At 36.6% G+C, this 112,864-nt stretch overlaps 4 protein-coding genes and 1 long non-coding RNA gene across 5 annotated transcripts; 2 read left to right on the top strand and 3 right to left on the bottom strand.

Moving 5' to 3' along the window:
- Window positions 1–5,174: 5,174 nt before the first annotated feature.
- On the bottom strand, window positions 5,175–18,090 carry LOC140893023 (lon protease homolog 1, mitochondrial). Its single transcript, XM_073302097.1, has 20 exons — window positions 17,618–18,090; window positions 15,853–15,918; window positions 15,328–15,504; window positions 15,172–15,237; window positions 14,889–14,930; window positions 14,666–14,788; window positions 13,825–13,923; window positions 13,097–13,162; window positions 12,940–13,026; window positions 12,684–12,723; window positions 11,937–12,108; window positions 11,141–11,265; window positions 10,311–10,441; window positions 10,119–10,223; window positions 9,886–9,999; window positions 8,239–8,406; window positions 7,239–7,340; window positions 6,876–7,067; window positions 6,074–6,592; window positions 5,175–5,660 (listed from the first exon to the last, which is right to left on the bottom strand). Exons 1-20 carry the CDS (start codon window positions 17,903–17,905, stop codon window positions 5,478–5,480), a joined length of 2,865 nt encoding a protein of 954 aa, XP_073158198.1. The 5' UTR covers window positions 17,906–18,090; the 3' UTR covers window positions 5,175–5,477.
- A 677-nt stretch (window positions 18,091–18,767) lies between these two features.
- LOC140887386 (protein SEMI-ROLLED LEAF 2) lies at window positions 18,768–29,206 on the bottom strand. The gene is made up of 20 exons (XM_073294606.1): window positions 28,951–29,206; window positions 28,499–28,637; window positions 26,717–26,791; window positions 26,511–26,626; window positions 26,316–26,430; window positions 26,031–26,159; window positions 25,801–25,848; window positions 25,234–25,433; window positions 24,943–25,139; window positions 23,865–24,148; window positions 23,630–23,779; window positions 23,112–23,495; window positions 22,663–22,812; window positions 22,285–22,363; window positions 22,084–22,208; window positions 21,503–21,694; window positions 21,260–21,400; window positions 21,009–21,152; window positions 20,096–20,302; window positions 18,768–19,148 (listed from the first exon to the last, which is right to left on the bottom strand). Exons 2-20 carry the CDS (start codon window positions 28,631–28,633, stop codon window positions 19,035–19,037), a joined length of 2,985 nt encoding a protein of 994 aa, XP_073150707.1. The 5' UTR covers window positions 28,634–28,637; window positions 28,951–29,206; the 3' UTR covers window positions 18,768–19,034.
- A 1,467-nt stretch (window positions 29,207–30,673) lies between these two features.
- Window positions 30,674–31,391, top strand: LOC140886678 (uncharacterized). Its single transcript, XR_012151627.1, has 3 exons — window positions 30,674–30,806; window positions 30,944–31,169; window positions 31,276–31,391. It is a non-coding gene; the product is annotated as an uncharacterized lncRNA (long non-coding RNA).
- Window positions 31,392–38,116: 6,725 nt separating this feature from the next.
- LOC140888605 (RNA polymerase II C-terminal domain phosphatase-like 4) lies at window positions 38,117–101,571 on the bottom strand. Its single transcript, XM_073296300.1, has 8 exons — window positions 101,556–101,571; window positions 99,863–99,978; window positions 98,589–98,769; window positions 97,641–97,701; window positions 39,978–40,206; window positions 38,901–39,089; window positions 38,779–38,817; window positions 38,117–38,529 (listed from the first exon to the last, which is right to left on the bottom strand). The coding sequence occupies exons 1-8, from the start codon at window positions 101,569–101,571 to the stop codon at window positions 38,218–38,220; spliced, it is 1,143 nt and encodes a 380-aa protein (XP_073152401.1). The 3' UTR covers window positions 38,117–38,217.
- A 4,188-nt stretch (window positions 101,572–105,759) lies between these two features.
- Window positions 105,760–106,448, top strand: LOC140886516 (glucan endo-1,3-beta-glucosidase-like). Its single transcript, XM_073293117.1, has 3 exons — window positions 105,760–105,886; window positions 106,030–106,258; window positions 106,369–106,448. Exons 1-3 carry the CDS (start codon window positions 105,794–105,796, stop codon window positions 106,392–106,394), a joined length of 348 nt encoding a protein of 115 aa, XP_073149218.1. The 5' UTR covers window positions 105,760–105,793; the 3' UTR covers window positions 106,395–106,448.
- Window positions 106,449–112,864: the final 6,416 nt, after the last annotated feature.

Genomic DNA, 112,864 nt, shown 5'->3' with positions numbered 1-112,864 from the left:
AAGGATGATTGCCATTACTGCAAGAAGCCCGGTCATTGGAAGCGCAACTGCAAGGAATATCTAGAGCAGTTGGGAACTGCAAAGGGTATGTTCTATATTGAAATAAACATTTCACTTAATACAACTTCTTGGGTATTGGATACCGGATGTGGATCTCACATTTGCAATGATTTGCAGGTGATGACAAGAAGTCGCAGGCTTAGAATGGGTGAGACCCAGCTGAGGCTCGGGAATGGTTCCAGAGTTGAAGCTACGGCCATTGGAGATGTTTGTTTAACTTTGCAGAATGGTTTTAAGTTATTTTTAAGAGATGTTTTATTTGTTCCGGATTTAATTAAAAACATTATTTCTGTTTCTATGCTAGATAGAGATGGTTATTCTTGCAATTTTGTGAATGGGATTTGCAATATTTACAAGAATGAATGTTTGATTGGAAATGGACAACTTGAAAACGATCTATACAACTTAAAACTAAAAGACGTTCCAATAAATTATATTGATAAACCGGAGACAACAAAGAAAAGGAAAATCGATAGTCAAAACCCAACAAACCTTTGACACGCTAGACTAGGTCATATTTCCTCAAGGAGGATGAACAAGCTAGTGGGAGAGGGCATGTTTGATATGTCTGATATTAACTCTCTACCTACTTGTGAATCCTGCCTAAAAGGAAAAATGACTAAATCTCCTTTTAAGGGGAAACCTGAGCGTAGTCAAAATCTGTTGGATTTGATCCATACAGATGTTTGTGGACCATTTAGAGTTGGGACTCAATATGGCCACACCTACTTCATTACCTTTACTGACGATTATTCAAGGTATGAGTATTTATATTTAATGAAATATAAGTCTGAAGCATTTGAAAAGTTCAAAGAATTCAAGGCTGAAGTAGAAAACAAGCTAGGTAAAAGTATTAAAGCACTTCGATCGGATCGAGATGGAGAATACTTAAGTACCGAGTTTTTGGACTATCTAAAAGAGAATGGGATTCTCTCTCAGTGGACTCCTCCTATGACACCACAGCTTAATGGTGTATCGGAGCGTCGTAATCGAACTTTGTTGGACATGGTTCGATCCATGATGAGCTTCACTGAGCTTCCACCTTCGTTTTGGGGCTATGCGCTTGAAACGGCGGTATTGTTGTTGAACAACGTCCACACTAAAGCAGTGGACAAAACACCATACGAGTTATGGAATGGCAAAGCTCCTAAGTATTCGTACTTGAGGATTTGGGGATGTCCTGCTTACGTGAAGCGGACAGTGGGAGATAAGTTGGATAGTCGATCCAGCTTATGTTATTTTGTGGGGTATCCGAAGAACTCAATCGGATATTATTTCTATTATCCTGTTGAAACAAAGGTGTTTGTTTCTAGGAATGCCACCTTCTTGGAGAAGGAGTTCTTATTGGATAAGAAAGGCGAGATGATGGAACTCGAAGAAGTTCGAGAAGAACCCGAAATACAAAATAACGATCCTACACCTCAGGAACCATTGCTGGACACGTCTGAATCTAGAAGATCCGAGAGGACTTCTAGACCTCCAGTTCGATATGGTCTTCTTCTTGAAGGGGGTCAAGATGAACCCGACATTGGATGTGATCCAAGAAACTTCAAGGAAGCAATTTCTGATGCGGATTCGAATTTATGGCTTGAAGCTATGCATTCAGAATTGGATTCGATGCATACAAACCAAGTTTGGTCTTTAGTAGATCCTCCCGATGGAATTGTTCCAATAGGGTGTAAATGGATCTACAAAAGAAAGCTTGGGCCTGATGGTAAGGTATTGACCTACAAGGCGCGATTGGTGGCGAAAGGTTATACTCAAAGGCAAGGAGTTGACTATGATGAAACCTTTTCACCGGTTGCAATGTTCAAGTCCATAAGAATCCTGATTGCCATAGCTGCATGGTATGACTATGAGATATGGCAAATGGATGTGAAGACTGCTTTTCTTAATGGAGACATTAAGGAAGAAATCTATATGAAGCAGCCTGAGGGGTACACATCCATGGGAAGCGAGCATAAGGTATGCAAGCTTCAGAGATCAATTTATGGTCTAAAACAAGCATCAAGAAGTTGGAACCAGAAATTTGATGAAACAATAAAAGATTTTGGTTTCATCAAGAACCCGGAGGAACCTTGCGTGTACAAGAAAGTAGTTAAGGATGCGGTGACATTCTTAGTACTTTATGTTGATGACATCCTACTCATTGGGAATGACGTAGGGATGTTGCAGTCAACAAAGATATGGTTATCAGGTAGATTTTCGATGAAGGATTTGGGTGAGGCATCCTACATTCTTGGGATACAGATCTATAGAGATAGATCTAAGAGAATGATAGGACTCACACAATCAACCTACATCGACACCATATTGAAACGGTTTTCAATGGATGGGTCCAAGAGAGGACATCTACCCATGTGTCATGGAGTTTCTCTATCCAAGTCTATGTGTCCCAAGACTGATGCAGAGATAGAGAATATGACACATGTACCATATGCGTCAGCTATAGGTAGTATCATGTATGGGATGATATCTACCAGACCGGATGTAGCATTTGCTCTGAGTGTCACGAGCAGATATCAGTCTAATCCTGGTCAAATGCATTGGAAAGCCGTGAAGGACATTCTTAAGTACTTACGAAGGACTAAGAATATGTTCATGGTATATGGAGGACGAGATCTGAAATTGGAAGGCTATACCGACTCTAGCTTCCAAAGTGACGTGGATGACTCGAAGTCAACCTCTGGATTTGTGTTCATGCTCAATGGCGGTGCTGTCTCTTGGAAGAGTTCCAAGCAGGACACCACAGCGGATTCCACCACTGAGGCTGAATACATTGCAGCATCAGCTGCTGCTAAAGAGGCCGTTTGGATGAGGAAGTTCGTCCAAGAGTTGGGCGTCATTCCTGAATTTGTTGGTCCAGTCCCGGTGTACTGTGACAACACGGGTGCCGTTGCTCAAGCAAAGGAACCAAGGTCTCATCAAAGATCCAAACACGTACTGAGGAAATACCACATCATCCGGGAGATTGTGGAAAGAGGAGACATCACTGTCGAACGAGTGGCCTCTGCAGACAATATCGCTGATCCGCTTACTAAGCCCTTGCCAGGACCATTGTTTGACAAACATCGCGAAGCAATGGGTCTACGTTGTATGACTAGTTGGCTATAGGGCAAGTGGGAGATTGAAAGAGTGGGTGCCCAGTGAGCCAACTTGTGGCTATGGGCTTTGATGACTCTTTGTACAAACAATCTTTTGTTTAATGTAAATTTACACTTTTATTAATGGCAATGACTTTATCTTTCTTCATATTGTTATATTGTGATATACTATTGTTGTTTTGATAAAGACCTTGAATATACTATAGTGTATGTAAGATGTGGTAGAACATGGGGATGTCTATCATGAAATACATCTTATAGTCACTGTATATTCTAAACTGTTCCTAGTCGATTGAGCCGTCCGAGAATAAGGATAAGGATCGCTCGAGTGTGAGACTAGCATTTGCGATGCGGAGTACCACGTTTCATTGGTAGGGAACATGGAGATGTTCGAAGCATGCAAATGGATATTCATAGGATGAATAATCGAACTACCCTATCCGGACTTTCCAAGTGGTTATCACTTATCGAGTGGATAAAGTCCGCGGTTTTGGTTGTACACCATTAGTCCTTACTACTTGAAACATCATGGAGACTCTATATGCTAGTACTGTGCTTTGACTCGTTTACCGACTCTATGGGGGTCATCAGGTGTCGGGATTGGGTACAGTTACAACACATATAGGAGTCGATGCATTGTTGTCAAGGATTCACCACATACTTGCGAGTGTGGATATCCTATGCGTTCTGAGGAGATATTAGTGTGACGAATCTCTGGCCAGAGTACTTGATGTGATTTAAGAAATGGTTTCTTAGTAGCACATGCGATGTCACTAATTTGATCTTCAAGATGTATTGCATAGTTATCGAATCATGAGCGACTCTCGATATACCAATGGTTGTTGATTCGATCGGGATATATGGATGAAGGGACCGTACTGTACGCTAACCAAAATCTACTGGTTCTTGTAGGCACTATCAGTGATACCTAGGGAATCATGGGGCGATGTTGCTAGGCGCTTTACCATGATTCGTTGGGCAAGTCGGAAAGTGTTGTTCCGAGTCACAAGGAGTTGTGAGCCCACGGCTAGCTGTATCCCTGAACCATTGAGGGTCACACAGTGTAATGGAGTTTTAATCCCCGTTGAGATAGTTAAATTTAAAGAGTTAAATTTAATGAATAAAGAAGTTGGACTTCTTAAATAAGAGTAAGGGAGTAGGATTTCCTAAAATGACATAGGGATGGGCATTTTTGGAAACCACTGAATTCGGATTCAGGAAAATTTATTTTGACTTTAAAATGTGCAGAAATGGTTTCTGTGCACATTGGTGAAATCGGTTCATCAATCGGAGTCACGATGAATTTTATATTAATTTCTGAACATGCGGGCTTTGCTTGTCGGGCCTCAACTTATGACTAATGGGCCCTAAGGTGTTAGTGGCCTGCATTATAAATAAGTTATTGCAGTACAGAAATTTGACACAACAGGTCATTATTGAGAGACAGGATTTTCGAAAATAAACCCTAGCCTCCTCTCAAGTTTTCGGCCGCCCCTCCTTGCTCTGTCAGAGAAAATTCCGGTCTGTGATTTTGAATTGCAGTCAGGAATAACGAATCAGATTCGTTTAATCTCTTCGCAGAAAAACTTCTGACAGATTTTCTAGTGCAATCTGTCAGAGGGATTTAAACCTCATTCGTGGACCTGATTGAAGGAGTTCATCAGTTCCTGGGAGATACAAAAAGCGCAGAGAAATCTGTGTGGTGTCCATTAATCTCGCTTCGAGATTGAAGGTAAAATTTAATTAATTGTTATTTGAATTTTACACACACAATAATTTAATCGTTGAATGGTTGATACCCATACCATGGAATTGTTCCATGATAAAATTTTTAAACTTCCGCTGCACCGGGTATCAATCGTGATTGATCTGACCGCGAGTTTTCCAACATAGTCTCCATCTCTTTTATTTTTTTTTATATAATAAACGAGTAGAAATCAGCGTAACCTTGCCATACCAGGCGGCTCTTAGAAAAAAAAGGATAATAATTTCATTGGGACGAAAGAAAACTCAGAACAAGACTCAGTTCTTCCCGGTACTTTTTGATCACTACTACACTTCAAGTTTGAGCAGCCAAAAAAATCATATGAATGATATATATCAGCATCACTACAAAAAAATCACTGGAATCCGAATTATACATCAGCATCACTACCAAAACTTTATTTCAGAATTAGTAGCTGCACGGCTATAAATATTAATAAGAAAGACAAATGAATGGGCAGTAACCCCTCGGGTCGTAACTATGATGTATACAGGCAACAACATTCGCAACATCGACATTTTGAACTGAATCCCTCCCACCATGACACATTATTGTGTCTTCTGGTTCTCCTCGAAAGCCAAATCATATATCTGACCGTAGTCATCAACAAAATGTACCTCGAGGCCCTCTTTCACATTAGGTGCTAGCTCATCGAAATCTCTCCTGTTGGCCGAAGGAAATATGATGGCTTTCACATCACTACGCCTTGCAGCGATCGTTTTTTCCTTCACCTGGTTTTACGACAAGAAACTAAATTTAGATGAAGGAACATGAAAAAGAGAAATGAAAAAGAAAATGGACACAGACAATCTAGTGCAGTACTGGTGGTGAGGCAGGTGATCTATATTAAGCCAGATTTTCGGTCCCAAATTTTTTTTAATCAAAACGTGGATATGGTTTAATCTGAATGACATCATCTAGTGAATCTGTCAGATCATGAACACGAAAATTTTCCATTCAACGACCCTATAAAGCGAATGAACAAATTCTTCTAGATCTATGTAAAATGCAACAGCATTTTACTTGGGAAAGGAAAACACGCCACAGATTTAGCACCATAAAATTAAGGAAATGAACATGAAATGATCATGGTAAAATATATTCAGAAGCCAAACTGTAACAAATTAAAGTTTGATTCACATACCCCGCCTATAGGAAGAATTTTTCTGGTCAATGTGACTTCTCCAGTCATCGCAAGGTCCTTTTTAACAAGTTTATTCATGGACAGAGACAGCAATGACGTAATCATGGTGCAACCAGCACTGGGACCATCCTTAGGAGTAGCTCCGGCAGGAACATGAAGATGAACCTTCGAATTTGCAAAGAAGTGATTCTCTGGATCCTTCTCAAGCAATATGGCCCTCGCAACAGTGTTCGCAATCTGAGCACTTTCTTTCATGACTTCTCCTAGTTGCCCAGTGAGATTGAGTGCCCCTTTACCTTCTCCTTGTTCAACCAGACTGGTCTCTACATATAGTGTCGAGCCACCCATTGAGGTCCATGCGAGACCCATAACAACTCCAACTGGAGTTTGATCATATATGCGCTCGGCATGGAAAACTGGCTTTCCAACATAGTCAACAAGATTAGATGTGTCAACTGAAACCTTTTCTACTGTTCTATTCGATTCGCTTTCTTGAACTTTTACAACTTCTAGAGTATCCTAGGAGGATAAGACAGAGTATAAACAGAAGTCAGCATCAGCAACTACCAAGTGGATACAACATTGAAAAACACGCAGGTCAGCACAAGGAAACCAAAGCTTTAGATTATAGATTAAAAGTGATTATAAGTGAATATTCACTGCAGTTTAAAAAACATTATCAGCATATCAAGTTTGTTCACGAGTTCACATCCTTGTGAAGTTAATCTACATCATCATTTTAAAGAAGTTAAAAAAAGGTAAACTTTCCATCAATGAGCACAGCAGAGAGCATTTATGATACCTCCGGAGTACCAGATTGATCAAAAGAAGTTGGATTTTGATCATCTGGGGAGTGGGAATCCGTGGTTACAATTTCAGCTTCTACAGTTTCATTTGACACAGTACCAGATTCTGCCTTTTCCTCGTCAGGTTGGACAACTTGAGCAACCGCAGGTTCAATGTTCTCTCCTTGTCGCACAAGTTTTAGAGCAATCTGTCAGCAAACAAAGAAAAGAATCATTAACATAATAAAAAAACAAAAAAAGAATTCTCATTCCATGGAAAATATTAAAATTAGTGCTGGTCATAAAAACATTAGGGCTCAACACAATTGAACCATATGAAACACTTCAAACTTGCAATAAAATCAAAGCTACAAGAAAACCTTTCTATATATCTTCTCAATTTGCTTTTGAAGATTTCGAACCCCTGCCTCTCTGCAGTAATTTTCAATCAAGGCAAGAAGTGCAGAATCTGTGACCTCAACCTGATTCACAAGGAAAAATTATTATTATTTGTGCAATTGAGAAGGACCATAAGTCGATGTTTATTCATCATAAATTGAAACGAGCTAACCTAGAGGTTAAGCAAAATATCAGTCAAAAACAAGATAGTGCTAGGAAATTATAATTTAAGCTAATGAACACCAATAAATGAAACATTAGATGAGACACAAATCATTCATGGAAGGGCCAATTAATATAGACGATGAGGTCATGAGGAGCCATGTACTTTGGATGGCAACACTTATATTTTTTAGAAAAGGCAACAATCATCAGGAACACGTCAACTAAAAAAATTAGTTTAATATTAGAACATAGAAACCATGACATTTATTAGTCTGACATAGATCACCAAAAATCACAGTCCAAATAGTAATTTATTCAAGTGGTTTGAGAGCAACAAATATGGAGATGTGCGAGTTTATTGCAGAAACATTGATTACAAGCAAACCTTGTTTACCCAAAAAGGAAGTGGAAATTTACTCCAAAAATTATTAGTTTTGTTTTTCAAAGCGAAAGGGCATTAGGGCATAGAACAAAATTATAAATGGCACCTATATCTTGAAGCTTATGGCTTCCATTTCGCACTATAACCATTTGGACTGTCAGAAGCACCAACAGCAGTCAATATTTACTTTTCTTTTTCACTAATTCTGCCAAAATTTAAATTGTCCTTCTAACAACAGTCTCCCAATACCCAAATAACTTATTTTTAATTGGAGTTCATGTAGAACCGGAATGTCCTTCTCGCCTTTGTGTGCTATATTAACACCAGAACTGATTTTCCAAAGGTGAACAGTAACAACATTAACATGTGGATGATGGTAAGTCTCTTCCCTGTTGACTATCTGCAAGAAGTGCATGCAAGAGACATGAAAATACCTGCTCAGGCTTGATGCCACAAGCTTCTCGAGTGGCTTTCTCCAAATAATCTCTTGCAATGTGCATTTTCTCATCCGTGATATAACCAGCAATGGAGATTACTTCCATTCTATCCAAAAGGGGATTGGGTATCATTTCCACAACATTTGCTGTGCAGACAAACAAAACCTGCACCAAGAGTAAAATTATACAACATACTAAGCAGGTTAGCAAAAGATCCACTTCAACAAAATCTCAAATTACATCACGAGATTTTTCACGACAGCATATAAACTCTTGAGAGCTTGCACAAGTAAAATAACCTGAGAAGCCTCAATGAGAAGTCCTCATTTTGATTTTAGCAATCACAAAGAGGCCATTTCCAATATTTAAGTGTGCAACTAGTGTACATATCAAGTTTCAGCAGCATATAATTATAAACCATATTAAGTTTGAGCTATTCCATAGTGAAAATACACTAACGATTTCCATTGACAGCTAAATACAGTTCCACAATTTTCAACTTTCCGATATGGAATTTATCATAACTTCCATAACATATGCATCACTGCGCATAAAATTTGATAAGCGAAAATCACATATTGATATGGCTACCCATAATTCAGAATCATAACCCGAAAATTTATGTAACTACCCTAAACTATCCTCAGTTTGACCTAAAAAGCCATTTAGGTGACGGAATGCTGTTCATATTTTTACTCGATCGAAAGATTCTAAACACAACAGTATCAGTTTCACGATTGAAAAGGGTATACTAGCATTTTGGATCTTGCAATAATTTAGTGAAATTTTTAGCAAATTAGGGCATTGGATTGACGTTGGCATGACTTTGGGGAGTCGAGCTAGATGGGCAAAGTTTATGCTACTCCAGGATAATTACACTCCATCTTAAAACTATTGGATTACATGAGTCTCACTTATTTTCATAGGGGACCCGCTCCAAATACTATAATCCAATAGTTGAATTTTCACTCCGTATAGCATAAGAAAAAAATCCAACTGGATATCCTCTGTAGCCGTAATATTTGGCAATATACAGTATTCTGTCTCCCCATTGAAAATTCAGAAAAGACACATGTTTACTATTTCTTCCAACTTGTATTGATTTGTGGAAAAAGGGATGAAGGAAAGATAAAAGAAACCCCAGAAAGAAAATGAAGCTGAGGTTTAGCTAATAAGGAGTCTAACTAGAACATGAATCAGACTAGAAGGTAGTTCTAATTCAGTCAAATATTTTGCTGGTGAAATAAAACCCAGAAGCAGACAGTATCGAAGGGATACTATTCCTAAAACTTTCTGAAATGCATACTAACACAAATTGAAAAACGAACAAAGTCAAGCTCACATACAACACAATCTAGGTTCCTGAGTTTGAGCGCCAAATGCATCATAGTCAATGCTTTTGGAAGACAAAAAAACAGCCGAGTGAGCAACAATAGTCAAGAATCAAAGAGGAACCTTGAAGTTCCCAATTTATTTATCCCATCACAAGTAATTTAATTGGTCCAAAAGTCCATATTTTTTTAATACTGAAAATATCTTTCGCTTGTGGCAATCATCACAAGTCAACTAACCACCATAAGGGAACCATAAACAATGTCACAATCACAAACATCACCCACTTCATCTTGTTCAATACCCGCTAACCTTCGATAAATCGATGGGAACATCAAGATAGTGGTCCAGAAAATTTGCGTTCTGCTCTGGATCAAGAAGTTCCAGCATTGCACTTGCTGGATCACCTGCATGTCCTCTACCCAACTGCCAACAGGCACATGTCATTCAAGGATGCAAATTCAATTGATAGAATGAATACCTCAAAGAAACCAAATTACAGATGATAAAATAGTGTTCTTCCAACAGAAGGGGTAGATAATTACCTTATCTATCTCATCAATCAAAACAAGAGGATTAGCTGTTCCCACACTCTTTAGACATTGCACCATCTTCCCTGGCATGGCACCAATATAGGTTCGGCGATGCCCCTAATTGTAAATTCCAGTGTCAAACACATGTCACATCAAAAACATATTTTTATAACCATCTCAAATGTTTCAAGGTTCATTACACACCTTGATTTCAGCAACATCAGATAAACCTCCAACAGAGAACCGGTAAAATTTACGGTTCAATGCCCGAGCAATTGAACGACCAATACTTGTTTTCCCCACTCCAGGGGGACCAGACAGACATATGATTTTCCCTGTAAAACAAATAAGATGATCATAAAGGAACCACAAGTTCACAATTCAAAAAGCAGTGATTGTGCCACAGAACATATGATTTAAAGAAGTTTTAAACGAGACAATGAGTCATACAAAAAATAAACAAAAGCACAGTAATATTATTCAAAAGAGGCTTAAAATGAGAAAATGAAGTTTGCTAAAAAACTGGCACTTCTTTCCAAATCTGAATAGATCAAGAAAATGAAACATATTTAATGTTCCCCGTTTGGTACAAACCCCAGGGAGAATACTCTAACCAACAACAAAAACCTCCAAAACTCGATGTATGGTTACTTTTATGCACACATATCTTACAAGAAAACATGAAGATGATATGTACAATCAAAAACCATAACACAATTATTTGCGGATCTCTTGTCCGCCTTGTGTAATCATATCTTTCACGTATATAATATATTATCGTCTCTCATAAAAAAAAAAACCATAACACAATTTTGTAGTCTGCTGAGCATTTTCCTCACATCAAGACATGTGCCATACATGTGCTTGCATGCACACACATCCACACATACAAATTTATTGGCAAAATAACTGTAAAAGGAAAAAGATTTTCACATCAGAGGAATCCATCAGCAGATAGAAATTACATTTTTCGGGAGTGTCAACTTAATTCAAAAAGTGAAGAAAGAGAACAAAGTGTTGAGGAACTGCCCAACCTTGCGAGGTTCCTCTCAATTTCCCCACTGCTATGAATTCCAATATTCTTTCTTTGACATCTGTCAATCCATAATGATCTTCATCCAGAATTTTTTGGGCTTCAGTTACAATAAAGTTCTCATCACTGTAAAATTTCAAAAAAATAAATAATAAATTGACCTTCATCCACAATTTGTGCTCGAGTTACAGGCTTACAGCAAAGTTGTCATCTAAAAGAGATTGATATAATTTAGACATCTAAGCACTCTGTCATAAATAAAGGCCATCATAGCCAAACTATGTAAATTAGGTATTGTACTGTGCTCTCTCTTCGCTATATGTCCATTACAAAAAGTTCAAAACATTTTATCCTCACTAGCATAACCGCACGCACGCGCTGCGTGTGTATAAAATCATATTATATATTTAGTATTATATGTTATATATAAAAATTATTATTTTTTCAATAATTTTAAAATTATTATTATTTTCATTTTTAAAATAATATAAAAATAAATTTAAAAGTTATTTATCATTTCAGACTATCTATAACGGTTAATTGAGAAAAATATGAAAATGTATATAAATCAAATCAAATGTGCTTATTGATATAGTGTAAACTGTAAAGGGCAATTTTGGAAAACAAGTTGATGTTCTCATTCTAATGTGCTCAACTATTATATATAGTATAGATAGATACTGACACACTAACTTTGTAAACAATGGCAAATATGCCATAGAAAGTGGTATACTTGGAATAATTAGGAAAAAAAACACCAAGTAATAACCCGTGCTAAAGGATAGTTTACTACACACCTGTATTCTCCCCAAGGCAATGCAGTCAACCAATCAAGATAATTGCGTGTCACATTAAATTCACTAGAACTAGCTTCCAAGAGTTGTAATTTAGTCAATTCTTCTTCTATGACTTGCAAAACATGAGATGGGATTTTCTCCTTCTTTGGCTCAAGCCTTTCCCTAAACTTTGCTGCAATAAATGCAGGATGTCAAAAATAAAATAGCTATGAAAATTGATGAGAACTGAGCAGTAGATTCCTGATGCAAGAGCAAATACGAACCAAAAGGCATCTCCTATATCAAACTTCAGGCACTCTTAATGCTAGAACAGTTTACATGGAACAAAACTCAGAGATCAACGCGTACTAAACCAGTAAAATCACATCTCAGGGCAACAGAGATGTCATATGAAGCGAAATCTACTGCAGCGAACTTTGATCAGATATGTATTCATAAAGCCAATGAATCATACAAAATAAAAATAAAAACGCTGACCTTTCATGATGCAATTATAAGTGATATTTGTGAAAATATCTTATCAAGATGAACATTAATCCAATAAACCCAATAAATAGGCTCACTAATTCAGAAACGCACACAAATCCAGGGATGAAAGCAAATAAAAGTATCTAATATTCTATATTTCTGTCTCACTTCATATATGCGTGCCATGAAGTTTGGCAAGATGAAGCATATGTATCAACCATTACAGATTTTTGACAGGAAAAACTCTAATAAAAAGTATCTAGATAAAAGAGAGCAAACCAGAAAGGGCGGTTTTGTCATCTGTCTCCAATCCCAATTCCTGAGCATTAAAATCACAATCAGCTTTCCTGACTCAGGCATCTCAAATAGCACAGCTCATTCAATGAGTACCAATGAGGTTTTTTTTTAGGGGTGGGGGGTAAACGACGAGTTGGTGGGGGGTTGGGGAACTCAAAAAATTGTGGTAGTGAAGCAAATTTTTGCATTCATGTGACAGCAAAATATACGAGTTTAAAGAAAAAACTAAGACACATGCCTTCTTTATGGCCTTGAGCTGTTCATTCAACAAGTACCGACGCTGCTCCCCACTTATCTTTTCTTCAATAGCCTTAGCTATGGATTCCTTTATACAACAAAAAGAGGTAAATTACCGAATGGACAAATGTAAGAAAGATATCTAATCGATTTCATACCTGGATTTTGCTAATCTCCATCTCTTTCTTCACCAATTCCAATGTTAGTTTTAATCGTTTGTGTACCTGCATAAGGAGGCATGATGAGCAACAAAAATATGAAATGAGGGAAATTTAACAAGTTATCAAGTCAATCATATAGTTTCGAAAACCAATAACCAAAATCTGAGCACAAGCCATGAGGCTGTGAACAGTAAACATTTATCAACATTTATCCCCATGTTTTTCCTTTTATATTTTATTTTATTTTATTTCCTGTCAAAGAACCTCACGCAAGGGTAGCTTAAAAGTAATATGCTCCCGGAGTAATACAAATGCTTTGAAGTTTGAAGTTCCTCCAAACATGTTTCCCGTTGTAGGACATCCATCATGAGAAAAAAAAAAGTGGCACACATGACTCGAATTTTCACCCACCACCATTTTCGTCCTACAGCAGCTTTGAAATCATATAGAAGTTCCCGACCCTCATGACATTGAAGGAGAATAATAAGACCGAAAACCTCTTTTTTCAAAATGATTAATACGAGTCAGGAAAATCGGCCATAATGGTGTCCGTGCAGCTGGTATAAAATACCTTATTAGGATTAAGAAATGAGAAACAATAAAATCAGACTAAGATGGTAAGTAGGCTGCTAAAAGCAGCAGATAATACATAGGAAGAAAGAAATTCAATGCTCATTCAGTAAAAAGAAGCATGTAGGCATAACATTGACTTGTAAATTACTTACATCGAGTTCTTCGAGCACCTCTTGGCACTGTAACTTATTTGCACCTGATATTGCTGCTCCAAAATCAGCCAATCTTGGATATGTAAACTCGCCAATGTGCTGCAAATGTTAAATATTAACAGCTACTATAGAGACAGATGCACGCAGACAATCAAGGGATCTCACCAACTTTTGAATAGGAATTAGAAATATCACAAACTCGAAAGTGTAACACTATATGAGATTTGAGGCAATTGATTCATCCATAATATCAAGTGTCAAGACTATCTCAATTAAGTTTTTTTTAAAATTAATATTCTTCCAGTAACTCAAAAGTAATTTTCTGCAAGTGAATATAGCTTCACCCAGAGTATGAAGCATACAACACACTTGCGATTAGGAAATGAAAATTTCATTTTTCATCAGAAATTTTTTTTTCTTTTTAAATAAAGTTGGCATATGCCACTTATTTTATTTGCATCAAATAAAATTCTACGATTGTGCCGATATTCACAATCCCTAGTACACAAGGTAACGGTTCTACCGAAGTGTAGAAATTATTTAAAATCCTATCGTTAAGATTCTTCTTGATCATGGCAACATTTTCAAATCCATAGATCGACTGGTCAACATATCAAATTTTTTAACCTCCTAAAGAAAAGAATGTGAACAAGTAGTTGCTAACTATTTAATACAGATTCAGGCGTGCAAGCTATGTAAGAAATTATGTCCCAGAACTTCCATTTGTCAAGAATTTGGGAAGAACTAGATTGAACTAGTTCCTAAATAGTGTTGGGGAGCTTGGATTATTAAAAATATTATAGCCACTTAGATATGGTACTATAAAGAAATATAATATAACCTGGGTGTAAGTTTGGACGTGATCACGCCAAAGAGAACTTGTCTTCAAAACATCTCTCAAAGTAGATATAACTTCAAATGAAGTGGCCTTCAGAATGTCATCATCCTTATCATATGGTTTTTCCTAATAAACGCATCGCACTTGTCAAACAAAGTTTCCCAATAAACTGGGTTTCAACTTATATAAGAGAAAGCAGGTTAAGGCATATGAAGAATTTGCAGACCTTGAGATGATCGATTTTGACCGTCAGTGGATCTTCACTGACCTGCAGAAGACAGTTACTTCAGTTGTCCCGACTCTGCTCAATAGATATGCAAATGTAGCAGTACATATAAACATGGATGATCTACTGTGTGCAGGTGTGCATGTCTGCATATAACAATAACTGAGAAAAGACCATCTTTAATAAACGAAACGAATGGATAGAGTTTCAGTAACCAAAATAGATTAATCAAGACAGAAATAGAGAATAAACAATCCACAAAGAATAAAGGATTCCAACTCACCATTTCTGTTATTCTAAGTCTCCTGTGACCAATAAGAACTATCTGATCCCCTTGAATGCTTGTTATCTAGTATGTAAGTCAGTTTGATCAAATCCAGAGAATTTATGAGTGGATAAAGGGTTTTTAATAATTAGCAAACTGGATGCTAGAAATAACCTGAGCTAATGTGCCAACTTCATGAAGGCGATCAAATAAATCTTTTCCTTTGAGGTCGTGTATATTCTTTTCTGAATCTGAACCCTCGGTTCCTGACTCATCCTTTAGGAGGAAAGCACCAGCATAAGGGGCTTGCCGTTTTCTACTCTCTACCAAAGCTGCCAACAATTTTGGATCCTGTAAAAGGAGAATAAGTGACAAAGTCTTTCCTAACCAAGATGAAGAGGAACATGATGATATCACCCTTGTGTAATTTCAGACTTCAGTCATTTGCTCATTTAACAATTAAAAAAGAAAAGAAAAAAGTTCAACTTTTTCCACATTTTTAACAAAAAATGAGATTCTGACACAGGCCAGCACTCATAACAACTCCATGACTGCATGTGCTAAAAGAATGTCTTATGCTTATACATTCAGCTTCAACCTAAATTATGCTCATATTATTGAACTCAAGAGAAGAGACTGACAAATAAAACTTTGATACAATTAGTTACATTACAAAGAACATGGTGCAAGCAGCCATACCTTGACATAAATTGGCATATAAAATCCTGGAAATAATGGTCTATGTGGCAGTGGTAATGCTATTACCTGCGCAAGAAACAAAGACCTGCATCATTGACCAACTCTAAAACTAACACAGAATATAAAAATTGAATTAACAGCATTGGTTTTTCCATAATACAATGACCTTTTTTCCAATTGCTAACTAATGTAACAGAAACCTTGATGGATAAATCTACCCAAAGCTAAAAAAACCAAAAAAGAAAGCACCATTTGAGTTTAGCAGCACCAAGGGATAATGCAAATGTTAAACTACTGACATAAAACAACACGGAAACAGTACTGTTGTAAGTTGTAACGCGTCTTCACACCAAGTAGCAATCACACTTTAGATTCTGTTAATTTCTTAGACTCATCGGCAGTGTTTACATAAAATTTCACCTGAAATAACTCCTCTAATGTCATGTGGTATCATGTATTTACAGATAAGTGCACTGCTAGAAATCACAACAAAATTACCTTGGCTACTAAATTTCCTCAGAATTCAGAAATTACCATCAACATGTCACTCGTGTTTGCAAAGAAATTCGCTTTCCTTCAAGCAGCCATGCAGGGAGACTTCTGCATGGCCACTACTTATTATTCAAACTGAATGAGTTTTTTCGGCATTTAGTTGGAGCGGTATAGAGTGTTTTTTGACAACTAGTCTATCTCCACATCGAAAATCATCTCGGGACAACTCATTCTAGACATCGACATCAAGTTGGAACTGCATGTTGCAACAGATCCCCCAACACTTACCAAATAAGTAGGAGATAGCCTTCCTTCACCAGAGGAGCAAAATGAGTCAAGCCTTCTCATAAGCCACTAGACTCAAGCTTGAATTTTGCTACGCTTAGCTTATTACAGTTGTTGTTGATCAAAAACTTGCAACTGGATCGCGCGGATTTTATTATTACTGTCACTTTTCTAATTAAACATACACCATATTAAATTATCAATTTAATTTACTCGTAAACATTATGTATTCCTCATGGAAAACTTGAACTAATTTTCCTCATACTACGAAGAATGATATTTATGTAAACTCAAATCACAAGTAGTTCCTTAATAGTGCTAGCTAGCACTCGAGATCGACAATAGAATCCTGAGACAGAGTTGAATAACTTTTAGAAGCTCAACTTTTTCCTTGAAAGATATTGAGATCTGAATCTTTGTGCGCACACAGACAGAGCTGTAAATCCCCCTCTTCTTCTTCTTTAAATTTGTGTTTCTAACGGAAGAAAATCCTCCCGGAGAAATAGTGATTTCAAAACAACATTTAAAGCTTAAAATGCTTGCATTAAGAAGGCAACATGGTCTTCTTTCAGAGTAGTGCAGTCAGAATCAGTTAGCAACATAAGACAACGAAATGGAAACTATTAACATCAATGAAGAGATTTTCAAATGTGTACTCAAACATGTCTGTCTTATTGGTTCCAACTTCCATGCAATGGAACAAAAACATAATATTAAAATTGCAGCACGCTTTGGATTTTACATATTTCACGCATTCAACAGTCAAACCACAAAGAAGAAAGGACTCGAAAGACTCAATTTGACCAGATAATTAATCACATACATCACCAATTAAATTTATGATATTGATTTTGTTTTACTACATCATGAGTGCCCGATCCATCAATAGCATAAAGCATTCATTCCTCAAAGGATTTAAAGTCATGGACAACCATCCATAGTTTTCAAACAAATGAACTAAATTTTTTAGCGATCATGAAAAACTAACAGTTAAACAATCTTCGGGTCTGAACACAGTAGGCACAATAACCGACGAAGAGTTCCCCTCCACCGCCTCTTCTCCAGCCGCCGATTCCACCCGTGCACTCTCTGCCCCGGCTGACTCCACCGGGTCCGATGCATCAGAGCAGAAAAACCTTGGGTAAAAATGCTTGCTCCTCCCATTTTGCCCTCTCTGAGAACTCAGCACCCGGAGCAATGGAGGCACAATATCTCCAGAAGGAACCTGACGCCGGAGATACGGCCCGAAACGGCAAGATGCGAGGACCTTCAGCATGGGTAATGGTTGAGAAAAGCAAGAGTCTTGGGAGAGAATTCCAGTATTCAAATTCGATGGAAAGCTAGGGTTACATGAGGGAGTGAAATTGAACCGCCATTGATGACCGATTGAAGAAAGCTTGGGGAAGAAGAAGCACGAAACTGGTGACTTTTCAGTCTGGGGTTTAACTCCAGCATGAAAACCTTGGTTTTTTGCTTGTTGACGAAACTGCCCTTCACAAAAGTCACACAAATTCTGAAATTTTAAAATGATTTATTTTAATATGGGAATTTTTTGTCAATTGTTTAATAAATCATAAAACAAATTCCTAAGTTAAAATTTAATCTACACAATACAATACATACAACAATTAAAATTAATAGGAGATGCTTTTTTTTTTTTAATTTTAATATCCTATTGAGTTAATTTAATTACCTACTACTCTACTTTTTATCAAAACATGATAATGATAAAAGCTTCAAAGAAAAAAATAACAATAAACTTCTTATATTTTCAAATTTGAGCACCTAACACCATTATCTATACGTGTTTTAAAAAATATTTATACTCAAAAATTTTCATTATAATTTTCAACAATCTAGTCTCAGAAATAAAGTTGTAATTATCACTATAACATTTTCATTTTAACTTTAGTTTTGGATTTGTTGGTGTTTCCCAATTGCAAAAAGAACCAACCCATCCCAACGATTCCAACTCCAAAAAAAATGGCAGATCCCCTAGCATAGCTATATCAACATTCACTTCAATGAACTCCACTTGCTGTTTATCATTGAATTGCAAGATTGAGCAGCAGGCGAGTTACGGTCTTACAGAGCAAGAAATTCCCCCAGAAAATGTTCAATCAATCAACAATCAGCAATCAGACAACTGGTTATATCTTTAGAGAATGTACCGATGAGTTTACTCCAAAGAATCAGACAAGAAGTATGATGAATGAACACAGAAAATCATACATCATTCTCAAACAGTAATATCAGGCAGAAGCAGTAACTGTTAGAAATACAGAAATAGGTCTTGTGCAGAAACTAAACTTGAGACAATTGACACCACCTAAAGTTTCCCTACTCGCTGGACTAACGATTTACATTCCCACTCGAGCCACGTGGTTGCGTGTTCCCACGTGTTCTTAGCCACGAGCAGCTTTGAGGAAATTGTCGAATGGGCTGGCAGGAGGTAACTTGAGAGCCAACCATGGGTTCATCGGTTGGGTAGCACCTTGATGGTGTTCATAGCTCGATATCTGCACGAAAATGTGGATCGGGGATCAAAATATAGCTGAGCAAAATTTTACTTTCAAGTAATGTGACGATGGGGAGAGAATTTTAGTCCTATGTATGTAGGTATCAAATCCAATCTTGATGGTGTTTCCCAAGTAATCCCAACCGCCGATATTTTGTTATGTCGTTTATAAACGAGTCAAACTCAAACATTCAAAAATTTTAATCGGCTCGACTTGGCTCAATAACATATCTAATTATAATATGAAAATTGGCATTCACAGACGTAAATGGCAGGAGCGGTGGCAGGGCGGTCAGTGACAGCCTACCGCCTCGGCCGCCTAGGCAGTTGAATTTTTTTAACAATTTTTTATAGATAAATATATATAATCATGCAATATAATTATAAATAGTCATAATTTTTATGTAATATATGTAATTAGATAATGTTTACGCATAAAGAAGTTTAATACAATATAATACAAAGTACAAATAAATATATAAATGCAAACTAACAAGATAATTAAGGTGGTGGCTGATGACGGTTCGAGGCGCCGGGCGGTTTGAGGTAGGTGGTGAACGATGGTGGAGAACACTTGAAACCAAAAGTAAATGAGATGTTTTTATTATATCTAGGGTTTTTTAAATTGATTGACTTTAACTGGTTTTAAAATTAATTGACTTTGATAGTTGACCTGGATTTTAAAATCATTCACCGCCTCGACCGCCTGCTTGCCCGCCGGATGGCCTCGGACCGCCTACAGAGACCTCCTTAGACAAAGGCGGGGCGGTCGAGGGCCGCCTACCACCTTGGCGGCCGCCTCTACTGAAAGTCGTACATAAAATTTCGACATTCTGAAAGCTGCCATGAACCACCAAAAAGCAACAAAGAGCCCGAATGGAGTCCAATGATAATCAATGCAAATGAGTGCAGCATTTAAAATATTAGGGGCGATAATTATAAGGTCACCTTGTCAACTGCTGACAATCCATTTGCCGGAAAAGATGGAAGCAATGTATCACTGGCTTTGGCGTACAGATTATCATGGATCAACCAATTAGAAAGCTTTTTCCGTGTGTCGGTACCAAAGGCTTCACATTGATTGGTCATAGCGCTGTATGGAAGTGGCGAGGTGGAGACAGATGCTCCGGCTACTTGACCAGCAACCTCGAGTGCCTGAAACCAAGCGCTCGTGAAATACAAGCATGCAATGAGCACAAATAAATTTTTCATTGAGACGAAATACAGTTGTTCTAACGAGGCATTGGTTGTCTAAAACAGGAGAATTTTAAGTAAAATATTCTTCTGTGAAAAATCACCACCAGACGAGTTAAAGCAGGTCAACCTGTATACACAAATCTGAACAAGAGAGGGGATCGAGCCTTACCTCTGAAATGGTACAGATCAAATCATACAAAGGAAAAAACTAATGAGATGGACTCTGATCCAAAAACAGAAGATGACCAAGGGGGGATAAAGGACATTGATTCAAGAGCTCTAAGACCCCTGAAACTATAAAAGCCCAATTCCCATGATTCAGTCTCCCAATTGAATCGAAATATTCGCTCAAGGATCCACCTACAACCTAGAGTGGTATTCTACTAATACATGATTTTTGCATAAATTTTAGCAATAATAGTTTGAATATCATCCGTATAACTTGTAAAATAGGTTGGAAAAACGGTCAACGTTCAATGAGATCAACTAAAAAACCAGGTCTTGAAGATAATCTAAAAAAAGATTTACATCTTGCCAGAGTTAGATCAACAGGGGAGCTTCGAGTTTGCGAGAAACAAGAAAACAAGTTATCATCATCTTGTCCATTTGTGGGGTTTTTTCGAGTAAGCATTCATCACATTATTACAGATTAATAGGTAATTACCGATTCAAGTAATTTTCCAATGCTGACAATATGAGACATCGACGGAGATGCAGATGGTGGTGCCTTGGGGACGAAGCGAGATATATCAGCAACTGATGATATGCTAACAGTGTCATCATCAACCAAGGAATTTGCAGAAAATTCCTGCCAGAGGAAAATATAAGCCAAAGCTCGTGCTTAGTCATAGGAACATAGACTTGAAAAGTCATGAACCAAACAGTTATCCAGCGGAAACTTGGAAGATAGTTTACCCCGTCAAAGGATGGTGATCCCTTGGAGTGTGCAGCTGTTTGGATGTAATCTATGTCGAGTATTGATTTGTGGCCAAACATAAAAGCTTCTTCAGGTACAAATTCTTCAGATAGTTGATTGGCTATATCCTCGGCCCCAAACTTGTCGAAATAAAACACTTGAGTCTTTGCATTTTAAACACTTCATACTGTTGCTGGGAATTTGCATAAGAAAGTTTATTCCACATAATTGAAAGAAACTACCTTTGTAATGCTCGATAAACTTTCGAATAACATGCCATAAACAAGTTTGTCGGATTCGTAGGCTTTGTCCCGCAGTTTAGTGAGAACAGTTGAAGCTTCGTCATTGTCTGAAGCAGAACCATAATCTTTCACTTCAACTTGCGGCTTTAGATAAACTTGATAGTCATCACTGATGCCAATAAACGGATCAACCTAAAATGTAGGACATTAGAATAAGTTTCCAAAAATAAACAAAACGGAGTAATAAAGGGGAAAAGATTAGGTGAATCAATAAATATCAGTTAAATAGCAAGTTGATGTAATGCAAAGCAATATCTGATTGTAAGTTATTCATACTTGGATCAACAGAGTGAAAGTATATAACTACATGTTTCCACTAATACCCTAGAAACTACTGAAAGAATTCTACATCACCACATCAATCCAAATAAACATACTCTTTACTGTGATATGGCCATGACATAGATGGTGACTTTGCAAATAAAATGGCTATCATGTATATTTCATTTAAATATAGAAAAGGCAAGATGATTAATTTGTGCATGGAGAACGAAGCAAAAGCATAAATCATTAATACTTACATCATTCTCAAGTAACATGTTAAATAAATCGTGTGAGTCAGCAACGTGATACAACTTTGCAGCAAACATCAACATTGCAGTTGACAATACAAGAAGCAATCGCTGGTATGCAGGAGATAAAGAACCTACGAAGAGAAAAAAAATCAATTATAAATTACTTCTTTTGAACTTAAAAACTCAATAATTAAGCAAGCTACGTACCATTATTGGAGTCCAAGGACAACTTTCGGAGAGACATGGGAAGCTGAAAGAATCGGAGTACTGACGTATTGTTGGGGTTCTGAAAATTAGAATCGCGAGAGGCCGTCACAGATTAAACACATCAAGTAAAATTATGAAATCTCCAAAGAGATAATCAAGATAATTGTATGATTCGAGGATACAAAATAGATGTGCATAGGCCCCAAGACAATGTAAATATATTAAGCAACTTTTTTTTATCTGACATTATTGTTACATATTTATTTTCTTTATTCATATGTTGCACTTTCATATGTTCCTTGTGTGTGTGTGTGTGTGTGTGTGTGTTGTCAAGTACTAAACACCAGAAAATGGAAATGTAGTTGGTTGAATTTTAACCTTGAGATATGAAGAAACGAGTATTAAATAAAAGGAATGAGCTATGGCTTCAACATTTGCCGGTAGATTATTCGGAAGATTAAGCTGTATCCATAAAGCAGATAGCAATTGTGCTATTTGATCCTCGTTGCAGTGCAAAAAAGATTGTTCCTGCATAATTCAAAAACCTGTCATGTAGCTGATGGTAAACACTCCCCAGAACTAAAATTTTTTGACACATACAGGACGGGAAAAGTTCATTACTTCATTTATTCGAGTAAACTATGATTATTTAAAGTTAGGTCAAAAGGTTGGATTAAAAGAGAGTGGTAAAAATACTTGGCCATCAAATATTTTACTCTCAATTTTAATGAACTTTGGTAAAAAATAAACTTCAAATTTCATGTCCGCAAGTGTAACATAATAATTTTCACTAATTATGAATTTGATCAGAGAAATAAAATTCTTACAGTCTCAGGCAAGCTCGCTGGTCTATTGGCCCGGTCAAAAAGGCTGCTGAAAATATGAATATTGGGAGAATTCTTGTGGGACCACCCATGCTTCCACTCCTCATCAACTTCATCCAAATGCTTAAAATCATCCTTTTCACTTCCTTGATTCACTTTAGTACCGTACTTTTCTCCACGGAGCCTCTTCAGAAGGGTAGTAATTGAGGCAAATGTTGATGCATTTTTGGACTGCCATCTCCTAGGATGATTAAAAATACCATTTCTTGCATGGGTAAAACTCGGAGTGAGAAGAATACAAAATATTTGATGCCCTCCGACACGTATTTCCACATCCGAATGCAACATGACTTTCAAAAGTTGAACAAGAAGTGCCTCTGGGAATGCCTGAAAATAGGACCGAGTAATGATAAGCTTTGGAGCATTACAAATAAAGTAGAACGGAGGTGTCATTTAATAAATATCTTGAAACTGTCAGATCTGTGAAACATATTCATGAGGTTGTTATGTGAAGTTTCTACCTTCTGTGAGTGAATAGGTATAGATGCTAAGGAAATCACATGAGCAAGGATTATCATTGATGAAAGAGCAGCATGTGCAACAGCTTTTACTGGTGGAAGCTTCTCCAGTGTGATTGTCATGACATCGAACAAAGGCCGCACATCAACGACCTAAAAAATCACCATCAATGATCAGGCAAATCAAAGAGAGCGAAGAGTAACAAAATAATTCTTATTTTCTGCTCAATGTAATTACCCCTCTCACGATTTCCCACAAGCAATTTTCTGTGGAAGTCTGAAGCGCAGTATTCAAGTTCAGCTCTTGCTCTCCAACTGATTCAGCTGTTGCTTGACAGCTTTTGCGCAGGTGTCGGCAGAGGTCACTAACAAACCCCATATCAGAAATAAAATATTCTGATCTTATTTGACGAGCCAAACAGGTGGCAGTCATGATAACGTGGCACTTGGTATGGGGATCATGTGCTATGTTCTTATGGTCTAAATGTCGAACCACACCAGCTAAAATAGATTGTTGATTCCCTATTAAAAAAAACATGAAACTAAACTTCGTGAATGATCTTAAATATATAATTCATCAGCTTTGCTTTAAGCGCCAACTATATAATAGTCATTCAAACACAGACATGCAGGTTGAATTAAGGTCAATTTAGATGCTATATGTTAATTATGCAAGGTAGTCCATACACTTTTTTTCCTTGTTGCCTTCCCAACATAACAAAAAATCATGACAGTATCGATCATATTATTTTCCTAAATTACATTAAAAGTAGTCAAGCCTCATATCTTTTCACGTCATCTCCCCCACCAGAACCGGAATTTCTTTTCTTTTCTTTTTTTTACAGAAAACAAAGATATTCATTAAGATATAAAAGGTAATAATTACAAGAAGTGGACTAGAGGTCCACGCATAAAGAGATAAAAACCGGAGTCGACTGGAAATGGATTACATTAATTTAGCAAGTTACAATAAAAGCCAGAGCCCAGAAGTATATTTTTTAAGTAAAAGCCAAACCAAGACAAATAAAGTTTCCATGAGTTTGGTGAAACCAAGTCTACTCAGAAATTTTGCATCAACAGTTACATCTTAAAATTTCTGAAAACCATCAGATAAATAATCATCGGAAGCTGTAAACTAAAGTTACTAAACTAAAACCAAAATTTTCAACAAGTTATAGTCAATGATAAATATAGAGCAGGAGTCGCAAGAACATCAACTATAAAACCATTCGACCAATCGAGAAAAGAAACAAAAAATCAGGACAAAAGAAAAGAACATGGAAATGGGAAGAGAAGAGGGAAAAGACAAAAATCACCTGGACTTTCCACGAAGTAAGACATATCGGAAAGAACATTGAGTGCCAAACCATTATTCGGTCCCCAGTGCCTCCCATTGTCAAAATAAATTAACATTGGATCCAATACTAGCCGCATTGTCGTACTCTCCTTGGCCAGTTCAACCAACCTCTGAATGCATATTTGTGCCCATATTTTTGGCATCTCAACCTCATCTCTAAAGTCAATGAAGATCCAAGAATAAAAGAACATGTGAGCGGAGAACTAATACCAACCAATTTTGTCATTTATAAAAAGAGAGAGCCCTAAACCTTGTTAGCAGAGAAGGATCTTTCTTCTCTGGTCGTGCTCTTATGATTGTGTGACTAGGACTCAAGTCGCCACCAACTCCAGGAGCAACTCTTCCCTCACATCTTGACACCTCATCCACCCAATAATGATGTGCATTCCTTCCCTCATCATCTTCCTCATTTTGTTCCATCTCAAAGTTATCAAGAATAACGTGCACAATCTACAGTAGATCATCGTAACACGTAAAAAGATATTAAGATCTGAAATACTTTCACGCAAGGGCATATTAACATGTTCTAAAATCAAACAGACGAATAGACATGTTTTTCCTAACTTATGCAGAATTGGACAAGCCAAGAGAAAAATAAACCATGATGAAAAAAAATGGACAAAGCATGAGAGCTGAGAAAGGAGGGTATAAGTCCTTGCATTTATACGAGAAAACTTACGACTTCATGGACAAAACAAAGGTCAGTTAGAAGATATGAGAATGATTAAAAAATCATGTATCCCCGTCTCCCGAACAAGTAACTACAACCAACTTTAAAGCAATAAATACGGTAAGATCAACAGATCAGAAAACTAACCTTGTCGAGATTAACAAATATCTGAGAGAACTCTGCCATGAACCAGACCTGCAGATAGAAGAAGCAAGGCAGACTATCATGGTATGAATTGTCGTAGTGAATCATGAAAACTTGTGAAACACGATATCAACCAAACTAATTATGATCTGCAAAGAGCCAACAAAAGCTCAAAAGATTGGAATCTCAATGATAGATGTAAGTAATATGGTGAAAACTTGCTTTCATATTACCATGGCAGAAAGGCACTGCAAGCTCGCTGCCCTCAACTTGTGCTTTTGATGCACATCATCACTCTTATGAGCCAGCAAGCATACTTTTTCCACCAAATTTTCAATATTACGAGAGTAAGTTCCATCTACCTGTTGGGGTAATATATAAATAAGGCATGGAAAGTAAATCTTCATAATGTAATTGCGTCACAATAACTCAATGCCTTGAATAAGATCTCTCATAGGCAAAAGTCATCTTTTAACAGAGGTAAAAATATATATATATAATTGAAGTTCATAAATCACCTGACGGTATATAAAAGTAGGCAATGTTTGGCATCCAATTATTAGGACATCGTCTTGTTTAGCATCATCCAGCAGTTCATTTATAACATTCAACAAATTAACAGCAAAATATGCTCTGAAACATAAAGAGGTGAATCCATGAATAAGAATAAACTAATTACCAATGAAAAGTAATAGAATGAGAGAAATACTTACACTTGCTCGGTACAAACTTGAAGTAATTTGTTGTATGTTTCCGCAACGACACTGACAAAAATAAGGTGACCATTTCGCAGTTCTTTATAACACCTTTCTTCGAGATATTTAGCAATCTAAAGAATAGAAACTGTCAAGAAAAATAGGATAGTTCCTCCCAAGAAAGATGGCATCATCAGCCAATAACACGAGAGCTCATAATTCACCTTTGGAATTCGGAATGGATTTTTGACAGCATATTCACATAACTTTGCAATTTTCCGGTCATTTGGATGGCCAGCCTACACAAACAAAAATGTAAACCAAAGTCGCATCTATTTATTTTCTTGGTATGAGTTTTTTTCATTTCAAAATGCATCATTTTTAAACTGGTTTGGCCTCACATATTTTTGTGATATCCAACATAAAAAATAAAAAAAAAAATCTTAGAAACAATAATTACTCAATAATTATTTTTTCTACGCTTTCCCAAATCAGCAGCACTTGGAATTTATAACATCAACCTTCAAATCACATCGTCCAACCAAAATCTATACCCAAATTCATATCAGAATTCTCGAATATTTTGCAGTAAAGAAAAACCTACGAAGGTCACCTTATTGCTGTCTATTGTCTTTAAGTTAAATTCCCGGGGATGGATTAGAGAGCCGTGGTGGAATGCAGAATGCAGAAGGCTTCAAACTTAAAAGGAATTTCACATTAAACCCAAATTCTTAGGCAAATATTTTTACATAGTCAGTTTTCTTAAGTCAATACCAATTAATAACAAGAAAGCCCAACGAGTCCATTAGACCATTACAGTGGCTTCAAGGTAAATTCAACCATGCAGTAGCAATCCCAAGACCACATTTTGATGAACATCCAACTATTTCGGTTTCTCAAGTTTATGATAGACTGATACAAGGGGAACTAAGGGAATGTAAGTGTCATAGTTTCACTGACAGCCCAAACACTTATCAATAACTGAATGGCACAGGACAACCAAGAAAACCTTAAAGAGTTTTCCCTCTTTCCCGGCGTAATTCTAGCCTAAACCAGAAAACTGAGATTCTTAAACAACATTTGGATTCTTCGTGAATGCAGAGAGATTTTCATAAGAGAATTAAGCATAGAGTAAGAAATATGGCAAGAAATGAAAATTGAAGTGCATAAGAAAATGAACTATCTCTGTAATATGAAGATATACAGTTCCTAAGTCACTAAACCCTTCACTGAAACATGCGACAGTACAATAAGTTTCTGCAACAGTTCTGCATTCTAATCTTCTATTGTAGCCAATATTAATTTGTTTTAGATCAGTGCCATACAAGCCCGTGTTCAACTGATGGCTTGCATACCCTTTAAATCTTGAATTTAAGGACTAGCACAATGTTATAATTTTCGGAATTGTTTCACTTCATTTTTATCCCAGAAAGACAGGTGTTCTAGTTTATATGTCTGAAATTTATTGAAATAACTAAAGATCTTTGGCACACTTTCTAATTTAAGGTCATTACATAGCATTTGAAAATTTGAGAACCCAGTCAATAAGCAGAAGTTCCTGATGAGGGTGCCTTAGGCATTTAAAAATAATTTAGTCACACAAAATTTCCAACCCAGTCTTAAACGAACTTAACCAGTTCTTCATCATCATCCAATGCCAACATCAAGAACCAACTTAGCACATACATAAGAGCTATATATAATGAGAAATTGAACAACCACGACTCTGTACTCAAGTGCTGTGAGCCATTGGATTTGCCATTGTCGACGGCACCAACATGGTCTAATGGTCATATTTTCATAGCATCACATGATCCAATAACGTTTCCACCATCAACTCCGACGTATGATGGTGAGACGAAATGTCCGACTAAAAAATACCAAGTAAACAGAACAAGAAAAACAACAAATATGCATTGCTACATCATTGATTGTTCACGTACAATAATATAAAATATCCCAAAAACACCAAATGCTGGAATCTGGATTTGTTAAACAATACTCACAGGTGATTTAGGAAATATCTCAGCAAGCAATTTCTTGTACCGCTTAACAGGCTGCCGAGACCTTGACCTTAGAGCAGGGCAGCACACACACATGCTCTCACAGGCCGGGAATAACTTGCGGGAAATAACACCCATTTTCCTACAATTTTGAAAATGTGCCGAGAATGAAGATTACAGATCTATATCACATGCTTTGAACACCAAATACCCATCATACACCTCCTACTTTCTCATACAATACAGATTGATCAAATTCAACGCCACAATGTGACTAACACAGAGACTAGGAACTTAAATATTGAACACTGAACAACACCTCTTGTTTAAAATGAAACAGGAGGACACCAGAAAACAAAAAAGGAGTAAAATTTGGACTAGCCCGGAAAGGGAAATCACCTAAAATACAACAACAGAGTTCAAAAAATCAAGAAAGATTCAGACAAATCACACACCTGCAACAGCAAAGAGATAGCCCCGCAAGAGAATTTATTTAAACTTTCACAGGAATTTCAAGAAAACACTGGGCTTCATAGGCACAAAACGAGCTTACTCAATGAGACTCGGAACTCGAAATTGAACCAAGAACGAGGGAGATGGGAGATGCAAAAGGGAAAATAAAGTAAAAGGAAAGATCACGTGATCTTCAGAGCTTTGCAGTGTGTGTAAATGGGGAGTCTTGCTTTTGTCAAACTGTCAGAAAAACTTGGAAATCTAACCATTGACCCAACGTTTCACCAATTCTTTTACTTTTCAAACAAACAAATTAATTAAAAACAAACAAATTAATTAATTATTATATAATAAGAACAAAAAATTTAGAAAATAAATAAATATTATAAATTCCTCTTTGTCTTCCTCGAACGTTTCATTACATGGCATTATGACGGCAAGGACACGCAGAGTGTTTGTAACTTTTGTAAATTTAAAAACAATTATTTTTCATTTTATTAATGTTTCAATCTTTAAAAAAAATATGATATTCGCTTAATTTTATATTATATATATATATCAAATTTTGAGCTACATATGTTATTTTTTTATTTAAAAAATTATCACAAATCTGTATATTTAGATTTTGTATAAAAAAATAATATTTTTATCATGAATTAAATCGAATAAACCAATTCCATGAAAGTCCAAAAGTTCTAAGGATGGATTTATATTCACATAATCACATGTGCCATGAAAAGCTAAATTTGTAGGTGGTGAGAGAATTAATATAATAAGATGTGATTAAAAGTCAAATTAAATATTTTTGCAATCTACTAGAGTATAAAATTTGGTGATTTACCTTGAAAATTGTTCGAATTACTTAAGCAAAGGCTATTTTAATTCATTATTAATTATTGCCATTTCAAAATTATACATTTATTTTCACATAAGCGCAAAATATTTTTAAAAAATTGAAAATAATATCACAATTTTTACTCATTGAACTTATCCAATGCACACTAAAAATTAACTGTTTATGATTATCACGTAATAAAAAATATAATAAAAGAAAAAATTGACTAGTTGAAAACATGTTCAGCCAATTACTTCAACTCTATAAATTATGATATTTTTCTATTTAAAAGGAAACATTTTTTATTTTAGAAAAATATCGTTTTGTAATTTGTTATCAAATAACACATTTAATCGTGTTTAAATAAATATATCAACGATATAAGCACTCGATATAGGGGGAAAAACACCAGTATTAATCAATAGTGACCATCTTAAAGTTCATACCATTTATTGATTTATTTGTATACCATTAATAAATTCCAAATTCTCGTCATGAAAGAATTAACCAATAAAATCATGGAATAAATATTTTTGCAATCTTGGCATGCTAATATTCCTCACATAATCCTGATAATTAACAAATTATTATTTTATATTCCATGTAATCCAACTTTTGAATCGACATCAATTTCGTGAGTCGAACATAAATTTCAAGATTGATCCTTGAAAATTGTTAGAATTAGTCAAAGCTACTTTAATATATATAGCCATCTCAAAATTAAAATGATTTTGAATCATATATATGTAGAAATCTTTTTCGAATCCATGATATTAATAAAATGTTGACATGATACGTCTAGCCGATTCTACATATTTAAACTCCACAAATTTCGATCTTTTTATATATCTAAAAAGAAGCAAAAATATTTTCAAAAAAAAAAAAAAAGGATTTTTGTTCTCGAAAATTAACCCTAAATTAGTAGCCATGGCCAAGAATATGCTACTTTTGTTTCTTGCAAGTTGTCTCGTCGGAGTTGCACTCTCTTCTCTTCCTCAAAACAACAAATTCAATACCAACCAAGTGAGTCCACTTCCTACATTTCTAAAGTTACGAAAAGATACATTTTCATCCAAAAATTTATATGAAATTTATACGCGCACGTGCTTATATTCAACTTAAACATCATATTAGTCACACCTAGCGAAATTTGAATGCAGGCCGGGAAGGATTGGTGCGATGCACAAGTAGGTACTCCAGACGATAAGTTACAAGGGTTCATAGACTATGCTTGCGAGGTTAACGATTGCAGTGCAATCCAACCAGGTGCACCGTGTTTCGAACCCAACAATCTGGTTATGCATGCGTCCTATGCTCTCAACCAAGACTATCGTCGCACCCGCTTTTGCAACAACGAGATTGGCACTTTAACTACCAACAATCCATGTAATCTCTTCTTCCCCAACTCTCAATAGTCGTCTGTTTGAATATATTTCATTGATCATCTAATTAATTCAACATCTTACTTTTATGTGTGTTTATATATGTCCAGCTCATGATGCTTGCCAATATCCATAAGTGCAACGGGATCCATCGAGTTGACACAAATGCTAATGTATTCTATTAAATAAGTTGCTTTGTGTTATTATAAACATAATTTATATTTCTAATTCAAATAGTCTCGTGTTTATTTTCACGTATGCATACAGAATGTTATATATAATTCAAGAGGAATTCGGGTTATGCCCTCTTAAATAGAAATTTATCGACTGTTAAAAGGGAAAATGATTGTGGAAGAAAGGGGAAATAAAAAGTGCGAAAAATATTATCAAAGAATGATCGAAAGAAGACCGATTTGTTGATTTTCTGATTTTAAATACGTTTTTTTAGAAATTTTTCTTGCATTAATTAATTTATTTTGTCAGGCAAAAATAAAAATAAAAACGAACAAATAATTAGGAGAAAAACGAAGATGAATATTATGGGGATTCAAATATTATATATTATAGGAGAAATTGCATATATCACCCTTGTGAAATCTCGGGTTTGCTGATAACCCCCTATGAAATTTTTTTAAGCTAATAACCCCCTATGATTTTAGATTTATAGCATGCACACCCCTTTTGATTAAAAAAGACGAAAATACCCTTAACTTTTATGAACTCTTTAATTTATCATTTATTTTATATAGGAGTATTTTCGTCATTTTTTAGCTGAAAATGGTGTGTATGCTACAAATCTAGAATCACATGGGGTTATTAGCTTAAAAAATTTTCATAGGGGGTTATCAGCAAACCCGAGATTTCACAAGGGTGATATATGCAATTTCCCCTATATTATATATATGATCCAAATATTATATAAGATATATACGAATAAATATCTTCAAATCAGAACTCAAATAAAGCAACAATTGAATATAGTCATTCAAAAATAAATCAAAACAAGTACAGCCTTTGAAGCCTTTCCTTCTCAGGCTGCATGAATTTATTGTACGTTCTTACCATTTGCCGAGAGCAGAGATGGAGCCAGAAAATTTCAGGCGAAATTTCATTATTGTTATTTTTCAAAACTCTATTAAAATAAATAAAAAATAATAGTGAAATAACTTTTATCGAAAATTATTTTTAAATATTAATATTTCTTAACGAAAAAAAAGTAACTAGTAAAAGCTCGGAGGAATTGAGATTTGAGGGGGACGGTTGCATCTACTGCCCCCTTTGGCTTCGTCTCTGGTTGGATTGAGAATTTTGATACCAGCGAGTTTATTTTTCTCAAAAAAAATAAGATTGATCAATGATCAGTAACGTTAAGCCAAGAAGATAGAAAGAATATTAATAAGCAAAATAATGAAGGAAATTCGAATATCATCACGACATCAAGCATCACCTTAAAAATTATTTAAGTTGCAACTTTTATCAATAATAATTTAGAAGGGTAATAAGATGGTAGCCACTAAAAAATTCTAATGGCAAATGTAAAATAATGACACGATAATCACAAATCGTTAAGCTCTTTGCGATGTGAATTGTGATGAACCTCGATGCCCTATCTCGACAAGGTCGAATCCAATTAATGTCAACAACTCAAACAGGCAAGAAACAAATTAACCCAAGTGAACCCGGGTTTTATCAACTATATACGCTCTTGAGTTGCTATTTGTACTTCACTTTGTGTTTATTCACACTTCACTTCAGTCTTCCTGTGTAAATTTTAGTTACAAATGAAGTGCAGAAAACCAAAACTAAAGCGTAAATATTAATTACCTTCGTTAATTCAAATGTAGTCATAAAATATGTAATTAATCTCGATCAATCGATAAGAACTTATCGAGTGTGTTATGTACATGCATCTTGTACTGGTAGTTGCCATTAATATAATCCATATTCCACAAGTCATATAAAATGATTGAAGCATGCACAACAGTTATCATAATTTATTATTGATTAGGAAGATATCAGAAAGAGTAGTATTCAATGTATTAATAGATTTTATTAAATTCAAAAGGGTTGACATCGAATGGGACCCTATTTCACATAAGTCAGAGGTCCATTGGCTCATGCGGAGGGTAAATCGAGGGATGTGCACGAGCGGCAGAGACCTGAAGGAGGGAGCACATGGCCCAATCCCCAGAGCATACCCCCACAATATTTTAGCAGAGAATATGCTCCACACGAGGATCGAACCCGCAACGCTGGAAAAATTTTTTTTACGTCATCCCAGGCTTTACCAAGTCGCCTATGCCCCTGTGGGCATAGATTTTATTAAATTAATAGCTTCATGTGATTGTAAACATGAGTATACTATCCTATATTTCCAATCAAAATGTCTACGATTTATCCTTGTTTTTTTTAAATGTATTTCAAAAGTAATGCAAATAAAGTAATAATAATAACGATGAAGGTTGAATTCAAAATTGGTAAGAAAAATTCAGTCAAAACTTCGAGAGAGATTTTCGGCCTGATTATCATAGTTTTATATATTAAAAAATTGTCTTTACTCCAAAATCCATTAAAAAAATTTATTGAACATAAAACGAGACATTTCAAAAATGCCTAATAGGATGAGCCAACCAAAAAATTAAAAAAAATGTCTTTCAAAAATTATTGTGTTATCTATATTTCATTTTGTGTGTAAAATTTGCTTACAGAATGAGTCTAACAAAAAAAAATAGTGTAAATATCAACTTCGATCACTTTCATTCATATGTCATCATACAATATGTAATTGGTATATCGATTGATCTCTAAAAACTGGTAGGTTAGATCCTACCCCCATGGGGTATGTGTCATTCATTGGTTGGTTCAAATTATGTGGGTCCCATTGAATTATATGAGGCCCACATGATTTGAACAAATAAAATACATACTCATGTCCCATGGGGTAATATCCATGGGGTAGGTTGAAATTTTCCCTAAAAACTCATCTTACGTGTCATGTAGTACAACTTGTGGTAGTTGCCATTAATATTATCCGATCCATATTCCACAAGTCATATGGTAGATTTCAACCTAGCATATGAGTAATACCTCAATGATAGATCTAATGTCCAATGATTTGTCACGTCAACAATATATAATAAATTCCGCCTATGTGTAAAAATATGAATAGTTGGATGCATGATTTGGGTATTACTCGTATGCTAGGATCTCATCTATATGAAATGCTTGAATCATGCGCAACAATTATCAGAATTCATTTTGGAGGAGAAAGATAGTATTCTAGATATTAATGGATTTTTATATTAAACTAATAGATTAATTAATAGCTTTATGTGATTGTAAACATGTGTATATCATATTTCCAATCAAATTGTCTACGATTTATCCTTGTTTTCTTTTTAAACGTATTTCAAAAGTAATGTAAAAAGAGTGATGATAATAACGATGGAAGGTTAAATTCAAAAATGGTAAGAATACTTTTGTCAAAGACTCAAAACCTCGATAAAGTTTTTCGGCCTGATTATTCATAATTTAAAAAGAGAACAAGGATAAATCGTTATTTCAAAAGTAATGCAAAAAGAGTGATAATAATAACGATGGTTAAATTCAAAATCGGTAAGAATAATTTAGTCAAAACTTTGAGAGAGATTTTCGGTCTGATTATTCATAGTTTTATATATATTAGTAAAAATCACGTCCGATGCACGTGAGAACATCTTTTGTTATCGATAACGTTGTTAAATAAATTAATTGAGATGAGAAGATATTAACACACAATTAATAAATTATTTTCATGGTAATAATATATACTTTTTGAAAAAAAAAGTATTACATTTCTAAATAATGTAATCAATATAATCTTAGACATTGCAACTAATAAAAATATTTGCAACATTCTCAACAATGTAACACTTGAATTTTCAATGTTTGTATTATTTACGGTCATGATTATTTTACATTCACGTTAACAGTTTAGAATAAGACATTATCGATAATTCATGTAAGCTTATAAATATAAGTGTTACGTTTATTGCAGTTTTACATAACACAATAATGATATTGAAACTTATGTAATTATTATTTATTAATCTTAAGAAATTATGACATGATTCGTACCATGAATTCGTTTTATTTTCTATCTCGTGTATGTATGATTTATTCTTTATTTGTTAATAAATAAGATATGTTAATCAAATTATATTAAATATAATTTTGTAATTTTCTATGTTATATTTTGATCACTATTGATTTATGAAAAAAAATTGATATAAATAATCCATTCTAAACCTTAATTTAAATTATTATTTTCTTATTTTATATTTGGGATTTTTTTTTCTTTTTTAACAATTTTTCAAATCATTCTTCATGAAAGAATTATTATTATCATCATCTTTAATAACAATTCTTGTGATATCATGTTCATCAATCATTTGCATTTGTATATCATTATTATTTAATCGACGATCACTTTTTTATGCGAAAAATAGTTACTTGCAAAAAATGTCAATAATTTCATCATTCTCATTTGCATTCTGGTATGTTTTCTTCTTCCATTATTTGTATGGCAGTATCGGTAACGATCAATGTATTTGTTGGACATCCTTTTTTCTTTTTGATATCTCATTTTCGAAGCCTACTGATCTCTTTTTGCTTACAATGCTCTCATTGCTGAAATTTTTAATTGAATTTTGAATGTCTTTAATTACAAATGTTAACATTCCGTATTTCATCTCAACCGTTTTGTTGCATATTTTTTTTTATTCATCTGATTGAAAATTTACATCAATGTAATTTTTACAGAATCTTTAATTTAATATGAGACGTGTCATCCATAATTTTTCTAGACTTTTTTTATTATTTATTAACTAAATCGTAGTTGAGTTATTAATATATATATATATTTACAAACTTCAATAATATTTAAATAATATCAATCTTATAGTTTTGATAAAAACTATTAAAAATATTCATCTTCGACTCTTGTAAAAATATTTCTTCGTTAATTGTAACACAATCATAAAATAATTGTTATAGTTTCTAGATTTTTTGAAAAAGAAAAATAATTAATTTTTAAAATTTTAACTTTTACATAAATGATATTTGTGTGTTGGTTTGTTTTTTATTTATTATTTTGGATTAAAACTATACTCCACATGAATTGATTTATTTCAAAACCGATGTATAATTTAATTTATATATATTTATCACATTTAAAAAATATGATATTTTGTTATATTTATGAACTCATGATATAATTATTTAGTTTAATAGGTCCTTACATAAATTAAAATACATAAAAAATTTTGTTGAAAACATATGTCATTTCATCTACAAACAAATAAAAACTTAAGTATTTTGGTATTTCGATCTTTTAAGAAACTGGATAAGAATTTAATTTAATTAATTTTTTTTGAAAAAAAGTAAATTCACTTTATCTACAAAAAAATAAAAACTAAAGTATTATGTTATTTCAATCTTTTTGGAAACCAGAACATTATCTAATATGCACAAATTATCAATTTTAGCATTATCATAATAATTGATTTTACAAAAGTATCATCTTAAAATTTATCAAGTGTGTATTAACCAAGGACAAAGTTAAAAATACACAATAAAAAACTTTGACCTTGATTCAAATTTTTATAATTGTACATATTACTTTTATGTCATCGCCAATATTTAACTATTACATTTATATCCTTATATGTATATTGTAACATCATCTGACAACATAATTGTTATAGTTTTTAGATTTTTTGAGGAGGATAAATAATTAATTTTTTAAATTTCAACTTTTACATGTATGATATTTATGTGTTAGTTTGGTATTTATTTATTATTTTGGATTAAAACTTGACTCCACATAAATTGATTTATTTCAACACCGATGTGTAATTTATATATATATATATTATAATAACGTTAAAAATATGATATTTGTTATATTTATGAACCCATGATATAATTATTTAGTTCAATAGGTCCTTGTGCAAATTAAAATACATAAGATTTATTGTTGAAAAAATGTCATTCCATCTACAAAAAATAAAAACTAAAGTATTTTGATGTTTCAATCTTTTAGGAAACTGAATAAGTATTTAATTTAATTAGTTCACTTTATCTACAAGAAAATAAAAACTAAAGTATTTTGTTATTTCAATTTTTTCGGAAACTGGAACCTTATCTTATATGCACAAATTTTCAATTTTGATATTATCATAATAATTGATTTACAAAAGTATCCTCATAAAATTTATCAAGTGTGTACTAACCAAGGACAAAGTTGAAAATACACAATAAAAAATTTTGACATTGGTTCAAACTTTTATAACTGGTATAGATAAGTAATATAATAAATTACTTTTAAGTCCTAGCCAATATTTAACTTTTACATTTATATCCTTATCTGTAATTATTTTTACATAAATTTGTGTAGAGTAAAAGGGCAAAGTTATAGATTCATAATTATAAAACCTTTTCCTTTTATTCACACTTTTATATAATAATAATAATAATAATAATAATAATAATAATAATAATAATAATAGATAATAGATAGATTATTTACACTTTTATATAATTATAATTATGATAATTGATTGATAGATAATAGATGCTTCTTGTAACGTTTAATGATGGTTGCATTTGTGAGATACTTGATCAAGATAAGAGTTGGATTATTTATTCTCAAGACAGACTGCTATAGTGCTTATGGTTCTTGATAATTTGGCTGTGAAGACAACGATCGAGATAGTAGTAGTATAAATCTTGAAATTACAAACTACGAAACATTTTGAGAAATATGCACATCACACTATGACTCAAACCGTGTGAAATCAAGTTACAAAATACTGGCCAAATGAGAGGTCGTCGGGTCGATGCTCCAAGAATCAATGTGATTGTAATCAAAACAACAAAAACAGATCCTCAAACCTACATTCGAGCAAGCTACGGTGCTAACTCATCAAGTATATACACGTTTTGAGTTCAAAAATCAGTAAAGTAATTTGTCATCAGCCGTTAAGCATAGGGTGTAACAAGTAACAACTGGATCATTTATCTTTTGATTGACTGACAGGGAAATTTTCTTCTGGTTGCTTTTTCCACAAGTAGTTAGAAGCTTCAATCCACCGTGGATGGACCAGAAATTTCTTCTCCTGGACCGCCCAATGAGATTTATCGGTTCCTGCATCCAGAGAGACTACATGTGTCACCGATGAGTCGAGTTCCATTGAACATGTAGCTCCTAGTTGCATAGCCATTTTCCATAGAAGATGCTGCTCAGCCCGAAAATTGGTAGGAAAAACACGGCTGAAGACAATTTTGCAACCCATCAAGACCTCCTCACGAACTCTCTTTAGAACCTGCGAGCGTATACCAGATCAAAGTAGAAATTTTAGTGTCTACCATATATCTGCAAATGACTAACAATATATCATTCAAACATTTAGGTAAACTAAACTAGCCAAATAATGCAAGTACTATCTCAGCTACAAGATGAATGTATGGCTCAAGTCCAAATAATTGTTCAAGCAAAACTCTGTTAAAGTTTTCACACATTCAAACTGATTGAGGTTGAACTCGACAAAAACGCAAATGCCAATAATATTTGCCTGTCTCGCGTCTCGGTCCACCAGATTATCATCACGCCCCTAAAAGGAGAAAACTTCTATCAATACAATGAACTAGAAAAGAAATAAGATAAATTTTTTTTGAAGGTAACGGGATCAAGTACCGGGTCAAAGAACAAACTGTGGATCCGCTGAAGAACTCTCAGAACAGTTGTCAGCGCACCATCACTCTCACTTTCATCACTTCTAAGTTCAGAAAGTGATTTACAATTGAAGCCAAATTGCTTGCTACTTGACGCAAAGTAGTGGTATCTCTCCATTAATATCAAATTCTCCTTGTGCTTCTTCCATACCTAAATAAAAAAAAAACATCCAAGAAATTTCCCAAGAAAAACTTTAGATGACAAGAAGCACAAATGCAAGCATACTACAAATACAAACAAAGAGCTTCTTCAGCAGAATGACTAGAATTAAAGAAGTAGGATTACAAAGATAATGCACAAGTTATATACATCAGAATTTCAGCTCAACTATGGTAACATAATATTTCTCAATATACTTTAAGGTCGAGGAAAAAAATGTTGAGATTGATAAGCGAAGCCTTTTTGCTCTGCTGTTGTAAGAAAAACCCAACTGGCTCAAAAAACAGTATAATCCACCAAAACCAAACTAGATCATCTTGTTACTCAATAGTGGCTAAAATTGAACACCTTCTAGTCCAGTCAAGGCGCATGGCCACGCTACAAAACATGTAACACTTGGTACATGCCACAATACCACCTTACTCCTTAATTCTACAAGACTTGAACAACAATATAATTTACTTTATCCAAGAAGTATAACACTACAGAGTACCTAGTTCGACAAGAGAAATGCACGTGAAAATAGTGCAAAGTCATCTTTTTGACAAGGTCATAATACTGACTATTCAAAAGTTGAGATTCAGCTCCTAAATTGCAATTTTTGCTGTTTTGTTTACAGAGTTAAATCGTTCGGTTAGATGTTAAATTTAAAACATTAGCAACGTTAGGGTCAACCTCAAGCATTAGATATTCAATGGTAAATAGGGGAAGTAATTTTTATAGAAAGTTTCTTGTTATAAAATAAAACGAAAGTTCTAAACAGGCTAATTGAAAAAAATGAACATATTAAAAGCATGGTTATTTTCCCAAATAAACACAAATCATAAGATAGAAACATGAAAAACACAACAAAAATATGATATGAAAGAACCACATTACCGCTTCAGTGTCGTCAAGAATGAGAACAGCACTTTCTTGCCCCAAAACAATATCTAAACCCTTTTGATGTCTTTGTGTGCAATCCCCTTGAGCAATTATTCGGGAATTGAAGTAAACATCCCCCGGGTCAAGCAACTTTGCCATTTCCAAGGCATAGGAACGTTCACCCATAGTGTATATGTACATCTCAAACATATCACTAGCACTTTTAAGGAAGGTATGTACAAATTGTTAGGTCAACGTTAAATGGTTTGTCGGGAAACATATTTAATGCTAGTTGGATGGTGGACTGCAGATGGCTGGTGAGGACGCGTGAATTAAATTCACGCGTACCGAGAGCTCTATAAATAGAGCTCCATTTTTTCAGTTTTAAATATCCCAAAATCAGAGAGCATAGGAAATAAGAAACAAATAAAGGAGTTTCTTGGGTTTTCTTTAGTGTTTTCTTGTGTGAGTTAGAGAAATTATTTCTCGGTAATACTCGGGTGTTGGGATCGTGTGAGAGATATAGTGTTTTGTATACACTTGTAATATTTCTCCAGTTATAAATATTTGCAGCAGCTCCGTGGACGTAGCCTATATTGGGTGAACCACGTAAATCTTTGGTGTTCTTGTTGATTATTTTTATTCCGCATTTATTATCGTCATGATCACTTCGGCATAATTCATAACAACTGGTATCAGAGCTGTTACGGTGTCCGTGAGCCTTGGTGAAAAATTTCTTAAAATTCTGAGTATGCTCTGTGGTTGCAGCTTTGTCTGATCTTCCACATCAGAAAAGATTTTTTGAAATTTTATTAAGGCAGTAGAAGCGATGACCGGAAATGACGGATCGGGACCGGGAATCAATAAGTTCGACGGTACAGATTTTACGTTCTGGCGGTTACAGATTAAAGATTATCTGTATAGCAAGAAGCTACATCAACCTCTATCCGGGGTGAAGCCAGAAAAGATGGAGGATGATGAATGGAAGCTTCTTGACCGACAAGTGTTAGGGGTAATACGATTGACCCTAACAAAGAACATGGCGCATAACGTGGCGGAGGCAAAAACCACGGAAGAGATGATGTCCATTTTGTCGGACATGTACGAGAAGCCATCAGCAAATAATAAAGTGTTCCTCATGAAAAAATTATTCAACTTGAAGATGGAGGAAGGTGCTTCGGTGGCGGCACACATCAATGAATTCAACACGATTGTTTCCTAGCTAACATCGGTTGAAATCAAATTTGATGATGAAATTCGTGTACTTATTCTTTTGGAGTCTTTACCAAATGCTTGGGAGCCGATGCGGGCAGCGGTTAGCAATTCTGCTGGAAAAGGAAAGTTACAATTCAATGATGTCAGAGATCGAATCCTTGGTGAAGAAGTTCGCATGAGGGATTCGAGAGAAGCAACATCATTGAGATCTGCCCTAAATCTCGAAAACAGAACTAGGGGCAGGAGTAGCAAAAAAAGTTCTAACCGATGGCGTGGCAGATCCAAATCAAGAACTGGAAAAGACAAAAATACCTTTGAAAAGAAATTGAAGTGCTGGAGCTGTGGTGAAACTGGTCACATGAAAAAGAACTGCAGATCACACAAGAATAATGCAAATGTTGTAACTGAGGAAGTACACGATGCTTTAGTGTTATCCATGGAAAGCCCTATTGACTCTTGGGTTATGGATTCTGGAGCCTCGTTTCATACCACGGGTAATCGCGATGTATTCGATAATTACATTGCTGGCGATTACGGAAAAGTTTTCTTGGCAGATGGAAAACCTTTGGAGATTGTTGGTATGGGTGATATCAGTTTGAAAATGTCAAACAGATCTATCTGGAAAATCAATAAAGTCAGACATGTACCAAGACTGACGCGGAATTTGATCTCAGTGGGACAGCTCGATGACGAAGGTCTTAAAGTGACCTTTGGTGATGGCTCTTGGAAAGTAAGCAAAGGAGCCATGATTATTGCTCGAGGAACGAAAACTGGAACCCTGTACATGACTTCCAGTTGCAGAGACATATTAGCAGCTGTGGATGCTGGAGCTAATTCAAGTCTATGGCTTAGTAGGCTTGGAGATACGAGTGAGAAGGGAATGAAAATGCTTGTTTCAAATGGAAAGCTACCGGTATTAAAGATCGTTGAACACAAGCCGTGTGAAGCTGTATTTTTTGAAAAGTAGAAAAATGTGAGCTTTTCAAAAGAGGTTAGAGAACCGAAATCGGCAGATTTGGAGCTGGTACATACTGACGTATGTGGACCATCTCCTGTGTAATTCCTTGGAGATCACTTAAGATATTATGGCACTACTGTTGACGATTCGAGCGGGAAATTTTGGGTTTATTTTTTGAAAAATAAATCAAATGTTTATGAGACCTTTAAACAGTGGGAGTTAGCCAAAGATGTGATGGATTCACTGTCATCCAATCACATGTGGGAGTTGTCAGAACTTCCTGAAGGTAAAAAGGTTTTACATAGCAAGTCGGAGTACCTGTTAGAACATGATGGTAGCAAGCGGTACAAAGAAATTCTTGTTGTAAAAGGTGAAAAAGAAGTGTTAGAACCTAATGGGGGGGGGGGGGGGATTTAGGTTCTATTGGCAACTTTAGCAATTTAAAGCGATTATGCAAGTACGCAAGCGGAAGACTTAAGCAATCAAATAATAAGTGCGGTAAATAAATGCGTAATGTAAATAAAGCAGTAAAAGGGATAAGAGATGTTTATGGAAGTTCGACGATAAATCGTCTACGTCTCCCCTTCTTGGTTAAGTCGATTAACCAAGGATCCACTAGCACTTCGAATGTCTTGGCCTTGATGGCTCCAAGGATAGCCTTACAACTTGACACGATCACCGCGCCGATACAACTCAACACTCTTGGCCTTAAGGGCTCCAAGGATAGCCTCAACACAACACTTGGCTTCACACTCAAGTGCTTACAACGATAGCACAACACACTTGGCTTCACACTCAAGTGTTTACAACAATAGCACAACCAACTCACAAACTATTTTTACAAACACTCTCAAATATATCACATAAACACTTTGATAGTGAGAAATTGCTTGCAAAGGAGAGAAGAGATGAGTTGGGATGTCTCCAAATGAACTTGGATGGCCTCTATTTATAGTTGGCAAAGTTTTAAATCTGATTTGAGTGCTTGGAGCGTGTGGTAAGAAGTCAAGGAGTGACAAAAAGTGTTCGGCGCCGCTGCCTACATTTTCCCAGCACTGAGCGGATTTTGTGGAAAAATCATATCTTCCAATCTAACTGTTGGATTGATCTGAAGTTTGAACTGAAGCTTTAAAACATCTGGATCTTCAATCTGAACGGTGGCGATTTGATTATAACGAGTCAAACATTTCCAGTAATTTTCGAAAGTCACTTCATCAAGTTTTCGAACTTGTTCTGTGCAACAAATTTTAGAAATTCATATCTCCATATCCATCCATTGGATTGATCTGAAATTTGGACAGAGGTTGTAAAACATCCTGAATTTGAATCTGATTGGTGGAGATGTGATTTGGATGTCTCAAACAATCCCAGTTAATTTCTGAAGTTGAATCTTCATAATTTGCTTCATGTTCTGCAGAAATAAGTACTGTGCAATCTTTGTAGAAAAATCATAACTTCATATCTAGCCGTTGGATTGATATGAAATTTTGATATAAGTTTGAAACATCCTGATATTGATTTTGATCGGTGGAGATTTGATTTGGATGTCTCAAGCACGTCCAGTAATTTTCAGAAGTTGATTCTTCATTCTTCACTACAAGTTCTGCAGAAATAGGTACTGCACAATTTTTGTGGAAAAATCATAACTCCATATCTAGCCGTTGGATTGCTCTCAAATTTGGACAACACATGTAAAACTTCTTCATCACGATTATGACCGGTGGAGATCGGATTTAAATGCCTAGAAAATTCCCAGTAATTTTCGGAAGTTGCTGCTCCATACTTTGGCTTCTTCTTGTCTTTTTCTAAATATCTCTTAACAATGTTCCATGACATCCACATAACATTGTGTCCATTATATGAGCAAATTGAGACTTCATAAATACATTGATAGCTTCAAAATAACTTCCAATAATTTATTTGTCAATAAATCTAATCTTCAAAATCTCACTTTAAATGGTTAGTAACAATTAACCGAGTTTTGTAATCATCAAAACATAATATTATGAGATTTGTTAATGCATTAAAAACATTAATCTCATAACACAAGATTTGTATGCGTTTAAGGCGTAACAATCTCCCCCTTTTTGATGATCACAAAACTTGGTTAAAGAGGAGAAATAAATGTACAATATTAAATAAATAATTTAAATTTGCACAATATAATTGCATGAATAAAACTCCCCCTAAATTAAACAATTAGTGAAGAAGAGTTTGTTTATCAAATAACCGATTTTATTCTTCATGCATTTAACCATACTAACTCTCCCCTTTAGTTAAAGTATTTAACCAAACTAATTCTCCCCCTTTTTGTGATAATCAAAAAGACTGGAAAAGTATGCAAAAACATGAGAATTGAAATATGATTTCTAAAATGCAACACATAAATTTCACATAAATAACAAAATATGAGCGTATAATATTGAATAAATACAATTAATTTGTATTATCCAAAATTAAGTTGCTCGAATTTTATATTAAGCTCCCCCTTAATATGTCATTATCTTTAGAATATGTAAACAAGTGATTACAACTCAATCATGCCAAGTTCACCACGCAAACGAATAAAAGTATTTTCATCTAGTGGTTTTGTAAAAATATCGGCAATTTGATTTGTCGTGTCAACATATTGAAGTTCAACTTCATTTCGTTCGATGTGGTCACGAATAAAATGATGACGAATGTCAATATGTTTGGTGCGCGAATGTTGAATCGGATTCTTTGTTAGACATATGGCGCTAGTGTTGTCACAGAAAATAGGGATTTTTGAAAAAGAGACGCCATAGTCGAGCAATTGATGCTTCATCCAAAGAATTTGCGCACAACAACTACCAACAGCCATATATTCGGCTTCGGTCGTTGACAACGCAACACAATTTTGTTTCTTTGAAAACCAAGAAACTAAACAGTTTCCTAAAAAGAAACAAGTTCCACTAGTGCTTTTACGGTCCACCTTATATCCACCAAAGTCGGCATCACAATATGCTTTTAAATCAAAGAAAGAATTTTTCGAATACCACAAGCCGAGATTTGGAGTATTTGAAAGATATTTGAAAATGCGTTTTAAGGCGAACAAATGTGATTCCTTTGGACATGATTGAAATCGTGCACACAAGCAAACACTAAACATAATGTCCGGTCTACTAGTAGTAGCATAAAGTAAGGAGCCAATCATACTACGAAAAGAAGATTGATCTACAGTTTTACCATTTTCATCCTTGTCGAGTCTGATTGCTGTGCTCATCGGTGTGGATGATGATTTTGTGTTCTCCATTCCAAACTTCTTTATAATCTCCTTGATGTATTTGCTTTGGTTCACAAAGAACCCATCCTTGCACTGTTTGATTTGTAATCCGAGGAAATAGTTAAGTTCCCCCATCATACTCATCTCGAAGTGTTCCTGCATCAACTTAGAGAAATCTTGACAAAGAGTTTCGTCAGTAGAACCAAAAATTATATCATCAACATAAATTTGCACAATCAAAAGATCATTTTTGACATTCTTGGTAAATAAGGTAATGTCGATCTTTCCTCTTGAAAAACCATTTGAAAGCAAGAAAGTAGATAGTTTATCATACCAAGCTCGAGGAGCTTGTTTCAAACCATACAAAGCTTTGTTTAGTCTAAACACATGATCAGGCAAAGAAAGATCAACAAAGCCATCAGGTTGCTCAATATAAACCTCTTCTTTCAATTCACCATTAAGAAATGCACTCTTGACATCCATTTGAAATAACTTGAAATTTCTAGAGCAAGCAAAAGCAAGTAGCATGCGAATAGATTCTAGTCTAGCAACAGGCGCATAAGTTTCATCATAATCTATGCCTTCTTCTTGACTATATCCTTTAGCAACAAGCCTAGATTTATTTCTAGTGATAGTGCCATGCTCGTCAAGTTTATTCCTAAACACCCATTTAGTACCAATGATAGATCTATCATGCGGCCTAGGAACAAGAAACCAAACATCATTGCGTTTAAACTCATTCAACTCATCTTGCATCGCAATTATCCATGCATCATCTAACAAAGCATCATCTATGCATTTAGGTTCAACATGCGAAACAAAGGCAAGATGATTACAAATATTATTAAGAGAAGAACGAGTGGCTACTCCCTTCGAAGGACTTCCGATGATAAGATCCATTGGGTGATCTTTGTGAAGCGTCCAATCCTTCGGAAGTGGTGTTTTCTCAACGGAAACATCTATATCATTTAGGCTTGAGGAAGCCAACTCTTCTTCGAGTAATTCTACATCATCAATGTTAGTGCGAACAATAGTAGACATAGATTCATCAAAAATAACATGCATAGATTCTTCAACAAGTAAAGTGCGTTTATTAAAAACTCTAAAGGCCTTACTTGAGGTAGAATATCCGAGAAAGATACCTTTGTCGGATTTGGCATCAAATTTGCCAAGGTTGTCCTTACCATTGTTATGTATGTAGCATTTGGAACCAAAAGCTCGAAAGTAAGAAATGTTAGGCTTTCTCCCTCTCCATAATTCATATGGAGTTTTCTTGAGAATTGACCTTATTGATACGCGATTGATAATGTAACAGGCAGTGTTCATTGCTTCAGCCCAAAAATATTTTGGTAGAGAAGGCTCACATATCATGGTCCTCGCAATCTCCACAAGTGTCCTATTTTTCCTCTCAACGACCCCGTTTTGTTGAGGAGTCCTAGGACAAGAAAAATTATGACCGATGTCTTTCTCTTCACAAAAGTTTGAAAAACTCTCATTTTGAAATTCAGTTCCGTGGTCACTACGGATCTGCTTTATTGAAAGATTTTTCTCATTCTCAACATGTTTCACAAAAGTTTTAAAATAATCAAAGGCATCATTTTTGTGGGCTAAAAACAATGTCCACGTGAATCGTGAGAAATCATCCACAATGACAAATGCATAAAGCTTCCCTCCTAGGCTAGCGTTCCTCGAGGGACCACATAGATCTAGGTGAAGAAGTTCGAGGGGCATAGAAGTTGATATAAAATTTTTGCTTTTAAAAGATTCCCTTGTATGTTTGCCAAGTTGACATGCATCACAAATAGAATCTAATTTTAAATTGAGTTTTGGCATACCAACAACTAAATCAAGTTTAAAAAGTTTTTCTATGGTACTAGGACCAACATGACCTAGTCGTCTATGCCAAAGAATGTTGTCATCAACATTCAAGGATACAAGGCTTTTAATATTTGATAAAGATAAATTGTTTAAAGAAACCTTGTAAACATTTTCACTTCTATATCCTTTGAAATTTATGGATTTATCAGTCATGAGTGATATAGTGCAGTGTTGGGGAGTGAATTTGACTTCATAACCTCTATCGCACAATTGACTTATGCTTAGTAGATTATGTTTAAGCCCTTTCACTAGGAGTACATCATCAATCAGGCAAGATTCAGATATACCTATTGAGCCGATGCCTTCAATGACTCCTTTGGTGTTGTCTCCAAAGGTGACTGTTCCCTTCTCCTTAGGTTTGACTATTTGGATTAGATCCTTGTTCCCCGTCATATGTCTAGAACATCCACTGTCTAGATACCATATGCTAGGGAGAACAGTTTTCCTAGTTCCCTGAAAAGAATTATTTTGGTACCCTTTAGTTCTTTTGGGTCCACAATGTTAGAAAAGAGATATACAAAATAGACTTCTAAGAGTTCAGTCTCTCATAGCAACATCATCGCCACTTTCTAAGAGTGCTCCCAGTAGTAGGTAGGGCATATGGCCACTTTAAAAACCTATTTCCTTGGACAGAGCAACGTTCAACAGGGAGACCAGCCGCAAGTCAAGGCATTTTTAAGCCGGTCTATATTGAACTCCCTTAGATTGTGATCTCATAATGCCGACTAATGAGTTGTTAAGTACTCTTAGGCCTCCATTTCATATAGCTCTTTTGAACATATTGATATTTCAATGATCTGCATTTATGTCTAACATGACCAGATTTGCAACAATAAGAACAAGTAGGGGGTGATCTCATCTTAGCCTTAGCTATTAGACTAGCAAAGTCTATAGACTTCTTACCATAGTCTATTCCTCCCTTATCAAAGCTACAATTCTGCATGCTAAGTAGGTTGTTCAATTTATTGCTACTCACATTGAATTTATCGAATGATTTTTCTAAGTGATCTAGGTCATCCTTAAGTCTAAGATTATCATGCTCCTTAGTTTCTAATTCCTTTTTAAGATTTCTATTCTCTTTTCTAAGAACCTTAGCCATATCAAACATATCTTTATAAGCATGTAAGAGTTCATTGTAAGTAGGTACCTCGTCATCGTCGTCAGAGACGATGTCATCACTCTTAGCCATGAAGCAGAGGTTTGCTTCCTCGTCGTCGTCGTCGCTATCACTCCAGGTAGCTAGTAGGGCTTTCTTCTTTCCTTTGTCCACTTTCTTCTTGAGTGGGCATTCATTAGCGTAGTGACCTTGTTGTTGACAGTTGTAGCAGGTCACTTCTCTCTCAGGTTTCTTGTCTTTCTTGAATTTGTTTCCTCGCATGAATTTCTTGAATTTTCTTGCGAGGAGAGCCATGTCATCATCGTCATCTTCTTCGACTTGTGTAGTCAAAGCTATCCCTTTGTGCTTGACATCTTATTTCTTTGATTCTTTTCTCGTGGACACTTCTAACTCATGGGTTTTTAGGGTCCCATGTAGTTGATCAAGATCATAGGCGGCAGTGTCCCCTTTGTTGGATTCGATGATGGCGGTTCTCTTTGCATCCCATTCTTTTGGTAGGGCACGAAGAGCTCTCCTCCAAACTTGCTTGGTAGGATATTTTTCTCCCAATTGTGCTAACTCATTGATGATTTGAGTAAGCCTTCGGAACATGGTGTCAACATCTTCATTGGATTCCATCTCAAATGTTTCGTATTTGAGTTGGAGTAAGTCGATCTTTGTCTCTTTCACTTGGTTGGTGCCTTCGTGACATATCTCTAGCTTGTCCCATATCTCTTTAGTGGATGAGCACATCGATATCCGGTTGTACTCGTTCATATCTAAGGAACAATGCAAGATATTCATAGCTTTAGCATTTTGCGAAATTAATTTCATGTCCTCTTTTGAAAAGTCATCCATTCCCTTAGGAATTTCAACCCCATCAACTATTTTCATAGGTGTATAGAAACCTTTCACCGTCACTTTCCATAGGTCATAGTCTACGGATTGGATATATAGGGACATACGATTTTTCCAATACCCGTAGTTTATGCCATTAAAAAGAGGAGGACGATTAGTAGATTTCCCTTGAGCATAATCACTCGCTAGGTTTGCCATAAAAAGGATTTGAAAGGTATTTTCAAATGGCTCTGATACCACTTGTTAGAACCTAATGGGGGGGGGGGGGATTTAGGTTCTATTGGCAACTTTAGCAATTTAAAGCGATTATGCAAGTACGCAAGCGGAAGACTTAAGCAATCAAATAATAAGTGCGGTAAATAAATGCGTAATGTAAATAAAGCAGTAAAAGGGATAAGAGATGTTTATGGAAGTTCGACGATAAATCGTCTACGTCTCCCCTTCTTGGTTAAGTCGATTAACCAAGGATCCACTAGCACTTCGAATGTCTTGGCCTTGATGGCTCCAAGGATAGCCTTACAACTTGACACGATCACCGCGCCGATACAACTCAACACTCTTGGCCTTAAGGGCTCCAAGGATAGCCTCAACACAACACTTGGCTTCACACTCAAGTGCTTACAACGATAGCACAACACACTTGGCTTCACACTCAAGTGTTTACAACAATAGCACAACCAACTCACAAACTATTTTTACAAACACTCTCAAATATATCACACAAACACTTTGATAGTGAGAAATTGCTTGCAAAGGAGAGAAGAGATGAGTTGGGATGTCTCCAAATAAACTTGGATGGCCTCTATTTATAGTTGGCAAAGTTTTAAATCTGATTTGAGTGCTTGGAGCGTGTGGTAAGAAGTCAAGGAGTGACAAAAAGTGTTCGGCGCCACTGCCTACATTTTCCCAGCACTGAGCGGATTTTGTGGAAAAATCATATCTTCCAATATAACCGTTGGATTGATCTGAAATTTGAACTGAAGCTTTAAAACATCTGGATCTTCAATCTGAATGGTAGCGATTTGATTCTAACGAGTCAAACATTTCCAGTAAATTTCGGAAGTCACTTCATCAAGTTTTCGAACTTGTTCTGTGCAACAAATTTTAGAAATTCATATCTCCATATCCATCCATTGGATTGATCAGAAATTTGGACAGAGGTTGTAAAACATCCTGAATTTGAATCTGATTGGTGGAGATGTGATTTGGATGTCTCAAACAATCCCAGTTAATTTCTGAAGTTGAATCTTCATAATTTGCTTCATGTTCTGCAGAAATAAGTACTGTGCAATCTTTGTAGAAAAATCATAACTTCATATCTAGCCGTTGGATTGATATGAAATTTTGATATAAGTTTGAAACATCCTGATATTGATTTTGATCGGTGGAGATTTGATTTGGATGTCTCAAGCACGTCCAGTAATTTTCAGAAGTTGATTCTTCATTCTTCACTACAAGTTCTGCAGAAATAGGTACTGCACAATTTTTGTGGAAAAATAATAACTCCATATCTAGCCGTTGGATTGCTCTCAAATTTGGACAACACATGTAAAACTTTTTCATCACGATTATGACCGGTGGAGATCGGATTTAAATGCCTAGAAAATTCCCAGTAATTTTCGGAAGTTGCTGCTCCATACTTTGGCTTCTTCTTGTCTTTTTCTAAATATCTCTTAACAATGTTCCATGACATCCACATAACATTGTGTCCATTATATAAGCAAATTGAGACTTCATAAATACATTGATAGCTTCAAAATAACTTCCAATAATTTATTTGTCAATAAATCTAATCTTCAAAATCTCACTTTAAATGGTTAGTAACAATTAACCGAGTTTTGTAATCATCAAAACATAATATTATGAGATTTGTTAATGCATTAAAAACATTAATCTCATAACACAAGATTTGTATGCGTTTAAGGCGTAACAAGAAGTCATTGATTACACTGATATTTTCTCTCTAGTGGTAAAGTTAACTACTATCAGGACTGTACTTGGATTGATGGTAAAAAAAGATTTGAATCTGGAGCAGTTAAATGTAAAGACTGTGTTTCTTCATGGTGAGCTAGATGAAGAAATGAATCAATCACAGGGATTTGAAGTACGAGGGAAAGAGAAAATGATGTGCAAACTTCAGAAAAGCTTGTACGGTCTCAAACAAGCTCCAAGACAGTGGTACAAAAAGTTTGATGGTGTAATGAATAATGATGGTTTTCCGAGGTATCATACTGATCACTGGTGTTATGTGAAGCTTGATGGTTCTTATATCATGCTACTGGTATATGTAGATGATATGTTGATAGCAGGAGTTTGTCTCAAGGAGATTGATAAACTAAAGATAGAATTTGCTATGAAGGATTTGGGTGCTGCAAAACAAATCCTTGGAATCGGGATTCTTAGAGATCGGGTGAATGGAGTCTTGAAGCTTGAGAACATTCCTGAAAGTAAAAATTCTGCTGATATTTTTACGAAGGTGGTGACCACTGACAAACTGAAGTTGTGCTCGACTTCAGTTGGACTACAAGCGTAAATAAAGAAGGCATGAGCTGCTGTATTGACTGTGTGAAGCCATGATTGAGATCAAGTCTTCAAGTGGGAGAAATGTGTTGTGGATTATACCGAAGCGAACATGACGATAATAGAAATTGCGGAATAAAATAATCTTCAAGAACACCAAAGATTTACGTGGTTCACCCAATATAGGCTACGTCCACGGAGCTGCTGCAAATCTTTATTACCGGAGAAATATTACAAGTGTATACAAAACCCTATATCTCTCCACACCCAAGCCTCGAGTATTACCGAGAAAATATTTCTCTAACTCACACAAGAGATCACCAAAAAAAAGAACAATTCTTTTTTTCTACTCTTTATTTTTGTGGGGACCCGGTTGCTAATCTTATCTTAGGGCAATTTATTATAATTAACAATTAATCAAGTACTTAAAAGAATTAAAGAACCAAGAGCTAAATTTTTTTTTTAAAAAAAGTTACAGTGTCTCACTCGATCGGCGAAAGTTGCCCGATCGAGCGAGCTCAAACTAGAAGCTCTCGGTCCAGGGAATTCTTGGCCTCGCTCGATCGGTGAATTTCTACCGATCGAGCGGGCAACAAAACTCGATTTCTCTGCCTTGCAAAATAAGGGCCTCGCTCGATCGGTGAATTTCTACCGATCGAGCGGGCTACATTTTCCAGAAAATACAGGAAAGATTTTTGCTGTCCAAACTTGAAACATACAAACACATACTCTGATACAAGCTTCAAAATAATAAACATGCAATCTAATAACATCTGATAAGCTTTCCTACACAAGTTACACATGTAGTTAACAACTTATACAACATTCTTGTATTCTTTTCTAACATGTTTATCTACTCAAAGTACATGTCTTGCTGCTACAACCCGTATCCTCACATGCTAAGACTCTATCTCGAGCTATCCCTGTCTTTTCTAACCAGCTCCTGCCCCACCTATTGCCATGCACACATACAAAACAAAGCAATAGCCGGATACCTCTGGTGAGAATAAAATCCCAGTATAAACAACATATAGCGCGAGATATTAAATGTGAATGCAATGCATATGGCAAAAGAGGCTATCAAGCTGATATCAATCGAATATAAGTTCTTTGGGATCCCGAGAAAATAAAATCTTTAACGAACACCAACTCACCAATCGAGGTGAAGTAAAATACTTTATTTTCTCTGACTTTGGTGCAACTATAGTGAGTCTTCTGGCTCTGGAAGTAAGTCTACAATCTGTGCCACTCAACTACAGCCCTCCAAACGTCATATGCACTCTAGGCCTTTCAACCCTCTGTGCTTTTCAGGCTGGAGTTCAAGATGAATGCAACATGTTCTGTATGCATTAAATGCTATAAAACATCTTGAACAACTAATCACATAAGCATGTAAAGCAATCAAAGCATCTAATCACATAAAATACATAATCAACCAAGTATGTGATTAACAAGGGAATACTCGAAACAATAGCTATTTCGAGTGTTCTATCCCATCTGGATTCGCTGTCATTTATACCTTTCGATGTCGAGTCTGATATTACTTCAAATCTGAAAATACAATCAACAACAACATGTCAAAATCTGCTCAGCTTCTCAACTTCATTTCAAATACAATGCTAGCAAACCTTGCTTCAACTCCTTCTCGGTTCGAATCGGGATTCTCGAGTTGTCAATCTTCAAATGAAAGCTGAGAAATAACATATCAAATAACTAACAAGATCAGATGCAACTCAAACCATGCTCCTTTTAATCAATAATATCAAAGTCTTGACATTTTGCGAATCGACGGCGTAACGGCTACAAACCGGCAATCCAAACAATATCACAATCGATCCAACAATCCATATAACTCATTATCTCTAACTTATCCTCACACATAACTCAAAAATCATCATAATCAGATATGATAGGGTTCGAATTTTGCTTGCTAAAATCATATAAAATCCGAACGATAGTCTTTTTCCGAACCGTCTGCGAATACGTAATCGGTACAGCTCATAAATGCTTATATCTTAAAATCATAAATTTCCATCTTCAACATACAAATAAAGTCTGAGAAAGATGAATGAAACTTGTACCAAAACGAAGGTCTCGGAGCGGTGATCGCAGATATATATTTATTCGGAATTTCTTACAACCGGAGCGCAAGTTATCAAAGCTTTTTCAGAGCAAAAATGGAGTGGGGTTTGGTTCAGCCGTGTTCTGACCTTTTCTTATTTTCTTTTCTGATAACACACATTGGAATCAGATATATTAAAGGTAAGTTGAGATATATATTAGCCAAATTGCAGTTTAGTCCCTGAACTTTTGGCTATTTGCAATTTAGTCCCCGGAAAAGCGATTTAATTCAATTTCAATCCTTTTCAATTTAAGAATATTATAATTTAATTCTAAACTCTAAATATTCCCAAATTCAATATTCTCGAATTAAAATTAAATAATCTCGGGCCTTACATTTCTCCCCCACTAAGGCATGAGTTCGTCCTCGAAATCATAAGCAAGCTGTATAGATAATCTGTATACACATAAGAGAAGGAAATAACATAAAGCAGAATAAGAACTCACATCAATGAAACAACTCTGGAAATCTCTGTCTCATATCTGACTCAGTCTCCCAAGTCGCTTCTTCTGTGCCATGTCGACTCCACTGAACTTTGACTAGCTGAATTGTGTTGTTTCTGAGCTGTTTGTCTTTGCGATCAAGAATCTGAATCGGCTGCTCAAAATAACTGAGAGTCTCATCAAGTTCAGCTTCATCAGGCTGAAGAATATGGGAAGGATCAAGCTGATACTTTCGCAGCATAGAGACATGGAATACGTCATGAATACCAGACAAAGATGGAGGAAGAGCGAGTCGATAAGCAAGATCGCCTATCTTCTCGATAATCTCATACGGACCGATAAAACGAGGAGATAATTTTCCTCTCTTGCCAAATCTGACTGTACCTCTAAACGGAGAAATCTTCAAGAAAACTCTGTCTCCCTGATCAAAAGATAGAGGTCGTCGTCTGATATTTGCATATTTTGCTTGTCTATCTTGAGCTGTTTTCATTCTTTTCTGTATAAGCTTCACTTTTTCTGTCATTTCTCGGATCATATCTGGCCCAACATCTGGTACGTCTGAGATATCATCCCAATACAATGGTGATCTGCATTTTTTTCCGTACAATGCTTCAAAAGGAGCCATCTCAATGCTCGTTTGATAGTTGTTATTATAAGAGAATTCTGCAAGTGGTAATGAATCTTGCCAATTAGTACCAAAGTCTAGTACTACAACTCTCAATATATCCTCAAGTGTTTGGATAGTCCGCTCTGACTGTCCGTCTGTTTGAGGATGATAAGCTGTACTCAGGTGCAATTGAGTACCAAGGGCTTGTTGCAAGCTATGCCAAAAGTGTGATGTAAATCTAGGGTCTCGATCTGAAACAATAGATTTAGGCACACTATGTAATCTTACCACTTTTCTGACGTAAATTTTTGCCATCTGATCATGCCTGTACGTCATTCTGTACGGAATAAAACATGCTGATTTCGTCAAACGATCGATAATCACCCAAATGGCATCGCACCCTCTGGATGAACGTGGTAACTGTGTAACGAAATCCATGGAAATGTGATCCCATTTCCATTCTGGAACTGATAAACTCTGCAATAGACCACCTGGTTTCTTTCTTTCTGCTTTTACCTGTTGGCAATTCAAACATTTAGACACAAAATCTGTGACATTTTCTTTCATCTGTTTCCACCCTGCCACCAGGATGAATACTGAATCGACTGCTGTGAGCCTCTTTCAATATCTGCTATTTCAAGTCTGAAACATCTGGAACAACAAGTCTGTTATTCACATATAACACATTATCAGCACTGACCTGATATTCAGATTGATGTCCAGATCTGACAATAGCAATAGAATTCTGAATATTCTGATCCTCTTTCTGTGCTTCTTTGATTCTCATTAACAGTTCTGGCTCAGCTCTTATAGCACAAACACGAATAGGTCGCATATCTGTTTCAAATATTAATCCAGAAATACAACAATCTTCCACCAATTGAGATACACCTATCGTAGACAAGGATAAAGAACATACCTTTCTACTTAAGGCGTCTGCAGCTACATTAGATTTTCCTGGATAATATTTAATCTCGCAATTGAAGTCTTTCAATAAATCAAGTCATCTACGCTGTCTCATATTCAATTCTGATTGCGAAAACAGATATTTCAAACTTTTATGATCAGAAAAGATGTCAAACTTCTCACCATAAAGATAATGTCGCCATATCTTCAATGCAAAGACAATAGCGGCAAGCTCCAGATCATGGATAGGATATCGAGTCTCGTGTGGCTTTAACTGTCTCGAAGCATAAGCGATAACATGAACTCTCTGCATAAGCACACAACCCAGACCCTTGTGAGAAGCATCACAATATACAACAAAATCACCCGTACCTGATGGAATCGTCTATACAGATGCGCTTGTAAGCCTTTTCTTCAACTCCAAGAAACTAGTTTCAAATGCTTCAGTCCAGACATACGACTTATTTTTCTGAGTCAATTGCGTAATAGGCTTTGCAATGCTGGAAAAATCTCTGATAAAACGTCTATAATAACCTGCCAAGCCCATAAAACTCCGTATTTCTGGCACTGATGTAGGTCTAGGCCAATTGAGTACAGCCTCGACCTTGCTTGGATCCACTGAAATCCCATCACCTGAAATAATATGCCCAAGAAACACAACTTTCTGCAACCAAAATTCACATTTCGATAACTTGGCATATAATTTCTCATTTCTCAACGTCTGTAAAATGATTCTGAGATGTTCAGCATGTTGGAAAACTGTGTTCAGATCAATTAGAATTGATACCCGGTGCAGCGGAAGTTTAAAAATTTATTTTATTAATATGGAACGATTCCATATCTGGGTATCAAAACTTAAAACGATTAAATTTGTGTAAGTAAAACAAATAATCACTATTAAATATTTTACCTTGTCAAGCAAAGGCTTGATTGTGGACTCCAACAGAATTTAATCTGCTCTTATTGTAAATCCCGGGAACCGATGACTATCACGATCTATCTCCGGAATTAGGTCCACGAACGAAAAACAAAAACCCTCTGATTGATTGCACTAGAAATCAATCAGAAGTTTTACGTAGAGAATAAACAGATATGATCTGTTAATACGGATTGTAATTTTTCACAAAAATCACAAGACCGAATTTTCTTCGAAAGGGACAGAGAATTCGAAAATCCTCTTGAATAATATAGACTGAAATTTCGAAAATTGCTAGACTGAAATCTCATGTAATTTTTGAACACAGTACATATATTTATAGATAATTTCTAGACTAGATTAAGTTATAATTGCATTAGGACTCTAACTCCTTAGGGCCCACAATCCATAACTTAAGCCCAATAAGCCAAGCCCGTTGTTCTAGAAATTAATATAAAATTCATCGTGACTCCGATTGATAAACTGATTTTACCAATGTTCACAGAAACCATTTCTGCATCTTTTAGAGTCAAGATAATTTTTCTGAATCCAAATTCAGTGATTTCTAAAAATGTCCATCCCTATGTCATTTTAGGAAATCACACTCCATTTAGTTAAGAAGTCCAACTTCTCTTTCATTAAATTTAACTATCTCTACGGGGTTTTAGTAATCCATTACTTGTGTAACCCTCAATGGTTCAGGAATACAGCTAGCCGTGGGCTCACAACTCCTTGTGACTCGAAACAACAATTTCCGACTTACCCATCGAATCATGGTAAGAGCGCCTAGCAACATCGCCCCATAATTCCCTAGGTATTACTGATAGTGCCTGCAAGAACCAGTAGATTTTGGTTAGCGTACAGTACGGTCCCTTCAACCAAATATCCCGATCGAATCAACAACCATTGGTGCATCGAGAGTCGTTCGAGATTCGATAACTATGCATAACATCTTGGAGATCTATTAGTGACATCGCATGTGTTACTAGGAACACCAAGTAACCTAAAACACATCATGTACTCTTGCCAGAGATTCGTCACACTAATATCTCCTCAGATCGCATAGGATATCCACACTCGCAAGTATGTGGTGAATCCTTGACAACAAAGCATTGACTCCTATATGTGTCGTAACTGTACCCAATCCCGACACCTGATGACCCCAATAGAGTCGGTAAACGAGTCAAAGTACAGTACTAGCATATAGAGTCTCAATGATGTTTCAAGTAATAAGGACTAATGGTGTACAACCAAAACCGCGGACTTTATCCACTCGATAAGTGATAACCACTTGAAAAGTCCGAATAGGGTAGTTCGATCATTCATCATATGAATATCTATTTGCATACTTTGAACATCTCTATGTTCCATACCAATGAAACGTGGTACTCGGCATCGCAAATGCTAGTCTCAATCTTGAGCGATCCTTATCCTTATTTGCGGACGGTTCAATTGACTAGGAACAATTTAGAATATACAGTGACTATAAGATGTGTTTCATGATAGCCATTCCCATGTGCTACCACATCTTACATACACTATAGTATATTCAAGGTCTTTATCAAAACAACAATAGTATATCATAATATAACAATATGAAGAAAGATAAAGTCAATGCCATTATAAAAGTGTAAATTATATTAAACAAAAGATTTTTTTACATAGAGTCATAAAAGCCCTTAGCCACAAGTTGGCTAACCGGACACCCACTCTTTCAATCTCCTACTTGCCCTAAAGCCAACTAGTCATACTACGTAATCCCATTGCTTCGCGATGTTTGTCAAACAATGGTCCTGGCAAGGGCTTAGTAAGCGGATCATCGATATTGTCTGTAGAGGCCACTCTCTCGACACTGATGTCTCCTCTTTCCACGATCTCCCGGATGATGTGGTATTTCCTCAGTACGTGTTTGGACTTCTGATGAGACCTTGGTTCCTTTGCCTGAGCAACGACACCCGTGTTGTCACAGTACACCGGGACTGGACCAACAGCTTCAGGAATTACACCCAACTCTTGGATGAATTTCCTTATCCAAACCGCCTCTTTAGCAGCAGCTGATGCTGCAATGTATTCTGCCTCAGTGGTGAAATCCGCTGTGGTGTCCTGCTTGGAACTCTTCCAAGAGACAGCACCGCCATTGAGCACGAATACAAATCCAGAGGTTGATTTCGAGTCATCCACGTCACATTGGAAGCTAGAGTCGGTATAGCCTTCCAACTTCAATTCTCTCCCTCCATAAACCATGAACAAATTCTTAGTCCTTCGCAAGTACTTAAGAATATCCTTCACGGCTTTCCAATGCATTTGACCGGGATTGACTTGGTATCTGCTCGTGACGCTCAGAGCATAGGCCACATCCGGTCTGGTAGATATCATCCCATACATGATACTACCTATGGCTGACGCATATGGCACGTGTGTCATCTTCTCTATCTCTTCGTCAGTCTTGGGACACATAGACTTGGATAGAGAAACTCCATGACACATAGGTAGATGTCCTCTCTTGGACTCATCCATAGAAAACCTTTTCAATATGGTGTCGATGTAGGTTGATTGAGTGAGTCCTATCATTCTTTTAGATCTATCTCTATAGATCTCAATTCCTAGAATATAGGATGCCTCACCTATATCCTTCATCGAGAATCTACCTGATAACCATATCTTTGTTGACTGCAACATCCCTACATCATTCCCCATGATTAGGATGTCATCAACATAAAGTACTAAGAATGTTACCGCATTCTTAACTACTTTCTTGTACACGCATGGTTCCTCCGGGTTCTTGATGAAACCAAAATCCTTTATTGTTTCATCAAATTTCTGGTTCCAACTTCTTGATGCTTGTTTGAGACCATATATTGATCTCTGAAGCTTGCATACCTTATGCTCGCTTCCCATGGATGTGTATCCCTCAGGCTGCGTCATATAGATCTCTTCCTTAATGTTTCCATTAAGAAATGCAGTCTTTACATCCATTTGCCATATCTCATAGTCATACCATGCTGCTATGTCAATAAGGATTCTTATGGACTTGAACATTGCGACTGGTGAAAAGGTTTCATCATAGTCAACTCCTTGTCTTTGAGTATAACCTTTTGCCACCAATCGTGCCTTGTAGGTCAATACCTTTCCATCAGGCCCAAGCTTTCTCTTGTAGATCCATTTGCACCCAATTGGAACAATTCCATCGGGAGGATCTACTAAAGACCAAACTTGGTTAGAATGCATCGAGTCTATTTTCGATTGCATAGCTTCAAGCCATAAATTCGAATCAGCATCAGAAATTGCTTCCTTGAAGTTTCTTGGATCAAATCCAATGACGGGTTCACTTTGATCCCCTTCAAGAAGAAGACCATATCTAATAGGAGGCCTAGAAGTCCTCTCGGATCTCCTAGTAATAGGCGTTTATTGTGATGATTCTTGAGGTGTAGGATCGCTATTTTGTATCTCGGGTTCTTCTCGAATTTTTTCGAGTTCCATCATCTTGCCTTTCTTATCCAATAAGAACTCCTTCTCCAAGAAGGTGGCATTCCTTGAAACAAACACTTTTGTTTCAGCAGGATGATAGAAATAATATCCGATTGAATTCTTCGGATACCCTACAAAATAACATAAAGTGGATCGACTATCCAATTTATCTCCCACTGTCTACTTCACGTAAGCAGGACATCCCCAAATCCTCAAGTATGAATACTTAGGAGCTTTGCCATTCCATAACTCGTATGGTGTTTTATTTACTGCTTTAGTGTGGACGTTGTTTAACAACAATACCGCCGTTCAAGTGCGTAGCCCCAAAACGAAGGTGGGAGCTCAGTGAAGCTCATCATGGATCAAACCATGTCCAAAAAAGTTCGATTGCGACGCTCCGAAACACCATTAAGCTGAGGTGTCATAGGAGGAGTCCACTGAGAGAGAATCCCATTCTCTTTTAGATAGTCCAAAAACTCGGTACTTAAGTATTCTCCACCTCGATCCGATCGAAGTGCCTTAATACTTTTACCTAGTTTGTTTTCTACTTCAGCCTTGAATTCTTTGAACCTTTCAAATGCTTCAGACTTATATTTCATTAAATATAAATAACCATACCTAGAATGATCATCAGTAAAGGTAATGAAGTAGGTGTTGCCACATTTAGTACCAATCCTAAATGGACCGCAAACATCTGTATGGATCAATTCCAACAGATTTTGACTACGCTCAGGTTTCCCTTTGAAAGGAGATTTAGTCATTTTTCCCTTTAGGCAGGACTCACAAGTAGGTAGAGAGTTAATATCAGACATATCAAGCATGCCCTCTCCCACTAGCTTGTTCATCCTCCTTGAGGAAATATGACCTAGCCTAGCATGCCAAAGGTTTGCCGGGTTTTGACTATCGTTTTTCTTTTATTTGTTGTTACCGGTTTATCAACATAATCAACTGGAATGTCTTTTAATTTTAAGTTATATAGATCGTTTTTAATTTGTCCATTTCAAATCAAACATTCATTCTTATAAATATTGCAAATCTCATTCGCAAATTTTCAAGAAATATCTTCTCTATCAAGAATAGAAAAAGAAATAATGTTTTAATGAAATCTTGGTACAAATAAAAACATCTCTCTCAAAATATAGCTTAAAATTGTTTTTGCAAAATTAAACAAATGTTTTCCATAACTTTTGGATTCAACTCTGGAACCATTCCCGAGCCTTAACTGGGTCTCACCCATCCTAAGCTTACGACTTCTTGTCATCATCTGCAACTCATTGCAAATGTGAGATCTACATCTGGTATCCAATACCCAAGAAATAGTATTAAATGAAACATTTATAAAATATATCCTTTGTAGTTCGTAACTACTCGATATACATTCTTTGCAGTTGCGCTTCTAGTAACCGGGTTTCTTGCAGTGATGGCAAACTTGTTTAGACTTGTCCAATTTTGCATGTAACATTTGGCCTTGAGATCATGGTCCAACCATTTCTCTAGTTCGGCCAACCTTTCGGCAGTTACATCAGTCGGGGCTGTTTTCGGAGAAGCCTTTTCTAACACTTAGAAAATCTTTTTCCGAACTCTGGACAATCTTAACTTATTGAACCATTCCGTATAGTTGCGCCATAAAGTTTGTTTTGTTCGAGAATTGAAACATGTGGATTACGAAGATTCATCATAATGATATACTGAGATGAAACAGACAATAATCGATGATTGTTTAATTAATTTACTAAGACATAAAATATGGCAAATTTTAATTTTATGAATTACACTCCCACTATTTTAACGATTTCACTACCCTCTAGTGAAAACGGGAAACTCCTTTCCTTAGTGGGAACATGGAGTCCAATTGACAAATCATAGTCCCGAATAATATCAGCCAACCATAATTTTCAAAAGGTAGAACCCAATTACTTCCAAAGTAACCCCCATATTTTTACCTCATGTCCAATAAGGGCCCAATAATATGACGCCGTTTATTGTGACATGTCAAGATGACCCATCAATATTAAGTTGTGATGGACGGTCGCCATGTGGATCCCCAATAATATGAGCCAATCCCATGTGAGTTCCACCCAACTTACAACATGTGTCGATCCAATATACAGCTTTCCGACGAACGGCCCCCCCCAATAATATGAGCCGGACCGTATCCGCGGGTAGCATCACATACATTGATCGTTGATGGAAGGTAGGAATATTTAAACAATATTTAAAATTCCTTTTTTTTTTTTTATCTTGATATCAGTTTTAAATCATATTTAAAATGAGGGATTTTATTTTTGAAAATTTGTCTCATCATGCAAATTTATGTATGATTGCGGGATTCATACAATTTAGTCTAAACATGCATACATCAATAATATCATATATTATTTAAGGATGATCGATCCCATTTACTAATCGACCCGTGGTTGCCAATCACGAGTCTAAGTCCAATCCTAGGTGATATGCAAGTATGCAATGCAATCCTATTACATTGAGCCTCCAATTTACATTTCTTCGGTCTTCATTGTCTGCTGGGCCCACCTTTTCTTCAAATCTGTGTCTCCCACTAAGTCTAATAAATTTACAATAAATTTCGATGACAAATATGAGATACATTTTAGGGGTGGGAACGGGCCATAAACCAGGCCCACTTTTATTACATATGACAATCATATTGGGCTATAAACCAAGCCCATTAATAAACACCAACAACAATAAGACAAATGTAAATCACCTAACATACACCTAAAACATTGGTCATGGCAATCGATCATCCTTTATCCATTAATTAATTCAATAATTAAATAATTGGATAAACATGCAAAGACATCATAATTTAAAAGATAAAATCATATTTTATCTTATCCATCCATAAGATCATATCTTATCATCAATTGTACCAAAATAATTAATTTTATAAAATTTAATTTAACGGATAAAATTTATAAATTTTCCAAAAATTCAAATTTATCCAAAAATCAATTTTAAAATTTTCGAACTCGAACAATTCGATCCGATGCCTCGTGAACCAATCAAAACCAATTTTCGATCGGATCAAAAACTAGAATTTCAAAAAATTAAAAAATAATTTTTCCGGGCTGCCCGGGACAATCCCGGGCAGCCCGTGCCCCAAAAAGGGCCCGGGCTGGGCAGCCCATCGCTGCCCAATCGCTGCCCCGGGCAGCGACGATCGCTGCCCGATTTGCCCATTAAAATTTAATTTTAAATTTTTGTTTTGTTTCAAAAAACCGAGGCTCAAAAATTTTGTACAATCGATTAATTTAATCGTTTGATCTGAGCAACCTGGCTCTGATACCACTGTTGGAAAACTGTGTTCAGATCAATTAGAATTGATACCCGGTGCAGCGGAAGTTTAAAAATTTATTTTATTAATATGGAACGATTCCATATCTGGGTATCAAAACTTTTACGATTAAATTTGTGTAAGTAAAACAAATAATCACTATTAAATATTTTACCTTGTCAAGCAAAGGCTTGATTGTGGACTCCAACAAAATTTAATCTGCTCTTCTTGTAAATCCCGGGAACCGATGACTATCACGATCTATCTCCGGAATTAGGTCCACGAATGAAAAACAGAAACCCTCTGATTGATTGCACTAGAAATCAATCAGAAGTTTTACGTAGAGAATAAACAGATATGATCTGTTAATCCGGATTGTAATTTTTCACAAAAATCACAAGACCGAATTTTCTCCGAAAGGGACAGAGAATTCGAAAATCCTCTTGAATAATATAGACTGAAATTTTGAAAATTGCTAGACTGAAATCTCATGTAATTTTCGAACACAGTACATATATTTATAGATAATTTTTAGACTAGATTAAGTTATAATTGCATTAGGACTCTAACTTCTTAGGGCCCACAATCCATAACTTAAGCCCAACAAGCCAAGCCCGTTGTTCTAGAAATTAATATAAAATTCATCGTGACTCCGATTGATAAACTGATTTTTACCAATGTGCACAGAAACCATTTCTGCATCTTTTAGAGTCAAGATAATTTTTCTGAATCCGAATTTAGTGATTTCTAAAAATGTCCATCCCTATGTCATTTTAGGAAATCACACTCCATTTAGTTAAGAAGTTCAACTTCTCTTTCATTAAATTTAACTCTTTAAATTTAACTATCTCTACGGGGTTTTAGTAATCCATTACTTGTGTAACCCTCAATGGTTCAGGAATACAGATAGCCGTGGGCTCACAACTCCTTGTGACTCGAAACAACAATTTCCGACTTACCCATCAAATCATGGTAAGAGCGCCTAGCAACATCGCCCCATAATTCCCTAGGTATTACTGATAGTGCCTGCAAGAACCAGTAGATTTTGGTTAGCGTACAGTACGGTCCCTTCAACCAAATATCCCGATCGAATCAACAACCATTGGTGCATCGAGAGTCGTTCGAGATTCGATAACTATGCATAACATCTTGGAGATCTATTAGTGACATCGCATGTGTTACTAGGAACACCAAGTAACCTAAAACACATCATGTACTCTTGCCAGAGATTCGTCACACTAATATCTCCTCAGATCGCATAGGATATCCACACTCGCAAGTATGTGGTGAATCCTTGACAACAAAGCATTGACTCCTATATGTGTCGTAACTGTACCCAATCCCGACACCTGATGACCCCAATAGAGTCGGTAAACGAGTCAAAGTACAGTACTAGCATATAGAGTCTCAATGATGTTTCAAGTAATAAGGACTAATGGTGTACAACCAAAACCGCGGACTTTATCCACTCGATAAGTGATAACCACTTGAAAAGTCCGAATAGGGTAGTTCGATCATTCATCATATGAATATCTATTTGCATACTTTGAACATCTCTATGTTCCATACCAATGAAACGTGGTACTCGGCATCGCAAATGCTAGTCTCAATCTTGAGCGATCCTTATCCTTATTTGCGGACGGTTCAATTGACTAGGAACAATTTAGAATATACAGTGACTATAAGATGTGTTTCATGATAGCCATTCCCATGTGCTACCACATCTTACATACACTATAGTATATTCAAGGTCTTTATCAAAACAACAATAGTATATCATAATATAACAATATGAAGAAAGATAAAGTCAATGCCATTATAAAAGTGTAAATTATATTAAACAAAAGATTGTTTTACATAGAGTCATAAAAGCCCTTAGCCACAAGTTGGCTAACCGGACACCCACTCTTTCAATCTCCTACTTGCCCTAAAGCCGACTAGTCATACTACGTAATCCCATTGCTTCGCGATGTTTGTCAAACAATGGTCCTGGCAAGGGCTTAGTAAGCGGATCAGCGATATTGTCTGTAGAGGCCACTCTCTCGACACTGATGTCTCCTCTTTCCACGATCTCCCGGATGATGTGGTATTTCCTCAGTACGTGTTTGGACTTCTGATGAGACCTTGGTTCCTTTGCCTGAGCAACGACACCCGTGTTGTCACAGTACACCGGGACTGGACCAACAGCTTCAGGAATTACACCCAACTCTTGGATGAATTTCCTTATCCAAACCGCCTCTTTAGCAGCAGCTGATGCTGCAATGTATTCTGCCTCAGTGGTGAAATCCGCTGTGGTGTCCTGCTTGGAACTCTTCCAAGAGACAGCACCGCCATTGAGCACGAATACAAATCCAGAGGTTGATTTCGAGTCATCCACGTCACATTGGAAGCTAGAGTCGGTATAGCCTTCCAACTTCAATTCTCTCCTCCATAAACCATGAACAAATTCTTAGTCCTTCGCAAGTACTTAAGAATATCCTTCACGGCTTTCCAATGCATTTGACCGGGATTGACTTGGTATCTGCTCGTGACGCTCAGAGCATAGGCCACATCCGGTCTGGTAGATATCATCCCATACATGATACTACCTATGGCTGACGCATATGGCACGTGTGTCATCTTCTCTATCTCTTCGTCAGTCTTGGGACACATAGACTTGGATAGAGAAACTCCATGACACATAGGTAGATGTCCTCTCTTGGACTCATCCATAGAAAACCTTTTCAATATGGTGTCGATGTAGGTTGATTGAGTGAGTCCTATCATTCTTTTAGATCTATCTCTATAGATCTCAATTCCTAGAATATAGGATGCCTCACCTATATCCTTCATCGAGAATCTACCTGATAACCATATCTTTGTTGACTGCAACATCCCTACATCATTCCCCATGATTAGGATGTCATCAACATAAAGTACTAAGAATGTTACCGCATTCTTAACTACTTTCTTGTACACGCATGGTTCCTCCGGGTTCTTGATGAAACCAAAATCCTTTATTGTTTCATCAAATTTCTGGTTCCAACTTCTTGATGCTTGTTTGAGACCATATATTGATCTCTGAAGCTTGCATACCTTATGCTCGCTTCCCATGGATGTGTATCCCTCAGGCTGCGTCATATAGATCTCTTCCTTAATGTTTCCATTAAGAAATGCAGTCTTTACATCCATTTGCCATATCTCATAGTCATACCATGCTGCTATGGCAATAAGGATTCTTATGGACTTGAACATTGCGACTGGTGAAAAGGTTTCATCATAGTCAACTCCTTGTCTTTGAGTATAACCTTTTGCCACCAATCGTGCCTTGTAGGTCAATACCTTTCCATCAGGCCCAAGCTTTCTCTTGTAGATCCATTTGCACCCAATTGGAACAATTCCATCGGGAGGATCTACTAAAGACCAAACTTGGTTAGAATGCATCGAGTCTATTTTCGATTGCATAGCTTCAAGCCATAAATTCGAATCAGCATCAGAAATTGCTTCCTTGAAGTTTCTTGGATCAAATCCAATGACGGGTTCACTTTGATCCCCTTCAAGAAGAAGACTGAAACGACCCTAACTCTATATTAAATAAATATGCGGAAATTTTTTTTTTTACTACTAGATAAAACATGTACATATATGCCCATACATATATGCACAGAATAAAATATTTAAAATAAATACAAGACTAAATAAATAAATAATTAAATACTTAAATAAAAGGCATTCTTTAAATTAAATAAATATCTGAGTCAACCCTATAGTTTAAAATATACTGCATAAATAAAATAATTAAAATGTGTGCATGCACTAAAAATATTTAATAAAATATCCAAAAACATCAACCCAAAAAATATAAAAAAATGTATCATGACAACATGCACGGTGACTCAGAAACTGTCACGGTCACGGGGCTACTGCAGCACGGCTCATACATCCTCACCACCAGTAGGAGTAACCTGTTCCTCTACGTACTCACCTGCACCATATCAGTGTAGTGAGCCTAGAGGCCCAACATGCATACTAACAAGGGTTTAAAATAATTTAAATCAATTTAATACTAATACATACATATACATGAATGAGCATGCTTAAAAATTAATAACATAAATTACATAAATAAACATACATAACATACATAATATCATACATACATAAGTTGTTGAGCATTTATTTTCTGAACATCGAATGGTCCTATCCGTAAGTGTGACCCATAGTGCGACTGATCAGTCTAAGAAACCATCGTACGAGGCTGGTGGCGAACCACCCATACATAAATGGCAGAAAACTGCCCATACATAAATGGCAGAAACTGCCCATACATAAATGGCCACACTACTTCAATTTCCACCTAAAATATTTTATTTGCTCAACCATAGAAATTAAATCATAGCATAAAAAAAATGGATTTCATGAATGCATGTACTTAAATAAATTGTGTGTCCTTCATATATATTTAATTTAATTTTCTTACTAACATATCAATATTAAAATAACTTAAATGCATAAAAATAATTAAATATATAATCAGGACACATGCAATTTTCTCATGGATGGTTCTGGACTGCTGGCCCTACACTCAAGCCCATTAACTTAACTTAGGACTTGGCCCATAAATCAACTAAAGCCCATTAAGACTAACTTAGGCCCAATAACACTGTCCCTGGCCCAATGGGCCCAAAAGCCCATTAACAGGCCCAATAACTTTCATGGGCTCCCAAGCCCATAAAAATTTCTGGCCAACTTAAAAATTTAAATACAAATTATTAAAAGCCCAAAAAAATAAATAAAATAACCCAAAATAATTTAATGGACTCCAAATAAATTAAATGGTACTAATTTAAATTTTTGGGAATTTAATTAGCCCATTTAATTCTTAATTAACTTAAAAACTTAAAAATAAAAATACCCGAGCCCAACTAAAATAACCCGGACCCGGACCCACTTAACTTAACCCATATTATTTTAGACCCGACCCGGACCACTTGACCCGACCCGGACCCACCATAACCCTAAAACCCGAAACCCTAACTATTCTACCCCTCTCGGCCGCCGAAGCTTGGGCAGCAGGCCTTCAACGCCTGCTGCCGCCCTGCTCCGGCCACGGCGGCCGGAGCGCCGCCGGCAGGACCTCCCCAGGGTCCTGCCGGTTCGAACCATACGATGGTTCCAACCCCATGCACCCTGAAAAGCCCAAGCCGCAGCCCTTTTCCCCAACCCTAAACCGTGCGCAGCTGCAGCCTTCTAGCCAACCCTGTTCGGCCGAGCCCTTCTCAGCCCCAAACCCTGCCATGGCTCGATCCTTAGGCACCCTAGGACCTTACCTGACCAAACCATCAGCCCCGAACCAAGCATGGAGAGGAAAAACGTGAGTTATGCACATGAAATCGAAGCACAAGACACAAACAACCATATAAAAATCGATTTTCTGAAAATACTTAAAGGATTTGGATGTCTACCATAATTTACATGATGTATATACTGATATGGCGTAAAAATAAGGAAAAGATCATGCCTTTCACCGTAGATATTGATTTAACACGCGTAGGAAGGACTCCGGGACGACGGGACGATGATGGCTTGCTTGGAACCTTGAAAACCGAGGCTATGGTGTTCTTGGAGGTTGGTTTGGTGAGGAAGAAGATGGAGGTGACGGCTGATGTTAGTGGGAGAAAACAATCGGCTAAGGTAGGGTTTTTGGTAGAATAAGTTTAATTTTAGGGTTAATTAAAATATAGGTTAACTAATTAAATAAAAAGGTTTTAAAATAAATAATATACAACTTAAACTCTTAAATAAACATTTAAAAATCTGATCACCTAAATAAAATCTCGAAATAATAATTTAGGGAAATTTTAAAAATACTAAAAAGTCAATATTTTGACAAATTTTGGATAAAAATGACCCCTAAAATTAAATAAAATTAAATACTTAAAATTTTGAGATAATAAAACTCAAAGTAATATTTTAAGGCTCCAAAAAGGCTCATAAAATAATTTGGGTGGAAAGTTGTCATCTCGTCCGTCCACGGTCCTGTCTACGCGATTAAATAATAAGAATACTAAAAATCATAAAAATAATTATGGGTTTAAATGCTTAAAAATAAATTAAATCATGCATAAATAATTCACCTAATTATTTAACCCATAAATCATAAATTTAAATAATTAAATATCCTAATTATGCAGGCGGATTTATGTAATTAAAAATACCGGGTGTTACAATTCTCCTCCCCTTAAATTGAATTTCGTCCTCGAAATTAAAGTACTTACCCGAACATCTCTGGGTAGCGAGTCCTCATATCCTCCTCGGTCTCCCAAGTAGCTTCCTCCTCCGAGTGATTCAGCCACTGGACTCTGACCATCGGTATGACCCGCGTCCTAAGCCTCCGCTCCTCTCTAGCCAAGATCCGCACTGGTCTCTCCTCGTAAACAAGATCTGGTGGCAACTGTAAGGGCTCAAAATCCAATACATGCGACGGGTTGGAGACATATCTCCGAAGCATGGATACATGGAACACGTTGTGCACTGCCGCTAGCCCTGGAGGTAGAGCTAAACGATAGGCCAACGTGCCAACTCGCTCCAAGATCTCGAATGGCCCTATGTATCTCGGATTCAGCTTGCCTCTCCGTCCAAAACGCGCTACTCCCTTCATAGGTGACACCTTCAGGAATACGTGATCACCTACCGCGAACTCCAAATCGCGTCGTCTGGCATCCGCATAACTCTTCTGCCGACTCTGCGCTGTCCTCATCCTGTCTCGAATTTGCGTCACTATGTCAGCTGTCTGCTGCACAATCTCTGGACCCAACAAAATTCGCTCACCTACCTCATCCCAATGCACCGGAGATCTGCATCTCCTCCCATAAAGTGCTGCATAAGGAGCCATACCTATAGACGACTGAAAGCTGTTGTTATAGGTAAACTCCAATAATGGCAGTCTAGTCTCCCAAGATCCTCGAAAATCGATAACACAAGCTCTCAAAAGATCCTCGAGAACCTGGATCACTCTCTCGGACTGACCATCTGTCTGGGGATGAAATGCTGTACTGAACAGAAGCCTAGTCCCCATAGCCGTGTGCAGACTCTTCCAAAACGCAGATGTGAATCTCGGATCTCTGTCTGACACAATAGACACTGGTATGCCATGCAGTCTAACAATCTCTCTAATGTAAAGCTCTGCATACTGTGTCAAAGTATAGTTAGTCCTCACCGGCAAGAAATGAGCTGACTTGGTGAGTCTATCCACAATCACCCAAATCGCTGTGCAACCTCTGGCGCTCCTCGGCAAGCCAACCACAAAGTCCATCGTAATATTCTCCCATTTCCATTCCGGAATGGGAAGAGGTCTAAGAAGTCCTGCTGGACGCTGATGCTCTGCTTTGACTTGCTGACAAGTCAAGCACTCTGACACCACTCTCCCGATGTCACTCTTCATCCCGGGCCACCAATACAATAACTGTAAGTCTCGGTACATCTTCGTACTTCCGGGGTGAATGGAGTACGGAGATGCGTGAGCCTCTGCTAGAATCTCGGCTCTCAACTGATCAACGTTCGGTACCCACATCCTCCCACGGTACTGAACGATGCCATCCTCCACTGTATACAAGAGACTACCTCTGACCTCATCTCTCTGTCTCCATCGCTGTAGCTCCTCATCAGTGGACTGTCCCTCTCTAATCCGATCTCTCAAAACTGACTGCACCGTCAACACTGACAAGCTCGGTGCATAGCCTCTCGGATAGCACTCCAAACCAAACCTCTGAATCTCGGTCTGTAGTGGTAACTGTACAGTCAAACATGATACCACTGACGACTTTCGACTCAAAGCATCTGCTACTACATTAGCCTTACCCGGATGGTAGCTAATGTCACAGTCATAGTCCTTAACAAGCTCAAGCCATCTGCGCTGCCTCATGTTCAACTCCTTCTGGGTGAAGAAGTACTTGAGGCTCTTGTGGTCGGTGAAAATCTTGCACTTCTCGCCGTAAAGATAGTGCCTCCAGATTTTCAACACAAATACCACTGCTGCAAGCTCCAAATCATGCGTCGGATAGTTCTGCTCATGAATCTTCAACTGTCGCGACGCATATGCGATAACTCTGCCACTCTGCATAAGTACTGCGCCCAACCCAAGCTTGGACGCGTCGGTGTACACCACTAACTCCTCATGTGGCACTGTCATAGCTAACACCGGTGCTGAAGTAAGTGCATCCTTCAGCTGATCAAAGCTCCTCTGACAATCTGGACTCCAACTATACTTCGCGTTCTTCTTGGTCAAGGAAGTCAAGGGTACTGCAATAGAGGAAAAACCCTTGATGAACTTCCTATAGTATCCTGCTAAACCCAAGAAGCTACGAATCTCCGAAGCATTCTTTGGAATCCCCCAATCCCTCACTGCCTGCACCTTGGACTGATCCACTGCAATCCCATCCCTAGAAATAATGTGGCCTAGAAACGCCACCTGCTCCAACCAAAACTCACACTTACTGAACTTTGCAAACAGTCGATGCTCTCTCAAAGTCTGTAAGGCTGTATGCAAATGCTGTGTATGCTCCTCAATGCTCCTCGAGTAGATCAATATGTCATCAATGAATACAATGACAAACTGATCTAGATACGGCTGGAAGACACGATGCATGAGATCCATAAAAACTGCTGGAGCATTGGTCAACCCAAAGGGCATCACCAAGAACTCATAGTGCCCATATCGTGTCCTAAAGGCAGTCTTAGACACGTCTGAATCTCTGACTCTCAACTGATGGTAACCAGATCGCAGATCGATCTTGGAGAATACCGAAGCTCCCTGCAACTGATCGAATAAATCCTCTATCCTCGGTAGCGGATACTTATTCTTCACTGTGACTCTGTTGAGCTCTCGGTAGTCAATGCACAATCTCATGCTGCCGTCCTTCTTCTTCACAAACAACACTGGAGCTCCCCATGGAGAAAAGCTAGGGCGAACAAAGCCCTTCTCCAACAGCTCCTGTATCTGCTCCTTCAACTCTCTCATCTCTGTAGGAGCAAGTCGATACGGTGCCTTAGAGATAGGCACAGTATCCGGCAACAACTCAATACTGAACTCCACCTCCCTCACTGGGGGAACTCCTGCAACATCGTCAGGAAAAACATCTGGATAGTCACGTACCACCTCTATATCTGATAAAGATCTGCTAGAAACATCTGAGGTAGTGACCACACTAGCCAGAAAACCCTGACATCCACTGCGCAACAGTTTCCTCGCACGAACAAGTGATATCATCTGAGGAATACTGCTAGACTGAGATGAAAAGAAAGTAAACATCTCCCCTCCTGCTGGCTTCACTGTCACTGTCCTACGCCGGAAATCGATCGATGCTCCATTAACTGATAGCCAGTCCATACCCAAAATCAAGTCAAACCTAGTCAATGGAAAAACCACTAGATCTGCTCGAATTGAGTGTCCCTGCAACTCCAATTCCAGATCCCTGATGACACTAGTGGTAGTGATAATCTGTCCGGATGGCATGGTAACATCGTAACCACTGTCTACAACCTCTGGTGTAATGCCTATCCGTCTGATAAAATCCCGGGAGATAAACGAATGCGTGGCTCCTGAATCTAGCAACGCAAACGTGGAGTTGCCTCCAACTAGAATTCTCCCTGCACGCAGAAGATTCCCAACAATTCATACCACTATGCTCCCAAGGTTAAAACACTAAAATCCTTAATTCTAATCACAAAGAAACAAAATTCTTATTCTAGCATGCTGATAATTAAACTCATGTAACAGGCATTCAGTTATAATCGCAATTAAACAAAAGCAAAGAATTGAAAAAGTTCTAGGGGTTAGGTATACCGGTGATCAAGGAGGTATCTGGGTCTGCCTCCTCAGCCTGCATCACATAAACTCGCCCACTGACATTCTGCCTCTTCGGGCAGTTGGCAATCTGATGCCCTGGCTCCTTGCAACGATAGCAGACTCCTGCTCCCAATAGACACTGCCCGGAATGCATCTTCTGGCACTTCGGAACACACTGGATATCTCCCTGGAGTAGGGGCCCCGCCCCTAGTCTGCTGCTGTGGCTTCCCCTGAGGCCTCTGCTGATTCGGGCCCTTAGATGGCCCTGTAGACTGTTTCTTCGCAGGTGGCTGCGAAGATGGTCGCTGATACCCTGTCTGCACAAACTGCCTCTTACCCTGCTGCTCTCTCTGTATCTCCCTCCGTCCCTCCTCGGAACGCAAGGCCCTACTGACTGCAGACTCATATGTAAAGACGTCTGCCATACGTACGTCATGCCTGATCTCAGCCTTCAGGCCCTCCACAAACTGCCGCAGCTTCTCCTGCGGACTATCAGCAATCATGGGCACAAAGTGACAGCCCCTCTCAAACTGGCTCACATACTCCACAACCGACCTGTCCCCCTGACGGAGACTCATGAACTCACGGATCATGCGACTGCGCACATCCTCAGTGAAGTACTTGGCGTAGAAGATACGCCTGAACTCGGCCCACGTCAGTGTAGGTAGATGGACCCCTCTAACTGCACCCTCCCACCAAAGGGCTGCATCGCCTCGCATCATGTACGTCGCACAGCTCACCCTGTCGGTGTCTGTGATCCCCATATAATCGAAGATGGACTCAAGAGAGCGAATCCATCCCTCAGCCACCAACGGATCGGTGGTCCCCACAAACTCCTTAGGCCCCTTCTTCTGGAACCTTTCTGCGACGTCCTCCTCGTGGGACAGCCTGGGACGGGCAGCCTGCTGCTCCAGCAAGGCAGTGATACCTGCCATCATCGTGGCACTGGCCTGCTCCAGTGCTGTCATGGGGTGCTGCTGAGGTGGCGGTGGAGGTGGAGGTGGAGGTCCCCCACGTCGGTTCACTGGTCTGGGAGGCATTCTGCACCACCACATATTTATTTACGTAAATCGCCTTGCATAACTAAGTGTTTAAAATTTAAGGCTAACTTAAATTATAGAAATTAAATCATACTATAAACATTAAAACTTACAGACCGGTAGCGTGGATTTCTGAGCTAGCATAGCAGTAGTGACCCCTCCAAGGACCGTGCTCTGATACCAACTGAAACGACCCTAACTCTATATTAAATAAATATGCGGAAATTTTTTTTTTTACTACTAGATAAAACATGTACATATATGCCCATACATATATGCACAGAATAAAATATTTAAAATAAATACAAGACTAAATAAATAAATAATTAAATACTTAAATAAAAGGCATTCTTTAAATTAAATAAATATCTGAGTCAACCCTATAGTTTAAAATATACTGCATAAATAAAATAATTAAAATGTGTGCATGCACTAAAAATATTTAATAAAATATCCAAAAACATCAACCCAAAAAATATAAAAAAATGTATCATGACAACATGCACGGTGACTCAGAAACTGTCACGGTCACGGGGCTACTGCAGCACGGCTCATACATCCTCACCACCAGTAGGAGTAACCTGTTCCTCTACGTACTCACCTGCACCATATCAGTGTAGTGAGCCTAGAGGCCCAACATGCATACTAACAAGGGTTTAAAATAATTTAAATCAATTTAATACTAATACATACATATACATGAATGAGCATGCTTAAAAATTAATAACATAAATTACATAAATAAACATACATAACATACATAATATCATACATACATAAGTTGTTGAGCATTTATTTTCTGAACATCGAATGGTCCTATCCGTAAGTGTGACCCATAGTGCGACTGATCAGTCTAAGAAACCATCGTACGAGGCTGGTGGCGAACCACCCATACATAAATGGCAGAAAACTGCCCATACATAAATGGCAGAAACTGCCCATACATAAATGGCCACACTACTTCAATTTCCACCTAAAATATTTTATTTGCTCAACCATAGAAATTAAATCATAGCATAAAAAAAATGGATTTCATGAATGCATGTACTTAAATAAATTGTGTGTCCTTCATATATATTTAATTTAATTTTCTTACTAACATATCAATATTAAAATAACTTAAATGCATAAAAATAATTAAATATATAATCAGGACACATGCAATTTTCTCATGGATGGTTCTGGACTGCTGGCCCTACACTCAAGCCCATTAACTTAACTTAGGACTTGGCCCATAAATCAACTAAAGCCCATTAAGACTAACTTAGGCCCAATAACACTGTCCCTGGCCCAATGGGCCCAAAAGCCCATTAACAGGCCCAATAACTTTCATGGGCTCCCAAGCCCATAAAAATTTCTGGCCAACTTAAAAATTTAAATACAAATTATTAAAAGCCCAAAAAAATAAATAAAATAACCCAAAATAATTTAATGGACTCCAAATAAATTAAATGGTACTAATTAAATTTTTGGGAATTTAATTAGCCCATTTAATTCTTAATTAACTTAAAAACTTAAAAATAAAAATACCCGAGCCCAACTAAAATAACCCGGACCCGGACCCACTTAACTTAACCCATATTATTTTAGACCCGACCCGGACCACTTGACCCGACCCGGACCCACCATAACCCTAAAACCCGAAACCCTAACTATTCTACCCCTCTCGGCCGCCGAAGCTTGGGCAGCAGGCCTTCAACGCCTGCTGCCGCCCTGCTCCGGCCACGGCCGGCCGGAGCGCCGCCGGCAGGACCTCCCCAGGGTCCTGCCGGTTCGAACCATACGATGGTTCCAACCCCATGCACCCTGAAAAGCCCAAGCCGCAGCCCTTTTCCCCCAACCCTAAACCGTGCGCAGCTGCAGCCTTCTAGCCAACCCTGTTCGGCCGAGCCCTTCTCAGCCCCAAACCCTTCCATGGCTCGATCCTTAGGCACCCTAGGACCTTACCTGACCGAACCATCAGCCCCGAACCAAGCATGGAGAGGAAAAACGTGAGTTATGCACATGAAATCGAAGCACAAGACACAAACAACCATATAAAAATCGATTTTCTGAAAATACTTAAAGGATTTGGATGTCTACCATAATTTACATGATGTATATACTGATATGGAGTAAAAATAAGGAAAAGATCATGCCTTTCACCGTAGATATTGATTTAACACGCGTAGGAAGGACTCCGGGACGACGGGACGATGATGGCTTGCTTGGAACCTTGAAAACCGAGGCTATGGTGTTCTTGGAGGTTGGTTTGGTGAGGAAGAAGATGGAGGTGACGGCTGATGTTAGTGGGAGAAGAAAACAATCGGCTAAGGTAGGGTTTTTGGTAGAATAAGTTTAATTTTAGGGTTAATTAAAATATAGGTTAACTAATTAAATAAAAAGGTTTTAAATAAATAATATACAACTTAAACTCTTAAATAAACATTTAAAAATCTGATCACCTAAATAAAATCTCGAAATAATAATTTAGGGAAATTTTAAAAATACTAAAAAGTCAATATTTTGACAAATTTTGGATAAAAATGACCCCTAAAATTAAATAAAATTAAATACTTAAAATTTTGAGATAATAAAACTCAAAGTAATATTTTAAGGCTCCAAAAAGGCTCATAAAATAATTTGGGTGGAAAGTTGTCATCTCGTCCGTCCACGGTCCCGTCTACGCGATTAAATAATAAGAATACTAAAAATCATAAAAATCACTAATTATGGGTTAAATGCTTAAAAATAAATTAAATCATGCATAAATAATTCACCTAATTATTTAACCCATAAATCATAAATTTAAATAATTAAATATCCTAATTATGCAGGCGGATTTATGTAATTAAAAATACCGGGTGTTACAACCATATCTAATAGGAGGCCTAGAAGTCCTCTCGGATCTCCTAGTAATAGGCGTTTATTGTGATGATTCTTGAGGTGTAGGATCGCTATTTTGTATCTCGGGTTCTTCTCGAATTTTTTCGAGTTCCATCATCTTGCCTTTCTTATCCAATAAGAACTCCTTCTCCAAGAAGGTGGCATTCCTTGAAACAAACACTTTTGTTTCAGCAGGATGATAGAAATAATATCCGATTGAATTCTTCGGATACCCTACAAAATAACATAAAGTGGATCGACTATCCAATTTATCTCCCACTGTCTACTTCACGTAAGCAGGACATCCCCAAATCCTCAAGTATGAATACTTAGGAGCTTTGCCATTCCATAACTCGTATGGTGTTTTATTTACTGCTTTAGTGTGGACGTTGTTTAACAACAATACCGCCGTTTCAAGTGCGTAGCCCCAAAACGAAGGTGGGAGCTCAGTGAAGCTCATCATGGATCAAACCATGTCCAACAAAGTTCGATTGCGACGCTCCGAAACACCATTAAGCTGAGGTGTCATAGGAGGAGTCCACTGAGAGAGAATCCCATTCTCTTTTAGATAGTCCAAAAACTCGGTACTTAAGTATTCTCCACCTCGATCCGATCGAAGTGCCTTAATACTTTTACCTAGTTTGTTTTCTACTTCAGCCTTGAATTCTTTGAACCTTTCAAATGCTTCAGACTTATATTTCATTAAATATAAATAACCATACCTAGAATGATCATCAGTAAAGGTAATGAAGTAGGTGTTGCCACATTTAGTACCAATCCTAAATGGACCGCAAACATCTGTATGGATCAATTCCAACAGATTTTGACTACGCTCAGGTTTCCCTTTGAAAGGAGATTTAGTCATTTTTCCCTTTAGGCAGGACTCACAAGTAGGTAGAGAGTTAATATCAGACATATCAAGCATGCCCTCTCCCACTAGCTTGTTCATCCTCCTTGAGGAAATATGACCTAGCCTAGCATGCCAAAGGTTTGCCGGGTTTTGACTATCGTTTTTCTTTTATTTGTTGTTACCGGTTTATCAACATAATCAACTGGAATGTCTTTTAATTTTAAGTTATATAGATCGTTTTAATTTGTCCATTTCAAATCAAACATTCATTCTTATAAATATTGCAAATCTCATTCGCAAATTTTCAAGAAATATCTTCTCTATCAAGAATAGAAAAAGAAATAATGTTTTAATGAAATCTTGGTACAAATAAAAACATCTCTCTCAAAATATAGCTTAAAATTGTTTTTGCAAAATTAAACAAATGTTTCCCATAACTTTTGGATTCAACTCTGGAACCATTCCCGAGCCTTAACTGGGTCTCACCCATCCTAAGCTTACGACTTCTTGTCATCATCTGCAACTCATTGCAAATGTGAGATCTACATCTGGTATCCAATACCCAAGAAATAGTATTAAATGAAACATTTATAAAATATATCCTTTGTAGTTCGTAACTACTCGATATACATTCTTTGCAGTTGCGCTTCTAGTAACCGGGTTTCTTGCAGTGATGGCAAACTTGTTTAGACTTGTCCAATTTTGCATGTAACATTTGGCCTTGAGATCATGGTCCAACCATTTCTCTAGTTCGGCCAACCTTTTGGCAGTTACATCAGTCGGGGCTGTTTTCGGAGAAGCCTTTTCTAACACTTAGAAAATCTTTTTCCGAACTCTGGACAATCTTAACTTATTGAACCATTCCGTATAGTTGCGCCATAAAGTTTGTTTTGTTCGAGAATTGAAACATGTGGATTACGAAGATTCATCATAATGATATACTGAGATGAAACAGACAATAATCGATGATTGTTTAATTAATTTACTAAGACATAAAATATGGCGAATTTTAATTTTATGAATTACACTCCCACTATTTTAACGATTTCACTACCCTGTAGTGAAAACGGGAAACTCCTTTCCTTAGTGGGAACATGGAGTCCAATTGACAAATCATAGTCCCGAATAATATCAGCCAACCATAATTTTCAAAAGGTAGAACCCAATTACTTCCAAAGTAACCCCCATGTTTTTACCTCATGTCCAATAAGGGCCCAATAATATGACGCCGTTTATTGTGACATGTCAAGATGACCCATCAATATTAAGTTGTGATGGACGGTCGCCATGTGGATCCCCAATAATATGAGCCAATCCCATGTGAGTTCCACCCAACTTACAACATGTGTCGATCCAATATACAGCTTTCCGACGAACGGCCCCCCCCAATAATATGAGCCGGACCGTATCCGCGGGTAGCATCACATACATTGATCGTTGATGGAAGGTAGGAATATTTAAACAATATTTAAAATTCCTTTTTTTTTTTATCTTGATATCAGTTTTAAATCATATTTAAAATGAGGGATTTTATTTTTGAAAATTTGTCTCATCATGCAAATTTATGTATGATTGCGGGATTCATACAATTTAGTCTAAACATGCATACATCAATAATATCATATATTATTTAAGGATGATCGATCCCATTTACTAATCGACCCATGGTTGCCAATCACGAGTCTAAGTCCAATCCTAGGTGATATGCAAGTATGCAATGCAATCCTATTACATTGAGCCTCCAATTTACATTTCTTCGGTCTTCATTGTCTGCTGGGCCCACCTTTTCTTCAAATCTGTGTCTCCCACTAAGTCTAATAAATTTACAATAAATTTCGATGACAAATATGAGATACATTTTAGGGGTGGGAACGGGCCATAAACCAGGCCCACTTTTATTACATATGACAATCATATTGGGCTATAAACCAAGCCCATTAATAAACACCAACAACAATAAGACAAATGTAAATCACCTAACATACACCTAAAACATTGGTCATGGCAATCGATCATCCTTTATCCATTAATTAATTCAATAATTAAATAATTGGATAAACATGCAAAGACATCATAATTTAAAAGATAAAATCATATTTTATCTTATCCATCCATAAGATCATATCTTATCATCAATTGTACCAAAATAATTAATTTTATAAAATTTAATTTAACGGATAAAATTTATAAATTTTCCAAAAATTCAAATTTATCCAAAAATCAATTTTAAAATTTTCGAACTCGAACAATTCGATCCGATGCCTCGTGAACCAATCAAAACCAATTTTCGATCGGATCAAAAACTAGAATTTCAAAAAATTAAAAAATAATTTTTCCGGGCTGCCCGGGACAATCCCGGGCAGCCCGTGCCCCAAAAAGGGCCGGGCTGGGCAGCCCATCGCTGCCCAATCGCTGCCCGGGCAGCGACGATCGCTGCCCGATTTGCCCATTAAAATTTAATTTTAAATTTTTGTTTTGTTTCAAAAAACCGAGGCTCAAAAATTTTGTACAATCGATTAATTTAATCGTTTGATCTGAGCAACCTGGCTCTGATACCACTGTTGGAAAACTGTGTTCAGATCAATTAGAATTGATACCCGGTGCAGCGGAAGTTTAAAAATTTATTTTATTAATATGGAACGATTCCATATCTGGGTATCAAAACTTTTACGATTAAATTTGTGTAAGTAAAACAAATAATCACTATTAAATATTTTACCTTGTCAAGCAAAGGCTTGATTGTGGACTCCAAGAAAATTTAATCTGCTCTTCTTGTAAATCCCGGGAACCGATGACTATCACGATCTATCTCCGGAATTAGGTCCACGAACGAAAAACAGAAACCCTCTGATTGATTGCACTAGAAATCAATCAGAAGTTTTACGTAGAGAATAAACAGATATGATCTGTTAATCCGGATTGTAATTTTTCACAAAAATCACAAGACCGAATTTTCTCCGAAAGGGACAGAGAATTCGAAAATCCTCTTGAATAATATAGACTGAAATTTTGAAAATTGCTAGACTGAAATCTCATGTAATTTTCGAACACAATACATATATTTATAGATAATTTTTAGACTAGATTAAGTTATAATTGCATTAGGACTCTAACTTCTTAGGGCCCACAATCCATAACTTAAGCCCAACAAGCCAAGCCCGTTGTTCTAGAAATTAATATAAAATTCATCGTGACTCCGATTGATAAACTGATTTTTACCAATGTGCACAGAAACCATTTCTGCATCTTTTAGAGTCAAGATAATTTTTCTGAATCCGAATTTAGTGATTTCTAAAAATGTCCATCCCTATGTCATTTTAGGAAATCACACTCCATTTAGTTAAGAAGTTCAACTTCTCTTTCATTAAATTTAACTCTTTAAATTTAACTATCTCTACGGGGTTTTAGTAATCCATTACTTGTGTAACCCTCAATGGTTCAGGAATACAGATAGCCGTGGGCTCACAACTCCTTGTGACTCGAAACAACAATTTCCGACTTACCCATCAAATCATGGTAAGAGCGCCTAGCAACATCGCCCCATAATTCCCTAGGTATTACTGATAGTGCCTGCAAGAACCAGTAGATTTTGGTTAGCGTACAGTACGTCCCTTCAACCAAATATCCCGATCGAATCAACAACCATTGGTGCATCGAGAGTCGTTCGAGATTCGATAACTATGCATAACATCTTGGAGATCTATTAGTGACATCGCATGTGTTACTAGGAACACCAAGTAACCTAAAACACATCATGTACTCTTGCCAGAGATTCGTCACACTAATATCTCCTCAGATCGCATAGGATATCCACACTCGCAAGTATGTGGTGAATCCTTGACAACAAAGCATTGACTCCTATATGTGTCGTAACTGTACCCAATCCCGACACCTGATGACCCCAATAGAGTCGGTAAACGAGTCAAAGTACAGTACTAGCATATAGAGTCTCAATGATGTTTCAAGTAATAAGGACTAATGGTGTACAACCAAAACCGCGGACTTTATCCACTCGATAAGTGATAACCACTTGAAAAGTCCGAATAGGGTAGTTCGATCATTCATCATATGAATATCTATTTGCATACTTTGAACATCTCTATGTTTCATACCAATGAAACGTGGTACTCGGCATCGCAAATGCTAGTCTCAATCTTGAGCGATCCTTATCCTTATTTGCGGACGGTTCAATTGACTAGGAACAATTTAGAATATACAGTGACTATAAGATGTGTTTCATGATAGCCATTCCCATGTGCTACCACATCTTACATACACTATAGTATATTCAAGGTCTTTATCAAAACAACAATAGTATATCATAATATAACAATATGAAGAAAGATAAAGTCAATGCCATTATAAAAGTGTAAATTATATTAAACAAAAGATTTTTTTACATAGAGTCATAAAAGCCCTTAGCCACAAGTTGGCTAACCGGACACCCACTCTTTCAATCTCCTACTTGCCCTAAAGCCAACTAGTCATACTACGTAATCCCATTGCTTCGCGATGTTTGTCAAACAATGGTCCTGGCAAGGGCTTAGTAAGCGGATCATCGATATTGTCTGTAGAGGCCACTCTCTCGACACTGATGTCTCCTCTTTCCACGATCTCCCGGATGATGTGGTATTTCCTCAGTACGTGTTTGGACTTCTGATGAGACCTTGGTTCCTTTGCCTGAGCAACGACACCCGTGTTGTCACAGTACACCGGGACTGGACCAACAGCTTCAGGAATTACACCCAACTCTTGGATGAATTTCCTTATCCAAACCGCCTCTTTAGCAGCAGCTGATGCTGCAATGTATTCTGCCTCAGTGGTGAAATCCGCTGTGGTGTCCTGCTTGGAACTCTTCCAAGAGACAGCACCGCCATTGAGCACGAATACAAATCCAGAGGTTGATTTCGAGTCATCCACGTCACATTGGAAGCTAGAGTCGGTATAGCCTTCCAACTTCAATTCTCTCCCTCCATAAACCATGAACAAATTCTTAGTCCTTCGCAAGTACTTAAGAATATCCTTCACGGCTTTCCAATGCATTTGACCGGGATTGACTTGGTATCTGCTCGTGACGCTCAGAGCATAGGCCACATCCGGTCTGGTAGATATCATCCCATACATGATACTACCTATGGCTGACGCATATGGCACGTGTGTCATCTTCTCTATCTCTTCGTCAGTCTTGGGACACATAGACTTGGATAGAGAAACTCCATGACACATAGGTAGATGTCCTCTCTTGGACTCATCCATAGAAAACCTTTTCAATATGGTGTCGATGTAGGTTGATTGAGTGAGTCCTATCATTCTTTTAGATCTATCTCTATAGATCTCAATTCCTAGAATATAGGATGCCTCACCTATATCCTTCATCGAGAATCTACCTGATAACCATATCTTTGTTGACTGCAACATCCCTACATCATTCCCCATGATTAGGATGTCATCAACATAAAGTACTAAGAATGTTACCGCATTCTTAACTACTTTCTTGTACACGCATGGTTCCTCCGGGTTCTTGATGAAACCAAAATCCTTTATTGTTTCATCAAATTTCTGGTTCCAACTTCTTGATGCTTGTTTGAGAACATATATTGATCTCTGAAGCTTGCATACCTTATGCTCGCTTCCCATGGATGTGTATCCCTCAGGCTGCGTCATATAGATCTCTTCCTTAATGTTTCCATTAAGAAATGCAGTCTTTACATCCATTTGCCATATCTCATAGTCATACCATGCTGCTATGGCAATAAGGATTCTTATGGACTTGAACATTGCGACTGGTGAAAAGGTTTCATCATAGTCAACTCCTTGTCTTTGAGTATAACCTTTTGCCACCAATCGTGCCTTGTAGGTCAATACCTTTCCATCAGGCCCAAGCTTTCTCTTGTAGATCCATTTGCACCCAATTGGAACAATTCCATCGGGAGGATCTACTAAAGACCAAACTTGGTTAGAATGCATCGAGTCTATTTTCGATTGCATAGCTTCAAGCCATAAATTCGAATCAGCATCAGAAATTGCTTCCTTGAAGTTTCTTGGATCAAATCCAATGACGGGTTCACTTTGATCCCCTTCAAGAAGAAGACCATATCTAATAGGAGGCCTAGAAGTCCTCTCGGATCTCCTAGTAATAGGCGTTTATTGTGATGATTCTTGAGGTGTAGGATCGCTATTTTGTATCTCGGGTTCTTCTCGAATTTTTTCGAGTTCCATCATCTTGCCTTTCTTATCCAATAAGAACTCCTTCTCCAAGAAGGTGGCATTCCTTGAAACAAACACTTTTGTTTCAGCAGGATGATAGAAATAATATCCGATTGAATTCTTCGGATACCCTACAAAATAACATAAAGTGGATCGACTATCCAATTTATCTCCCACTGTCTACTTCACGTAAGCAGGACATCCCCAAATCCTCAAGTATGAATACTTAGGAGCTTTGCCATTCCATAACTCGTATGGTGTTTTATTTACTGCTTTAGTGTGGACGTTGTTTAACAACAATACCGCCGTTTCAAGTGCGTAGCCCCAAAACGAAGGTGGGAGCTCAGTGAAGCTCATCATGGATCAAACCATGTCCAACAAAGTTCGATTGCGACGCTCCGAAACACCATTAAGCTGAGGTGTCATAGGAGGAGTCCACTGAGAGAGAATCCCATTCTCTTTTAGATAGTCCAAAAACTCGGTACTTAAGTATTCTCCACCTCGATCCGATCGAAGTGCCTTAATACTTTTACCTAGTTTGTTTTCTACTTCAGCCTTGAATTCTTTGAACCTTTCAAATGCTTCAGACTTATATTTCATTAAATATAAATAACCATACCTAGAATGATCATCAGTAAAGGTAATGAAGTAGGTGTTGCCACATTTAGTACCAATCCTAAATGGACCGCAAACATCTGTATGGATCAATTCCAACAGATTTTGACTACGCTCAGGTTTCCCTTTGAAAGGAGATTTAGTCATTTTTCCCTTTAGGCAGGACTCACAAGTAGGTAGAGAGTTAATATCAGACATATCAAGCATGCCCTCTCCCACTAGCTTGTTCATCCTCCTTGAGGAAATATGACCTAGCCTAGCATGCCAAAGGTTTGCCGGGTTTTGACTATCGTTTTTCTTTTATTTGTTGTTACCGGTTTATCAACATAATCAACTGGAATGTCTTTTAATTTTAAGTTATATAGATCGTTTTTAATTTGTCCATTTCAAATCAAACATTCATTCTTATAAATATTGCAAATCTCATTCGCAAATTTTCAAGAAATATCTTCTCTATCAAGAATAGAAAAAGAAATAATGTTTTAATGAAATCTTGGTACAAATAAAAACATCTCTCTCAAAATATAGCTTAAAATTGTTTTTGCAAAATTAAACAAATGTTTCCCATAACTTTTGGATTCAACTCTGGAACCATTCCCGAGCCTTAACTGGGTCTCACCCATCCTAAGCTTACGACTTCTTGTCATCATCTGCAACTCATTGCAAATGTGAGATCTACATCTGGTATCCAATACCCAAGAAATAGTATTAAATGAAACATTTATAAAATATATCCTTTGTAGTTCGTAACTACTCGATATACATTCTTTGCAGTTGCGCTTCTAGTAACCGGGTTTCTTGCAGTGATGGCAAACTTGTTTAGACTTGTCCAATTTTGCATGTAACATTTGGCCTTGAGATCATGGTCCAACCATTTCTCTAGTTCGGCCAACCTTTTGGCAGTTACATCAGTCGAGGCTGTTTTCGGAGAAGCCTTTTCTAACACTTAGAAAATCTTTTTCCGAACTCTGGACAATCTTAACTTATTGAACCATTCCGTATAGTTGCGCCATAAAGTTTGTTTTGTTCGAGAATTGAAACATGTGGATTACGAAGATTCATCATAATGATATACTGAGATGAAACAGACAATAATCGATGATTGTTTAATTAATTTACTAAGACATAAAATATGGCGAATTTTAATTTTATGAATTACACTCCCACTATTTTAACGATTTCACTACCCTGTAGTGAAAACGGGAAACTCCTTTCCTTAGTGGGAACATGGAGTCCAATTGACAAATCATAGTCCCGAATAATATCAGCCAACCATAATTTTCAAAAGGTAGAACCCAATTACTTCCAAAGTAACCCCCATGTTTTTACCTCATGTCCAATAAGGGCCCAATAATATGACGCCGTTTATTGTGACATGTCAAGATGACCCATCAATATTAAGTTGTGATGGACGGTCGCCATGTGGATCCCCAATAATATGAGCCAATCCCATGTGAGTTCCACCCAACTTACAACATGTGTCGATCCAATATACAGCTTTCCGACGAACGGCCCCCCCCAATAATATGAGCCGGACCGTATCCGCGGGTAGCATCACATACATTGATCGTTGATGGAAGGTAGGAATATTTAAACAATATTTAAAATTCCTTTTTTTTTTTATCTTGATATCAGTTTTAAATCATATTTAAAATGAGGGATTTTATTTTTGAAAATTTGTCTCATCATGCAAATTTATGTATGATTGCGGGATTCATACAATTTAGTCTAAACATGCATACATCAATAATATCATATATTATTTAAGGATGATCGATCCCATTTACTAATCGACCCGTGGTTGCCAATCACGAGTCTAAGTCCAATCCTAGGTGATATGCAAGTATGCAATGCAATCCTATTACATTGAGCCTCCAATTTACATTTCTTCGGTCTTCATTGTCTGCTGGGCCCACCTTTTCTTCAAATCTGTGTCTCCCACTAAGTCTAATAAATTTACAATAAATTTCGATGACAAATATGAGATACATTTTAGGGGTGGGAACGGGCCATAAACCAGGCCCACTTTTATTACATATGACAATCATATTGGGCTATAAACCAAGCCCATTAATAAACACCAACAACAATAAGACAAATGTAAATCACCTAACATACACCTAAAACATTGGTCATGGCAATCGATCATCCTTTATCCATTAATTAATTCAATAATTAAATAATTGGATAAACATGCAAAGACATCATAATTTAAAAGATAAAATCATATTTTATCTTATCCATCCATAAGATCATATCTTATCATCAATTGTACCAAAATAATTAATTTTATAAAATTTAATTTAACGGATAAAATTTATAAATTTTCCAAAAATTCAAATTTATCCAAAAATCAATTTTAAAATTTTCGAACTCGAACAATTCGATCCGATGCCTCATGAACCAATCAAAACCAATTTTCGATCGGATCAAAAACTAGAATTTCAAAAAATTAAAATTTTAATTAAAAATTAAAAAATAATTTTTCCGGGCTGCCCGGGACAATCCCGGGCAGCCCGTGCCCCAAAAAGGGCCCGGGCTGGGCAGCCCGTCGCTGCCCAATCGCTGCCCCGGGCAGCGACGATCGCTGCCCGATTTGCCCATTAAAATTTAATTTTAAATTTTCGTTTTGTTTCAAAAAACCGAGGCTTAAAAATTTTGTACAATCGATTAATTTAATCGTTTGATCTGAGCAACCTGGCTCTGATACCACTGTTGGAAAACTGTGTTCAGATCAATTAGAATTGATACCCGGTGCAGCGGAAGTTTAAAAATTTATTTTATTAATATGGAACGATTCCATATCTGGGTATCAAAACTTTTACGATTAAATTTGTGTAAGTAAAACAAATAATCACTATTAAATATTTTACCTTGTCAAGCAAAGGCTTGATTGTGGACTCCAAGAAAATTTAATCTGCTCTTCTTGTAAATCCCGGGAACCGATGAATATCACGATCTATCTCCGGAATTAGGTCCACGAACGAAAAACAGAAACCCTCTGATTGATTGCACTAGAAATCAATCAGAAGTTTTACGTAGAGAATAAACAGATATGATCTGTTAATCCGGATTGTAATTTTTCACAAAAATCACAAGACCGAATTTTCTTCGAAAGGGACAGAGAATTCGAAAATCCTCTTGAATAATATAGACTGAAATTTCGAAAATTGCTAGACTGAAATCTCATGTAATTTTCGAACACAGTACATATATTTATAGATAATTTCTAGACTAGATTAAGTTATAATTGCATTAGGACTCTAACTCCTTAGGGCCCACAATCCATAACTTAAGCCCAATAAGCCAAGCCCGTTGTTCTAGAAATTAATATAAAATTCATCGTGACTCCGATTGATAAACTGATTTTACCAATGTGCACAGAAACCATTTCTGCATCTTTTAGAGTCAAGATAATTTTTCTGAATCCGAATTCAGTGATTTCTAAAAATGTCCATCCCTATGTCATTTTAGGAAATCACACTCCATTTAGTTAAGAAGTCCAACTTCTCTTTCATTAAATTTAACTCTTTAAATTTAACTATCTCTATGGGGTTTTAGTAATCCATTACTTGTGTAACCCTCAATGGTTCAGGAATACAGCTAGCCATGGGCTCACAACTCCTTGTGACTCGAAACAACAATTTCCGACTTACCCATAGAATCATGGTAAGAGCGCCTAGCAACATCGCCCCATAATTCCCTAGGTATTACTGATAGTGCCTGCAAGAACCAGTAGATTTTGGTTAGAGTACAGTACGGTCCCTTCAACCAAATATCCCGATCGAATCAACAACCATTGGTGCATCGAGAGTCGTTCGAGATTCGATAACTATGCATAACATCTTGGAGATCTATTAGTGACATCGCATGTGTTACTAGGAACACCAAGTAACCTAAAACACATCATGTACTCTGGCCAGAGATTCGTCACACTAATATCTCCTCAGATCGCATAGGATATTCACACTCGCAAGTATGTGGTGAATCCTTGACAACAAAGCATCGACTCCTATATGTGTCGTAACTGTACCCAATCCCGATACCTGATGACCCCAATAGAGTCGGTAAACGAGTCAAAGTACAGTACTAGCATATAGAGTCTCAATGATGTTTCAAGTAATAAGGACTAATGGTGTACAACCAAAACCGCGGACTTTATCCACTCGATAAGTGATAACCACTTGAAAAGTCCGAATAGGGTAGTTCGATCATTCATCATATGAATATCCATTTGCATGCTTTGAACATCTCTATGTTACATACCAATGAAACGTGGTACTCGGCATCGCAAATGCTAGTCTCAATCTCGAGCGATCCTTATCCTTATTTGCGGACGACTCAATTGACTAGGAACAGTTTAGAATATACAGTGACTATAAGATGTGTTTCATGATAGTCATCCCCATGTGCTACCACATCTTACATACACTATAGTATATTCAAGGTCTTTATCAAAACAACAATAGTATATCATAATATAACAATATGAAGAAAGATAAAGTCAATGCCATTATAAAAGTGTAAATTATATTAAACAAAAGATTGTTTTACATAGAGTCATAAAAGCCCTTAGCCACAAGTTGGCTAACCGGGCACCCACTCTTTCAATCTCCCACTTGCCCTAAAGCCAACTAGTCATACTACGTAATCCCATTGCTTCGCGATGTTTGTCAAACAATGGTCCTGGCAAGAGCTTAGTAAGCGGATCAGCGATATTGTCTGTAGAGGCCACTCTCTCGACACTGATGTCTCCTCTTTCCACGATCTCCTGGATGATGTGGTATTTCCTCAGTACGTGTTTGGACTTCTGATGAGACCTTGGTTCCTTTGCCTGAGCAACGACACCCGTGTTGTCACAGTACACCGGGACTGGACCAATACATCAACTGCATAAATCAGAAATCCTTTCGCCCCTCTCTGCAATAAATGGGTCATAGATAACACAGATATCAAAGGGATCTTGGCTCGAGAACTCTTACCGTAGAATTTCCATTCAGATGCCATTTCTGGTCTAAATCGAACCACTTTCTAGAAACAATCTACAGTTGCCCTGTACTTGGTTAACATGTCTATACCAACAATACAATCAAAATCTGATAATCCAAGTACTATATAATCTATATCAATCACATTCCCGTCATATTGTAACGCACAATTTCGAATCATTCGAACAGAGATAATACCTTCACCCAAAGGTGAAGAAATAGAGACAACAGTAGGCAATGGCTCAGACGATAAAGAATGCATCATAACAAATTTTTCAGAGATGAATGTATGTGATGCACCTGTATCTATCAAAACATAGGCAGGATAACCATAAATAGAGCAGTTACCTGCTATGACATCGTCAGGTGCTGCCTGAGCCTGTTCCTCAGTAAGTGCAAAGACTCGAGCCTGTTGTCTAGGAGGTTGAGTCACAGTCTGGCTTCCTCCTGCTCTGGGCTGTTGCTGAGGCTGGAATGAATGCACTGATTGCCTTTCTGCCTGAGGTTCTAGTCGAGAAGAACTTTCACCCATAGCTCGTTGGGGACATACTTTGGCATAGTGACCTGGTTGGCGACAAATATTGCAATTACCTAACACACCTTTGCACTGATCGATAGCATGTCGTCCACCACACTTACCACAAAACACGCCTGATTCACCAGTTCTCTGACCTGTACCAAACTATCTCTGTCCACTAGAACTAGAAGAACTACTACCTGCCCGCTTAAACTGTTTCCCTTTAGGCTTGAAACGAGAATCCTTTCTGCCACTACTTCCTCCCTCAAATCGGGGAGATGGTTGCTGAAACTGTGGCGGATTCTGTGGAAGTGATGCTGATACAGACTGTGGTAATGGCTGTGGAATGAACGGTGCTCCTCTTTGTCGCAATAACCCCGCTTCTGCTCCCTTAGCTTTATTCAAGGCGTCAGCAAAAGTATTAGGTCGTCCACTATTCACCAAAGTAAGCACATCGGGATTAAGGCCATTGATAAACTGATCTGCCATTGCTTCATCAGTAGCTGCTATATGTCGTGCAAACTTCAAAAGACTTGAAAATTTGGCCACATTCTCTTCAATATTCAAATTACCTTGCCTTAGATTGGCAAATTCAGCACCCTTATCCTTCCTGTAGGAGACTGGAAAGAAACGTTGATAGAACTCAGTTTTAAAGATAGTCCAGGTGATAATCGTACCTCGTTGTTCCAATGCCCGTTTTGTAGTAATCCACCAACTTTTGGCAACTTCATGAAGTTGATGTATTACCAGTCGAATACGACGATCATCGGTATAGTCGAGTGATTCAAACAGCTGTTCTATATCTTCCAGCCAATTTTCACAATCCATTGAGTTTTCTGTTCCTTTCAATTTTGGCGGTTTGAATGATTGAAATCGCTTCAGCAAAGTCTCAATTGGAGTAGCAGTAGGATCCATAGGGTCAGCAGATGTACTACCCTGTGCATTCTGGGGTTCAATAGCTGGCGGTGGTACTGGTGCTGGTTCAGCTGGAGGAACCACTATTGGCTGTCTAATGGCCGGTGCTTTACGGGGAGGCATATCTGATTGTCAAACAGATTAGTGCATAAACAATATCATATGCAGCAATTTATTCCATCCTTCTCTGATAAGCATTCTCATGCATTCTCATGAGAATTCAGGTTCTGACTGAGGATACTCTGGAATACAATTGCATATATAGCATGCAGTAGCAATGAAAGCACATAATCATGCAGTCACGTAATTATTGCAATATAAAGCATGCTAGCATATAATGCACATAATCAGATACAACATGCAAACTCATGTGATATCAAACAATCAGACAGACTCAATCTACCCCGCTCATCAACTTCTATCTAAATCCAGAAACTTATGCTTTGATACCTCCTGTTGTGGGGACCCGGGTTGCTAATCTTATCTTAGGGCAATTTATTATAATTAAAAATTAATGAAGTACTTAAAATAATTAAAGAACCAAGAGCCAAATTTTTTTTTTTTTAAAAAGTTACAGTGTCTCGCTCGATCGGCGAAAGTTGCCCGATCGAGCGAGCTCAAACTAGAAGCTCTCGGTCCAGGGAATTCTTGGCCTCGCTCGATCGGTGAATTTCTACCGATCGAGCGGGCAACAAAACTTGATTTCTCTGCCTTGCAAAATAAGGGCCTCGCTCGATCGGTGAATTTCTACCGATCGAGCGGGCTACATTTTCCAGAAAATGCAGGAAAGATTTTTGCTATCCAAACTTGAAACATACAAACACATACTCTGATACAAGCTTCAAAATAATAAACATGCAATCTAATAACATCTGATAAGCTTTCCTACACAAGTTACACATGTAGTTAACAACTTATACAACATTCTTGTATTCTTTTCTAACATGTTTATCTACTCAAAGTACATGTCTTGCTGATACAACCCGTATCCTCACATGCTAAGACTCTATCTCGAGCTATCCTTATCTTTTCTGACCAGCTCCTGCCCCACCTATTGCCATGCACACATACAAAACAAAGCAATATCCGAATACCTCCGGTGAGAATAAAATCCCAGTATAAACAACATAAAGCGCGAGATAATAAACGTGAATGCAATGCATATGGCAAAAGAGGCTATCAAGCTGATATCAATCGAATATAAGTTCTTTGGGATCCCGAGGAAATAAAATCTTTAACGAACACCAACTCACCAATCGAGGTGAAGTCAAATACTTTATTTCCTCTGACTTTGGTGCAACTATAGTGAGTCTTCTGGCTCTGGAAGTAAGTCTACAATCCGTGCCACTCAACTACAGCCCTCCAAACGTCATATGCACTCTAGGCCTTTCAACCCTCTGTGCTTTTCAGGCTGGAGTTCAAGATGAATGCAACATGTTCTGTATGCATTAAATGCTATAAAACATCTTGAACAACTAATCACATAAGCATGTAAAGCAATCAAAGCATCTAATCACATAAAATACATAATCAACCAAGTATGTGATTAACAAGGAAATACTCGAAACAATAGCTATTTCGAGTGTTCTATCCCATCTGGATTCGCTGTCATTTATACCTTTCGATGTCGAGTCTGAAAGTACTTCAAATCTGAAAATACAATCAACAACAACATGTCAAAATCTGCTCATCTTCTCAACTTCATTTCAAATACAATGCTAGCAAACCTTGCTTCAACTCCTTCTCGGTTCGAATCGGGATTCTCGAGTTGTCAATCTTCAAATGAAAGCTGAGAAATAACATATCAAATAACTAACAAGATCAGATGCAACTCAAACCATGCTCCTTTTAATCAATAATATCAAAGTCTTGACATTTTGCGAATCGACGGCGTAACGGCTACAAACCGGCAATCCAAACAATATCACAATCGATCCAACAATCCATATAAATCATTATCTCTAACTTATCCTCACACATAACTCGAAAATCATCATAATCAGATATGATAGGGTTCGAATTTTGCTTGCTAAAATCATATAAAATCCGAACGATAGTCTTTTTCCGAACCGTCTGCAAATACGTAATCGGTACAGCTCATAAATGCTTATATCTTAAAATCATAAATTTCCATCTTCAACATACAAATAAAGTCTGAGAAAGATGAATGAAACTTGTACCAAAACGAAGGTCTCGGAGCGGTGATCGGAGATATATATTTATTCAGAATTTCTGACAACCGGAGCGCAAGTTATCAAAGCTTTTTCAGAGCAAAAATGGAGTGGGGTTTGGTTCAGCCGTGTTCTGACCTTTTCTTCTTTTCTTTTCTGATAACACACATTGGAATCAGAAATATTAAAGGTAAGTTGAGATATATATTAGCCAAATTGTAGTTTAGTCCCTGAACTTTTGGCTATTTGCAATTCAGTCCCCAGAAAAATGATTTAATTCAATTTCAATCCTTTTCAATTTAAGAATATTAGAATGATATAAGAACCATTAATCTTCTTCATATAACAACAGTGATCCGCCTGACACCTCAGGAAACCGTTGTTATTCATGAATCCATCAAACTTCTTGTACCACTGTCTTGGAGCTTGTTTGAGACCGTACAAGCTCTTCTGAAGTTTGCATACCATTTTCTCCTTCCCTCGTACTTCAAATCCCTGTGGCTGCTTCATATAAATTTCTTCATCCAAGTCACCATGAAGAAACGCCGTCTTTACATCCAACTGCTCCAGATGTAAATCTTCCTTAGCCACTAGTCCAAGTACAGTTCTGATAGTGGTTAACTTCACCACTGGAGAGAAAATCTCGGTATAATCAATGCCTTCCCGCTGTTGAAAACCTTTCACAACAAGTCTCGCCTTGTACCGCTTGCTATCGTCAACTTCTTCTTTGATCCGGTACACCCACTTGTTGTGTAATGCCCTTTTGTCTTTCGAAAGTTCTGTTAACTCCCAAGTCTGATTGGATGACAGTGAATCCATCTCGTCTTTCATGGCTAACTCCCACTTGATTGAGTCCTCATTTTGCATCGCTTCATCAAAGGTCTCTGGTTCACCTTTATCTGTCAGCAAAATATAATGAAGTGCAGGGGAGTATTTCTGAGGTGGTCTGATTGTTCTTGACGATCTCCTGAGTTCAATCACCGGAGTTTGTGGATCAACTTTTTGTGCAGTTTCTTCTTCCTGCTTACTATCCTCCGACTCATTCATAGGAATATCTATCAATGACACTTCATTTGACTTCTGGACTTCAGGACATTTATCTCCTGCTGCAATTTCTGATTTGTTCTTGTACAAAACTTGCTCATTGAAAATGACATCTCTACTCCGAATGATCTTTCGATTTTGGTCATCCCAGAACCGATAACCAAAATCATTATCTCCATAACCAATAAAGAAACATTTCTTTGATTTCGGATCAAGTTTCGTTCTACTGGCTGAACCGATGTGAACATATGAGAGACAACCAAACACTTTCAAGAACGAAAGGTTTACTCCTTTGCTGCTCCAGACCTCATCTGGTATTCTGCAATCAAGTGGTACCGAATGTCCTTTGTTGATCAGATACGCTGCAGTGTTAACTGCATCAGCCCAGAATGATTTCGGCAGTCTTGCGTGCAATCTCATGCTCCTGGCACGTTCATTCAGGGTTCTGTTCATTCTTTCAGCCACACCATTTTGTTGAGGTGTACCAGGAATGATTTTTTCCATCTTGATCCCGTTTTGTGCACAATACTTCTTGAACTCAAAATCTTCATATTCTCCTCCGTTATCAGACCGTAAGCACTTCACCTTTAAGTTGGTCTCATTTTTCACCATGACTTTCCACCTCTTAAAGGTTTCATAAATATCAGATTTATTTTTTAAAAAATAAACTCAAACCTTCCTGCTCGAATCATCAATAAATGTGACATAATATCGTGAGCCGCCAAGGGATGTCACAGGAGATGGTCCCCATACATCAGTATGAATCAAATCCAACTTTGCTGTTTTTGGTTCTCTACCGCCTTTCGAAAAGCTCACCCTTTTCTGTTTTCCAAGAATACAACTTTCACACAATTTGTGTTCGACAGTTTTTAACTCCGATAGCTTTCCTTTTGATATCAGCATCTTCATTCCCTTCTCACTCATATGTCCAAGTTTACAATGCCATAGACTTGAGTTGGCTCCAGCATCCACAGCTGCTAACATTTCTCTGCAACTGAAAGTCATATAAAGAGTTCCAGTTTTTGTTCCTCGAGCAATAATCATGGCCCCTTTGCTAACTTTACAAGAGCCATCACCAAAGGTCACTTTATAGCCTTCGTCATCGAGCTGTCCCACTGAGATTAGATTTTGGGTCAACTTTGGTACATGCCTCACTTTGTTGAGCTTCCAGATAGATCCGTTTGACATTTTCAAACTGACATCACCCATAACAGCTATTTCCAAAGGTTTTCCATCAGCCAGGAAAACTTTTTCGTAATTACCAACAGTGTAATTACTGAATAGCTCATGATCACTAGTGGTATGAAACAAAGCTCCCGAATCCATAACCCAAGAATCAACCGGGCTTTCCATGGATAGTACTAAGGCATCATGTACATTCTCAATAACAATATTTGCATTATTCTTGGGTGATATGCAGTCCTTTTTCATATGACCAGTTTCACCACAGCTCTAGAACTTCAATTTTTTTTCAAAAGTATTTTTGTCTTTTCCAGTTCTTGATTTGGATCTGCCACGCCATCGGTTAGAACCTTTTTCGCTGCTCCTGCCTCTGCCTCTATTCTCGAGATTAAGAGCAGATCTCGATGATGTCGCTTCTCCCGAATCCATCCTGCGAACTTCTTCACCAAGAATTCGATCTCTGACATCATTGAATTTTAATTTTCCTTTGCCAGCAGAATTACTAACCTCTGCCCGCATCGGCTCCCAAACATTTGGTAAAGACGCCAAAAGAATAAGTGCACGGATCTTATCATCAAACTTGATTTCCACCGATGTTAGCTGGGAAACAATCGTGTTGAATTCATTGATGTGTGCCGCCACCGAAGCACCTTCCTCCATCTTCAAGTTGAATAACTTTTTCATGAGGAACACTTTATTATTTGCTGATGGTTTCTCGTACATGTCCGACAAAATGGACATCATCTCCTCCGTGGTTTTTGCCTTCGCCACGTTGTGTGCCACGTTCTTTGTTAGGGTCAATCGTATTACACCTAACACATGTCGGTCAAGGAGCTCCCACTCATCATCCTCCATCTTTTCTGGCTTCTCCCCGGATAGAGGTTGATGTAGCTTCTTGCTGTACAAATAGTCTTTAATCTGTAACCGCCAGAACGTGAAATCTGTACCGTCGAACTTATTGATTCCAGGTCCCGATCCGTCATTTTCGACCATCGCTTCTCCTGCCTTAATAAAATTTCAAAAAATCTTTTCTCCAAGGCTCCCGAACACCGTAACAACTCTGATATCAATTGTTGTGGATTATACCGAAGAGAACATGACGATAATAGAAATTGCGGAATAAAATAATCTTCAAGAACACCAAAGATTTACGTGGTTCACCCAATATAGGCTACGTCCACGGAGCTGCTGCAAATCTTTATTACCGGAGAAATATTACAAGTGTATACAAAACACTATATCTCTCCACACCCAAGCCTCGAGTATTACCGAGAAAATATTTTTCTAACTCACACAAGAGATCACCGAAAAAAAGAACAATTCTTTTTTTTTACTCTTTATTTTCTTCTCTACTGTCAATACAAAAGAGAAGAATGAGATACAATAACTGAAATAAGTGAGCTCTATTTATAGTAGATCCTTCATTCTTCTTTCTTCAAACATTCAATGTAGGATTCTTTAATGGGCCTCACCCTTAACAAAATGTTAGGTCAATATTAAATGGTTTGTCGGAAAACATATTTAATGCTAGTTGGATGGTGGACTGCAGATGGCTGGTGAGGACGCGTGAATTAAATTCACGCGTACCGGGAGCTCTATAAATAGAGCTCCATTTCTTCAGTTTTAAATATCCCAAAATCAGAGAGCATAGAAAATAAGAAACAAAGAAAGGAGTTTCTTGGATTTTCTTTAGTGTTCTCTTGTGTGAGTTAGAGAAATTATTTCTCGATAATACTCGGGTGTTGGGATCGTGTGAGAGATATAGTGCTTTGTATACACTTGTAATATTTCTCCGGTTATAAATATTTGCAGCAGCTCCGTGGACGTAGCCTATATTGGGTGAACCACGTAAATCTTTGGTGTTCTTGTTGATTATTTTTATTCCGCATTTATTATCGTCATGATCGCTTCGCCATAATCCATAACACAAATGGCCTCAACTTGGTCATCATCCGCGACAACTCCAGTCTAAATAGATCTCTCTTCAAAGTATCTTGCAAATTAAAAATAAAGGGAATTACACTCAGGTTAGACTTTAGAGTTCAAAGCAGAAAATGAGCAGCGTAACATGGTTCTCACGGTATAAAAAATTAGAGTAGTAAAAACATTTAAAAGGGAAAGAAGTGATAGGTGAATGCACATCATATTTCTAGTTTTAGAGGAATGCTGGGATAAAATACCATACTGACTGTGTTAAACCATCTCGATTGATGGCAAAGACAGATACAAGTTTTAAGTTAATTAACAAATTGGAATGCCTTATAGTTGGGAGAAAAAATCATGCTAGTCAAAACCGATTATTAGTTATTGAAAGAATGTGGTCCAGTATAAGGATTCATCTTTTATCATTATAATATAAGAGAGAAATTTCAACATGGGCAATTCGATGCATGGACAGATAATAAATATACATTCCTTGAAACCCTTTAGCTAACAGGCATCAAATTTCCAGGGTAAATATCTTCAACTAGATGTAGGTACTAAATAAATATTTTTTTGCTTGAAACAGAGTCTTTTCTTGTGTCTAGTATCAAAATGAACACTAGCTCGAAAAAAAGAAAGTCTGAATTTTCCACGGAAGCCGGGGATTCTCAAAGAAACTGTCATATCAAGTACACAGCACAGCATGAGAAATAATCTACTGCTTGATTCTACAATTAGTATCAAGACGATGGGTCACAAGTTCAATTCCACCAAGTTACAAGTTGAACAGATTTTGGAAGAGGATTGTTGGTGAGCAAAAAGTAATCAATTAAAACATGTCACTGCTACACTATTTCTATCGTTAGTAACAGCTATTGCCTCAGATATAACTGCAAGAATTTGGACCTAAAAAAAGATGACCAAATCAAGACCACAATAGGTTGAGGTAAAATTAACCTGGCAAAGCATCTCTTTGGTCAATTAAGTATCCCTCTTCTGCTGTCACATCCGCAAGCCGAGTTGAATTAAGCAATGTATGATCTAAATCAAGAACCAAGTAAAGCTTTTTATGATGTAACAACTTCTTCAAGTCCTTCTCACGTAAACGGGAGATTTCATCATTGGCAAGCCTTAAGTTCTGCATGAAACATGAAGTTAATTTGAAAATTGGAAAACAGCAATTTAGAAAGGGAAATTGTGTTCAATAATGCAATTTCTCAAATGTAATCAAACAAGAATGAGAATATTAAAATAAGCAGCAGTTGGAATTAACTGTTTACATGTGGTGGCATGAAACTAACAAAATACATTTTTCGAATTTATTCTTTTCATTCACTCAAAACAACCATTTCTCAATTCTGTATCACAGCATTATGAAAACTGATCCAATGCCATACATGAATGCGAATTCGGGCAACAACCTGAGCAGCTCTGGAATGAAGAAATACATTTCATTCTGTTGGGAAAGATAGCCTAAATTAATTGACTTTTATGTTGCGGAAGCTTTTGATTCTTTTTACCTTTAGTGATACTATCGGATCAAAGTGTTTCCATGATATCAATATCAATCAAGATAATAAGCACGAAGAAAACGACACAAGGATTTTTACGTGGAAAACCCAAATTAGAAAAAAACCACGGGACCTAAGTCCACCAAGAAAATCTCCACTATATCAATAATGAGTACAACACATTCCTAGAATAATAGGAGATAACAACAACGCTCCCTAGAACAACTTAGGGGATACCAAGTACTTCAAGAATAATAATTCTTGGATGACACACTCAATCTCACTTTACAAGTGAAACTCACACAAATCAAATCACATAGAAAATTCTTTCTGATGTGGAAGATCGGACATCGCCGCAACCACAGAGCATACTAAAATTTATCTAAATGATTCCGCTACATAAAAGTCAATTAATTTAGGCTATCTTTCCCAACACATTCCATGTATAATGTATTTACTTAATTTTGGTGGTGCTAATTGTTTCACTTCACTTGAGCTAAGTTTCTTAATTGAGGGTTAAATTGTACTGAAAACATAAAGCTTTTATTTTGATTAAAGGATTTTTCGTGTCCTTTTTACTCCTAGAGGGAACTGGGAGCTGAAATAGGGCATTTTGATTGGTGTTGAGAGCAACAGACACACAAAGTGGCACCATTTTCAAAATATATTTTCTAGGGATAAAATATTGCAGGATATAATAATATTTTTCAAAAAATTAACCTTGTGTATGTACCCAAATGGAACACCAGATTCGTCATCCATTTTAACACCGCATTTCATGCACATTCCCGCATAAATGCCAGGATGTAGGCACTTATTCGTCTTCGGAGATGACTCTGCATCCAGGAATCAAGCAGAACCAAGGAATTAGTCATCTAAAAAAAAAGGCAAGGCTCACAACAAATCTAGGAGAATCAGACAAACAAATGAAACAATATGATGCATGAAAATTGCATCTAACATAAAGATTTGCACTGGTTCACCTTGAGATGAGGAACTCGGTAGATCAGCAACGTTTTAATCATGTTAACACTGATTTTTCATTTTTTTATCCTGTAATTTTCATGTATTTTTATTTTTATTTTTAGTCATATTATCGATGAATTTACATTATTAATTTCATAAATTGCATACTTTTTTTATATTTTTAATCATAATATATTATGATTTTCATATTTTAAAGCTTTTAAAATTTAAATGAATTAAATAAAAAACAATCAACTAAATATTATTCAAAATATTTTTAAACTAAATATCATCTTATAAAATACATAATATAAATAAAACTATAAATAATAATATTAAAAATGAAAATTCACCTTTAATATGACTAAAAAAATATACGGAAGTTGCAAGATAAAAAAAATAAAAATTCAATGTTAACAGGACTTAAAATGAAAAAATCATGTAAGTACAGGACTAAAAATACGAATTCATTGTTAATATGACCAAAAATAAAAAAAAATGCAAGTTACATGTCTAAAATTGCGAATTTACTTTTAACAGGATCAAAAATAAAAAAATGTGCAAATTACATGACCAAAAATATACGTCTCCCGGTTAAAATGATAACCATAAGAAGTAGTTAAATCATCATTGCTTTATTTAGGTATTTTTCGCTCCATTAGTTTTTTCAAATAATTTAGAATTTAAAAATAGATAAATATATAATCTATAGAAATTGTTATTAATTTTGTGTGGCCATACCAAAATATCAAATTGTTTCAATAAGATCTTTTATATATATATATGGGTTTTATTTCACGTTATTTAGGTTTGTAAATTGTGTATATATAGATTATTTAATGAAACATTCAATAGATTCAACATTATATTATATCGAATAATAAATAACATTATAAATACAAAGTAAATCTATAATTATGTATATTATCAGATTCAAAAATTTATACTTCGCTCCATTAGTCCTCGGCGCACTGTTTTTGCCTAAGGCGGGTGGCCATATAGGTGGTCCAAGGTGCCTCGCGCTAAGACGGCTTAGGTGAATTAATCAGGAAGTCAATGAGTCAGTCAACAAAATTGAAATTTTAAAAAACTCTTAGCATTTCAAAATATAATATTTAGATCCAATTCATTCACCTAGAGGCTAGAAGTTTCGCAAGCCCTTTGCCCACTACACTGTCTCAAACCGCCAATACTGCCCATTAGGTTAGATATTAGTATATATATTACTTATTTAGTATTAATATGGTCATGCATCTTTATTAATTATTTAGCTAGTTGCATTTGTATGAATTGCATTACATTGTATGAAGCTTATGTACGTACAAACAACATTTAATTTATGCATGTATTGAATGATTGATGATCATGTATAATTATCCATAAAAACTAGTTTAAAAGAATTCAACCACCTAGCCATGAGGCCGTGGGCGGTCACTAACCAACCCACCATCGCCTATCGTCATTTATAATACTGCTCACTACCTCTAATCAATTATCATGACTTAAATGCTATATAATAGTATCTAAATACATTTGACTATTTGATGCAATTTTCACTCAAAAAAGAGTGAAGAAACATTCGATTTTATTATATTCACAAAAAAAATTACATCCAATTCCTCAGTGTTCTAAAAGAGGTAGACGAACGACCACCTAGCGCCTAAATGTTTAGGCGGTGTCTATATGGTTTTTTTAGTCTAAATATCTAATTCTTTTTGTTCATCTTCATATTTTTCCAATAATTCCTTTTAGAGACACCGTCTTTCTATAAATGGAGGCGCCTTTTAGAACACTGATTCTAATATATTCTTTTCTTTTTCCCCTAAGGGAGTTCCAAATTGGTGGAGTAGGTAAACTTTTGGCCAGAGGTTAGAAGTTCGATTCTTCCTACCAACATCTTCTTGGACTAGCCTGTCACACAAGACTTGCTTAGTGAAGTTTACCCGACTAACGTAGTTTGCAGGCTATTGCGTTAGTCCGAAGGTTTACCAATGCACATCAAAGATAGTGGTTGCGGGTTCTCACGTCAAACAAAATTTGGTTTTTTTATTAAAATTAATTTTGAAAAAAATCTAATTAATATATGAGAACAAAAAAATGAATATTATTTGGATTAAAATATTAACTATAAGGAGTAGTTAAAAGATAATAGCTTATTTAAAAAAATATAACGGATTATATTAGTTATTTCCCACGATTTACCTGAGCTATGCTGGTGTTGATGCTCAATCGGTTCGACGTCTAATTGATTACAGTGGAATTGTGCAGTTTTCCCATAATCGAAGAAAGGCTAATATATATGTGCATGCATATTGTGGTAGTTGTCAATAATATAATCCATGCATATTCACAAGTCATATAAAATCGATTGAAGCGGGCACAACAATTATCATAATTTATTATTGAAGAGGAAGATATAAGAAATAGTAGTATTCGACGTATTAATAGATTTTATTAAATTAATAGATTCATGTGATTGTAAACATGAGTATACTATCCTATATTTCCAATCAATGTACCTACGATTTATCCTTGTTTTCTTTTTAATTTCAAAAGTAATGCAAATAAAGAAATAATAATAACGATGAAGGTTGAATTCAAAATTGGTAAGAAAAATTCAGTCAAAACTTCGAGAGAGATTTTCGGCTTGATTATCATGGTTTTATATATTAAAAAAATTAAAAAATTGTCTTTACTCCAAAATCCATTAAAAAAATTTATTGAACAACATAAAACTAGACATTTCAAAAATTCCTAATAGGATGAGCCAACCAAAAATGTCTAATAGGATGAGCCAACCAAAAAAAAAATTGTCTTCAAAAAATTATTGTGTTATCTACACTCTATTTCGTGTGTAAAATTTACTTACAAAATAACTCAAACAAAAAAAGTAAAGTGTAAATATCAATTTCGATGCCTTTCATTCATATGTGTCGTCATAAAATATGTAATTGGTATCGATCGGTCGCCAAAAACTCATCTTGCATGTCATGTAGTGCTATGGTAGTTGCCACTAATATTATCCGATCCATATTCCACAAGTCATATGAAATGCTTGAATTATATCAGGCGGAACAATTATCAGAACTAATTATGGAAGAGAAAGATAGTATTCTAGATATTAATGGATTTTATTCAACTAATAGATTAATTAATAGCTTTATGTGATTGTAAACATGTGTATATCATATTTCCAATCAAATTGTCTATGATTTATCCTTGTTTTTTTTAAATGTATTTCAAAAGTAATGCAAAAAGATTGATAATTATAATACCGATGGAAGGTTAAATTCAAAATTGGTAAGAATAATTTAGTCAAAACTTCGCGAGAGATTATTCATAGTTTTGACTAAATTATTCTTACCAATTTTGAATTTAACCTTCCATTATATATATATATATATATATATATATATATATTATCTATACTCCATAAACCAAAATCCATTAAAAGTTAAAATCTATTGAACAACATGCAACTAGACATTTAAAAAATGTCTAATAGGATTTTGCCAACAGTCTGTTTTGACGACCGATAAATTTACTGTGATACCCGTGACCAAATCTACGATATAATAAATAAAAATATCTTTGTAATAAAAATATCTTTGTAAATTTAGTTTATCTACTAGCGAAATAAAATTAAGATTTTTAATTTTAGTTTTATTCTAAATTTCAGTTATCGTCTTAACATATAATTAGAATTTTTAAATGAATTTTACATTTAAAGAAACTTATTATTTTTTGATTTGTATTATTTTAAAAATAATGATTTATCTTAATTGTCATACTAATGTGGAGTTATTAGTGTTTAAAATTTGTAACCAGTTTTGTAAATTCATATTCATTATGATATTAATTTCTTATTTTTAATTGAAAGCTTTTATTCATGTTTTGGGTATAAATTATTGCACAAAATAAAGTAAAAACCTCATTCTTCTTTTATACATTTAATTACAAGAAAACACATTAACTTGTGGGAATATATACATATATATACATATATATATATATATTATTATTAGCTTATTTATATTAACGTATCTTTATAATTTTTAACAAATTATTTATATATATAGTTAAATTCACATTTATTAGAATTATTAGTTAGTCTTCAAATCATAATTTAATTATATCGTAAATAGTCATTAATTTCCCTAACTTTTCCTCTACCCACTAACTTACGTTTTTTTTTGTTTATTATTATTTATTTTGGTTGCTCTATAAAATCTCAAAACCACTTTCATTTTTGAAACACAATTTAGAGAATTTGGAAAAAGCCTTCTACATATTTTTGGCCATGGGAAATATCCGTATGTCTAAGAGATATATGCAATTTTGCATTTTGTGGAAGTTAAGGATGCTTGAGGTATATAATTCTTAAGTTATGTCATGAGGTTGATCATAGATGATGATCCACAGTAGTTTTCCGCTATACGAATTTGAGATCGAAGTAAGTGGGCTTCTATCTTTCTTTTGTGTGATATAAGTTTCTACATTTATATTTATTTTTGCGTGTGAGTTAAGTTTTATAACATAAATACTTATACTTTTGAAAATTCGATCGGCATGATAATATTCATTTCACTTTGATATATATATTATTTGTTGGCTATTCGTGATATTATTTGAAGCATGTTAGAATTATTTGGAAATATTTGAGATGCACTGTTAAGAGTCGATTTAGAAATGGTTAAGGAATTTCCGACGATTTGATTTGATTTGATTTGATATGGTCCTGATGCGGTGAGTTATAATAACCGTTCCTTTGGTCTCGCCCCTTAGAGGAGTAACATATAAGGGACTGATCAGTAGAACCACGAAAAATAAGATAATTAACAGTGCAATATTTGCTTCGTATTTGTTCGAATTCAGCATGCTTATTTTGTTTCGAGATTATAAAATATACATGAGTACATGTAAATATATTTTGGTGTTTATCGTGCTCGATCGGCTCCCACTTGCTGAGTGTTTCCCAAAACACTCACCCCCTTACTTTGCTCCCCATATAAGAATGAAGATGAGTTAGATGACGAAGAACATAATAAGTTCTGAGGTTGTTGAGGATGGATCAGTTCAAGTTGAAGAAATATTTTTACTTTAAATTTCAGTTTCGCTTTCGCATTGTTGCACTTGTGTTTTGTTCTCTGTAAAAACAGTTATGGTTTATGAAATAGACTGGTTTTTGGCAAGACTTGTACTATGAGGCTTGTTGTTTCAATGTTAAATTGTTAAACAATGCCGATGTCAACTAGGCCCGGTTTTGGGGCGTGACATTTACAACTCAACTCACATATATTTATATGGCACGGTTATAAGTTAGTTTGCTGGGTCAAACCAATTTTGGATTTAGTTTGGCTCCCTCACATGACACATCGTTTTGACATGTTAAGAAATTTTCAATATTTCAACCAAATTGTATGTATGCATGTATATATGTATTTCAGAATGCGCATGTTTGTGACTTGTGAGTATATATGGTTAGTGGTTTATAAGGTCAAATAAAATTTTTGAAAATTAACTTGATTTTCGTCATATGTACAAAATCAGAATATTTCGAATTTGACCAATAGAAATTCAAAATTTTCCATCAACTATTTAAAGTCCACAGATACGTGACATTTTTTCTATCCAAAAAGAAGTAAGATTTTTATTTATCAAAAAAATCAAAGAAACGAAGTAGTAATGACAAAGATTGTCCTAACTTTGTTTCTTGCTAGTTGTCTTATCGGAGCCGTACTCTCCTCTCGTCCCAATTTTCACAGCAATTCTGGCCAGGTACGTCAACTTTGTTATTAAATGATTTTTTTGAAAAAATTTGACATTTTCTGTCGATATCTTTAACAAAATTCTTGCAAGTTGCATGTGCCATTTAAATATTGAACGAACTTATTTATAACTCGTACGTGTTTCGTATGCAGCATTTGCCTAAAGAGTGGTGTGTGATACAAACTGGTGCTCCACCTCCTAAGATGCAAGGATTTATAGATTATTCTTGTGGGGTGAACGATTGCAAACTTATCCAACCAGGTGCGGCGTGCTTCAATCCCAACAACTTATATGATCATTCGTCATTCGCTCTCAACCAAGAGTATCGTCGTACTGGTATTTGCAATCGCGATATTGGAACTAAGACCACCGTTGATCCATGTAAATGATCTTCTTCCTATCTTTATGTTTGTGTGTTTAATTTGTCGAGTATATTGGTGTCATTGATTGATTAGTACCCTATTAACTTATCTTACGTTTATTATGTACAGCTTATGGTAATTGTCGCTATACATGAGTAGCGCAATCGATTATATTGGTGTACTTCCAGCAGAGAATTTGTCAAGGAGAACCAGAAGCATTTGATTATTAGACATAATATTGTCTTTTTTTATGATCAGAAAAAAAAAACTTTAAATGTTACTGTTATAAACACATACATATATATATATATATCATGTGTTAATTAATATAAGATAAAGAGTAAATTAGAATTGCTCTCAGTGTGGTTTTCTGGTTGGTAGAGTAGATATACGTTTGATCAGCGGTTAAGAGTTCGATTCTCCTTCCAACACCTTCTCGGGCGAGCCTATTGCACATGTTTCGCTCAATGTAGTTTACCGGACAAACGTGGTTTATACTTTATACAAGCTATTACATTAGCAGAAAGATTTACATAGTGTATTAGTGTGCTATATAGCTGATACGGATTTTCAGGCGATATAAAAAAATAAAAGTAATTAAATTATGAAGGAATTAATGTAAAATTAAAATGTTGAAAAACTAAATATATATCCAATATTCATAATTCTCGTATCGCTAATTTTACAATAATTGAATTGAAAGAAAAAAAACAGATAAACTTTATATTTTCAAACATTTACTTTATTCAATAAATCATATGAAATGCTGAAGCATACGTAACGATGAGAAGAATTAATTATTGAAGAGAAAGAGACTAGAGAGTATTTAATTACTATAATAAATTTTTTATTAAATAAATAAATTAATATTTTACGTGATTGTAAACATGAGTATATATTATTTGTCCAAGTCTACGGTTTATCTTTCTTTTTATATTTATGTAGTTACGTACATTTGATCAGTGGTACCTGAGCTAAAATGGTTTACAAACTATTATATAATTAGTAAATTGATTTAATTACCTGGTGTGCAACGAAACATAATTAACATATGTGGATTCTCACATAAAAAAGAGTAAATTATGAAAGAATTAATGTAATATTATAATTTTGAATAACTAAATATCCAATATTCATAATTCTCGTATCACTAATTTTACAATCATTGAAGATAATGTTGATCCCAGGTGCGGCATCACGAGATAGAAACTATGGAAATTGAAGAATAAATAGACACCAAGATTTACATGAAAAACCCCCAAAAATTATTAGGGTAAAACCACGGGCAAGACCAAAAGATTCCACTATAATATTTGGAGAATTACAACCTCTCTCTGTATTTCCAAAGAATTTCCAAAGAAACACTCACTCTCTTATACAGGAGAAAATCTATCTCACAAATACATATAGAAATAAATAAGGGAGATGAAGAAACTCAAGCTTAGATGATTGAACTCGAGATGGGATATATAGAATGCTGGATGAGAGCTCTATTTATAGAGCTCCCCCTGGGTTGTGAACGCGTGAAGGCCAGGAAATTCATAATAAATTTCCTTTAGATGCACATGATTGACCAAATGAAAAACATGCACGTTTCCTTCATTCAAACCACCCACCATCTTTGACCAATATTGAGCCACCTTTGCTGACATTCTCCCACTTGGAGACTTGATTGAGAATCAAACACATCTCCACACATCCTTTCAAACTTGCCATTCCTGCTGCTTACGTTCCTGCGAGGCCACTTGAGGATCTACACCATTCAAACTTCTCCGTGTTCACTGGCTTGGTCAGAATATTTGCAATGTTATCATTCGTATGGATTTTTTGCATATCCACACTTCCTTCCTCTACTACCTCTCGTACAAAGTGAAATTGAACTCCAATGTGTTTAGTCCTAGAATGAAAGGTTGGATTCCTTGCAATGTGCAAGGCACTCTGACTGTCACAAAATAGAGGAATCTTTTCTTGTTTGTGCCCAAGCTCCTCCAATAACCTTTTAATCCATATTGCCTCCTTGCAAGCTTGAGTAGTTGTCATGTATTCTGCCTCCATTGTAGATAACGCTACAACTATTTGCAGTTTTGAAACTCAGCTGACTGCACCTCCTGCAACTGTAAACACATAACCTGTAGTAGATTTTCTTTTATCTGGATCACCTGCGTAATCTGAATCCACATAGCCCCTGAGTGTAAAATCAGATCCTCCAAAACATAATGCAGCATTCGAGGCACCCTTAATGTATCTAAAGATCCTCTTAACCGTGCTCCAATGCTCTTGTCCAGGATTCGCCATATACCGACTAACTGCTCCCACTGCTTGTGCAATGTCTGATCTAGTACAGATCATAGCGAACATTAAACTTTCCACTGCTGATGCATACGGTACTCGAGACATCTCCATCTTCTCTGCTTCACTGCTAGGACACATCTCAGAAGATAACTTGAAGTTAATAGGAAGAGGGGTTGAAACTGGCTTACTATCTTGCATGTTGAAGCGTTGCAAGACTTTCTTCAAATAATTTTTTTGGGAAAGCCAAATCTTCCTGTTGCTTCTGTCTCGGTGAACTTGCATCCCTAGAATCTTGTTTGCTGGTCCCAAGTCCTTCATATCAAATTCCCTAGCCAACTGTGCCTTCAATTCTTGGACTCGATCTTTGTTGGGGCCTGCTACCAATATGTCGTCCATGTACAACAGCAAAATGATATAATCATCATCACCAAATCTCTTGAAATACGTACAAGGGTCTGCACTGAGTCTGTTGTACCCAAGGCTCATGATATAGGAATCAAATCTCTTGTACCAATACCTCGGCGCCTGTTTGAGACCGTACAAAGATTTGTTCAACCTGCAAACCAAGTTCTCTTTGCCTTTTTTCTGCAAAACCTTCTGGCTGGAGCATATAGATTTCTTCTTCAAGATCTCCATGAAGAAATGTTGTTTTCACATCTAGCTGTTCCAGATGTAGGTCAAACACCGCACACAATGTCAGTACTACTCTGACTGTTGAAAGTCGAACCACAGGAAAAAATATCTCATTGAAGTCAATACCTTCTTTTTTAGCATAGCCTTTGGCAACCAATCTCGCACGATACCGCTCCACTTGGTTATTGTCATCACGCTTGATCTTATAGACCCATCTGTTACCGATAGCTTTCCTCCCTCGTGGTAGTGTAACAAGAACCCAAGTTTTGTTTCTGTCCAATGCTTCCAATTCTTCTTGCATCGCTGTCATCCACAGGGATACATCCGAGCTTTGAGTAGCCTCATGGAAACTCGATGGCTCACCATCCTCTGTTAACAGACAATATGCAATGTTGCTTTCAGTGACATAATCTGAAAGCCAACCCGGTGGTCTTCTATCTCGAGTTGACTGCCTCACTTTAGAAACCTCTGACTCAACTGGTTCTTGTTCCTCGTGCTCCTATACTGTTTCACAAGAAACTTGATCTTCGTCTGTATTATTTTCCACCTGAATGATAGTAGTTTTTGAATTCAGTGTGCCTTTGTCTCCCTTCACTTTATCTTCCTCGAAGATAACATCTCTGCTGATGATAAGCTTGTGGACAGTAGGATCCCACAAGCGAAACCTCTTTACTCCATCAGCATAACCCAAGAAGATACACTTTCTGGATTTGAAATTCAATTTTGATCTTTCTTGCTCTTTGTACAAAACGTACAACGGACTTCCAAATGTATGTAACCGAGAATAATCAGCTGGCTTGCCAGTCCACATCTCCATCGGAGTCTTCAAATCAATCGCCACTGAATGAGAACGATTGATGATATAAGAAGCGATTTTGACTGCTTCTGCCCAAAATGACTTTGCTAGACCCGCAGTACTCAACATGGCCCTTGTTCTGTCCAACAAAGTTCTGTTCATCAGCTCTGCCACTCCATTCTTTTGAGGCGTGTAAGCCGTCGTGAACTGTCTTTTGATGCCCTCATGCTGACAGAATGCATCAAATTCATCACTGGTATATTCTCCTCCATTGTCAGTCCTCAAACACTTGATTTTCTTATCAGAATCAAGTTCAACCCGCGCTTTGAAAACTTTGAAGACTTCGAAAATATCTGACTTCTTCTTGATTGGATACATCCAACATCTCCTAGAGAAATCATCAATAAACGAGGCAAAATATCTCGCTCCTCCTAGGGATACCACCGGTGCTTGCCAAACATCAGAATGAATCAGCTCCAATATGCCTTTGCTTTTGGCAGTAGATGTGCCAAACTTTAATCTGTGTTGTTTACTGGTAATACAATGCTCACAAAAGGGTAGAATCACTTTTGTAAGCCCCGGCAACAGCTTCCGTTCTGAGAGAATCTTCATTCCTCGTTCTGACATATGCTCAAGCTTTCTATGCCACAACACTGTTGATTTTTCTCCCGAACCAATTGATGCAACAGCTAGTTCTGCCTCTTTGTGTGTTTCCCCCAACAATACATACAGATTTGCAGCAACTTTTTCCGCCTTCATAACCACAAGCGCGCCTTTCACAATCTTCATGATCCCTTTCTCGATACGGGTTTTGCATCCAATATCATCCAATTGCCCCAAAGACAAAAGATTCTTTGTCAGTCCCTTCACATGTCGTACCTCCTATATGGTGCAAATAGTACCATCAAACATTTTGATTTTAATGGTACCAACCCCAGCGATTTCTAAGGCATGATCATTTCCCATGAATACAGATCTTCCTGAGACTGGTTCATACTGATCGAACCATTCTCTCCTTGACGTCATGTGCCATGTCGCTCCTGAATCCATAATCCATGCATCACAAAACCTGTGTCTGCCTTCCGCAACTGTTGCTGCTTTGCTGAATAATATTTCACCACTGCCTGAAGTACTGGCCACATTTCCTTGAGATCCCTTCTCGATGCTCTTCGTACACTCTCTCTTGAAGTGCCCTTTACCGCCACATTTAAAGCAGTAAATATTCTTCTTCTTACTTCTTGAATTGGATCTACCATATCTGTGACTCCCACTGGAGTCACGCTTGGTCAATCTTCCTCTCGTCATCGGTAAAGCCTCTGCTTGCTTCGACATTGCCAACCTATCTTCCTTGTTCTTTCGACGACTCTCTTCTCCAAGAACCGCAGTTAAGACGTCGTCAAAATTTAAATTATCCGAAAGAACATTGTTGGTAATATTGATGGTGAGCTGATCGTATGAATCCGGTAGACTCTGAAGTAGAAGCTCCGCACGTTCTTTTTTCCTCTATTTTATGCCCCATAGACGTGAGCCGGGAAAGTAGAGTATTCAGTGTATTGATATGGTCGGTCATTGATGAGGATTCCGCCATCCGAAGAGTATAAAGCTTTCTCTTTAGGAAAATTTTGTTGTGTAGTGACTTGACCTCGTACAGTTTTGCCAGAGTATCCCAAATAACTTTTGCACTTTTTATTTTAGAGATACTTGACAAAACTTCATCCGCTATAGCCAAGTGAAAATTGGCAATAGCATTGTGATTCATCTCATTCCACTTTTGATCGTCTGTGACGTCCGCCGGTCTATCTCCAATAGCTGCCAAGCAACACTCTTTTGTTAGAATTGCTTGCACCTTCAATTTTCACAGCAAAAAATTGCTCCCGTTGAACTTTTCTATTTCGTATTTTGCCGTCATCTTGACTACAAGAATCCTGCCTTATAAAATCTTCAAAAAATCTTTTCTGATGTGGAAGATCAGTCAAAGCTGCAACCACAGAGCATACTCAGAATTTTAAGAAATTTTATGCCAAGACTCTGATACCACTTGTTGATCCCAGGTGCGGCATAATGAAATAGAAACTATGGAAATTGAAGAATAAATAGACACCAAGATTTACGTGGAAAACCCCCAAAAATGATTAGGGTAAAAACCACGGGCAAGATCAAAAGATTCCACTATAATATTTGGAGAATTGCAACCTCTCTCTTTGTTTCCAAAGAAACACTCACTCTCTTATACAGGAAAAAACCTATCTCACAAATACATATAGAAATAAATAAGGAAGATGAAGAAACTCAAGCTTAAATGATTGAACTCGAGATGGGATATATAGAATGCTGGAGGAGAGCTCTATTTATAGAGCTCCCCCTGGGTTGTGAACGCGTGCAGGCCAGAAAATTCATAATGAATTTCCTTTAGCTGCACATGATTGACCAAATGAAAAACATGCACGTTTCCTTCATTCAAACCACCCACCATCTTTGACTAATATTGAGCCACCTTTGCTGACAGATAAAAACAGATCATAAACTTACTAATTTTATGATTCTTGAAGCAAAAGCAGATTTGGAAACAAAAACAAAAAACGAGTGAGAGTAACACAAATTTCAGACACAATGACAAGTTCCTTGAAAAAAAATATGAAATAGGTGGATGTTAAATTTTAATATTTTCATATATATAATAGTGATGACAAATTAAACGTGGGGTCGGTTTTATTATTTTAAAAAAACCAATTGAAATGACCTTTTTCGACACGACTTCGGATTTTAAGTCTCGATGTTGAGTGTCAATTTAATGACATTTGAACGGTTTTTTCGTATAATTATCCGACCTTGTAAAAATTCATTATAATTTGGTTGACACAATTTATTTATGTGATCAAAATGTACGTACATTTTCAACATTTT

Source organism: Henckelia pumila, chromosome 3 (genome assembly GCF_033568475.1).
Source record: "Henckelia pumila isolate YLH828 chromosome 3, ASM3356847v2, whole genome shotgun sequence".
Classification (NCBI taxonomy): Eukaryota; Viridiplantae; Streptophyta; class Magnoliopsida; order Lamiales; family Gesneriaceae; genus Henckelia; species Henckelia pumila.
This window is presented reverse-complemented; position numbering and strand designations above follow the sequence as displayed.

What these genes read in the sequence shown, in the direction of transcription:
- LOC140888605 (XM_073296300.1), bottom strand. An exon ending in CCAAAGAGATGCTTTGCCAG is followed by an intron (nt 97,702 to 98,588) that starts GTTAATTTTACC and finishes TTAATTTGCAAG; the next exon opens with ATACTTTGAAGAGAGATCTA. An exon ending in ATGATGACCAAGTTGAGGCC is followed by an intron (nt 40,207 to 97,640) that starts ATTTGTGTTATG and finishes GTTGACCTAACA; the next exon opens with ATTTGTACATACCTTCCTTA.
- LOC140887386 (XM_073294606.1), bottom strand. Translation starts at nt 28,633, where the DNA reads ATGGGTGTTATTTCCCGCAAGTTATTCCCGGCCTGTGAGAGCATGTGT. An exon ending in AGATATTTCCTAAATCACCT is followed by an intron (nt 26,792 to 28,498) that starts GTGAGTATTGTT and finishes TTGTTTGTGTAG; the next exon opens with GCTGGCCATCCAAATGACCG. An exon ending in TCGTTTCTTCATATCTCAAG is followed by an intron (nt 22,364 to 22,662) that starts GTTAAAATTCAA and finishes TCTAATTTTCAG; the next exon opens with AACCCCAACAATACGTCAGT.
- LOC140886516 (XM_073293117.1), top strand. Translation starts at nt 105,794, where the DNA reads ATGACAAAGATTGTCCTAACTTTGTTTCTTGCTAGTTGTCTTATCGGA. An exon ending in TTCACAGCAATTCTGGCCAG is followed by an intron (nt 105,887 to 106,029) that starts GTACGTCAACTT and finishes TTTCGTATGCAG; the next exon opens with CATTTGCCTAAAGAGTGGTG. An exon ending in TAAGACCACCGTTGATCCAT is followed by an intron (nt 106,259 to 106,368) that starts GTAAATGATCTT and finishes TATTATGTACAG; the next exon opens with CTTATGGTAATTGTCGCTAT.
- LOC140893023 (XM_073302097.1), bottom strand. Translation starts at nt 17,905, where the DNA reads ATGCTGAAGGTCCTCGCATCTTGCCGTTTCGGGCCGTATCTCCGGCGT. An exon ending in ATATGCCAATTTATGTCAAG is followed by an intron (nt 15,505 to 15,852) that starts GTATGGCTGCTT and finishes CTCCTTTTACAG; the next exon opens with GATCCAAAATTGTTGGCAGC. An exon ending in TGGAGATTAGCAAAATCCAG is followed by an intron (nt 13,027 to 13,096) that starts GTATGAAATCGA and finishes TGTTGTATAAAG; the next exon opens with GAATCCATAGCTAAGGCTAT.